The sequence below is a fragment of the Prionailurus bengalensis genome, chromosome B3, assembly GCF_016509475.1.
Source record: "Prionailurus bengalensis isolate Pbe53 chromosome B3, Fcat_Pben_1.1_paternal_pri, whole genome shotgun sequence".
NCBI lineage: Eukaryota > Metazoa > Chordata > Mammalia > Carnivora > Felidae > Prionailurus > Prionailurus bengalensis.
The window spans coordinates 52,469,428-52,588,396 of NC_057355.1; the positions used below are offsets into that span (position 1 = coordinate 52,469,428).

The 118,969-nt window shown below is 39.6% G+C and overlaps 3 protein-coding genes across 5 annotated transcripts; 2 read left to right on the forward strand and 1 right to left on the reverse strand.

The window, feature by feature from the left end:
- Positions 1-308: 308 nt before the first annotated feature.
- MAPK6 (mitogen-activated protein kinase 6) lies at positions 309-36,950 on the reverse strand. Of its 2 annotated transcripts, none has more exons than XM_043555414.1 (6): positions 36,841-36,950; positions 16,415-17,604; positions 15,083-15,227; positions 8,770-8,934; positions 4,467-4,668; positions 309-2,562 (listed from the first exon to the last, which is right to left on the reverse strand). In XM_043555414.1, the coding sequence occupies exons 2-6, from the start codon at positions 16,967-16,969 to the stop codon at positions 1,461-1,463; spliced, it is 2,169 nt and encodes a 722-aa protein (XP_043411349.1). In that variant the 5' UTR covers positions 16,970-17,604; positions 36,841-36,950; the 3' UTR covers positions 309-1,460. The 2 variants fall into 2 exon arrangements, with proteins under 2 accessions (XP_043411349.1, XP_043411350.1); XM_043555415.1 differs by lacking the exon at positions 36,841-36,950 and adding an exon at positions 36,179-36,508.
- LOC122468017 (collagen alpha-1(I) chain-like) lies at positions 33,308-45,507 on the forward strand. The gene is made up of 3 exons (XM_043554513.1): positions 33,308-33,350; positions 36,361-37,174; positions 43,806-45,507. The coding sequence occupies exons 1-3, from the start codon at positions 33,308-33,310 to the stop codon at positions 43,966-43,968; spliced, it is 1,020 nt and encodes a 339-aa protein (XP_043410448.1). The 3' UTR covers positions 43,969-45,507.
- A 1,436-nt stretch (positions 45,508-46,943) lies between these two features.
- LEO1 (LEO1 homolog, Paf1/RNA polymerase II complex component) lies at positions 46,944-113,233 on the forward strand. Of its 2 annotated transcripts, XM_043555416.1 has the most exons (14): positions 46,944-47,073; positions 47,802-47,911; positions 58,789-58,906; positions 82,713-83,465; positions 85,744-85,848; positions 88,675-88,769; positions 89,765-89,910; positions 90,689-90,773; positions 97,688-97,782; positions 98,315-98,449; positions 99,573-99,708; positions 102,409-102,595; positions 104,241-104,338; positions 112,993-113,233. In XM_043555416.1, exons 3-14 carry the CDS (start codon positions 58,837-58,839, stop codon positions 113,095-113,097), a joined length of 2,010 nt encoding a protein of 669 aa, XP_043411351.1. In that variant the 5' UTR covers positions 46,944-47,073; positions 47,802-47,911; positions 58,789-58,836; the 3' UTR covers positions 113,098-113,233. The 2 variants fall into 2 exon arrangements, with proteins under 2 accessions (XP_043411351.1, XP_043411352.1); XM_043555417.1 differs by lacking the exons at positions 46,944-47,073; positions 47,802-47,911; positions 58,789-58,906 and adding an exon at positions 73,531-73,985.
- The last annotated feature ends 5,736 nt before the right edge of the window (positions 113,234-118,969 follow it).

A 118,969-nucleotide genomic window follows, 5' to 3' on the forward strand; every position in this document is an offset into this window, starting at 1 on the left:
CTTATTCCATTTTAATGTGTGAAGGTAAATCAACAAGGTTTCTGTGTAGAGACAAAGAAGCTTTTTCTTTGAAGCCGTTTAGCCTAACATAGTCTAAAGTACAGCCACAATTTTGCTGAAAGGTGAGACTAAAGAATTTGCTAGTAATTTTTACTTTTCCTGCACTACCCTAAAGAGTTCAACAGGAGCCATAGTTGCTGGCCATGTTTATTTGTCCTTTTCTTTGAACAGGATAACTAAAGATACCGACAGTATTCAATAAAATAAAATAGATGAAACAAATTCTGAGAGACTCCAATACCACATGCTATATTTAACCTAATTTTATTCATGCTTGCCTTGGGATGGGGAACAGATCATTCAGTAAAAACATACAGTAAAAACAAAATATGTCTTATCATGTACAACTTTTAAACTACAATAATGATGTACCTTAATTACTTCCATGCACACAAGTCTAACATTACAATTTGTTTTGTTTTGTTTAAAAATAAACACAGTTAAGACTTCTAGGAGCATTTTATAATAAAGTAATTCCTAATGTTTCTTTGTAGATAGATCAAGCACCTCCAAAATACAAATTCCTATACACAGTGAGCGCTTTACTTAAAATGAATACGAAAGTAAATTAAGTACGTGGACAGCCTTAGGATGAGCCGACATTATATATTCAGCTAAGTAGGCAACAAACCATAGTGCCAAATGGAAAAAGTGTATTTGCAAATAAATTTCAAAAACTAAGTCAACTTTTTATAATTAAATACAGAAAATATACTGATTTTCTAAAATAAATAAGATGTGATGTAGTAACACTTCACTATAAAGAATGCATACCAGAACATTTATAAACGGTGCGTGAATCTTATTAATAGTTTACTACAATAAACGCTGGCTAAATAGAAGTGCATGTGTGAAGCACTATGGATGGTATATGTTTCGCCACATACTTTTGTTACCTTGAGGTAGATAACACATGTGTACCAAATTCGGCATTCATTTTCAGTTGCTGCTGGTATCATGTGTTTTAAGAAATGTGTACAGTATGAAAAACTTGAAAATACTCATGAATGAAAAATGTTTTAGGAAAAAAAATAGATATTTTCATGCAATTATGTACAGTCTCACTGTGTAAATTTCAAGGCAAGATTTTTGTTTCCTGTAAAACAGATCATTGTTCTATGAGAGAATGTTTTTTACTTGTTTTAGTGCATTTCTTTTGTCTCCTCCTGCATTGCATTATTTTGCTCTATTCTTTATTTTTGTGTGCAAACGACATGCCAGTTAAAATGAAAACCATCTCACATGTAGAAAAAAAGTCTGGATTTTAAAAACCAAGAACTAATAAAATCCTTTCTAAATGACACCATATGATTCAAGTAAAAAAATGACTTAAACACTAGTAATAAAAAAGACAAAACACATTTCATGAAGAATACAAAGAGAAATGTCTGCTGAGTGTTTTAGTTCAGATGTTTCAGAATGCTGCTGTATGTCTTATGAGGAATCTGAGGGGAAGATTTCATAGCAGAAGGTGTTAAAGTGGCCTGGATTGACTTCAGTGGGGACCCAACTGGACTGTGAAACTGCGGGATGCCTATGGATTCGAGCTGCTTGTTAAAGAGGAACTCCCCACTGTTGTTCAGAAATCCTTCCTCATTTCCTCTCTCCCCAAGCTTCCCATCCTCTACTGGCTCAGTTTCTAGCATTTCGGTATCTTCTTTCCTGCTAAAGAACTTGTCCAGGTAACTGGTATAAGTGTTTTCCTTCTCAATTTGTTCATCCTTCCTTACCTCACAACAAAATTGATTTATAAGAAAACAGTCCTCCCCACCACCCACAAACTGGCTATCCCAAGAAGACTGGTACAAGGCTTCTAACTGAGCCAAATTTGCCATGCCTTTTTCCTGTTTTTCTCGGCTTACTGACTTTGATATCAAACTTTTCAATTCTAGTTGGGACACTGAGCTATTCAAGTCATTCAATTTATCAACAACATCAGTAGGTTCATGTTGTGAACTAAGTTGAATAGTTCCTGCAATAAAGGAATCAAAGTCAAATCCCTGATTCTTTTCCCTTTCTTTTTCAGCCAGTTGCTGTGATGCTTCCTCTAGAGCTATCTGGGCTTTAACCAATCCATTCCTTTCACATTTTGACTTGCCTTTCTTATCAGACTTTTCTTTGCTTTGTTCTTTCCAATTGGAAAGATCTATGATAAGCTTGGGTTCATAATAATGGTTAACTTCACTCTCTCTCCAAACTAAGTTATCTAAATAAGATGATGACCTTGTTTTGTAGTTACAAGTATGGCTACACTCCAGATCACAATATTTGTTTTCATGATGATCTGGGTACTGCCAACAAGGCTCGGTAGAGTAATTCGTATCGAAAGCAGGATCCTCCAAATACTTCTCACGATCTCCATCCAAATATTTTCGAGGATCGACTTGTACTTCTTCTTCATCAGTGACATCAGACAGAGCTCTTGGGTCAAGCTGAACTTCATCAATATCAAAGTTGTTATGTATAGGCCAATCATGCTCTGAAAATTGGCAATCGTGGTACCTGAAAAAAATGAATACATTACTGTTAGTGCAGGGATATGATTTCATTTTCAAATTCACTGAGTGCCTTTTAGGTGAAAGCACTCTGCTAGGTCTATGCAGGGATAACAGGAGCGTAACTCCTAACTTTAATGGAGAGGTAAGATCTATTACTACATAAAGTAATAAAAGGCAATTTTGGTAATTACCAATGAAGCCTATGATTACAACAAAATTCTAAGCCCTCCATTTTTAAATTTAAGATGAAATACCATTTTACACTTATTCCATCTTTTCTTTATTTTTCATCCACCTCAAACACAGCTGCAGATAAACATCTGAGTGACTGGCATGTCTACGGTTCAAGTCCAACAGTTTCATACACAGAAAAAACACTTTGTGGCCACAAAATGAATGTCTCTAATCTTAATCAGGTCTCTTACAGATTTTCACTGTACTGGTACCAAGTCAGACTAGAAAAAAAGGAAGGCTTCCTAGAACTCATAATGAATAGAAAAAAACCTCTCCCTGTATAAGCACTACCAAATATGGTATCCTCTTACTGACACAGCACAGCGAGGTGACCATTCATGCCCAAGTAGCAGCAGACTGGGAGACACACACAAATGGTTGGGGGATGGGGAAGAGAGACTAGGAAAGATATTAGAAGACATCTGGTTATGTACCTACTATACACAGGTAGTAGAAATGTTCATGTGGACAAAATGGTCATTGGCAGAGGTGTGTAAACATACAAATACCTGAACATTTTAGGAGGAAGATGCAATGACTTCACAAACTAATTTAATGATTTTTCTTTTAAACAAAGAAATATATGAAATTTTAAAGTTTTACGACTGTCATTAGTGACTTAACACCTAGTGGCTAAATATCAAAATTATCTGAAGATTTTAAACATCGATCTATTATTATATGCTACAACATTACTTTGAAGCAAAATTATACCTAAATTTCTCCAGAAATTTAGAAATCCTAAAAGAAAGCAGAGGGAAAAAAATCTTTAACTCAAATGTATGATATTATCCATTTTGATATTTTATACTATTCAAAATAGAAAAGTCCCTTATACTGGACCTATGTTAACTGAAGTTTTTTTTTTTTTTATTTTTTTAGTGTTTATTATTTATTTTTGAGAGAGACAGAGAAAGACAGAGTACGAGCAGGGGGAGGGGCAAAGAGAGGGAGACACAGAATCCGAAGCAGGTTCTAGGCTCTGAGCTGTCAGCACAGAGCCCAACATGGGGCTCAAACTCACAAACTGTGAGATCATGACCCAAGCCGAAGTTGGATGCTTAACCAACTGAGCCACGCAGATTTCCCCCGAAAGTTAATTTTATGTCATTAGGAAAACAGATTTGAATAGCATATACCATGAATCAAAATAATTGCTATCCTAAGATACAAGAGATTATATGGAAAGATTTGAGACATTATGCAGATACCTTTCCAGATTAAGGTTGAGTCTTGTCATCCAACATCTTAAATAGTAACTATTAATATTTAAATTACATAAAGGCTATTCAAAGATATTAAGTTTAGCAGAAACCCCAAGGGACCATCACTAATTATTTTTTTAAATTTACTTATTGTGAGAGAGCGAGCAAGCAAGGGAGGGGCAGACAGAGAGAATCCCAAGCCAACTCTGTACTGTCAGCACAGAGCCCCACACGGGGCTCAAACTTTCAAACTGTGAGATCATGACCTGAGCCAAAATCAAGAGTCTGACACTGAACTGACTGAGCTACACATCCAGGCGCCCCCCATCAGTAAATTTTTAAGAGATCTGCATTGTCTTACCATAATTTAAAAATAAAACTCACATAAGTGGGCTGTGATCATATAGTAATTAGTACACTGTTGTGAAAATATAATAAATTGTATTTTTCTATCTTAGCATCAATTTACCTTTCCCAGTTATAAATGTGACTATGAGTTTCATCCATAAGCAAAATATCATCAACTTCATCTTCAATATGAAAAGGATGACTGGAAATTGGCTCATCCATTGGAAAAGAATATATGCTCATGTAAGGATGAGAAAGCGCTTCCTCTGCAGTCAACCGATCCATTGGGCTAAATGTCAGAATTTGTTCCAGGAAATCCAGTGCTGCAAAAGAAAGAGATAAAACACCTTAACTATACTGGAGGTCTGCCAACCAATGTAGGGGAAAAAAAGGGATTATACGATTAAAAGGTAAATTAATTTATCAGTGAAATAAAACTGATTTACAGATTAAAAGGATACCTATTCAATAATCTTAATAAATATTTGAAATGTACCCCAATCTCCTATTATGCTCAGTTACCAAAAAAATATATATATATATTAAGTTGAATCATCTGAAACTTCTATTTTTGTCAGTCAAAAATGGGCAAATGACAGCAATTTCATATGGTTCAACCTAATACTATAGGTCGTAATCTCAGCTCTGCAACTCACAAGCTTAACTGAATTACTCCCTAGCTGTCAAGAGCTAGACAGATTACTTAAACTTGAACTTCAGTTTCTTCATGTATCAAATGGGTATATTGACAGATATCTTATAAGGTATAAAAATTAAATGTAAAGCATAGTGTCTAGTGCTTAATAAAAAACACTTTCCCCTTTCCTTCCCTTATCTCACTGACTAGCTGCTGTACTAATTTGTTGATCTCTGTCTCACATCAATCACTGGGCCTTCCTAAGCTGCTAACTCAGCCTGAACCACACTGTCACCAGCCTGAAGGTTGCCCTTACACAACCACACACTTGTGTGCCTTATGATTTATACCAATCTTCAACTTTGAGTGATTTCCCCCATCTACTTTCTCTGCTCCCTAGCCGTACAGGCCTGATGAAAGCTACATGCAAAATCACACCCACGGCTCACTACAAATTCATACTGTGGAATTGCAATTTGGCCTTTGCTATTATTGCTCAGCAATGTTCCACACCATCTCTTTACACTATCATTCTCAACAGATAAACCCGCTTCACATTTACCTCAATCCCTGGTTCACTATGGCCTGTCACACACCCTTGTATCTTTACCTCTGTCTCTAAGGAAAAGATAATTCTTCCATTTTCAATTCCCGATTTCTCATTAATGTAAACAATAGCTGATTTTTTACAGCCTTTTATATTTTACAAAGTGTTTTCATATACATTATCTCATTCAATACTCAATCACTCCAATAAACACTACAGAAACTAAGACTCACTGCTATTCAGGCCCTGCAGTGGCCCAGGGCTGAGGCCTCTTCCTCTCCTCCCCCTTATCCCCCTCTTATCATATTACCCTAATCTAGGAAGTCATTTCACAATACATCAAGCTGTTCTTGGTTGTCTTGCAAAAGAGTCCATCTTAATTAGCCCAGGGACCATGTGTCACAAGGCAAGAGAGACTCTAAGACACAGTTATGAAGGGCTGACCCAGCACAATCAGAGAGAAGGGAGATATATATCCCAATACACAAGAGGAATATACTCAAATCCCTAGCATTTGGGAACAGCAGGTGGAAAGAGGAAGAGATAACAAAGAAACTAGCTAGGCTGAGCTCCCAAGTGCATGCAATATACACATACATAGACTATTTCCATAATTACAGAAAGTTCTATTGGACAGCACTGCTCTAAAGGAAATAAATCTATTTGCTACGATGGTGTTCAAGTGTGCTAAGACATAAAAAAAAATTTTGATGTGAGAAAGCAAAAGGGAGGATGAGAGATAAGTATAGGGGGAAATAAAAAAAGATTATTTCATTGAAAGATGAAGACCACTAGGGTTCTGGGGTGCCTGGGTGGCTCAGTCGGTTAAGCGTCCGACTTCGGCTCAGGTCATGATCTTGCGGTCCGTGAGTTAGAGCCCCGCGTCGGGCTCTGTGCTGATAGCTCAGAGCCTGGAGCCTGTTTCGGATTCTGTGTCTCCCTCTCTCTCTGACCCTTCCCCATTCATGCTCTGTCTCTCTCTGTCTCAAAAATAAATAAACATTAAAAAAAAAAGACCACTAGGTTCTTAATTGTCTTCATTATTACATGTTAATTCATATGTACTTAATCTTGTTTGGCTTTTTCCTCTGAAGATCATGAACAGAGTGGGAGAAAAGAACATGTATTTCTTATGAAGTCCCCATTGCCTCAGAATGTGCTCTGTTCCAAAAATAAAACTCCAATGTTAAACTTGATTAAGAAGAAACTGGTGTAGAGCACATCTACACAACATATCTTTAGTCTCAGGAAATTTAAAAACTCTGCACTGCACTTGTATATAAGCATAGTTCCACTACTTGTGAATACCAAGGATCTTTGGCTGATGGTTAATTAACCCATTATGAAAGACATACATTCAATGCATTATGAATAAATCCCAGCCATCAGGCAAATATTCAAGTTGATTCACAACCAACTAAGACATGGTCCTGACCCTAATGAGGGTAGGGGAAATAGAAGATTCAAGTTTGGCTAGCCTGCAAATGCTTCAACAGCAATGTCCTACATTATTTCTAGCTTGCCTCTTTGGATAAGACACAGCAATAGCGACAATGGCTCAAAGCCAATCAAGGTTATTCCTGAGCAATGTCTCTCAACCTGGCTGAGTGGAGCCACACCTGTAGAGGGCTTTAAAAACAGACACCTGCTCTACTCCCCACCTTACCTCTGGATTCTGACAGAACAGTCTGCATTTTTAAGAAGCTCCCACTTGGGACACCTGGGTGGCTCAGTCGAGCATCGGACTCTTGATTTCAGCTCAGGTCATGCTCCCTGGGTCGTAGCATCAAGCTGAGTACAGAGTCTGCTTCAGATTCTCTCCCTCTCTCCTGCTGCCCCTGTCCCCATCTTGTGTTCTCATTCTCGTTCACTCTCTCTCTCAAAAAAAAATTCTCCCACAGAGGATTCTGAGGCACAGTCCAATGCTACGTGACTACTGTTCAGTTACGAAAAAGGGTGTCATGACATGGCTACAAGGTCAGGAGCAAGACAGTGCACTGGAATCTGAATGTGAAGATAAGACTTGAAGACTGGTTAGGAATGTAGAACTATTGAAAAGGAAGCCTACAAAACCTGCTGAAATTAAATACAGCTGCTTCCTCATTACTTAGGCATTTACTATATAGGTTCTAAGCACAAGTGAAGAAAACAAAATGTCATTATGATATCCCCATCCAGTGCCTATTTCTCAAAACACTTGCTACTTTAAAACACTTTGATACACACTAACCCAAACCACATATAGTGATCAGAGTGGGTAACATGAATAATGGATATGTAATTAAGAGAAACAACTATATATCCCTAACTTGATTCATGAGAGAACTATACAATACTGACATCGATGTATCTTAATGATAATTCTTAAAAATATAAGACACAATCAACTTTTAAGAAAGATTTTCCTTATGTCCAATGCTCATCCTTAAAAAAATGTTATCCTGGGGCACCTGGCTGGCTCAGTCAATACAGCATGCAACTCTTGATCTGGGGGTGGAGTTCGAGCCCCACATTGGGTGCAGAGATTATTTAAAAATAAAATTAAAAAAAAATTATCTTACTACAGGTAACCACTACAAGAGTTAAAGACTTTTGCATATTATTTATATCAACAAATCCTGAAGACATGTCACTCTTTTTTGAAACATAAAATTATTCTGTTAATGGTCAACAAAGTTTTGATTCTAAGTTCCTACCCCTTTCAAGCTTGCACAAATTCTCATATTTAGCACCTAATATTCCGAACACGAACCTACAAACTCTAATGTAATGTGTTTGCTCATATGGAGTTTTGCTCTTTCCTCTACTTCCTTGCCCAGAAGCCTTTGCTTTCTCCCAACTCAATTCACTTTCATATGTAAATAACATTCATATTCATACCCAACTTATCATATAACCCTCACAGAACATTTTAGCTTAATGAGGGACAGTGTTTCTAGATGCTCACCTATGCCAGAGAATCAGAGGTGCAAGCTAAAAAAGTAGATGGAGTTAGAACCAGGAGAGGGGTTCAGTTTATTCAATCTGAAAAATTATTCAGAGGAACAAAGAAAGATATCCCTAAGAGTCAGGGAAAGGGAAAGTAAGGGTTGAAATTTTAGATATATCTTAATGTCTAAAGACTTTTTGGGAATATAGAGATCCTGCTTGCATGCATGCATGTGCACACGTGTGCACGCACATGCACACACATACACACACACACCCCATTACATGATGGTTACTCTTGAGTAACAATACCTTCTCGACTAATTCCTGGAAGCAGCTGAGTTAAAGGTTTGTGTGGCTCAGTCATGTCATTTCTAATGTAAACTGGAATTACGCTGAGAAGCTCCTGACGATCTTCCTCATGTACTACAGGAATAGATTCTAAAATCAGCTGCATCTGTTCAAGTTCATGTGCACCTGAAATTAGATAAACATCAAATACAATATAAACATATTCCTCAATGCTTACTTATTTGCAAAAGACATTCTAAAGTTATAGGAAACTAACTTAAATACTGTAATGACCACTGGGAGGAAAACGGTTTTAACTGAATCCTTAATCAGCATGTTTCTTTACTTTGAATATCATCAATCTACTCAAAAAGCAGATCTATTCCGATTTCAGCTCACTGACATATTTACTTTTGGCTGCTTTGTTGCCATAAGAAACTGACCCTTTATGTTTAGCCTTAAATTAAGGCATCATAAAGTAGTGAAGAAAGCAATGAACTGGGATTCAAGACACATGGATTCTAGTCGTGGCTATATCGCTAATTAACTGGCTATACCTCTGGACATACTTAAGATGATAAAGGCTTCATTTCATCACAAGTAAAATGGATGGCTGGACCAGATCTGCACAACAAGAAGTTTTATAGTTATAGGTTACGCTCAGGTAGCCATTTCAGAACCAGTATTAAAGAAATAAAAGCGGGAAGAGGTGCCTGGGTGGTTCAGTAGGTTGGGTGCCCAACTTTGGCTCAGGTCAGGTCATGATCTCACAGTTTGTGAGTTCGACCCTGTGTCCAGATCTGTGCTGATGGCTCAGAGCCTGGAGCCCGGAGCCTGCAGCCTGTTTCGGATTTTTTGCCTCCCTCTCTCTCTGCCCTTCCCCCACTCACACTCTGTCTCTCTCTCAAAAATAAATAAGCATTAAAAAACTAAATAAATAAAAGGGGGAACTTTAAGCTAAATGGTGACTAAAGAAAACCATTCAGTTTGCCTTTCCACGAATTTCTAGGATCCATTCAATCTCCCAAATTTTTCTTGGGGTTCCTACTATGAGCAAGGTACTTTAAAATACAGCTATGAGGGCACCTGGGTGGTTCAGTCGGTTAAGTGGCTGACTTGGGCTCAGGTCATGATATCACCGGTTTGTGAATTTGAGCCCCATGTTAGGCTCTTTGCTGCCAGCTCAGAGCCTGGAGCCTGCTTTGGATGCTGTGTCTCCCTTGCTTTCTTCCCCTCCCCAACTCACAATCTCTCTCAAAAATAAACATTAAAAAAAAAAAAAGTTAAAAGAAATACACCTATGAAACAAAAAAGACCAAACCTCTGTCTTCACGGAGCTTACAATCTAGTGGAGAAAAACAGATAATAACTCTGTCAACATTTATGTCAAATGCCATGAAGAAAAATAGAGTAAGCAGGGAGGATAAATAGCAGTGTTAGGGGCAGGATTATTAACTTATGCAGGATGACCAAGGAAGGCCTCCTTCCTTGGAAATGCTGAAAATTAAAGAAGTTGGAGAACACACCATGCATTCATATGGAGGAAAGGAGTTACAGAAAGATAGGGAAAGGCCCAAAGGCCCATAGGAGACAGAGGGCTTGTCCAAGAAACAACAATTAGTTAAGTGTAGCTGAAACAGAATGGCTGCAGGGAATAGAAGATAAAGTCAGAATGGTACCAGAACACAAAGGGTATGCTTTATCCTGAATTTGATAGGGAGACATTACAGAATTTCAAGTAGAAAAATGGCATGTTCTGATTTATGTTTTCAGAGAAATACTATGGCTACTATGTGGTAATTAGGCTACAGACAGCAAGTATTAAAGCAGGAAAGACAGTTAAAAATCCTGCAATAGACCAGGAGAGACACAGTGGTTGACTGAACCACAGGGAGGTGGGAAGCTAATAGAGATAATAACAAGCAGTTAGATTCTGAATATATTTCAAAGGAAGAGTCCATAGACTCTGTACTGACCAAAGTGAAAGATGAAGCCAAGATGTTTGCCTTGGCAACTAAAAAGTGGATTTGGTTTACACAGATGAGGAAGACAGCAGAAAAAGAAAGGAGGGAGAAATACCAGTTCAGTTTTGGATAGGTTAAATTTGAGATGGTATTAGACATTTCAGTGGGTGTCTTTTATTGCTCTGTTCATTTGAGGCCTCTATCTAATAAACATCTCCCTCATGCTGCTTTTGTTGAATGGCTCACAAATTTACCAATAAAGGAGAAGAGAATTAAAACTGGATCTTTCAAATCATTTTACATATAATTCTCATTAACTGTTTAAAGTTTACATGGGTGTAAGATCAAAATATTGTTATTTAAAGGTGTTGTTTAATCCAATTATTTTTATTGCTATACTTGAACAATTCTGAATATGTTGAATGAATAATCAATACAGCATTAAGTTCTGACCCCATTTCAAATGACTTAGAGCATGATATAACAATTATAAACAAGCTAGTTTTCCTGATAAAATATTCATTATTGTGGCAGCATTAAAATATGTCCACAAATTTGGGTGCCTGGCTGGCTCAATCATTAGACCATGCAACTTTTGATCTCAGGATCCTGAGTTCAAGCCCCTCATTATGTGTAGAATCCACTTTATTTTATACTGTTTTCACATTTATTTTTGAGAGAGAAAGATACTGAATGTGAGTGGAGGAGGAGCAGAGAGACGGGTAGATGCAGAATCTGAAGCAGGATCCAGGCTCTGAGCTGTCAGCACAGAGCCCAATGCAGGGCTCGAACTCATTAACTATGAGATCATGACCCGAGCCAAAGTCAAACACTTAACCGACTGAGCCATGCAGGTGCCCAGTAGAACCCACTTAAAAAAAAAATGTCCACAAATTTTTTGGTACTCTTCCCTTCAAAAGGTGGAATCCAACTTCCCTCCCTTTGAGTGTGAGGTATACTTAGATGACTTATTTCTAATGCATAAAATAAAGCTGAAATGACAGTGTGTCACTTTTGAGTCTAGGTCACAAAAAGACATGCTGCATTTAGGGTCAATTGGTTTTTGACAAGAGAGCCAAAATAATTCAACCAGAAAGAATAATGTTTTCAGCAAATGGTGCTGGAATAACTAGGTATCTACATCCAAAATAATAAAGTTAAATCCTACCTCACACCATATACAAAAATTAGCCCAGAATGGATCACAGACCTAAATTCAAAAACTAAAACTATAAAATTCTTAGGGCTCAGGCAATAATTTCATATATATGACACCAAAAGCAAAAGTGACAAAAGAAAAAAATAGATAAAATAGACCTCATCAGAACTAAAATCTTTTGTTTCCAAAGACACCATCTAGAAAGTAAAAAGAGAACATGTGGAATGGGAGAAAATATATTCAAATCATTTTTCTGATTAAATGATTTGTATCCAGAATATATAAAGAACTCTTATACTTCAAATATAAAATACAAACAACCCAATTTAAAAATACGCAATGGAGGGACACCTGGGTGGCTCAGTTGGTTAAGTGTCCATCTTCAGCTCAGGTCATGATCTCATGGTTCATGGGTTTGAGCCCCACATTGGGCTCTGTGCCGACAGCTCAGAGCTTGGAACCTACTTTGGATTCTGTGTCTCCCTCTCTCTCTGCCCCTTCCCCTGCTCATGCTCATGCTCTCTCTCTCTCCAAACATAAACATTAAATAATTAAAAAACAAAAATATGCAATGGATCTAGATAGTTCTCCAAAAATGACACATTGTCAATAAACACACACTCAACATTATTAGTCATTAGGTAAATGCAAATCAAAACCACAATAAGATACTACTTCATATTCAAAAAGAATATAAGACAGACTACATTTTAATTAATGTTGGTGAGAATGTGGAAAAATAGAACCCTCATACACTGCTGGTGGGAATGTAAAGTGTTACAACCACTTTGGAAAATGGTCTAGCATTTCTTCAAAAAGTTAAACATAGAGTTATCATATGACACAGTAATTCTACTCTTAAGTATATACAAATCCAACAGAATGGAAAACATAAAACTACACAAAAACTGTTCACCGATGCACATGGTAGCACCATTAACAATAACCAAGAAGGACAAATAACCCAAATTTCCATAAAGTGCTGAATGTATAAACAAAGTGTGGCACATACACAGAGTGGAATTATTTAGCCACAAGAAGAGGACATACTAATACATGTTATAACATGGATGAACCTCCAAAATATTACATTAAGTGAAAGAAGTCAGTCACAAGGCCACTTGTTATATAACTTATTTACATGAAATACCAAGAACAGGCAAATCTACAGAGAAATAAAGTAGCTTAGTGTTTGCCAGGAGCTAGAAGAAGGGGGAAATAGAAAGTAACTGCTAATGGTTACAGGCTATCTTTTAGGGGGGACAAAAATGTTCCAAAATTAGATGGTAATACAATCCTGTGAATATGCTACAAAATACTGAACTGTATATCTTAAATGAGTGAAGTGTATGGCATGTGAATTACATACTGATAGGACTTTTTTTTTTTTTTTTTTTTTTTTTTTTAAAGATACAGAAGCTTTCTCCTTGCTCTCTTTTGGATCATTCATTCTGGGGGAAGCCAGCTTCATGAAGCCAACATAATGAAGACATTCAAGCAATCCTATAGAGAAGACCATATGATGACAAACTGAGGCCTCCTAATAAGTCATGCGAGTAAGCTATCTCCAAGTGGATCTTCCTGCCCCAGTCAAGCCTTCAGATGACTGCAGACCTAACCAACACCTTGACTAAACAAATCTGAGTTAGAACCACCCAGTGAAGTCACCTCCCAATTCCTGACACATACAAAGTATGAGATAATAAATGTTTGTTGTTTAAGCAACTACATTTTGAGACAGTTGGTCATACAGCAACAAATAATACAGTAATTATTTTACATGTTGGAAGGTACTTGAATACCAGGAATATAACCTCCAATTACAGTATTGTTTCTAGGAAAAGATTCAATCCACTCAAGCATTTAGTTTACAGGAATAACTGGTATTTTCTCAGTTTTCTAAATTGAAATTCAATCACTATCAGACATATCAGAAGAAATTTCAGATAAATTCAGGGGGAAAACTACAAATGATTGGTCAATGTTACGTAAGCTGAGTAGTGCAAATGTCAGCATTAAAAAAGAAAAGTAAGGGCATTCAGTCATACCATCCTTTCTTCAACAGTGTTCTCCTATGCACCCTTATCTTTCTTTTAGTAATCCTTCTTTTGTAAGCAGACCCTACCCTTTCTTCTGCTCTTAGCATAATCTGGGAGTGGTGGGAGGGCCACTCTAAGTAAGATTGGTTAGAGAGAAAAACAATAATGTCCAAAGAGAGAAAAGACCTAAATCACCATCATGTCACTTCTCTAACTAAAAAATCTTCAGTACCTTACTACTTCCTGGTTTTCCAAATGGAATTCTTCTGCCTACTTTCAAAGTATTCTGGCCCCATCTTAACTAGACATAGATATCTTCATTATTTGACACCTTGCTTCCATCCAACTTTTTGCACCAATTCTTGCATGTACACGATTTCTGTCATCAAACTTTTCTCACTGATTCAGGTTCATACCCTCATTTACATTACCAATTTTTTCTTTCTCTTCCTCTCACCAAAATTCTTCACTATTTCTATGTAGTGAAAAATCTCATAGCATCAAACTCAGCAAAAAATTCCTTGTTTCTGAAAGGTCAAAGGAGTCAAGCAACAGGACACAGCAGTTCATGCAACAGGGATGATAGTGGACAAAGAATTACTGGGTTTTCAACAATAGCTAAAAATTTTGACTATGAGTGACAAATACTGACAGCATTATACAACTCAGGTATCACTTACCACAGATTACCAACAAGTATTATAAATCTAAAAATACAACATTATGTTTGGGGTGCCTGGGTAGCTCAGTTGGTTAAGCATCTGACTCTTGATTTTGGCTCAGGTTTCTCATGGTTCATGGGATGGAGTCCCACATGGGTCTCTGCACTGACAGGGTGGAGCCTGCTTGGGATTCTCTCCCAGCCCCACCTCCCATCCCTCCCTTGCTCACACTATCTCTTTCAAAAAAACAGACATTTTACAAAAAAACACACAACATTATGTTTAAGATAAATACAAAAGAACACTAAAATTCTGACTATATTTGCTGTGTGAACAATTCAGTGAATATATGAATAAGTTTTTTAAATTTTTTAAATATTAAAAACACCATTTTCTCTCTTAATATTCCAGACTACAATTGTTTTAAATCTTATGTAATTCTTGCTTCATAGATACATGCAAAATTATTTCTCTTTTGGATAATTTTCCATATATTTTAAAATCTCTAACCTGCAAAGAGGGTTTTACCAGTCAGCATTTCAGCAAAGATGCAGCCTGCAGCCCACATATCAATGGCTTTAGTATAATTATTAGGAGAAAGTAAAAGACGTGGAGACCTGTACCATTTAGTAACCAATCCTTCAGAAAGATGACCCTGAAAAAGAAACAAAAACATAGTTCAGTTTTTTTCTTTAGCTGAAGAACAGTACAAAACTTGAATCCCTGATCTTAAAAACGAAACAAAACAAAAAACAATAAAAACGAATTGTGAGATCCTAACAAAATACAGTTGTTTTCTGTATTTTTAAGGCGCTTATACTTTTCTGGCTAAATAGGAGCTTAAACTCCCCCTGAGATATATAATCTATAAGATGATGTTCACATGAAGTCTGCTGACCAAAATATACTGTAAGAATTTAGTGCTGATTCTAGGTCACACTTTCAAAACATGTTTCAAAAGAGGAGCTATTTTTCACTTCAGGTCTTAATTAAGGAGCAGGCATGTTTCAAATCAATGAGGGAAAGGTAGAGAAGAACACCAAAGGTGCTACTTCTAAACTAATGCCAAGCTCCTTACTGACAACCCAGGGGACTGGCTCTACTACATATCCCACTCTTAACCAATTTTGCTACTTTACATTTATAAAGTATTTAACAAAAACAGTTATACATATATTGTGTTACTTCATCCTCAAAACAACCTTGAAAAATTATGAAGGTAGATGTTAACTAGGGGTTCTTTATAACCAAAGCAGCTCCACTTTAATATTTTAAAGATCAGGATCCCACAGATAATTTCATTTGAAAACTAAAAGACCAAAGTTCAACTCAGAAAATACTAACTTCTTCTATGAAGGCAAAAGGTTACCTAAAGTACAGTTACTATGAATCTCTTTAGCTATTCTTACTTCCCATTTTATCTTCATGCAAATTTAGATAGCAAACTAAATTAAGTGTGCCTAAATAAGGCATAACAGAATACTAGAGACTCAAAGGAACACAAGACATAAAAGTTCAAATAGCATCCCCTCTTAACTTCAGATAGAACCACAATTCTGCCCTACACACTTAAGAATATATCCCACTTTTAAATAAGGGAGAGTTTCAGTTATAATAAATAACCATACACTTTTAAGAATTTTTATGTAATTAGGATCCCACTCCACCTTCCTTTCAAACACAGATTCTGACTGAAAGATCTGTATCAGAAAAAAAAAGGTACCAAGTAAAGTTTAACACAGTTAAGGAAAAACATCTGTCATAATATAAAAGAAAATACAAGACCTATTCCTGATGATACACATCAGTTTAAAGATCTGTCTCAGCTGGCTTTGCACCTACCTTATGGGAATAATGGGGATCCATGATCCGTGCAAGACCAAAGTCACCTATCTTCAGCACCAAGTCTTCAGTATTAATGAAAAGATTAGCTGGTTTGAGATCTCTGTGCAGTACGTTTGCAGAGTGAATATATTTGAGCCCACGTAGCAGCTGATACATGAAAAGTCTGGCATGCTCTTCCAGTAAAGGGCCCTGCTCCAGCACATTAGCCAAGTCTGTCTCCATGTACTCCTGAACAATGTAAACACTGTTCAGTTCGGTAAGAGAGCCCACATCGTCTGTTAACTGGCTTCCACTAGGACCAAGAATTTCAAACACTTTCACAATGTTATCATGGTCAAGTCTTCTAATAATTTTGATTTCACGTAGAGCATGTTTGACACTTTGGGGATCAGTAAGGACAATCTTCTTGATGGCTACTCTTTTGTCACAGTCATTGTCTACAGCAGAAAAAACCAAGCCATTGCCTCCACAACCCAATGGTTTTAAGTCCATATACCTAGAGCCCAGATCAAAACCATGAATGTTCATGAGACTTTCAAATTTCTCTGCCATTTTGAAACCTCTACTATTGCCTTTTCCTTTCGAATTGTTGAACTTGTGTAAACAAGGAAGAAAACTGACATCAAAAGGAAAGATCTTTCAAAAAAGGAAAAGAAAAATAATTTTGCTTCCACAGCAAGATGATTTCTTGATGTTCATTGCATATGCCAACCAGGCCCGTTGAGTTCCCCTTAGATTTAAAGCTCAAAAAGCTCTACTCATATTGAGAATTAAAAAGATTGCAGTACTCATAGTTCAAGAAAGGGGCAGCAACTCTGCAGACATTTACAGAAAACACTCAAGAAACTCAAACGGAATGAAATGACATACTATGCACTCAGATTTACTGTGCTAAACGATTTAACATTTAACAAAAATGTGAATAAATATGCACACAACAGGCTTCTATGAACATTCTCCTCACAGTGCAGATACATTCAGTGTTGGACTGGTCCTGAGCAGCATCATTCTAAGGTGCTGGTAAGCACTATTTCCGTTTTGCCTCTTTTCTTCCTTTGTTGCTGTGTATTTCAACAGGAAGCCCTGGTGGCTGTTGGTTAACAGAAGATGTCTTTTGTTAGTGATCAGGTGGCTCCAGCTCACCACAATCACAATCAAAGCTACCGTCCATCTTACTCTGATACAACCTAGAGGATGAGAAAAAAGAAGGAAAGAGTCACCATTGCAGGAAATGCTCTTCTTACACCTTTGTTAAATGACACGAACTGAGCATTTAGCTATAAACAACTACTGGTACATTGAACTTATTTATTTATAGTCACCAAATGGAAAGATGACCCTCAATCAAAAATAGCTATCCATGTTGTAAGCAATTCACATGTACTAACTCCGACTCTAGATCCCACCATACTAGATACTTTATAGTATTTACAGTCATTAGGTTGTATCATTTCTTAAATGCCAATGAATGAAGGAAGGTTCATAATTGTTTTACAGAGCTCTTTAGAACTTTTTGAGGACAACATTAGTAACATTTCCCTAAAACAAACAAAAAAACATAATGAGCCTGCAATGTGTTAGTCTTTGTTAAAAAACATGTTTACTTATTAACTATGCCAATGGATATCGAATAAAAAAAATCTAATAGTACAAATAAGAAATCTGCAGAGCATGCTCTTCAGTTTACAAAAGAGTGAACCTGAACAGTGAATAAACCAATAAAGATGTTTAACTCTACCGGTAATTAGAAAAATCAAATTATTCGAGAAGAAAACATTTCAGATTAGAAAAACATTTTTAAGAGTTGCTAATATCAAATCTGAGGAGGAATGTGGAAAAACAAGGACTTTCATACAATATTTGTGAGTTTAAATTAGTAAAAGAATGAGAAAGAGCACTCTGGAATAAATAAATATGTATATGAATAAGTAGCATACCTATGATTTGGTAATTTTTCTTCAAAAAACATTCCCTAGAGAAATACTTGCAAATGAAAAAATGCCCACTTTTTTTTGTAGTAGCAAAATATTAAAAACAGCCTAAACTTTCAACAATTGGAGAATAAATGAACTATATTCATATAGGGAACCACTATATAATAGTAAAAATGAATAGATGGTTGAAATCGCCATACACTCAATTTAAAAAAGCAAACTCAAGATAGAAACGGACATGCTGAAACCAGTTATTTCAGGTTCATAAACAGGCACAATGTTACTTTATATATCTATGTCTATATAGATATAAATACAGATATATGGCAAATATATTAAAAACATGATTGGTAAGTAACAAATTCATGATAATCATTACTTTGAGCAATGAGAGAAGGGATTACCATCAGGGTGGGGTTACACAGTATGCTACAACTACATCTTTAATTCTTTTTTAAAAATATGTATGGAGGCAGGACAAATTATTAAGAATTTAATAGAACTGGGAGGTATGTATGTGAAGAGCTCATATAGTGGGGGAAAGACTGGCTGACAAATAAGCAAAACACGGATGTCAGATGGCAATAACTGATGTAAAGAAAATAAAAGAGAAAGGGCACAGGGAGAGTGGTAGGGAATGTCTCTAGTGAGGTGATATTGACAGCAAAGCCCCAAAGCAGGTGGGCCTCAGGGGTGCTGTGTGGGAGTAACTGTTGTGGACAGAAGGGCTAGCACATCAAAGCCCCTGAGGGTGAGTATGTGTCTCCTGTCTGAGACACAACTAGGTGGCCAATGTAGTAGCTCATTTAACGCATGTAATACAGGCTAACTCTTATATGGAAAGGCTTGTTGTTGCTGCTTTTTGATCTAATAGCTGGCAAAGGTGTACGTACAGTGTTATTTTCTGAATGGGTCTGAAGAAATTGGAAGTGGGACAAGTGCAATATTCATTTATTCAAAGGGCTAATCATTTAAAGGCAATGACAGACATGAAATAAAGCAGTCCATTCTGAACTTGAATTATGTGACAACTTTCAATCACCTTCAGCTGTGGCTTAAGAGAACTGCTAGCACTCTCAAACACATGAGCTGTTTCACAGTAGTGAAGCTTTTGTACAATAGGGAATCTGCCTTTATTTCCTGCCTTCTTCATATTGCCACATACCTCACATGTGGAAATACAAGATTCTGAAAAATATAAGGTACAGCTACTTGCCACAATCTGAGCAAACCACTTTCAAGAAATCCACAAACATTATAACTGTGTGAAAGAGAAACTGATGATACTGATAACTCAGAGTCTAGATAAAGAATCCTTATGGCAACAATTTCACAAAAATTGATATTTACTATCACTGAGTTCTTTTAGTAAATATGAGCACTTCGTGTATCTGATTAATGTTGTCAACAACATTAATAGCCTAACAGCTTTGTTTTACTCTAACAGGGATAGTTTCTTCTCTTTGCAAGCTTTTGTCTGCTTCTCAGAAATCAAGGAAAAAAACAAACAAGCAGACTCTGAAAGATTCTGTACCTTACCAGTTTGTGCAAAACATTTTAAAGTTAAAGTCTGCAAACAAACTTTTGAATTAAAGAATGTTTCAATTTTTAAAAGGCTTTAATTAATACTATCTCCCCTTCCCCTCAATTTTTTTCTAGTTGTATACATCTTGGTACTTCCAATTCTCTACCAAATATCCTTTAAAAAACAGTACTTTTTAAATTTATTTTTTAGAAAAAGGGAGAAAGAGAGCACATGCGAGTGACAAAGACAGAATCTTAAGCAGGCTGCTCAGCCCACAGCCTGACACAGGACTCAATCCTATGACCCTGGGATCATGACCTGAGCCAAAATCAAGGGTTGGACCTTCAACTGACTGAGCCACCCAGGCGCCCCTAAAAAAACAGTATTTTTTTAAGGCGCCAATATTTCTGAAATTTTACATTTCCAGTCTCCACCCGAAATAGAATGTTTGTTTCATACTTCTTGCCCTTGTGTAGACAATTCCTTAAAGCTCAGTCAACTTTTAAGTTTTCTATAAATGTACATTTTAAACTCAGTTCTACAGACTTGACATACAGAAAAATCTCTAAGCACTCTCTTAAGCTTCTAGTTCACTAGTAGAGCAATCATAGTCAAGCGCAAATAAGTTAGCTTTGCTAAAAGTGACACCGCTATTATTGGACAGAATAGCACTATAACAGGAACTGCAGCCAGATGACTGGAGAGTCATGAGAACGCCAAGATCTCCACTCAAGGCCTCCACCCACATCTGCTCCCTTTAAATTGTAGTGAGACCCAGAAGCATCACAGACCAAAAACTACAAGGATGACAATGCCTTTTCAGGTATCTGTGACTGGTCAGCACTTACAGGAGTAGACAGTGGGTAAAAAATCATATTGGGGAAGGCAAGGACTTGTAACCAACCTGAGAATCACAGAGTCCTCATTATAGATTCAGATGATGACTATACTGAAAGACTTGAACAGACTTTACAGAAATATGACACCATTCTAGTGAAAGAAAGGAATGTTAATCACCAAAACTATAATTCTACAGTGAGGATTACACTAATAAAAAAAATGGTGGGGGGGGGGGGGAGTAAAGCTATTCTTGCCCAGTGATCTACATCACTGCTCTGTACTAGTCTTTAAAATCCTTCAATATCCATTGGACCAAAAGCTACTGGAGCAGGTTTTCATCCAGGAGCTTGGAAAGCCAGCCCACCTTAATCAGTAAGTTGGAGATAACGCTATACTTCTTCAAGATAAAGTGGATCCACTAAATGTTTCCAATTCATTCATGCTCCTTTCAGCAAGTATTTACTAATTATATGCTATGTACCTGTAAATATACTAGGTACTGGGGGTAAAATAGTAAGTAAAAACAGACTTGTGCCTTGACCTCATGGGATTTACAGTATGATTGGAAACAAACAATAAACTAATAAAAGGAAAAAAGAGGAAGGCAAAAGGGGACAAGTGGTACCAAGGAATGGTACAGGATGCTGAGAACCTGCACACTGGGGGATCTGACCTAATTAAGGATATCTGGATATATGCCTCTGGAAGCCACAAAAAGGCAGAGGCCTCCCATGCTCACTCTTAGTGACCATGAATACAGTTTCCTCCTTATCACCCTGATACAAATCCTGATGTCTCCAACTACCTCCATCTTATAGGTCAATCATGGAGTTCTTTGGCCTGAATAAAAGCATGCAGTTACAACTTAACTGGAGCAGCAGATTACTGCTCAGAGCACCCTCCATCCATATCAACAATCTCTAGAAATGTCCTATTTATTCCATTTCCTCTACCATCTTTCATGTTTAACTTCATAAAAGTAAAGTTCAAGGCCTAGACTCAGGAAAAGATACATATTCCTTCTTCATTTCCACATACTTCAAGGGAGGAAAAGGAAAACTAAGATGGGACAGTAAGTAACTTAAAATAAACCTTCCCAGCATCCTTCTAATTTCTCTACCTCCAAATGTTACCCACTCCTACCAAACCCAGTGCTGATACTGTGTTGCCTGGAGAGAGATCCTTAATTAATTTAAATTTTAATTAACATTAGCCAATGTTTTGTTTTGAACAACTAGGTAAATAAAATGAATTACAAGGAATGATTTATAAGAATAAAGATGGCTTAAAGCATAAGAGACTCTTAAAAACTGAGAACAAACTGAGGGTTGATGGGGGGTGGGAGGGAGGGGAGGGTGGGTGATGGGTATTGAGGAGGGCACCTTTTGGGATGAACACTGGGTGTTGTATGGAAACCAATTTGACAATAAATTTTATATATTGAAAAAAAAAAAGAATAAAGATGGCTTTATGCTTTACCTTTGGTCTTCAGTGATCCACCATATAACAGAAGTAAGTCTTCTATGTAGCCTAGTTTGGGTACCAGCTTCCTACATTTATGACAGTTCCCTGAAACTGCATTGGCCACACAGATCTCCTCAAGCACTCCTTTCTTCCCTTAATCATCCTGCTTTCTGTAACTTAGCCTACCGCCAAGCCAAGAGAAATACAGGCAATGTGAGTCAAGCCTAAGAATATTCAGTAAACTTGTAAAATGACAAAGAAAGAAATAAAACAGTTAAATAAATAACTTCACTCTGCCCCATCTTCCCATTCTATAGAAACTGGATTTTCCTTCCCTTCCTATATAAGAACTTGGCCCCCTATCAGAAAAGGAGTCTGGATGTGCAAAGCAAGTTTGAGGTGAGAGACTTAAACATATAAAGGTTACTTATCTGGTTTTCTCTTCCATCTTCCACTCTACTGCTTATCAGGTTAAACGTTGACATGGGTCATCTAGCCTGATCACATGCACTGACAACTCTCCACCTCCCCCTCCTCAATGCCTCTTGCCTACTTTGCTCCTCTCTAGGGTCAAGCGAGTAACTTGAGTTACCTGGAATCCAGCCAACCTCACATCTCCTCAGCCAAAACCTAGCTGCTTTTGGAGAGAAGGGAAAGGTTGAGCTCTATTTACATTCACCTAGGACTATCTCTTAACCCTGGCACAGAGAGGTGTTGTCATAGCAAATTCATCCTCCCCTAAGATCATGTCTCAAGCTCTCATCAAAGCTACTAAGTTTCTAGGGCAGAAAAGGCCAAAGGTTACAGCTTAACTGCTTGTTCATATTCATTGACAATGCCCTTGCTCCTGATGTAGGGGAGCCCTAAGAGTTACCAGGGATCCCTCTCAAGATATGGAACTCAAGGAGGCTCATTGTGCAAACTAATGTCAATGAATGATCTTAGCCCTCTGGGGTGGGACGAAGGACCTTAAAACTAAAACACCAAAGCCTAACAGGCCTTGCCTACTATCAATATCTGCTATAGAAGCAAACTTACAAAGTCAAAGATAGAGGATTACTTGGCTTCAAAGTATCCAATTTTTTAACAACTCTTCTACTCCCAGCTTCTGTTCTTAAATTGTCTGATCCTTTGCCTGAATATACTTTAAGAATTTGCATTTGCCTTTAACTATTTAAAAACCCATTATAAAATAAATGCCATTATGTTTATTTAGATGCTTATCTCTACTTGCTATTTATTCTAGGGTATCCATATTAGAATATAAAAACACAGACCAGATAACTTGGTCAAAGAATCTCTCAAGACCCTTCCAACTCTAAGTCTATGATCTGTGAAAGTACATACAACAGGTCTTTTACTTATCTGGTCTTTGTTCCCAAGCACTTCTTATGGTGGTATGTCCAGAATGGGGGAAGTGTGATTGAAACTGCTATATACTAAACATTAAACAAATACAATCCTTTCTACAAATTTATGGCTGGAAGTTTAAAAATAATTATAATAACCCTTCATCCCCTCTCCTATCTCTCTCTTGCCTGAGACCTCATTTCTAAGACTCCTCTCTTAACTAATGTTAAGGCAACACCAGAGCAAATATATAAGCAGGAGACAAGTGGGCAGCCTCCTCCTTCAAGTGCCTTTGGCCATATGAGGATTCCAACCAGATGAAAATTAATATAAATATCTGTAGTCAACATAGGTTAGATTACTGTACACTAACAGAAAATCCCCAATATCTCATTGACTTACAACAGAAGTTTTAAGTCATGCTCATGCAACAAGTCCAACGTAGCTGTCATCCAAGTTCCTGAAGGAACTACCAGCTCTGCCACTGCCACTCGATGGTGCCAGAAGGAAACAGAATGTGGGAATACCTCACTGGTCTAAAACTTCCATCCAAAAATGACACATTTCACTTCTGCTCACATTTTACTGATCAAGGCAGGTCACATGGTCAAACCTGCTTCAAGGGAGTGGGGAAATGCAATCCCAACATAGTCCCAGGAGCAGATAACCAAGATGTTTTGAACAGCTTTGACTGAAATAGCTTTAATTCTACCATCCATTACATTTTTATTCAACAAAACCTTACTGCATGCTTACCATATGCCAGACATTGTTTTAGGCATTAAGATATAGCAGGGATCAAAAATAGTTTAAAAAAACAAATACCCTGACCTCATGAAGCACATATTCCTAGATCATTGTAGTAGACTCCTCCCTAGCCCACTAACATTTCTTCCCCCCTCTCTTTTCTAATAGTATTCTCCTTCCCTTGTCTTAGGCCATCCTTGCCCAATCTAATCTCATCTCTACTCTTCAGATCCCTCTACACTTCCAGGGCACCGTTCCCCTCCCCTTTGTTGCATGTAGCTCTTTTTTAAAATAAAAGGTTTAAGATTCAGTTGCTTTATTAATACTTTCTGAGCATAGTACCTGGTACTTGTAGGCATTTTAAAAACTGTACTGAGTGAATTAATGTAAATATCAAATTGTATTTGACAGTAAGAAGTTTTGGAGAAGATAAGCTCTATCCTCAATTTTTTCAGAATCAGATCATACTCTGACCTACCACAGGGGAACATCAGTGATGACTCCTAGATCTGGTACTTTCCTTTCCAGGCATTCCCCCCAGGAGCCTCACCCTATGGTAAACACACAGGTTTATCAACATGTGAAACAAGCTCACTCAGACTGAAAACAAAAACAAAAACCTTCAGCTTTGTTATAGTGCCTTTTTTGTTGTCGAGGTAGTAAGAAGGGGTTGTACCACTGAAATAGTGTCTTATATTAGTAGACAAGCAGGATTCTATAGGAAGCCATTAGCCCATGTGATAGCAAGCAGGTATCATGAAGGTATGGGAGACCTTGACATTATTCTGATTATTCTTCAGTTCATCCTAGCAGGCTCTATGGCATTTAACATCAAAGCTTTCCAGACTGCACATCAAACATAACTGCTGTCATTTTTCAGCTAACCCTGGTGAGGGTATGAAGAAGGCCATGCAAAACACTTTTGGACTCTCATCAAATGGACAGAACCACATACTTCATTGGAGAATAATACCCAATTAAAAAAAAAAATGAATCAGAATGGCATGTAACTTTCCTGGAATATCCTTCCTGGTTTGTTTCTCATTTTCTCCAAGGCTGAACAAGCTTACAAGATTAAAAAGCACAGGGTAAGTTTCCTGTCAGATTCACACTAACGTTTGGCACTACTGAAAAATTCCTGTCTGGGTTCACTAAGCCCATATTAAAAGGGGGTAAAAAATGAATTAAAGAGATCTGACATCTAGTTCAGGATTCAAGGCTAAATTAGCTGTGTATCAAAGTAGTCCACATTTCTAGGCCTCAGTTCCTCATCAGGAAAATGATGTAGCTAAACTACATGACTACTACAGCCTCTTCCAGCTCTAAAATTTTATAATTTTTTTAAGCTTATTTATGTTTTTTGAGAGACAGTGTGAGTGGGGGAGGGGCAGAGAAAGGGAGAGAGAAAATCCCAATCAGGCTCTGTGCTGCCAGTGCAAAGCCCAATGCAGGGCTCGAACCCATGAAACCGTGATATCATTCCTTGAGCCAAAATCAAGAGCTGGATAATTAACCAACTGAGCCACCCACGTACAACAAAAGTTTTATAATTTTAAAGAAAGGTTCAGGATTTCCACTTCTGATTAGAATGCAGAAAATTACAAGACTCTACTACTCTCACCCAATAAACCACAATAAGCTGGATAAGCTACAATATTGCAGTTTTAAAAAAAACTCAACAGGAAATCTGAAGATGCAAAGAAATCTAAATTCTAAAAAAATTTTTTTAATATTTTTGACACAGAGAGAGAGAGAGAAAGACAGAGAAAGAGAGAGAGAGAGACAGCGCACACACGCGCACAAGCAGGGGGAGGGGCAAAGAGAGACACAGAATCCAAAGCAAGCTCCAGACTCTGAGATGTTAGCACACAGCCTAACACAGGACTGGAACCCACGAATTGTGAGATCATGACCTGAGCTGAAGTAGGTCGCTTAACTGACTGAGCCATCCAGGTGCCCCAAAGAAATCTAAATAAATTCTAGAAAACATTAAGCCCTTCATAAAAGAAGGACCATGGCATAACTATTCTCATTCCTGGCAAAGTAAATAATTTACCACTAACAAAACTGAGAAGAAACCAACCAAATTTATAACCAACTTTAATAGCTACATGTGGTTTCAGCAAACAGATTAGAATTCAGAGGAGGCCCAGCTTCAAGTCCCACCCGCCAACTCTTCCCCACAGGTCCTCACTGAGAACAAAAATCTGAGGGTAAGGCAGGAAAGCTGAGAGAGAATCTCATAAAGCATATGGGCCTCCAACACATCCAAGGCAGCTGCCCTCTGAGGGCGGTGGTGAGGGACAAGTCAGGAAGCAACGCATTCTGAATATAAGGCAGATGTTCTTCCTAAAGCAAATAAACAGGGCAAAAACACAAAGTACAGAAAACCTGAAGTGATACCAGAAAGTAAAGAAATGTCCAAGCAGTCCCACGAGCTAACAGCTAGGCTGAACAGATTCAGAAAGCTGACAGGGTAGAAATATATGAAGAGATAGTCAACAAAGACTTTCCAAAACTGACAAAAGACACCTACTCACAGACTCAACAACTCAATGCAAGACAAGCAGGATAAATATAAAGAAATTCATACCTAGGCAGATCATAGCCAAATTGTTGAAAATGGAGGAGGAAAAAAAAAAAAAGAGCTCCTCTTAAAAGCAACCAGGTAAAAAAGAGTTAAATATATTAAGAGAAGAATGAATAGGATGGCTGATTTATCACTAGAAATGATGAAAGCCAGAAGACAACCTAACGTCATCTTTCAAGTGCCAAAAAAAAAAAAAAAAAAAAAAGGAAATATTGACCCAGAATTCTGTATCTAGGGAAATACATTACAAAAGTGAAGATGAAATACAGACATTTTCAAAGAGACAAAAGTGACAAGAATTGGTCTCCCTCAGACTTTTGCTAAAGAAATGCTAAAAGTTCTTGGGCTCAAGGAAAATGACAACAAATGGAAGCTGCAGAAAGGAACAAAATCTCCAGAAAGGGTAAATAACTGGAGAATATAAAAAAAATCTTAAAACAAAAAACATCTACATGTTTAAATGTCTTTAAGAGATTATAGATTATTTAAAGCAAAAATAATAATGTATCATGGGGTTTACAGCACATGTAGAAATAAATTTTAAGACAACAAGAGCACAAAGTGCTGGAAAGGGGTGAACTGAATCATGCAATTCTAAGGTTTACAGAATTGGTGAAATAATTTATAATATTTTAAAAAGACTGTGATGACTAGTAAAAGGCTCACAGGTTATCCTTAAACACTTTCTTCCTTTTTGGTCATTATGTTTACTTAATAACATGTCCATCAATGGAGAGTAAAAGGAAGGGAAAAAAGGAAAACTAAATAAATCAACAACTGCAAGTAATGACTTAGTTTGTCAAGAGGTTCTTTTATACTTTTACATCATAATATAAACCAATACATTAAACATTACAGATTCATTGGTAATTCCAAAAGAAATGGAAATTAACCATGTTAATCAAGATATACATATTTTCATTGAAATAACAAACTTGATTAAGAATGTATTATGTGGCAACTATTGTACTGGACATATACTCTTATACTAAATCCTAACAAGGCTGTAAAATGGATTTTATGATCTTTATTTCAGACAGTTTAAATAATGCATTCAACATCACACATCAATGAAAGAGCCATGATTTGAATCTCAGGTTGCAAACTAAAGCCCATGACCTTCTCTCAAATAATAATGCATTTTTTTTTTTTTTATTGACCAGTAAACACTCCCCCACCTCTTACAGAGTACAATATATTTCCTACAGACAGGACACTCTTCTGTATAACCAAAAAGTAATCAAGATCAGGAAATTAACACTGGTATAATACTACTATCGAATACTCAGATCCCATTTAAGTTTCTGCAATTATACCAATAATGTACTTGAGAGCTAAAGGACCCAGGCCAGAATCACATGTTACATTGACAACACAATCTTTAATGTAGTTTTCCCTTTTAGAAGCTTAAAGGAATCAAACATTTTCTATAGTCCACAAAAATTTAATTTACTGAGTACCTGGCATGTGTCAGGCACTATTTGATGGTACAGTGCATATTAAGACAGTTAAGGTTCTTCTACTTCCAAAGAGTTTACAATCTAGTTTACAATCTAGTGAGGACAAATTAACAAAGAAATAACGTAACTCCAGATTTATCTAAGTGCTATGATTGAGTGTCTGGGAAATGGCCATCTAAGAAGCTGAAATCTAAATGAGACGGTACCAGCATTGCTATGAGATGGGAGCAGAGCATTCCAAGCAGAGAAAACAGCAAATACAACCTAAAGAAGGAAAGAACGTGGTATTTTGGAGGAAAGGATGGCAGTGTAGCCACAGCATCCTGAGCAAAGAGAGGGGGGAGTGATGGGGAGTTAAAACTAGACAAGTAGAAAAATAACACATGAGGCTCTGAATTTTACAGTAAGCACAAAGGAAAGCTATGAAGGATTTAAGCAGACAACTGGCACAGTTTCATTTACATTTTAAAAAGATGAATTCTGGCCACTGGTAGGAGAATGGACTGAAGATAATAGAGTGAAAGTAGAACCAGTTAAAAGCTATTTTCAGTAGGCCAAGTGAGATGATGGTGGCTAAAACTAGGATGGTAGCAATCAAGATGTAAAATAGGAGAGAGGTTCAAAACAATATTCTGGAGACTAAGAGAAAAGAACCTGGTGATGAATTAGATATGGGGGATAAGGGAAAGAGGACTTAAGGACAACACCTAGGTGCCAATTACTGAGATGGGGAAGACTGGAAGAAGAATAATATGGGAAAAAGTTCTATTTTGGATATGTTAAGCCTATTTACATAGTGTCTGTTTAGGTAACTGAGTGGTAGTATCAGGTACACACTGGATAATGTCTGGAGCTCAGGTGAGAAGTCTAAATGTAAATCTGAGAATTATCCACGGTAGACAGTACTTAAGTTGAATGAGTCCACCAGCTGGGGAAAGAATTTAGAAAGGGTTGGGGGAGGCCCAGAACTAAACTCTGGGATATGCCAATATGTGGAGGCAGGTAGAGGACAGAAGCCTGTAAAAAATTTTAACAAGGTGTGAGGTAGCAGAAAAACAAGAATATATGTCTCATAAGCTAAGAAAAGCAGGTGAATATGCAGAAAACAGTAGTCAACTATATTGAATTCTATTACAAGATCCAGGAAGATGAATTTGGTAAATCAAAAGTCACTGGTATCTTGATTAGAGCAACTTCATGGGGTTGAGATGGTGACACAGGCCAGTCTAGAGCAGGCTGAGGAGCAAAGAGGAGAGAGCACACAAAGACAACCCTTGAAATTTTGCTTCAAAGACAATCAGAGAAATGAGAAATTAGACAGTAGCTAGAGGAGAATGTGCAATCAATCAGGAGAGGGTATGTAACATTTCTATAGACATACTGTTCAATACGGTAGCCAATCAGCCACATATGGCTACTGAACAAATGAAATATGGTTAGAACGCTGAGAAACTGATTGTTTTTCCTCACTAAATTTTTATTTAAATAGCCACATGTGGCCAGTGGCTACCACATTAGATAGTTCAGAGCACATTTATGTACTAATAAAGACGACCCAGTAGAAAGGGAAAAATTCATGATACAACCAAGAGATGAGTCCTTAAGAAGTCAAGAGAAGGAAAGCAGAGCTCAAGTGGAAGAATCTACAAGGGATATGACACGAATGAAGCAAAGCATGAAGTTACAGCAACCAGTAGAAACCAGTAAAATCTAAAATTACACTATGCCTTAAGCCTGGTTGAAATCTTAAGCGTAAGACTAAATTACAGAAGGCCATAAAAGGTAACCAGGAGGTCTTAGGAAGGCAATTTGTATTTACTAAGTATGTATTAAGCGCGAGGCATCTTCTAAGTGACAAATTATTTTTGCTACTCAGAACTAGTACCTTGCAAATCTTATTTTACAAACAAAAGTACTGATACTCTGAGAGAGAAAGCAACTTCACTGAAATCATATACATAGTAAATGTGAAGATCTGGACACTGGCCAGTCTGATTTACTTTAGGGTTAGTTCTTCCCTGTGCCTAATGTGCGAAGTTAAGAATCAATCAATGTTTCTGCACCTGGAAATAATATAAAAAATGGCAGGGGTGCCTAGGTGGCTCAGTCGGTTAAGCATTCTGACTCTTTATTTTGGCTCAGGGTATGATCTCGTGGCTTCTGAGTTCAAGCCCCATATTGGGCACTCTGCTGTCAGTGCATGAACCCCTTTCAGACCCTCTGTCACCCTCTCTCTCTGCCTCTCCCCCACTTTCTGGCATTCGTGCTCTCTCTCTCTCAAAAATAAATAAAACATTTTTTTAAAATGGCAGATCAATCTGGCAGCTATCAACAAGTGCCAACAAGGCTGGAGGTACTAGACCAGAGGCAAAAACTATCCCCTCGATACTATCTACAAGATAATTAGGGGCGCCTGGGTGGCGCAGTCGGTTAAGCGTCCAACTTCAGCCAGGTCACCATCTCGTGGTCCGTGAGTTCGAGCCCCGCGTCAGGCTCTGGGCTGATGGCTGGGAGCCTGGAGCCTGTTTCCGATTCTGTGTCTCCCTCTCTCTCTGCCCCTCCCCCGTTCATGCTCTGTCTCTCTCTGTCCCAAAAATAAAAAATAAAAACGTTGAAAAAAAAATTAAAAAAAAAAAAAAGATAATTAAGGCACATTTATTTAACAACTATTTTTAATTTTTTAATGTTTATTTTATTATTTTTGAGCAAGAGAGACAGGGTGTGACCGGAAGAGGGGCAGAGAGACAGGCACAGAATCCAAAGTAGGCTCCAGGCTCTGAGCTGTCAGCACAGAGCCCGATGCTGGGCTCAAACTCAGAACCGTAAGATCCTGACCTGAGCCGAAGTCAGACACTTAACTGACTGAGCCACCCAGACGCCCCTTTAATTTTTTTAATCTGAGTGAAAATATCTTTATTAAGACAAACAGGAAAACATACATTCTTGCAACTTACATTATCTACTAAATACAACAGTATGAATCAGAAAACTGGCAGTACTTTATATTAACTACTAAAATCATATCTGGGTATAATGGAAAAGCAAGCAGTTAGAAACCATCTTTCCAATTTGTAAATGAAGAAGGAAATTATTTTTTAATATTTATTTATTTTGAGAGAGTGAGCGAGTGGTGTGGTGGGGGAGGCAGACAGGGAGAGAATCCCAAGCAGGCTCTATGCTGCCAGCGCACAGCCCTACGCGGGCGGGGCTCAATCTCAGAAACAGTGAGATCATGACCTGAACTGAAATCAAGAGTTGTCTGCTTAACCAAGTGAGCCATCCAGGTGCCCCAAGAAGGAAATTATTAAACTGAGCCTAATCAGTTATTAAATTACACCTTAGATTATTTTAAATTTGGTACAGGCAAAAATCATCTAGATCTGCACTGTCCAATATGGTAGCCACTAGCTACACGCAGCTATTTAAATATAATTAAAACAGGGGCGCCTGGGTGGCTCAGTCGGTTGAGTGTCCGACTTCGGCTCAGGTCATGATCTCATAGTTCGTGAGTTCAAGCCCCGTGCTGACAGCTCAGAGCCTGGAGCCTGCTTCAGATTCTGTGTCTCCCTCTCTCTCCGCCCCTCCCCTGTCTGTGCTTTCTCTCTCTCTCTCTCAAAAATAAACATTAAAAATAAATAAATAAAATTAAGTTAAACATTCAGTTCCTCAGGTGCACTAGGCATCATAAAGTGCTCAACAGTTACATGTGGCTAGTGGCTACCTCACTGGACAACAAAGAATACAACACTTCCATCATCACAGAAAGTTCTATTGAACAGTGATCAATTAGAGCTTCAATTTCCCTTTTGACTTTTTTCAGGAGACCCAATAAAAGGAGCAACTCAGAAAACCTGAATTTTCCAATCAGTCACTAACCAGTTAAGCAACTAAATATACATCATTTAGCAGAGCTTCTAGAAATGAGTGTGCATTTGAATCACCTAAGAGTCCTGTGAAAATGTAGATTCTAATTCAGTAGGTCTTGGGATGGGGTGGAGAACACTGCACTAACAAATTTCTGGGTGATGTTAATACTGCTGGTTCAAAAATAACACTTTGAGTACTAAGATGTTAGTTCTCTCTGGGCCTCGGGTTCCTCAGCTATCATGTACCTGGGGTAAGATAATGGCCATGACTCCTCTGTAAACGCTAATATTTTATAGTTGATACAGAATTAAATGCAGAGATTTCATTCTCAGCAGAGGAAGTTTCTTCCCTGAAGTATTCTAACAAACAACTTTTGTGCTACCATTTTTTCCCATGAAATGACATACTAACTTTAAATTTTTTTTTTTTTTAACGTTTATTTATTTTTGGGACAGAGAGAGACAGAGCATGAACGGGGGAGGGGCAGAGAGAGAGGGAGACACAGAATCGGAAACAGGCTCCAGGCTCTGAGCCATCAGCCCAGAGCCTGACTCGGGGCTCGAACTCACGGACCGCGAGATCGTGACCTGGCTGAAGTCGGACGCTTAACCGACTGCGCCACCCAGGCGCCCCATAATGACATACTAACTTTAAATGAAAATGGAAAAATCTGATTTGCTATATAAATGTTCAATCCCTGTACACTTTTAAATCCTTACATAAATTTAAAGGGCTGACATGTACGAAAGACAAACCTTTTAAGAACCATCAGCGGGGCACACTCTATTTTCTAAATACACAGCTTATGGAAGAAAAAACTTGATGCTGGACTCAGCCCATACACTGTTACCTTAAAAGCATCAGCTCCACATGAAAAGCCAACTCCCTGGGAAAAGCCATTAACTACAATAACATTATGTTGTTTTGTTTTTGTAAAGTTTCAGTCAGGTCTCTGAGCAATAATACTGACCAAAATCCCCATACCACTAGCAAGCTACAGAGTAATGTTAACAGCCCACAAAACAGGCTGAAGGAGCTGACACAGGGCAGCCAACAATGCCACAAAGAACTTATTTTGAGACATCTATTTTAACAGGAGTCCTAGAGTAACACATGGTTCAAATGGGCAATGCGAACAAGGAACTGGACCGTAGAGGTGTGGCTCACCATTTCATAAGGATCTCATGGAAAGGAGACAGGCTAAGGTATCCAGTTTGTTCATAAATTCTGAATTATGAATGACAGGTAATTACCTATACTCTTAAAAAGATAATACAGGGGGAGGGGGGGCAGAGTGCAGTCAGTTAAGCATCTTACTCTTGATCTCAGCTCAGGTCATGATCTCATGTGAGTTTGAGCCCCACATCGGGCTCTGTGCTGACAGCACAGAGCCTGCTTAGGATTCGGTCTCTCCTGCTCTCTCTGCCCTGCCCCTGCTTGTGCACCCACTTGTTCTCTCAAAATAAATAAATATACTTAAAAAAAATTTTTTTTTAACCTGGAAATTACATGTTCAACCTCTAGGTGATAGGATGTTTTGAAAGAAAATATACGATACTTTTACATTTGTATTTTTATACTTCCTTTAGTGGGAAATACAAAGTTTAAATTAAACTTCATTAAACTTCTGTATAAATCATGGAAGGATCTTCCAAAATCTTTCCAAAGATTTAATTCACATTAACAATACACCTTACTACCTGCAAAACTCTTCAAATAAATCACTTTGAGAAGAAAACCTAGGGGATGGGGAGTTTTTCTTCTCACTTTTAAAACAAACTGCTATTCTCCTCAATCTTTTTTTCCCCCCCTCAGTCTTATTTTAAGCCAACCTGCTAAATGGTGGCTTTAAAAACTCTGTCAAAATATCTCGTTACCAAATTTCAGTTTGAGTCCTAAATCTGGAACCTTACATTCTGCTGGTCTTTAAAAAAAAGACTGATGAGGGGTGCCTGGCTGGCTCAGTCAGTGGAGCATGGGACTCCTGACCTCAGGGTTGTGAATTCGAGCCCCATGTTGGGTGTAGAGACTACTTAAAAATTAAAAATAATTAAAAATAAACTTGGGGGAAAAAAGCACTGATGAAAAAGTGCCTATAACAACACCTACTTCAAGTTGTCTTTATTAAAACAGAAAATTCATGTAGATCAGGAGAAAGCACTATGTATAATTATATCAGAGTGAAATGCTCATGTTCAGAGCTATATCCGACTAATATTTCTGCACCTTTACATTTATTTAAACTAATTTCTAGATATTAAAGATAACTTTTAAATTACCAAAGAGAACATAAGGTTAATTTCTACCCATACCACAAAAGTTCTGTTTTTAAATAATCCTTAACAAATCTCTCAATAAGGGAAGAACTGCTGGTATCAAACGTTTAATCATAGCAACTGACCAGCAATTAATTTTACCTCTCAACAAATGTTACAAAATTCCACCTGTAGGTTATATGACCTTCTTTTAAAATGCAATTTTAAGAAGCCATTACTCTTAGAGAAACTGTGGCTCCTCTTGAGAGAATTATGATGTGGACAGAAACATTTTAGCCCTATCATTTAAAAAAATACAGTGTATAAAAAAAAAAGGGCCACGTAGCAGTCCGTGGGCAGTATGAGTCATCATCCAACTCAAAACTTGCCACACTTCTAAGCTTCCTCCTACCAGACCCCATCCCCTTCAGTAATGTACCCTGAGTCAGCAAACCTTACTATTTTGTCAGTTATGAATTCTCACGATGCTTAAATGAACTTATGCAAAACACTGCAACACATTTAGTACTAACACTTGTCATGAGAACATGTGCTGTTTCTATCGCAAAATTAACTCATCTTCAAATCAATCTTCTTCAGATTCTTTCTTAATCACAAAAAGTAGCCAAACACTACATTTAATCCTCTTTTGCAAGTAAATGAACTCCAAAATATGGTCATATATAAAGGTTTTTATAAACAATTCCCTATTTCCCAGAGTTTTTTTTTTTTTTTTTTTTTTTTTGCTTAACAGTAACATCTAAATAATAAAACATGTCCTGCTCAAATCTGGCATATTTCCTAGATGACTACAATTACTGAATTTAGAACACCAATAAGCAATTTTACAAGTTTCACCAGGCAATTCTTACTAAGTGATGTAACATATATATGTGAAAGGACTTTACACTCCTTGGCACACTGCAAGCAAGCCCTTCATAAACGTGTTTGAACAACGACTTGTTAGAGAGGTTAGAAATTCTTCCACCCAGTTCAAAATTACTTTTCACACATTAAAACCTGACATTTCTAAGAAGAAACTCTAGAAGCCGTTCCTTTTCAGGGCCAGGCCCTGTTTGGACCCTACATTCTTCCTGTCAGATTACTCTTTCCATCTCAGTTTCCCAACGCTTAAGAGAGAATATATCCAATCAGAACTTTAAAACAGAACAAGGCTAGAAGAAACAAGCAATCAGAAAATTACTCTGAAGCTGTCTGAGCTCCATTTTGTCCCCCGTTAATTTTTTTTTCCCTTGACAAATCATCTTGCATCGTTAAAAAAGTTAATACTGACTTTTAAGAGCATTTTTAGCACTGAAGAAAACAACATGAATTGCAAACGCAATAAAGCTTCTAATTCCACCACTTCATTGGATCTTTGCCAATGAGCAAGCAAAAGATAAATAAAACAGGAAAGGAATCAAAAAGATCCTGCTTCACAGAGCTCCCACCTAACACCTGAACCAGTTGAGTCTCGCTAAGCCAAGGAACAAAGGAGGCTAGAAGACCTTTACTTTTCAACGCACCTCACTAAATCAGATAAAAACGCACATTGGTGAAGAGGCCCTTTTTAGTGAACTGACAAAACAAGTTTCCATTTGGGTACTTTCACAGACCAATGCTCTAAGTCCCGAACGCAGCTAAGGAAAGGCTGCAGTAGGGCGGGGGGGGGGGGGGGGGTAGTGGAGAAAAGAAATTAGGAATTCCGACTCGGACAAGTTTTCTGTACCTCATTTACAGCTACAACTCAAAACTTAGGCAGAAGACTTCGGGGCTCTGAGACCAGCCGGGTGAGTGGTGCGCGCTACGCAATTCGCCGAGTCCACTGGAGACTTTGCCCAGCCGGAGTCAGCTGAGGCCGAGTCACCGGAGTGGGATGGGGGAGGAGACGCGGGAGCATTTCGAAGGCAGCGTGCCAGGAAGGCGAGACTCCGCGCCACCTCACGCTCCCCGGGCCGCCCATCCCGGCCGCCGCCCCTCGCCCGCCGCTCGCCGCCCGGGGAGGGCTTCGAACCCGCGGAGCCCGGCGCGGGTGGCGGTGCCGCAGCGGAGCAGCGGGGCCCCGGGGCCGGCGGGCGCGGCCGGGCCCGGCAGCCGGCGAGGGGCGTGCCGGGTGGGAGGGGCGCGCCGGCCGCTCTGCCAGCCCCACGCGGGGACCCCGGCCCGCCGCCCGCCGGCTCGCGCGGGGACGCGCCGGCCAGGCCCGAGCGGGCGGGCCGGCGGGCGGGAGGGCCGGAGACGGAACAAAAGCGCCTTTGTTGAGCGGCGGCCGCCGGAGGGTCACACACAATGGAGGAAGGAGCCGGCTCCGCCGCCGCCGGCGGGCCCGCCGCGGCGCCCTCCAGAGCCGCCCCGCCGGCGCGCCCCGCACACGTACACACACACACTCACGGGACTTCTCCGGCTCATCGAGGGAGTGCGGGGCCCGCGGACAGCCCCCAATGTCGGCTCAGGTCTCCGGCTGTGCTGGCGGCAGCGGCGTCTCCGAGGCTCTCGCTTTGCCGCAGTCGCCGCCATGTAACCCCGACCCGCGAGAGAGGGCGAGGGAGAGGGGGCGGGGTATCCATGAGCCACGCCCCCTCGCGTCACAGGCTCACTCCACGGGTTCCCCCGCCCCCGCTCGGCCCCGAGCGCCTGCACGCGCCGGAATTTCCAACGCTGGTGACTGGGTTCCGCGCGCTGCGGGGGCGGCGGGAGAGGCACGCGGTGTCATCAGGCACCTCAGGTGGGCTGGGCTGGGCCGGGGGCTGGGTGGGAGGTGGGCAGACGGGCCCTCTGTGCTCTGCCCTTGCCACATCACTATAGCACAAAGTGACCAAACTCCTTGCTAGTGTTTATTTGCTCACCTACTACGGGCAAGCCACTGGGCCATCCGAGAGGAGTGAGCCTAAGCCCGTGTGCTTAGGGATGGGCCGGGAAACAAGAAAGCCTGGGCCTGAAGACAGGTTGGCTAGAAGGTAGCAGCCTGAGTACGAGGCCAACGCTGTTAGCGGCTAAAAGCTAAGAAGGTCATTAATTCTGCCTGAGGGTATGGAGGAGGGCTTCTAAGTGAGGTCGCCATGGGTGATCTTTCATCTGGACCAGAAGGAGCAGATATAACCAGAGGAGGCTCAGCTGGATTTGAAGGAGATATAACCAGAGGAGACTAGGGGGAGGGTGTTGTTGCGTTGGGAACAGCGAGAGAGCTAAAACAGGAAGGAGAGCACCTGGCTTGTTGCTGAGCTGGGACTAGGCCTGAATCAGAATTTGGGAAGGGGTGTACTGTGAGATGTAGTGGGAAATGTAGATTGGTGCCTTCTTGGGACTACTTGGATGAAAGCAAACTTAATTTTATTTACCACGACTTATTTGGTCCAAGGAGCGAGCCTTTCCAGCATTTATGGGAAATTTATGTAGTTATTTATCAATTTAGAGACACGGGTCAGCACATTTTTTCAATGACTTAATAATTCCTGGTGAGAACCAAACGTTTGGTAGCCCCTTAACCATTATTATGCCCATCTTCAAGCTTGAGGCAAATAACCACTTTAAATATCACATAGTAGCTTGAAGCTAAGTGGTTGGGATAGAGCTGGTGTGTTCTATATGTTTTATACTTAAAACAGTATCATCTGAGTACCAGGTGTGAAGAGGTTGAGTAGATAAAACCAAGAGAAAGGGGGAGCCTGTTTCCAACCGCAAGATTTTGTGGATGCAGTCTCTCTGCAACAAGAGCTCCTTAGGTGTGACCATTACACATCCCTCCTGCCCCCGCAATAGGATACCCTCGGATCCCCGGGATACCCTCGGATCCCCGAGACACCCTTCCTTCCTTGTCCATCAATGTTTGATCACCAGCAGGAGATAGGAGGAAAACAAATAAATACTGCTTTTCCCTTGAGAGCTTGTAATGTAGTGTCAACTCCTGACTTCCAGCAAAGACAACCAAAAGAACCTGTTGATCAAAGCCAAGTTTATTGCTTACAACAGTAAGTGATACCACTATGTTGACAGTCTTAGCATCTCAAAAAGGGACGTCATGTGTAGAATAGTTCTAAGATTCAGGGCATCTGGTTTAAGACAAGTCTTTCAATGAAAGCATGATTGAGACTGGACTGAATTTATAATATCATTCAGGACGATTACAGGGAGGGGAGAGTTTTGAAGGGAGCCTAGAAGAGTAAACAATTGTTTGACAAATCCAAGAGTAATCTGTTGAGGAGCAGGCTGTTTATCCTGACGAATGCTAGGTCAGTCAATAGTCTGTTGTTCAGATAAATGGACTTTGAGGAAGTTCCTGAAACTGCAGTTAAGTTATTTGCAACTTCATCTTCTTGGGCAAGAATTTCTTGGAATTGAAGTCAAGTTTCTGTGAATGGTGGAGTTGTAAAGGCATGTTAATGTCATCGGTCTTCGTTCTCAATCCTATTGTGTGGCTGTAAATAGTTTCAGTTCTCAGTAGTTTTTCAAACTGAAGGCTATGATCCAGTAGTGAGTAGTGAAGTGATTTTGGTGGATTATGACTTGCATTTTTTCTTGTGGAAATAGAATAAAAAACTAGAGAGCATTGCCCATAATAAATACTGTTTTGTGAAACTTATGTTTCTATTATCTACTATATTTCAACAAATCTGAAATGTCATTAATCATAACATGCCATTATTTTATGTACTATTTAGAAAGTGAAAACAACACAAGTGAAAACTCTTATCAAAATATGATACTCTATTGCTGCATCCTGGTTTTAGAAATATTAACACAGAAGACCTATTTTCTTTTAGTTGTTATTTTTGAGAGACAGAGACAGAGCACGAGCCGGGGAGGGGCAGAGAGAGAGGGAGACACAGAATCGGAAGCAGGCTCCAGGCTCTGAGCTGTCAGCACAGAGCCGACTCGGGGCTAGAACCCATGAACCGTGACATCATGACCTGAGCCGAAGTCAGACACTCAACTGACTGAGCCACCCAGGCTCCCCTAGAAGACTTATTTCTTAAATTTGATGAAATAAAGTATATATAAATGAGCCAATTGGGTAACAGTGTAAAATGTATTTCTACTTATCTCTCATTATTGCTATGAACTATGCTGTTGTCAAAAGAGTCTGAAAGCCACTGCTGTAGTGGTGTCATGCAGGAGAGGATCGAGTAAGTACACCATAAAGCAGCATGAGATGATTACTTCCAGAACAGAAATGCAAATTACCTGCTCTTATTGGAAAGAACAGTTAATGAGGACATCAGGAAAGCTTCAACTGGAAGAGGGAATATCTGAGCCTGGGCTTGATTCCATCAGGAAGGATCAGGGAAAAAATTTCTGAATGAGAGAGCAAAATGTACAAAGGCATGAATGTGCCAGGCACACTTTGGAAGTAGAAGAAATCTGACAGGCCTAGGGGAATGAAGACAAGTTAGCACCAGACTGAGAAGGCCTTGATTGGATGCCAAAACTTTTGGATTTATGTTAAAGGCAGTAGGAGAGGCATTTAGATGATACAACTAGTACTTTAGAAAGGTAATTCTGCCATAAATGGGAAAGGTGGGTTAGATGAACAAGAAATTAGAGACAGGGAGAAGGTAGGAGAATCTATTGCTTTTTCTGCCCTGCATCCTTAATCTGGTAACAATACTCTGATGCCCTCTAAGAGCCACTCTTTACTGGGTAAGTCAGAATTCTGTCACAGTGACGGAAAACCCAATCCAAACTCTGGTCTAAACATGAGAGAAAAAGAAAGAGAGAGAATGTGTCTCTAGTGGGCACAGAAAGGGAATGACGATACAAGCGATAGTCTTGGGGCAGAATCAGCGGGAGTTGGTGAATGCTTAGATGAGTGAAGGGTAAGTTTCTAGTCACCCAGTTGCCCTCACTTCACCTGTTTGGATTTAAATTCCCTCATTAGACTACTTGTTTTATCTTTTTCCAACTCAATTACTATCTTCCTATTAAGATAAACTTCCAGTATCATGATTTGCAAGATGGAAGGCAAAACAGATTTTAAAAATACAGACCACTAAGCTTGATGCCAAACCCTGGAAATTTCCTAATATAAATCACAGAACACAGTGTGTTAGGGAAAATGTAACTATTAGTAGGAGTCATGGAGTCTTTTCAAGTAAATCATTACAAAGAAATACCACTTCTTTCTTGATAGGATTATTACATTATTGAACAAATGTGTTGGTCATTTCAAAAAGTCAAGATACCTTTAGGTTGGGATGAGAGGATATGGGTTTATATTATTGCAGAGAAACGTTGATTGGAAGAATGCTGATTAATGGAGTGACACAAATCTTGAAGCCTTGTGTTCTCAAAAACAGCAATACACATTTTTCTTCCCCTTTTGCCCAGTCCTGAGTAATGTTTTTGTCAATGTTTTGAATTAAGATACTTAGCAAATTTAAGAACTCAGATCAGAATATGATAGACGACAGAATAATTATTCAAAATCATGGTTTTTACAGAAAGAGATGACATTTAACTGTAGTAAATATAAAGTATAGCCTCTTTGTTCAGAAAAGTCATTTGGGAGGACTTGGGAGATTCAGCTTGACTTGATAATATAGGGGTAAGTTATGGATACTCATGCGGTATGAGCAATCATAAAAAAATAATAATGACATAATGTAAATTGTGTTAAAGTGATACAGCCAGCATTCAAATCACAGGGGTATCAGACCTATGCTGTTGAGCTCAGAATTTCTGAACTTTTTGTGTACAAATATAGATATCACATAAAAAGAACTACCATACATAACAAATTAGGATTCTTTCAGAAGAGACATCCAAGAAAAGTGTGGAAATCTTATACTCTGAAAAACAGATGAGGGAATTGGGTCTATTTAACCTGCAGAAAAGAGATCTGCTAAAGGGTTTTTATGCAGAGGAAAGAGTAGATGTGTTTCGTGTTGCTTTGGAGTTCAGATCTAAACCATCAGGAGGGCTATTTCCAAGAGGAAAATTTTGGCTCAGTATAAGAAAGGACAGTTTTGGATATTGGAACTGAACCATAGTGGACAGGACTTCCTGGTGAAGTGCGGTGCTACATTGCCGGAAGCATTCAATCAGAAAACAATGGCCACCTGTCAGGGTGCTATAAAAGGAAATGAGGAAGGAGGGGCCTGCAGAGAGGTGTAACATCCAAGGTCTTCTCTAACTTGAAGCTTCTATGTATCTATGTTTATACTCTTAATTTAAAATGATTGCTCTCTTAGACATGGTTTCTAAAAGAACACATTGTAATTTGATTTGTAAATAACTTTCCACTGAAGAAATGCATTGCCAAGTACAGTTGATTCTTTGTTCATGGTAGCTTTGTTCTATAAAGTCACCAAGAACACTGAATTAGTGACTGCTGAGCCATTGCTTCTAGGGGAAATAACAGGATTAGGATCCTGCAAAACTCTGGTCTCAACATTTTTGCCAATCAGTCATTGTATAATTTTATTTTCTGTGTGTTTCTATTTAAAGACACCTAATTTAATATATATTGTTGATTCTTTAACATTAAACTCATGGCCAAAAGCACTATAACTCATGCTAAATGAAGATTATCTAACATATAATCTCTGAAAGGCATATTACACCTTTCTTATACTTAGGGACACTAGCCAGCACATCAGTATTATTCTTAAGGACCATTTTAAACAGCTAAATCACCACCACCAACAACAACAAGAAAGCAAAAAAATATGGCACTAAATAGACCACAGAAAAGACACTTGCTTATAGTATGAGAGTTGATACAAGAAGGTAGACTACTGCCTTGTTCAACCCCTATGGAAACGTAGACGTAGGGCAACAAAATTTTCACCACTCTTTGCATAACCACAAATGACTGAAAATGCTGAGTATTGATTTTGCTTTTTTTGTGTTCTTAGTGGATTGGCATCTGGTTTATAGTGTACAGTCTTTGGGACAAATAAATTGAAGCAAGTAGTCAAGTTTGCAAACAGAATCTGCGAGTAACGAGAATTGACTATAGTTAAAAATTATGAAGAAACTGTCTTCAGTCAAAATCCATTAAAACTGTATGTAAAGTTCATTAAGAGGCAGATCAGTTGAATGCTTTTATGAGGTGGGAAACACCTATAAATGAAAATCAAAGATCCTACATTTAACTTGATGGGACAACAAAGAGCTTACCCCTTGGGAGAACGGTAATAGCATCATTTGTCAAATTCCTACCAAGTAGCCTGTTTCGGGTAAACACTTTATAAACATTATATCATTCTCTTAGGCTATGATAAATGGGATTTTGTAGAAAAGCTGCAGTAAGCAAGCTACTTAAATTTTTTTAGATAAAGCCAGGCTTTCTGTGCAATAAAATTACTTTCTGAAACAAAAATTTGTACACTTCTTCAATAATGGTTATGTAACTAAACATTTAAGTGTACTGGGAAATACCTATTGGAGTAATTTTGAGAATAATCCGGGCTTCTGCCACATAACCACTGTAAATAGAAAGAATAGACATGATTTCCTTCTGCCCATTCACAGGGACTGATAAATATTTTCAACAAAGCAGCTTTCACTGTACAAGGTCATTCCCTTCCCTTTTGCATTCCAAAATAGACAAGCTATCTGTCACTTGGGAAATAAGGTAATTACTATCTGTAACTCTAAGTAAACTTGTGTGGAAGATTTGTTTACATTCAGCATTCTGAGTACTCAAGTTATCAACTAGTATGTAGTATGATTTAGTAGGTCTGCCTTCCACAATCCCATCTCCCACCTTCTGTTTGACAAATATTTTGCCTACCGGCAGTTGCCACTACTCAGACACCCTCCCCTGAAAATGTTATCATCCCTATAGATCCAGACCCACCTCTGGGGTCTTGACTGCAGCCATCACCATCTCTAACAATACCCTAGGTATGGTGTCCTGAAACAAAAATAGAGAGGCCCTCAGGAGGCCTAAGATCCATCTGCCCACTCTGGGTGGCTCTATCTTTGTGAATGCCCGTGTTAGGCTGCCAGAGGCCTCTCCCCACCTCCCCCAACCTCACCCCCACGCCTCCCATACTCAGGGTGTTATACAGGACCCCACATTCAGAAAGACCATGCTTGTTTTAATACTCTACTGTTGCCATCTTGAAATTCCTAATAATTTTATCCTCCTTTTCTTAGTTTTTTATTTTTTGAGAGAGGGAGAGAGAGTACACACGTGTGTGTGTGAGCTGGAGAGGGGCAGGGAGAGAGAGTGAGAGAGAGAATCCCAGGCAGGCTCCTTGCTGGCAGTATAGAGCAGGTCTCAGGGTTTGATCTCACAAATCAAATTGTGAGATTGTGACCTGAGCCAAAATCAAGAGTCAGATGCCTAACTGACTGGGCCACCCAGGCGCCCCAGCTAATAATTTTATCTTTGAACTTCTGTTTTATAGTGCAATTGATGGGACAATGGAGCATGCATGTGAGCAAGAGAAGCAATATGCACGTCCACTGTTCCTTGCTGCCCCATTCACAGAGAGCATTCTCCATGCCCCACAAGCACAGAATACTCATGGACCCACACTGTGCTGGAGTTCAGTGAAACAAAGCCAGTGAGTACAGGGGGTGTTATGCCCACAGCTGAGTAAGTAGAGGGGGCTGATAGCTCCAAAAGGCCATCCTTTCCATTGAAACCAGAACTTGCTTTGAAACCAGAAAGAAGGCAATGGCATTCTAAGAAACACAAAAGACCAAGGAACCCTATTGTATCCTCTCTTGTGTTTCTTCCCTGTATTAGCCAACCACTTATGCTGAAAACCTTTCCTTTTACTTTCAGTCCTTTCTTCCTCCTCATGAAGGCAAAGGTAGACAGTCCTGGCAGAATGTGTATAAAGAAGTGAAATAATAATGGTTAAGTTAGTTTTCTGCGGTGTTCCACTGCTTTGGCAAGAACAAAATATATATGCATGTACGAGCTACGAAACAAATTGTGTCATTTTGGTGACTTCACATAGGAGTTAAATGCTCTTGTATTTCAAACTGGCATTGTTTATGGCAATATAAAAATTAATTATGAAATCCATGCTAATAACAAAATATTTCCTTACTTAGCACGATATTAAACAGTTATAATAAACTGTCGATCTAAATTTAAAACACCAGGACAAGTCGAGAGAGACCAGAAGGAAGGAAAAACCCTTTATGTTTTAGTACCTTTAGCTGCATTTGTTTTTTTCTTTTTGAACAAGGGGCCCCAGAAATTATGTATCTGGCTTTGATACAAAAGAATGCCGGCAGCCCTACCCTGAAAAAGGTGGGTTGGGGAAAGACTCCCTACCTAATGCCACTCCCCTCACTGGTGGGCTTAGGGCAGGAGAGGTGAGAGACTATCTGTGCCAGGTGGATAAGACATTCCAGTCTGCCACAGAGCCCAGCCACCCACACTAGGAGCTGCACTTCCTGTAGTAAATACACTGGCTTCATTACTCATGGAGGTAGGAAGTGGGGGAGGAAGGAAGACCTCGTTCAGCTGCTGGGGCCCATTTTCCCCATGGAAACAATGCCATGGTGTCCATTCTTCTCACAGACTGGCATATGTGCTAAGTGGGCTCCTATGAGTGGGCCTGAGAACCTAACCCAGGTTTGTCACATTGTTTCTCTGAGGAAAGCTCATTTTCAGTTTCAAACAACCAAGTTAGAAATCAACTTTGGGGAACACATCTTGGTCATACAGGAGCTGTCTGTACCTTCCTCGCTCAGAAATGCTAACCACAGACAAGGATGGTGTCTGTCAAAACCTAGGTAAGCATTAAAGAGGAGGTTTATATTAAAAGTAAGAACTTCACTTTATCCTCTTGGTGGGATGAGGAGTCCAGTCCTTCAGATGTGTAGCTTGAAGAAGTTGATTGTAGGTTCACCAGGGATGATTGGTCTCTGGCAACCAACACACGCCTACCAAACCCAAGAGACTGTGTACTGCAAACCTAATGCCAATCTACTAAGAACTCGAGAAAAACTGTGCTCAGTTGGACTAAAGATCTGTCTAGTCTGATATTTTCTAATGATGGTTGTGAACCTCTGTTCTATTCATTGTGAACTCTAGCGTTGAGCAGAGGCCCTGAATTTAATGTTCTCTCAATAAATGTTGAAAATGAAGTGGGGTGCCTGGCTGGCTCAGTCGGTAGAGCATGTGACTCTTAATGTCAGGGTCATAAGTTCAAGTCCCACATTGGCCATGGAGCCTACTTTAAAAAAAATTGGGGTACCTGGGTGGCTCAGTCGGTTAAGCTTCCGACTCTTGATTTCAGCTCAGGTCATGATCTCATGGTTCATGGGTTGGAGCCCTGTGTTGAACTCTGCACTCACAGTATGGAGCCCGCTTGGGATTCTCTGTCACTCCCTCTCTCTCTGCCCCTCCCCTGCCTCCCTCTCCCTCTCTCTCAAAATAAATAAATAAATGTCAAAAAAAAAATTATAAACAACACAGATGTTTAAAAAAAAGAAAATGAAGTATTTTTTAATATTGTAATTGCTCTCTATGACATAAAATTCAGAAAGGTAAGGATTTCCTCCAAATATCCACTTATTTAATAAATTTTTTAAAGCAACTTTCTTCTCAGGGAATCTTTATTTTAGTTCCCCTTTATTACAACCTTATGTATCTACTAGGCTCTTTTTTTAAGGGTTTGGGGCAGAATTAGGTGCATGATTCCAGGTATTCATTATTATTATGTCAAATGTAGGATAAAACAATGTTTCCAGTTTTATTTTCCACATTCTTAGCAACAAGAGCTAGCATCATTCTATATGACTTTAGGAAACAGTCAACAATAACTCATGGTTCTCTTTCTTTCTTTCTTTTTTTCAGTAGGCTCCATGCCCAACATGGGCTTGAACTCCTGACCCTGAGATCAAGAGTCTCAGGCTTTACCAACTGGGCCAGCCAGGTGGCCCTGGCCTTTCTTGAAAATAAAGCATAGCTCCTTTCTTGTGGCTCCTTTCTTGAAATAAAGCATAGCTCCAAGCTCATCTTCTTTTAAGTATGCTTCAGATTAACAATCCTAAATACATTATTCAAAATTAGTACAGGATGAAACTCATTTGTCACACTTATGTCCACTCACATAGTTTTGTGCAATTTATCTTTTCTTCAGTTTAGATCCATCTGCTTGGTATTTACTACCCCAGAGAGCTTCAGGACATCTCAGCCCAGTGACTTTTTTTTATATGAGTCTGCTTCCAAGCAGTCCCTAAAAGTCTTAAATAAGACAAGTCTTCCAGCAGTAATTCATGGGGGTTCCACTTTGAAATCAGAAGAATCCATCTGGTATCCTGCACTGACAGTAGATAGCAGACCTAGGGACTGGTCCCAATTCTGCCACTTATTAGTTGTTAGACTACAGGCAAATCATTTAATCTTATTATTTTTTAAAGTAGGCTTTACACCCTACATAGGGTTTGAACTCATGACCCTGAGATCAAGGCCTGAGCTGAGATTAAGAGTCGGACACTTAGCTGACTGAACCACCCAGGTGCCCCTAATCTTATTTTTTCAGTGGTATAAATAACACCTGCCTCACCTCCCTCCCAGGATTGTTCCAAGGATTACCTGAGACTGTGTCTGTGAAAGCACTCTGAAAATGCTAAACAACTGCATAAATAAGGGGTGTCATTAACATCGTCATTCAGTAGCTCACCTGGTTAAAACATGGTTTCCTGAAGGTAAGCCAGCTCTCTCTCCTTTCATTCAATCCATCCCACAGAGGTTCTTCTAGTGCCTATTTTATCCAAGATAGAACTTTTCCCCCACTTTCTTGGTAACTTGGGTAGGATTTCTTTTCCAATGTTTATCGTGTAAATTGGTAGACATTTTTTAAAAAGTGCAATGTCCACTCCGTGCTTATTTCTGTCTCAAAGAGATGTGGTCAAATAGTGAAGCAGGAGACACGCTTGAGCACACTGCTGCAAAGGTGGAAGGCCAGAGCACAATCCCTACCCGCATCTCCCCCAGAAAGCAGTCTTTTGCTACCCTCAGGCTAGGAGAGACAGAAAGGAAAGCCTAGAGGGGGTGCAGCAAAGCGGTCAGTGAAGAGAACATGAGGAGTAACTGTATACAACCTCTCAGATCCCAACGATCAGTATTATAATAAATAGATTTACTTACATGAAAGCAGCTTAAAGCAAATCTCCTTTAATTTAGCCTGTGGTCCATTCAGCAAAGAAACATTTCTTCCATTTTTAGAAGCTTCTGATGGAGATTTATAGATACTGTTTCCAGAGGAAAAATAAAAGGCAAGTGATTCTCGGGGAAGAGAGGAAAAACACAAAATTTTTAAATGATTTAGCTGTACAGCAGGTTATGAAGGAAGGAAAAGGAAGAGATTAAAATGGTTCTTTCCCTCCTCCCTCTGTGACTCAGAGATTCATCCTAAAAATAATTTTCATTCCAGTTTGGGGAAGCTGAGCAAAGACTCACGTCTCCACATTCCAAGTTCCATGATGGCCTCAGAGAGGGAGGGAACCAAAGGAAGAGGAAAATGGGAAACAGTAACTATTAAAGGTAATCTGGAAAAGACTTTATCTACTCAGAAGAGGTGAGGTGAAATTAAAGGCCAGGCTAGCTGTAATGAAGCAAGCATTTTCTGTTCTTGCCCTAGTCTGAGGTATGTCGTGTCAGCAAGGATGAAGCCTCAACTTGCCTTTCAGCCTTATTTCCTACCAGCTCTTCTGGTGATCAGTGTTTTACTCATTCAAATGAATTTTTGTCTTCTAACATCATTCCCCTTTCTTGTTTTTTTTTAATTTTTATTTTTTAACTTTATTATTATTTTTTTTTAGGTATAATTGGTCATTCCTCTTTCTTTGTATCAGCAGCAGAAGGTTCTTGTTTAGGTGTTTCTTTAGTCACATTTAATTGATATTAGTATGTTCATGTTAAAAAGAGATTTTTATTTTTAAGGTATTTCACACTTACAGAAAAGTTGTTCACGTAGCACACTGAACTCTTTTTTTTTTTTAACCTGAACAATTGGAGAGTAACCTGAAATGATACCTGTGGCAGATAGCAAGATGCATTGACCAGATGCCCTTCAAGGAAGGACTTGTTGCCCAGCCTTGGAGACTGTAGTCGGCACACAGCCGTCAACTTGCATTTCCTTCAGGGTTTGCCTCATCTGCAGAGAGCCATCTTGCCCAAGGAGATGCCCCTTTCCCAGGTGGCCCAAATCCAATGACTGATAATGGCAAGGATAGAAAGGCCTGGCTATTTTGGCCCTGTGCAAGACAACTTCAATGGCCATTTCCGCTCGAGAGCTCCCAGTGGGGTTAGTTGAGGCGATCAGCCTGCAGCTCAGATCAACTTCTACCTCTCCCCACTCCTGTTTGCTTCCCCTCCTATCCACAGATGTTGATCCCAAGAGCTCTCCCTAATAATTATCCTGAAGACTAAAGTCTGCCTCAGAGTGTGTTCCTAAAACACCCAAACTACTACTCAGCCAGGAGAGGTCTGAGAAAGCAGACAATAAAATGGAGTTTTGGATCTGCATCACTCACCACTCACCTGGTAGGAAGACCTCATCACTGGTGATAGATGGAGGTCAGACAGTGACTGGCACAAGGTGGCAGCCCAGTTATTACGATTTTCACCAGCGATGAATTGGGGTAGTATGCCAGTGAAAGAGAATGTATTAGCTTTTGTACTGTGTGGAGGAGATAGTAACTACAAGGGGATTGAATGGTTATTGTGTAGCTCTACTGAAGCTCTAGGTAAAGAAATGAAAAAGCTGAGAAAGTGACTAGCAGACAGCTGAAAGCCAAGTGTGAGAACCAGAAGGTCTCTTTCATAGCAAGTAAAGAGGCTTTCATAACCTGCAGTGGAGAGAACCAGAGCGAGCTAAACCGTTATGTAACCAAGAGCCAAAGGTTAAACTACCAAGTAAACTAGGTCTCCTATGCTAGAGATGCTGCTGTGGTTGAGAAGGAGTGAGACCCTGGCACATGGAATGGGGACATCTGAGCTGATGCTCCCCAAAATCTTGAATTCCCAGATTTCTCTTGATCCTCAGAGCCTGAAGAAGTGAGCTACCCTTCCCTATTAAAAGCTGCACATTCCCTTTGCTTGAGAAAATAATGCCAAGGCCTCTCTCTGCAAGACAACATGTGACTCCTCAGTATCTGCCCCCACCTCCCCTCCTGTCCACTAAATCTATAACTAGGGTGATATGGCAGCATAACCCAGCTGGGGACATGCTAGGCCTGAGAAGCAAGCAAAGAAACTAGACCCCAAAGGAGCAAAAAGATCTAACCAGCATGGGCTGCAGGAGGTGGCGGGAATCCACATGGGACTAGATTCTGAGGATACTTGATCAAAGGGGATAGAGCATGAGATTAGATAACAATTTGTGTGTGCTCTCCCAAAGTCAAAGATTCACACTCTGATGTAAATCTTACTTGCTAGTAAAATGGCTTCTGTGAAGCATGGTAAAAGTGATGGCCCATGCTGAGTGAGATCAAAATACCATAAATGTCTTGGCAGGTGGGAGAGGAAAGAATTAAAATGCTAAGAGAAATTTAAAAATAATAAAACATCTAGGAGTGAATTTAACAAGACTTGTACACTGAAGTAAAAAGGGGGGGGGGTAAATTTAATAAGACCTATACACTGGAGAGTACAAAACCTTGTTGAAAGAAATTAAAGAAGACCTAAATAAATGGAAAGATATTCCATGTTCTTTTATTGGAAGACTTACTGTTGTTTCAATGCTAATAACCTCCAAATTGATTTATAGATTCAATGCAATCCCTATCAAAATTCTGCCTGGATTTTTTTTTCTTTCTTTCTTTTTTTTTTTTAAAGTAACAGATCTTAAAATTCATATAGAAATGCTAGGGACCCTGAATAGCTAAAACAGTCTTTGAAAAGATCAAAGTAGAGTACTCAACTCCTAATTTTAAAACTTACTACAAAACTATTGTAACCAAAACAGCATGGTACTGGCATAATGATAAACATAGCATAAGAGAATAGAACTCAGAGTCCACAAACAAGCCTACATGTTTATGTGCCATGGATATTCAGCAAGAGTTCCAAAACAATTATTGAGGAAAGAATAGTTTTTTAAACAAATGGTTCTAGAGCAACTAGACATCCCTATGCAAAAGAATGAGGTGGGACCGTTATCTCACACAGTGCACAAAAATTGACTCAAAATGAACTATAGATCTAAATGTATAAAGCTCTTAGAAAAAAATTAAGTAAATTTTTGTGACCTTGGATTAGGCAACAGTTTCTTAGACATGACATCAAAAACATAGCCAACCAAAGGTAATTTGGTAATTTGGGCTTCATCAAAATTGAAAGCTTTTGTGGTTCAAAGAATACCAGCAGGAAAGTGAAAGGACAGCCCACAGAATAGGAGAAATTATTTGCAAATAATATATCTGATGAGACTCTAATATCTAGATATCTGTATCTATATGTATCTATCTCTTTATTCAATAATAAGAGAAATAACCCAATTTAAAAATGAGCAAAGACTTTTAAGGGGGGCCTGGGTGGGCTCAGTCAGTTAAGCATCCGACTTCAGCTCAGGTCATGATCTCATGATTTGTGGGTTGGAACCCCATGTTGGGCTCTTTGCTGACAGCTGAGAGCCTGGAGCCTGCTTCAGATTCTGTGTCTCCCTCTCTCTCTCTGCCCCTCCCCTGCTCACATTCTGAGATACCATTTAGCACCAATAGAAAGACTGTAATAAAAAAAAAAAGGGAAAATAACAAATGTTGGTGAGGATGTAGGGAAATCGAAGCCCTCATATGTTGCTGGTAGAAATGTAAAATGAGGGGCACCTGGGTGGCGCAGTCGGTTAAGCGTCCGACTTCAGCCAGGTCACCATCTCGCGGTCCGTGAGTTCGAGCCCTGCGTCGGGCTCTGGGCTGATGGCTCAGAGCCTGGAGCCTGTTTCCGATTCTGTGTCTCCCTCTCTCTCTGCCCCTCCCCCGTTCATGCTCTGTCTCTCTCTGTCCCAAAAATAAATAAACGTTGAAAAAAAAAATTAAAAAAAAAAAGAAATGTAAAATGATGCAGCAAATTGAGAAAACAGTGTGATAGCTGCTGAAATAGTTAAACATAAGGTTACCGTTTGACCCAGGAATTCCATACCTAGGTATATACCGGACAGAACTGAAACATATGTCTGCACAAAATTTGTATCCAAATATCTATAGAAGCATTATTTACAATAGCCAAAAAGTGAAAACAACTCAATCTCCATCAACTGATGAACAGATAAATAAAATATGCTATATCTGTACTATGGAATACTAGTCAGTTATAAGAAGAAGTGGGACTCTGATACATGTTACAACATGGATAAACTTTGAAAACATTATGCTAAGTGGAAGAAGGCAGACATAAAAGGCCACATATTGTATGATTCCATTCATATGGCATGTTCAGAAGAGGCAAATCCACAGTGATAAAGTAAATTAGTGGTTGCCAGGAGCTGTTGGTAGGAGAGAATAAGGAGTGATTGCTGACTGGCACAGGGTTACATTTTGGTGTGAAGAAAATATTCTAAAATTGATTGTTGTAATGGCTGTACAGCCTTGTGAACATACTAAAAACCACTTCAAAATGGGGAATTTTATGTATAGTTTGTGTTACCTCAATTTTTTAAAAAGGGTTCAGGGAAGTAGGAGTGCTGGTGTGGCCACATTATGTAAGATCAGAATACCCACCAGATGACTGTTCCACAGGAGGACCTGGAGAATACAGTGTCTACCAAAGCAAAGAAAAATGTGTTCGTAAACAGCACTAGAATCACTGTGAAGTCTAGTGGTGGCTTGCTTTTGAAGGCTGGACTTATGGTAGGGGAAGCTGTTACAAAACTGATCTCCTCATTAGCAAGGGAGATCATATAACCCAGAAATGATTGAGCCAGGTGGCATCACGCGACTGTCAGAAATCATGTGGATGCAATTAGGATAATGAGTGGCAAGATCAAAGTGGCAACCATGAGCACCTGACCTACAGAGAGTTATGGAGATAGTTAATAAAACATGGTGTCACTTGCTAGAAAATAGATGGGCAGCCAATAAGGGTACTACTCCTTCTGTATAAGCAAAAGAAAACAGAGGGTGAAGGGAATGGAATATTTGGGAGCAAAGTTCTTATATACTGTTGAAATTAAATTCATATAAAGATGTTAATTGTAATACCCCAAGGAACCACCAAGAAAACAACTCAAAATATACATATGTACTAAATAGGAAATGATGAGAGAATTAAAATGGTACATTGGAAAACATCTTTTTAGCACAATAGAAGGCAATAATATAAGAATGAAGGAATAAAAAAGACATGGCATATAGAAAAGAAAGCTAAGTGACAGATGGGCAGATATAAATCCCTCATGTATAGAAGGACTCAGCCAGTTGATTTTGCCTCTGTTACTGACCACACTATTGCTGGCACAATGGATACGTGAATGAAGTGGCCATGGTGGCAGAGACTGAGGCTATTCTTGGCCGGATAGCACGGGTTCCCACTTCTCAGGGCTCATCTAGCTATTGCCACTGCTAAATGTCCAACTTGACAACAAGAGATCAATGCTGACTTCCTGATAGAGCACCAATCTTCAAGGAGACCAACTAAGCAATTGGTGGCAAGTTGACTACTTTGGGACCTTTCCACCTTGAAAGGGCCAGTAGTTCATCCTGCTAGGATGAAGACATATTCTGGGTAAGGGTTTAAATGTCTTATCTTCAGGCTTCGCCCTGGGCTTACACAATGTTTGATGCACCAGCAGAGGACCTCCCATAACATTGTATCAGATCTAGGAACCCAACTTACAGCACAAAAGGTGTGAGAGTGAACTCATGACAATGTTATCTACTGGTTGTTATCACTTATTTTAGCACTCCAAAGCTTCCAGCCTTGTAGAGCATCGGAAAGCCTTGCTGAAGGCACAGCTGAAGTATTAGCTTGGTTGAAATGCTATGAGTGCCATCTTCCAGGATACATTAAACCTATTGAATAAAAGATCTTTATGTGGTACTGTAACCCCAGCAGGAAAAATACATGGGTCTATGAGACAAAATATGGAATTAGGAGTGGTCTTGCTTATCATCACTCCCAATGGCCCCGTGGGGAATTTATGCTTCCTGTTCCTGCTAGTCTGTATTCTGCAGGTTCAGAGGACCTGGTTCCTAAAAGGAGAATATTTCTACCAAATGGTACAGCAAGAGTCACTTTGATTTACTAGCTAAAACTGCTGCCTGGGCACTTTGGGTTCCTACTATTCAGGAATAATTGGGCTGTAAGTAGAGGAACAATCTTGGCAGGGGTATTAACCCTGACCATCAGAAGGAGTTAGGTAAGGTTGCTGTTATACAGTAAGGGTAGGAAAAATTATTTTAGCATTGAGACCATGTATCTGAATGCTTCCTGTTAGTCCCTTGCACAGTTACAATGGTAAATGAATAATGCAGCAAGGACATGGCAGTTAGGAACTCAGACCTCTCTGGGATGAGAATCTAGATCATGCCCCCAGGTAAGCCACTAAGACTAAGAGAAGTGCTAGCTGAGAGTGAGAGGGATTTAGAAAGGATGGTCAAGGAGGGAGGCTGTAAGTTTCAATGAGAGCCCTGAGACCAGCTACAGCAGGGCTATAGCTTGTCCTACAAACCTTCCTCTTCTAAGTCTCCCCAGGAGGAGAGGCTCATCAGAAACCTGGAGAAGCTACTCTTCAACAAAAATGAGGTGGATCCAAGAGCAGCACAGGGAATGAACATGGAGATGAGCCCCTGAGATTTCTCTTTGCAAGACTTATTGTCCTGGCTCCCTGGAGGACTGTCAGCAGGCAACCTGTAGTTCCCAGCTCCTGCTGCTGCAGACAGTTGCTTTATCAAAGCTCAGGCCCTTTGGGGCTAGGCCATAGCCAATTCTTGATCCAGGTCTGGATTTCAGCCCTGGTTTGGGACAGCCCTTTCAGCCTGGTTTGGGACAGTAATGAAGGGCCATTTCAGCTCCAGAGCTCCTCATGGGGTTAATTAAGGCTGCTGGGCCTTCCTTATATGCAGCTTGCTTTTTCCTTCTGTCTAAGCCTGTTTCTAAGCCTGACACCCTTCCACAGGTATCAATACCAAAGGCACTCCCTAATAAACATCCTGGACACTAAAGTCTGACTCAGAGTCTTCTTCCTGCAAAGCCTAAACTGTGAAAATGCCTTGTCATCTCAAATGTGTTTCTTACTAATGAATGAGAACTTTCATCTAGATCGCCCCAGTAGAAATCAGGAATTTAACATTGATATATGAACATCCGTTCAAATGTCGTCAGTGGTCCCAATAATATCCTTCTTAGAGGAAAAGGATCTTGTCCAGAAATTATGCATTGTATTTAGTTGTCTCTTTAATCTTCTTCAATCTTGAATAGCTTCCTCGTCTTTACTTTCATGACCTTGACACTCTGTAAGATTACAGGCCTTTTTTTTTTTTTTTTTAAAGAATATCCCTCAATTTGGGTTTGTCAACTGTTTTTCAAGATTACATTCAGGTTAAGCATCATTGGCAGAACTAGTAGAGGAGTGATGCCATGTTCTCATCATTGCATCCTGTAGGTTGGCACATGACTCTAATTTGTCCCATCACTGATGATATGGACTTGATTAAGGTGATGTCTGCCAGGCTTATCCACTGTAAAGCCACCCTTTTCCGCATTATAATTTACTATTTTGCAGGGAAGTATTTTAAGGCTATAAAAGCATCCCATTCTTCATTAAATTTCCTATATATTCTTTTATATATATCCATATTGGTTATGGAATCCTTATTTTATTCAATGACTTATAATCCATTATGGTTATTATTTTGACACTGAGACTGTTACATATTTGGCCAGCGGGAGCCCTTTCTGGTTTGCTTCTTTATCCTTTTGACATACCTCCATTATTCTTTTTGCACTTCCTTGCTTGCTGCACAAGCTAGTCCAAGCTTATTTTGTACTTTCTCTGCCCCAGTCCTAGAATCAACCATTTCTTCATGGAGCTCTGTTTCCCTTTGGTGAAACTAAGGGCATTTAGAAACTAAGATCTCAACATTAGGTGTGCTCATTGCTATTGAGGTATCACTGTTTTCAAGCCCTTTCAATGGACAGAACTAAGGTCTATCTGAAATACATGAATGGATGTACATAAATACACATGTATATAAACATATACACATTTCTATAAACACATTTGCATCTGTATGTATATACCTATACATATTCAAAATCATGAGTTCACAATGATACCTCCAGTTCCAATTTAACACCAACTAATTCATTCTAGTGTTTCACATTTCATATATTTCACATTTCATATATTTAACTACTGTCATATATTTAACCAGTAAGAAACCTCATTCTCATTATCCTGAATATGATTACTTATTTAATTAATCCCTCTGCACATAAGCAACCTCCTGTGATTGCTCCTTTCCCTAGTGTGGACATGCTCTTCACCCTGCACCAGGCTACTGCTCCACCCAGATACCCACCACATCTTGCTTGGGCTCCAATGCCCCAAGACGACCATCAGGATGAGGTCATCTTCCTCACCCTGATCTGACTCTAACACCTGTGCCAGGTGGCCTTCCTTCATGAATGCCCTTTCACCCAGCTGGATCTCTGCACCAACACTAGGCCTCCTCTCTTCCACTCCCCTTCCCTTGTACTATCTTACTGCCATTGAACTCCAACATCTGGCACCAGGCTGCCCCTCTGCAGGGACTCCATTCCTACTCTGCTCATGACATACTCTGATGTCCCCCCTCCTTATGGGAATACCCTCCTCATCCCAGCTAGGTCACTCCCTTCACAGATGCCCTTCTCACCCCTCCTGGGTTCTGACACTTATACCAGGCTGCCCTCTTACCCAGATGCCCTCCTTACACCTCTTGACTACCATGACTCCACAGCCCTACCAAAGACATCCACCCTGCTTGGCCCATGTAATGACTTTTGAATTGTTTTATGGAGGAAGAAGAAGAAAGAGAGTGGGAAAATGGAGGAAGAAGCGACAAAACATTAGTTCATCTTTTTTTTTTTTAAGTTAATTTATTTATTTTGAGAGAGAGAGAGAATGAATCCCAAGCAGGCTCCATGCTCAGCAGAGCCTGACTCAGGGCTCCATCTCAGGACTGTGAGATCATGACCTGAGGGGAAATAGAGTCAGAGGCTTGACCAACTGAGCCACTCTGGGGCCCCTCAGTCATCTTTTGGTTAACTTTTAATAAAATAATTTTTCTGAGATTCACTTCCATTTTAGTTTTTGGCTAGATCTATTTCTGCCATCATGTCTGTTAAATTTATATTTGTCAGGAAAGCCAAAGCTGCCTGCTCAGTGCATTCCTTATCTATGATACCTACCATCTACCAGAAATATTATGGTTCACACAGGCCAATACATAACTGAAAGTCCTCCTCTCTCACCATTCTTTTCAGTGGGGTTTTCAGGATAATATACTGTTATGGGCATTTATATTTGGGGGTAAGGGCATCTTGCTTCAATACTTTCAACTTGTCCCTGATTTCCTTTTTTCCTCTTCCTAGCAGTACTCCATTAAGCTTGCTAGGTTGATTTAAATGGAACCTCAGTTGCTTTAACTTTGTGCTATACTTTTTCTCATAGGAAGGCATTTCAAATGTCCTAAAGCTACATATACCCCAGATCCCAGTAAGAATGGATTATTTACCTCTCTTCAAATGTGTTCCAAGCTGTCCTACCTGTGTTTTTATTCATGCTGGGGCTCCCACCTGGTCCATCGTCTCATTGCTTCTCCAAAGTCAAAACCCTACATCCTGCAAGGTACACTTCACACACTACCTCCCACCAAAGCCTTTGGCACTATCCTCAGTCCGGGACCTCCACAGAGCTCTGTATGCATCTGTGATGTGTATCCTTTTCTGACATGTTCTTTTTTGAAAAATATTTATTTTTGGGAAGAAAGCAAGCTGGGGGAAGGGCACAGAGAGAGGGACAGAGGATCCGAAGCCGGCTCTGTGCTGACAGGCTGACAGCAGTGATCCTGATGCAGGGCTTGAGCTCATGAACTGTGAGATCATGACCCAAGTTTAAGTTGGACACTTAACCAACTGAGCCACCCAGGCTCCCCTTTTCTGACATATTCTAATTATCATTCTTAGGAGACCAGAAGCTAGCTCCTTAGATACAGGTACCATTAATTTTTTGTATCTTTACCCCATGGAGGCCTTGCATGCAGTAGAAGCTCTACATATGTTTAATTGAAACCTAATAAGGGTTTGTATATTTTATATTATTTTTTCTTTGCATAGTGCAGTCTTCAAAACAATTAAACTTCCTAGTAGCCCTTTCTGGCATGAGACCTAAATTTTCCACCTTACAGAAGAGAAAGATGTTTACTTTTATCATCCAAAGGACAAGAAAATGAAGCTGTTCATCTTTTTTTCCAACATGATTCAATAGGTTGCATTAGTATATCAAGAGATAAAATCTACTCTCAAAGCAAATTCATATTTGCCTACGTACACCTGTATTTTTATCCTGCCCAAATAGCACTCTAAGTTTTGAAGTTATTAAATACTGACATTGTCTCTAGAACATATGCATTTACTTTGCATAGTGAATAAAATTATATTTTCACCTGCAGAGAGATGGCCCCAATTCCTCACTCCCCATAGGAATTATGTAACTACAGTAGAAGACCGACCTGCTTCTTTTGTGTTGGTCTTAGCCTGGATTCTCATAATCTGTTCCAAAGTAGGGCATTATCAAAAATCTACTTTGTCCCATTTTTTTTCTCCATTTAACTGTTTATTGCAAGGGCAATCCTTAGATTGTAAACACTTTGATTCAGAGGTGTCTTCTAACTCTTTTGCATTCTTGTGTGTGGGTTAATGGCACACTATATATCTGCAATGAATCATTTCACCGAATTACTCTTAGGGTGCTTTCTTCCCTAGGCTATCACTACAGATCTCACTATGTTAAATAGTCAAAATATGAACTTTCGGTGTTTTTCTCCTCATGCTTGATCCTCCTGGTTTTAGATCTCGTGTTCATCCCTACTGGTCTGATAGATATGGCACCAAGATTTTAGAGTTGGCGGCTTGAAAATTTTTAAGCTCCTCTTTCTACATCATGCCACGAAATGGCAAAAACTTGGTGAAGAAAGAAGTGTTGGGGTCCATGAGGAGATCTCCTGTATACTAATAGAACTCTTGCTGACAGATACCTGTGGTAGGCTGAATCATGGTGCCCCAGAAAGACATCTATGCCCTAATCCCTGGATTGTGTCAATGTTACCTTATATGGCAAACAAGGACTTTGTAGGTGTGATTAAAGATTGTGAGATGAAAAGATTATTCTAGATAATCAGGGTGGACCCTACATACAATTTCATGTATCCTTTGAATAGGAAGACAGAGGGAGATTTGACATACAGAAAAGAGAAGGTAATGTGACCATGGAGGCAGAGATTGGAGTGATGGGATCACAAGCCAAGGAGTGTTGCCAGCCACTGGAAACTCAAAGAGGTAAGAAACCCATTGTCTTTATAGTCTCCAGAGGGAGCACAGTCCTCCTGTCACCTTTATTTAACCCAGTGAAATTGATGAACCTCTGGCCTCCAGAAATAGGAAAGAATAAATTTCTGTTGTTTTAAGACACCAAGTTTGTGCCCACCAGAAACTAATACTTAAAGACTTGGAGGGTGGGGAGCATAAAGAATAAACACAAACTCCATCCTTAAGTATCTATGAATTAAATAGGAGCAGTTTGTAAAATATTATGACCCAATGTGTGGTAAAATGCAAAGATAAATGCCAAAGTCAGGAAGTACTGGACAAATTCAGAAAAGTGAGTAATCTTCAGTGAGGAGCTGGAGTAGATTAGGTGGGTTTTACTGCATAGGTAGATTGTGAAAGTAGGCCCTTGTACAAAAGGAGAAGTCTTTAGATTTAATCCCCTGGACACTGGGAATTCAGTAACAAATTCTCTCCTCATTTTCTTTCTTTTTGCATTAGGAAAGTAATCTAGGCTTCTCTTAAAACATTTCATAGACATAAAAATTTGAATGTAAGATTCCCTTGTAATTCCAGGACTCCCAGAGAAAAGCTTTGCTAACAAGTTGGTATATATTCTCCCAGATTTTTTTCTGCACATATAGTAATAGGTTTATATAATTATTGCCAAAATGGGATCATGCTATAAATATTCTTTTGCAACCTGCCATTAAAAGTTTTTGAACAAAATAAAAAGGAAAATCATATTTTAAGATGATTAACCTTTTGGCAACACTCATGTAGATCTCCCTAATCTGTCCTAATTACAGTATGTACTGTACTGAGGGGAGAAATGGAAACAAAGAAAGAGTAGCTGAAGGTTGTTAAAATAATCCGGGTAAATCAGGGTAGGGTCTTTGGCAACAACTGATAAAGTAAGGGATTGGAAATTTTTCTAGTAAGGGTCAGGAAATATATGTATGTATTTCAAGATCTTGGGCCACATAAATAAAAACTAATTTCTCCTTTTTACCTTTGAGAGAGGGAAAAAAAATAAAAGATTCTACTTATCCACATTTGAAGATAGCCATGCTCTCTGATTGTAGTAATAGCAATCCTAAAGGGAAGAAATTGCTTTCTAAGCAGTGATGGCAGGGCTAAGTATTTTATATACATTGATGTCTTTTCTGATTATGAAAGCATTACATAATTATGACAACATGGAAAAAATTGAAAAGTAAAACAAAAAATAAAATTACCCAGAATTCCATCATTCCACTATAACCACTGTGTGGTTTTTGGCTTATTTCCTTTCAGAAATTTTCCTGTGTAAAGGAATATAGATGTGTATGTGTATGTATATATATACATATGAATATATATGAATATGTATATAAATATAGACACATATATACACACACACATATATATGAAATTGAGATAATACTAGATACTGCTTTGTGACATGCAGTTTTTACCTGACAATGTGTCATAAGCATTTTCCCATGTATTTCAATATTCTTTTAAAAACCTTTGTTTCCCAAATTGGCATTTTGGTGGTGGTGGTTGCAACAGTGATACAATTTCATTATGAAAACTGGAAACAAACACAGCCATATGTGAGGTGGAATATGAACACCTTCTCATAATGTCACGTCCCAGAAGTATAGAGATCTGGTGGAACATACTCATGCTGGCTCATTGAGCTAATTGTGTGCTTCTTTCCCAAATCCATGTTCCATAACTATAGCTTGAAGTCAGTCATGGCAGGAATATTTACGCCATGGAAGTTGGCAAACATCAGTCAAGGCTTCTTGTCCTGGAGTGCTGGATGTTAAACTTTTACCATTACATCACTGTATATATCTTCCTAGACATTTAGTGTATATTTAAATATTTGTTTACATAAACATAGATGATTACCATAAGGTTCGTTAACTCATACATCATCTCAAATAGTTACAATTTGTGTGTGTGTGTATGTGTGTGTGTGTGTGGTGAGAATACTTAACATTTATTCTCTTAGCAACTTTTAAATATACAATTCAATATATTTTTCAAAGATTTTATTTTAAGTAATCTCTGCACCCAACTTGGGGATTGAACTCACAATCCCAAGATTAAGAGTCGCATGCTCTACCAACTGAACTAGTCAGATGCCCCTACAATTCAATATTTTTAACTATAGTTACCGTGCTGTACATTACATCCCTAGGACTTACTCTTATAACTGGACGTTTGTACCTTTTGACCCCCTTCACCCATTCTGTCTCTTTTACTACCCCCGCCCCCAGACCCTGGCAGCCATAAGCTCGTTTTTTTTTTTTTTTTTTAAGATTCCACATATAAGGAAGATCATACAGTATTTGTCTTTCTCTGTCTGACTTATTTCAACTTTGTATAATATTCTTAAATTTCATCCATGTTGGGCATGGCAAAATTCCCTTCTTTTTATGGCTGAATAATATTCCACTGTGTATTTACCACACTTTCTATATCCATTCATCTGCTGAGGGACACAGGGTTTTTCACATGTCTTGGCTATTATAAATGCTGCTGCAGTGTATATGGGGGGGGGGGACAAATATCCCTTTGAGATGGTGATTTCATTTCCTTTGGATATATACCCACAAATGGAAATGCTGGATCCTATACTAGTTCTATTTTTAATTTGGGGGGAACCCCCACACTGTAAAAAACATCCCATTTTTTTAAAAAAATTTTTTTAATGTTTATTTATTTTTGAGACAGAGAGAGAGCATGAAGGGGGAAGGGTCAGAGAGAGACGGAGACACAGAATCTGAAACAGGCTCCAGGCTCTGAGCTGTCAGCACAGAGCCCGATGCAGGGCTCGAACTCACAGACTGTGAGATCATGACCTGAGCCAAAGTCGTTCGCCCAACTGACTGAGCCACCCAGGCGCCCCACAACATCCCATTTTCTAACCAGCTTTGGCAATCTAATAATATATAATGTTCCTCTCTTCAATACATATTCATCTACCTAATCCGTGCTACTTAGTATTTCACTGTATGACTGCATTATAATTTATTTGAACAATCCTCCACTGATGGGTGTTTTGAGTGGTTACAATTTCTGACTATTATAAACAAACTTTCAGTGAACATTTTGTCCTTATATATTTGCATATCTGTCAAATTATTTTCCCACAATAAATACCTAGACATGGAAATGTTGAATCAAAGAGTATACCCATTTACAATTTAAATAGACGATACCAAATTGCCCTTTCAAGAGGCTGTCTTACTTTTCTACTACCTTCACCAGTATATGACAATGCACTGATACATATAATTTAAGTGATTGCATAGGATTTCAGTGTATGGATGTCTGATAACTTGTGTGATCCATTCCCTACTATGATGTTCCCAATATTTCTTATTTCTATGAACAATGCTATAATAAATACCCTTGTACATCTTCATGTGAATCTCTTATTTTCTCAAGATAAAGTCTTTGATATGGAATTACAGAGTCAAAGGTAAGAAATTTTTATGACATTTTGTCATTTTGTCATTTTGACATTATCAGATTCAGGTCAGTATTTGAAATTTAAAGTGGTGTTTAAGAATTTACTTGATGCTAAATAGAAATGAATATTTTTTTTAAGTTTATTTAATTATTTTGAGATAGAGAAGGAGCAGGGGAGGGGCAGAAAGAAAGGGGGACAGAGGATCCAAAGCAGGCTCTGTGCGGACAGCAGAGAACCCGACACAGGGCTCGGGCCCATGAACCATGAGATCAGGACTTGAGCCGAAGTCTGCCACTTAACTGACTGAGCCACCAAGGTGCCCCAGAAAAGAATAGTTCTTTTTTTTTTTTTCAATATATGAAGTTTATTGTCAAATTGGTTTCCATACAACACCCAGTGCTCATCCCAAAAGGTGCCCTCCTCAATACCCATCACCCACCCTCCCCTCCCTCCCACCCCCCATCAACCCTCAGTTTGTTCTCAGTTTTTAAGAGTCTCTTATGCTTTGGCTCTCTCCCACTCTAACCTCTTTTTTTTTTTTTTCCTTCCCCTCCCCCATGGGTTTCTGTTAAGTTTCTCAGGATCCACATAAGAGTGAAACCATATGGTATCTGTCTTTCTCTGTATGGCTTATTTCACTTAGCATCACACTCTCCAGTTCCATCCATGTTACTACAAAGGGCCATATTTCATTCTTTCTCATTGCCACATAGTACTCCATTGTGTATATAAACCACAATTTCTTTATCCATTCATCAGTTGATGGACATTTAGGCTCTTTCCATAATTTGGCTATTGTTGAGAGTGCTGCTATAAACATTGGGGTACAAGTGCCCCCATGCATCAGCACTCCTGTATCCCTTGGGTAAATTCCTAGTAGTGCTATTGCTGGGTCATAGGGTAGGTCTATTTTTAATTTTTTGAGGAACCTCCACATTGTTTTCCAGAGTGGCTGCACCAATTTGCATTCCCACCAACAGTGCAAGAGGGTTCGCGTTTCTCCACATCCTCTCCAGCATCTCTAGTCTCCTGATTTGTTCATTTTGGCCACTCTGACTGGCGTGAGGTGATATCTGAGTGTGGTTTTGATTAGTATTTCCCTGATGAGGAGCGACGTTGAGCATCTAGAAAAGAATACTTCTAATGACTACTATTGTTTTTGGAAACAATATCTCGTGGCTCTTGAATAACCTTTACATTATTTTCCCTTTAGTTTCTTCTTTGGTATTTTAGACCCAGGATTCTATCCTATTTCTCCTTCCAAATTTTGTTTCTGTGTAAAATGTCAGATAGAAAGTATATACATGTGTGTTTATGTACTGGAAATGAAAGGTATCCATATATCAGTATGAGTCACTATTAACCTAAAATGTCACACCCATTTACAGGATTAACCCTGCCTGTCATTTCCTCAATGAGTAAGGAAATAAACTTCAGTCAAGGAGATAAAATCTTTCCTGGACTCTAAGAAAATTTCATCTTATGGAGCCTAAGAAAAAAATTAAAATTTGCTACTTAATTCAAATGTATGACTTTAACAATAGATACATAATAATCAGATACAAAAAAAACACATTTTCTTGGTGTTTACCAGTCAGTCTTAAGAGAAAACAAGAGAAACCAAATGGTTTCTTCTAAGTTTTGTTAAAGGAAGTGTTTTTATTATTATCTAAAGTTAGTGTTTTTCAAATCTCTTCTCTCCTTCACACCACCCTCACTCCCCAAGTCAATTTTTTTGCTAAGGAAAAACTGATGGGGGTGGGGGTGTGCACGCATGCTGCTGGTTTTGCTGATGAATGAGGTCTCTCCAGGGTATACCATCACCATCTTGTGGCCTTCTGCCATATTACCACTAAGGGTTTTAATACGGGAATGCTTTTTTTTTGCAATTGCAAGCGTGAAACACAGTGTAGCAATCTCTTTGTAGCAATCCCTCTGTGGATAAGATAAAATACGTTGAGCGCCAGAGCGAGGAGTTGCCACCCTTACAGGGAGATGATATCGCTGCACTTATGCTGATGATTCTGAAACAACCAACTGAATAAGGAAATCTAGTGAAGAGATTTTATTAGAGTAGCTTTACTGTAAAGTGACATTTTTCAGTTTTGCTTTGGGTTTCAGCCGAATTTGTTTTACTGCTTCCTTTGTAAAAATATTTGTAAAAATATCGGTTGGCAGGGCAGTTTGTAAATCTAACTTTTTTGTCTGTCTCTTTGGTTCTAACGTTGGGAGGGCGTTCCCACTTTTGTCTCAATATTCCCCCACCTAAGTACTATTTTATTATGTTCTTTTATAAAAATGTGTTGTTGTTTTCTCTCCTTTCCCTTTGTCTCTTTCATCTGTTTTTCCTTCTTTTTTCTCCTGCCTCATACTTCCCATTTTGTTCCTTTGGTATCCTTGCTACGTATCACTTTACTTAGCTTCCTCCATTAACACCCACAAGCACAGCGCCCCGCCTCCCCTTTCTGCGGCCTCCCCTTTCTTTGTTCCTTCTAATTCCTTCCCTGGGTGGTTGATGTTCCGGCTCTTTTAGTGTCTACTACACCGATGTCCTGTGCTGGCTGGGTAGGTCTTTTAAGGACATAGCTCCCTGGTAAGCCTCAGGCTTCAGAGAGAAACCTAAATCCTACCTATTCAAGGAAGCCACTCTCTAAACCTAACCCTAGATTCAAGAGTATAAGTTTCAAAAGGACAACCTTTGCTTCAGTGCTAAGAAATGGTTCTTCACCTGACTCATTACTTCTTTTATTTTTTTTTCCTCAAGTGCAACTTTTCATAGGAAGTGTGCTGAGACATTTTCCAAGCCCACGTGTGCTGTCCAAACTCTCATTTGCATAGGGAACAATTATCAACTAGTGTTTTGCAGTTGACACTTGGATCTAAAGTAAGTTCGTTTAAAGACAGTGAGAGGAAAAACAATAAAGATGGTGAAAGGAAAGAGATTTGAGAAAAGGGTTTCCTATCATTTTGGAAAGCAGCTTAAATTTTATTATGAGATGTAGATTTCTGTCTTTTTCTTGACAGCCTGAAAACTCTCCCATGAGGTAATTAGGTTTACATTAAAAAACTTTTAGGGGCGCCTGGGTGGCTTGGTCGGCTAAGCGGCTGACTTCGGCTCAGGTCATGATCTCGTGGCCCGAGAGTTCGAGCCCCGCGTCGGGCTCTGTGCTGACCGCTCAGAGCCTGCAGCCTGTTTCAGATTCTGTGTCTCCCTCTCTCTCTGATCCTCCCCCGTTCACGCTCTGTCTCTCTCTGTCTCAAAAATAAATAAATGTTAAAAAATTTAAAAAAAAAAAAAGAAAAAGAAACTTTCATAAATAAATTTATTTATTTATTTTATTTTGAGAGACAGAGAGAGAGAGAGAGAAAAACATGTGAGTGGGGGAGGGGCAGAGACAGAGGGAGAGAGAATCCCAAACAAGTTTCACACTGTCAGCACTGAACTGGATTTGGGGCTCTATCTCACTAACTGTGGTAGGGCATCTAAGGGCTTGATGCAGTAAACTGTGAGATCATGATGTGAACCAAAGTTGCTCCTCAAATAACTTCTATCACTCCAGCTGAGTAAACAGAGCTTCTATTAAAAAGTTACTTGAGGGGCACCTGGGTGGCTCAGTCGTTTAAGCATCTGCCTTCAGCCCAGGTCATGATCTTGGGGTTCGTGGGTTCTAGTCCCTTTCCAACTCTCTTCTGTCAGCGCAGAGCCCCTTGGGATCCTCTGCCTCACTTTCTCTCTGCCCCTCCCCTGCTCGTGCATGCACCTACTCTATGTCTCAAAAATAAACATTAAAAAAAAAATTACTTCAGGCCCACTGTGGATTATGACAATAACAGCTGTCATTTATTAGTCCAAGAACCCAATTGAGCCCTGGGTCGGCTCTGTGCTGACGGCTCAGAGCCTGGAGCCTGCTTCGGAATCTGTGTCTCCCTCTCTCTCTTCCCCTCCCCTGCTCACACTGTCTCTCTCTCTCTCTCTCAAAAATAAATAAGCATAAAAAAAATTTATTAGTCTAAGAACCCAAGATTTACTTATTCTTCAGAATCTGAAGACTTCTATAGTCATAGGATTCTGGATGCCAACGTAGTAAAAAAAACATAGTTGAATAAAGAATATACTCCCTAAAGAAAAATTTTCCCCAATTATTCTAAAACTAATGCATGTTTATTGTAGGAGACTTGGAAAACATAGAAAAGAATAAAATACACTAGTCCCCTTATCTGCCTCCCAGTGAATGCTATATATATATATATATATATATATGCTATATATGTATAAATATGCTATATATAAATATATATACACTATGTTTTTTTCCTGTACATATATCTATGATAAAGTTTAACATAGAAATTAGCCACAGTAAGAGATGAACAAAATAACTAATAGCTAGCATTATTAGTAACTGTAGAATTCAAATATGAAGTTTTGTTTCATGCTTTTTTATTATTTATGACAGTTTTTTCCTGCAAGATGACTATTTGTAATCTTTAGCTTGTTTACTCGTTTTGCTGTTTTGGTTTCTGATCTGTCATGTTAATTAATATAGAATTTTGTGTGTGCGTATAGATTCTAAAACAAGTCTCACTCTTCTGACAACAATAAAAAATGTTAATACAAAAGAAATAACTAATAGAACCATTATAGCAATGTAGTGTAATAAAAGTTATGTGCGTATGGCCTCTCTCTCGAGTATCTTACTGTGCTGTACTCATTCTTCCTGTTGCAATGCTGTGAGATGATAAAATGCCTTCATGGTGAGATGAAGTGAGGTAAAGGATGTAGGCACTGTGACTTAGTGTTGGGCTACTCGTTACCTTTGGAGGACGCGTTAGGAGGGAGATCATTTACTTTTGGATGCGGTGACTTGACTGTGGGTACCTGAAACCTTGGGAAGTGAAACCAAGGAGAGGAGGGGACTGCTGTAAAATAAAAACCTGAGCATCCTGAGTTAACGAAGCAGTGTTGACGTTTTGCTATCTATCTTCTTACTATTAAATTTAATTGAATTTTGAGCACAGTCACTGGGTATAAAACTCAAATGTGTCAGGAAGTACACAGTGAGTGAGGTTTTTCTTCTCTTCCCTCCTCCAGTCCCCTAGCTCCTTTCCTTGGTTTCCAGCTTTTGTTGCAGTCTTCCAGAGACAGTGTATCCATTTAAATGGTACACACACACATTTCAAATGTGATGGTAGCTTTATATACACCGTATTCAGAATGTTTTTCCCCCGGAACTCATGTGTCTTGGATCTTTCCATATCAAATGGTAAACTATTCCTAAAATTATGACTGTGTGTGACATTTTAAAAGTCAGATAGTACTACTACACTTAAAATACTCAGTGTTTACATAATTATGACCAAGCAAGTCTTATTAGCTGTATAACCTAGGGAAAAACCACTTAGGTTCTCTGTGTTTCCTTCAGGTTCCTTATGTATAATATAGGAATATATTAGGAAAGAGTAAGTTAGTTCTGGCCCAGAAGCCCTTAGCCACAATTCTGAAATCCAAAAGCTCTAAAATAAAAAGTACATAGCATTTGGTAGCAAATGCTGCCGGGAACTGACCTAAAGCTATTTAAAGTTTTATCATTCTTAGTTTGGATTTTTGTACATTTTGCCATAGAAATTTAATTTTGATTTGGGATATATCGTCTTCAGACCTAATTAGATGTGTTGAGGAATAAATATATATGTGCTGTATTCCCTTTCTAAAATCTGGGGAAATATCCGAATCTTGAAACATATGTGGCTCCAAGAGTTTTGGGTAAAGGACAATGGATCCATATAAAAAGCACTCACAACAGCTCCTAGCAGGTGTAGGTATTATGTGTTATCTCTTATTATTACCAGCTGAGCCACATGGCATTCTGTAGCCTTTGGAGGGCTACATTTCCTATTTCCTTGGTTTTCTGTTTGCTTAGTTTTTTTTTTTAAGTGTTTATTTATTTTTGAGAGAGAGAGAGAGAGAGAGAGAGAGTGCAAGAAGGGGAGGGCCAGAGAGAGAAGGAGACACAGAATCTGAAGCAGGCTCCAGGCTCTGAGCCGTCAGCACAGAGCCCGACACAGGGCTCAAACCCACGAACTGTGAGATCACGACCTGAGCTGAAGTCAGATGCTTAGCTGACTGAGACACCCTGGCTCTCCTCTGTTTGCTTAGTTTTAATGTGTCAGGTACAAATTTTTTTATACTCTAATTACAGGAAAATACCCATTCAAAATATTCAAACACATCAGATATGAATATACAAAACTAAGTGTATATATTTATGAATTTATTAGTATATTCTTTTATTGTGTCTCATCTTCCACCAAAATGCAAGTTTCTGAGAACAGATGCTTGGTCTATTTTGTGTTCTGTTGTATCTCCCATGCCCACAATAGTTTCTGGCTTGGAGAAGGCACTTAAATCCCTATTGGATGAGTGACTGCAGCAGGTATTCCATTAGCTGTGCGTCCTTCTCAGACTGCTCTCTCTGGGAGCCTTCTGTGCTCTTGCTCCATTCTGGACCAGCAGCCTTCTAGGATCATAGGGATTCCTTTTGCGTCTTCCAATCTTGGGGTTCCTTTTCCTCTAAAGCTTTTCTCTTCCTTGGTTTAGTTCTTCATTTTGGTGGGTCACAATTCATAGACTGTCAAGTACTTTAGTAACTCTTCCAATTGCTATTGCTATATAACAAACTACCTCAAAACTTGTGGCATTCTGCCACAACACCCACTCATTGTTTTCTGGATTCTGTGAGATAAGAATTTCAGAAAGTCTCAGCTGGGCATTTGTGACCTGGGGTCTCTGACTGAGCTTGTCTTCAGATGGAGCTGGAACCACAGGAGGTTTACAGCAGCTGAAGGCTGGTTAGATATTTCTCTCTCTCTCTTTTCAGATATCTCTTTTCATGTAGTTGAGGACCTCTCCGTTTGGTCTGTGTGTCTAGTTTGGGCATCTTCATGGTATGGCAGCCTTAGGTCTCCTTATATAGATGCTGGCTTACACAGAATATTATTATTCTTTCCTTGTATTTAGTGATAGGTTGGTTGGATACAGAATTATAGAATGAACCATTTTCCTTAAGGATTTTGTTTTCTAACTTTCAGAATTGTTGTTGATAAATCCATTGTTAATTCCAGATCTTTTAAAGTTTTAATTTAATTTATTATTTTTTTTTTAATTTGAGAGAGAGAGGGAGAGAATGTGAGTGGGGGAGAGGAGGCGGGCTGAGGGGGGAGAGAGAGAATCTTAAGCAGGCTCCGCGTTCACTTCAGAGCCCAATGAATGGCTCAATCCCACAACCCTGGGATCAGGACTGAGCCAAAATCAAGAGTCAGACTCTCAAATGACTGAGCCACTTAGGTGCCCCCATTCCAGATCCTTTCTATGTCAGCTGATTTTTCTCTCTCTAGAAGCTTTTAAAATGGTCTCTTTATCCATAGTGTTCTGAAACTTCGTGTGAATCCGGGAATAGATTTAAGTAAAATAACATAAGTTTTGCTTGGTTGAATTTTACGTTCTGCTCAATTTTATGTTTCGAAAAATGGGTTCCTTCCCATTACTTCAATAGTCTAGCTTGAATCAACCTGTCTTAGTCTGCTTGGACAGCTTTGATAAAATACCATAGACTAGGCAGCTCATACATAACTATATACACATATATAACTATATATACATAATTTGTTTCTTACTGTTCTGGAGGTTGGGGGGCCTAAGATCAAAGTGCCAGGATGACAGCATTCTGGTAAGGGTCCTCTTCCTTCCTCCTGGTTCACAGCCAGGACTTTCTTGCTGTGTCCTCCCATGTTGGAAAGGGCTAGGGAGTTCTGTAATGTCTCTTTTATAAGAATTTGAATTCTATTCGTGTGGGCTCCACCCTCATGACCTAATCACTTCCCAAACTTCCCGCCTTCTAGTATCATTACTTTGGCATTGGGATTTCAGTATGAATTTTGAGGGGACACAGACATTCAGAACATAGTACTAAGAAACCTTTCCTGACAGGCTGCCATTCATGTTGGTCATTTTCTGGCTTTCCATTCTTCAGGACCTGTATATAGTTTATAATTTACTTCTGAAACTTAAATTCTTCAGATGTTTTACACTATTTTCCCTCAAACTTGTGTATACACACACACACAGAAACACACACACACACACACACACACACACGTTGCATATACCATGTTTGCTATTATTTTTATATCCCTATACCACCCATTGCAGAGATCCAATTCAGCAAAGAATCTAATAAAGGCAGACTATGAGTGACTGCTCCATAGCTTCCAAGAAATGAGCTGCCCCGTTGTTGACTCATGGCTAGGAACAGAAACTGCAGGACTTCTCTCTTCCTCTCTAGTTCAGACCAAACGGTTCTTTTTATTTTATTTATTTATTTCTAATGTTTATTTATTCTTCAGAGAGAGACAGAGCATGAGTGAGAGAGGGGCAGAGAGACAAAGGGAGACACAGAATCTGAAGCAGGCTCCAGGCTCTGAGCGCTCAGCACAGAGCCTGACACCGGGCTTGAACTCACAAACCATGAGATCATGGTCTGAGCCCAAGTCGGCCGCTTAATGGACTGAGCCACTCAGGTGCCCCATCAGCCTGTTCCTTTTAAAGGTTAGCTCCTGGGCACCTGGGTGGCTCAGTTGGTTAAGCTTCCAGACTCTAAGATCAAGCCCCTCTCTGGCTGCGTGCTGGGCATGAAGACTGCTTAAGATTCTCTCTCCCCATAACGCGTCTGGGTGGCTCAGTCAGTTAAGCCTCTGACTCAGGTCATGATTTCATAGTTCATGGGATTGAGCCCATGATGGGATTTTCTGTCTCCCTCTCTCTGCCTCTCCCCTGCTTGCGCTCTCTCTCTCTCTCTCTCTCTCTCTCTCTCTCTCTCTCTCTCTCTCTCAAACTAACTAAATGAACATTACAAAAAGAGGGGGCACCTGGGTGGCTGTTGGTTAACTGACTTCGACTCAGGTTCGTGAGTTTGAGCCCCACATTGGGCTCTCGGCTGTCGGTGCAAAGCCGACTTGGGATCCTCTGTCTCCCTCTCTCTCTGCCTCTAGCTCTTGCTCTCTCAAAAATAATAAAACATTAAAAAAAAAAAAAAGATTCTTTCTTCCTCTCCCTCTGCCCCTCCCTCACTGCTGCTTGTGCTCCTGGGCTTCTCTCCCCCTCTTTCTCTTATACTGTTTCAACTTGATGTGAACATAGAGTTTATAAATCTTAAAGGTATTCTTGTTATTTTGTAAAAATACTTGTAATAATACAGTAATTGTGCTGTGTTATATAATCAGTCTAGTTGAACCTCTCTGGAGATATTGTGGGTGTATCAAAGGTCACAATTCTGAGGATCTATCTTCACCTTATGAAGGCAGAAAATGGGGAAAAAGAGACAACCTCTCAAAAATTTGGTAACAAGGTAAAGCTGCTCTGTAGTTGTTTTATTTAATCACACATTTGATAGATAAAATTCCCCATCCCTGTGAGCAAATCGCGAGCTAATCTTAACACCCAAAATTAAATGAATCAAACACAGGGACACCTGGATGGTTCAGTTGGTTAAGCATCTGACTCTTGATTTCGGCTCAGGTAATGATCTCATGGTTCATGGGTTTGAGCCCCATGTCAGGCTCACACTGACACTGCAGAGCCTGCTTAGGATTCTCTCTCTCCCTGTCTCTGCCCCTCCCCCACACATGTGAGCATGCTCTCTCTCTCAAAATAACTAAATAAAGTAAAAAAAAAAAAAAGTTTTGAAAACACAAACCCAATAGGACGAACTTCTCTGAAGTGAAAAGATCATCTTAAATATTCTAAACATCAATGAAAGTGACCTGGGTGTAACCTTAGGCAAGCAGTACATCAATGATTGTGATTGATTTGGCTGAAATCTAGTTGAATGTATTGTATTTTGTATGAGGAAAGGCAATGAATAGAACAATGATCAGTATAAAGTAGAACAAAAACAAAAAAAGTAAAAAGCCAGAAGTTATTTGTTTTGCATGTTTATTCAAATGAAATTAACACAAAATCTATTTATTAGTCACGAATATAGGCACTGTAATTCAAGACTGAATAAGTGCACTTTTCAAAGATAGTACTCTGAATGAAAATGAATCACAAATCGAATACTTATTTTTCCAGTATACCCAAAAGTTTTAAAGTGATTCCGTCTACCTAGTCTTACACTTTCCATTTTAAACACAACAGCTCTAGAATTGATACCATATCCACTTGAACCCTGTCAGGCACTCTTATCTGCAACAAAAACATATCTCATAATCTCCAAATTAAAAATCCATATTGCTTGTCCAAGATCAAAACCCTTATGAGACAAAACCCTTATCTAAACTAAATCAGGTAATAATTTAGCACAAATGTACATTTTTTTAAAAAACCAAAATATAAGCTTTCTAAAAAAAGACCTAGTCTGTAACATATTCAAGTCATTCTTTCTTTAAGCTTCAGTGAAGCAAGAGGGTTTACCTAGCAGTAATCCATTATGAAAATTCTTACTGTCTGATTTTATAATGTACAATTATAGCCACATTTCCTACCAAAATAAAACTTTTTGTCAGCAAAATGAACACAGTGGAACCCTCTGAATAGTGTTTTTCCAGTTGCATGCTGTAATCCACTAGTAAATCATGAAAGCAATTTAGTGGGTTCACTGCTTGCTGGCATTAAAACCAAAACAAAACAAAAGCTGAAATAGAATAAAGGAGAGTAGGAAATCTCAGGCAGCATCTTAGTGGTAAAGAAGTATTGTTTTGTGAAATATTTCATTTTATACAGTAAGTGTATAGTGGGTTAGGATGTAAAATTTGTTTGAGATACACTGCTCTGAAACTGTAGTTGTCAAAAAGCGGTCTGAAGAAAACCCTTTCAAGGGGTCTGAGAGGTCCTGTCTGTACGAGGCTAGATTTTCTTCACATGCCTTCAACCAAAACATTTCTCAGTAGACTGAATGTAGAAGCAGGTATGAGAATTAAGCTGTCTTCTAAGCCAGGCATTAACGATCTTTTCAAAACTGTAAAACAATTCCACTCTTCCAATTTTTTGGTTTTGAAAAGATTACAGTCATTTAAAATTTTTAAATACTATTTATGTTAACCTGTTATTTACACATTTTGAATTTTATTTGAATTGCTTTAATTGCTAATACGTTAAATAGCAACAGATATAACCTACACGAAATGCTCTATGGAGTTCTCAACAATTTGGGAACCGCTCGCCAATCTGAAACAAAGGACTTCAGGCCTGACTCGTGGCAGGTTTAACTCGGTCTAGGCCCTTCCGCCCAGCTACCCAAGAACCGCCCACGCCGCGGACACCCAGACGGGAGACGCCCCACCCTCTGTGAGAGTGCTCGCAAATAGGAACGGATATCGACTAAAGGGCGGGACTTATGCTCACAGTGGACATGGGAGAGTCAATGAGCAGGCAAATACCAGGTCACAGAAGGAAAGGAGGCTTTCAGCGAATCTTTGCGACACTGTCGCGTTTCGTTGGTTCCTTGCCGTAAAGACAGCCGCGGAGGCGCCCCCAGCCGAGGCAGTGGCGGACGTGCGGGTCGATGGCGGATATGGAGGATCTCTTCGGGAGCGACGCTGATAGCGATGCTGAGCGTAAAGGTGGGATCGGTTGGGCTTCAGGGGAGCGGTGCGTGTAGGGGCTTCTGCTGCAGGAGCCCGAAGGCGGTACGGTTCCGGGTCTGCGAACCCCGAGGTGCTACGGACCAGTGGTGGCGCTTCCTCCACGCCTGCCTCAGCGCCCCCTGCACTCTTGGCGGTACCAGCCTCCCTGGGCGGGAATCGGAGAGACGAACACGGAGTGTGAGGCTCGGGGTTCTTGGTGTCCGTGGAGCATGCGGTGCTTGGGAGCCGGTGGGGTGAAGGCGCGGGGCAGAGGTGGCGGCGCAGGAGACCCTGCGCGGCCCGGGTAAGAACCTGGGGGTCCTGCTCTGTCCTGTTTTGCTCAAGTGAGCGCAGAGTAAGGTCTGTTTGTGAATGAATGGATAGTAGGTGCTCGGGAATATGGGTATGAGATGGACGAATTTGCAGAGGGGCTCAGAAAGCCCTCTTGATTGAAATCAGAGTGGCGTGATGCGGAGTTTGAGATGTCTGGGTGAGGAGGATTGGCAGGATACAGGGGTAGGGCTTTACATAGGCGTTATGCACCGGAGACGATGTGTCTTGTGAGAACCTGTGCAGAAACTGGAATTTCTTGAGTCTATGGTATTAGATGGAGAGCATATGGGATCTGTGTTCGGAGAGGAGAAAGGACTTGTTGATTAAATGAATGATTAGTGGTGCATGGAAGTACTTCTGGCACAAGGACTGTGGATGTTTGAGTTTGAAATATGAATGAGTTATTTGAAGTGACAAGGGCCCCAAGACCAAGTTCAGAATTCTTGAAAGCCCCCAGGCTCAAAGTAACGTTATCTACTTTTTTTCCTTAGCAAAATGCATTATTGTTGTGGTTCTTTTTTTCTCTAACTCCAGTTTATTTATATTTTTGAGTGTAGTGAAGTGAGCACCAGGTGGAAATCTAGTGTGAGGGCTCCACTGAGATGGGTATTCAGGAGGTTCCAGTTAGGATGACTCTGGAAATATAGAGTCCTGTATACTAACTCTTGTTCCATTACCTTTGCTGGTGTTTTCTTTTCCCCCTTATTTTTACTTGTTTGTATCCCATTTACCTTTCAAGGCACAGTTCTATGTGAACTTTCCCATGACTCACTGTCATGAAGTTGTTCATTCATTCAATAAGTATTAATTGATCTCCTATTATGTTCTAGCTACTTTGGTGGGTGTCAGGGACAGAATGATGAAAAGGTTGTCTCCCCGCCCCGTAGGCTTATGTGGATGCTTAATACATATTTGTAAGTAGTTGGATAGAAAGAAACAATAGTTTAGTAAGATGTACCCTGCATTGCTTTCCTGTTGCTAACCCAGTGTATGGAGAAGTGATGTGTGGAGATGGTTGCTTTTCTGGGCTTCATGTTTTACTTTTGTATGAGTCTGTTGCTGCTTTCTTCCACGTTACGGTTAGATAATAGGACACTGTAGGATTGACTTACAAATCTGTCCTTGAAGATTGCTTTGGTCTTGAAGGTAGTATGGATGTGACAGGGCAATTCCTGTTAAGCCTAGTATATTTCATTAGTAAGACAGTTGTGGAAAATAACTACACCTGACAAATATCTTGCCGTAACAATGGGTAAAATCTCTACCTAGGCTCAACATTTCTTTTATGTATAATTGTGTCAGGTGTCTTATTTCTTTTAACAGTGTTTTGTAGCTTTAATTGTAAAAATCTTGCACCTCCTGAGTTCAATTTACTCCTAAGTATTTTAGTCTTTTGAATACTATCTCAGGTGAAGTTGTTATCTTAATTTCATTTTTGAATTGTTCATTGCTAGTGTATAGAAATATAACTGATTTTTGTATGTGTATCTTCTATCTTGCAACCTTGCTGACTCTACTAGCTGTAATTAGTTTTTTGTGTGTGCATTCTTTAGGATTTTCTACATAAGAGATCTTGTCATGTGCAAATATAGTTTCACCTCTTTTGCAATTTGGATGTTTTTATTTCTTTTTCTTGCCTAATTGCCGCAGCTACAACTTTCTGTACAATGTTGTATCCAAGTGGTAAGAATGGATACGCTAGTCGGAAGAAAGCATCCGTGCCATCACAATTACATATATTAGCTGTGGGTTTTTGTAGATGCCCTTTTTCAGGTTGAGAAAATTCCCTTTTATCCCTAGTTTGTTGAGTAGTTTTATCACGAAAGGGTGTTGGATTTTGTCAAATGTCTTTTCTCCATCAATTAAAATGCTCACTTTTGGGGGCACCTGGGTGGCTCAGTTGGTTAAGCATCTGACTTTGGCTTAGGTCATGATCGCATGGTGTGTTGGTTCTAGCCCCACATAGGGCTCTGTGCTCACAGCTCAGGGCCTGGAGCCTGCTTTGGATTCTCCGTCTCCTCTCTCTCTCTCTGCCTCTCCCTCGCCTGTGCTCTCTCTCAAAAATAAACAAACATTTTTTAAAAATGCTCACCTTTCTTGGGGTGCCTGGGTGGCTTAGTTGGTTGAGCATCTGACTCTTGATTTCTGCTCAGGTCATGATCCCAGGGTTGTGGGATTAAGCCCCATGTTGGGCTCTGTGCTGAGCCTGCTTAAGATATTCTCTCTCCCGCTCTCTCCCGCTCTCTCCCGCTCTCTCCCGCTCTCTCCCGCTCTCTCCCGCTCTCTCCCGCTCTCTCCCGCTCTCTCCCGCTCTCTCCCGCTCTCTCCCGCTCTCTCCCGCTGTCTCCCCTTCTCTCCTTCTGCCGGTCTCTCCCCTGCTTGGGCTTGCTCCTTCTTTCTCTCTAAAATTAAAAAAAAAAAAAAAATGCTTACTTTGCTTTATTTGGTTAATATGGTCACAATAATCTTGAACCACCATTTATTCCTAGGATAGCTCCCACTTTGTCATATCCTTTTAATATGCTGTTGGGTTCAGTTTGCTAGTATTTTGTTTAGTATTTTTGCATTTGTATTCATAAGGCTTATTGGTCTGTAGTTTTCTTTATTCATGACATCTTTGGTTTTGGTATCAGGATAATGCTGGCCTCATAGAATGGATTAGGAACTGTTCCCTTTGCTTCAAAGAGTTTGAGAAGAATAAGCATTAATTCTTTAAACATTTGATAGGATTCATGAGTGAAGCCATCTTCTGGTCCTGGGTGTTTGTTGGTTTTGTTTTGTTTTGTTTTAATTTTTCTAATATTTATTTTTGAGACAGAGATAGAGTGTGAGTGGGGAAGGGGTAGAGAGAGAGGGAGACACAGAATCCGCAGCAGGCTCCAGGTTCTGAGCTGTCAGCACAGAGCCCAATGTGGGGCTCAAACTCACAAACTGTGAAATCATGACCTGAGCCAAAGTCGGACGCTCAACTGAATGAGCCACCCAGGCGCCCCTGTTGGATTTATTTTTTATTTTTTCCCCAGTAAGCTCTATGCTCATCATGGGGCTTGAACTCACGACTTTGAGATCAAGATTCAGACACTCTACCTACTGAGCCAGCCAGGCTCCCCTGAGATTTCTCTTTTTTTTTTTTAATTTTTTAAAAAATGTTTATTTCTGAGAGAGAGAGGCAGAGTATGAGCAGGGGAGGGACAGAGAGAGAGAGGGAAACACAGAATCTGAAGCAGGCTCCAAGCTCTGAGCTGTCAGCACAGAACCCAGTGTGGGGCTCAAACTCATGAACTGCCAGATCATGACCTGAGCCCAAATTGGATGTTTGAGCCACCCAGATGTCCCGAGATTTCTCTTTTTTTAATGTAGGTGTTTACAGCTACAGATTTCCCTTTCAGCACTGCTTTCTCTACATCCCTTACCTTTTGGCATCCTGTATTTTCATTTTCATTCATCGGAAAATATTTGTAATTTCCTTTGTGATTTCTTCTTTGAGCCCGTGATTGTTTGAGTGCATTGTTTAATATCCACTTGTGAATTTTCGAGATTTGCCTCTGTTACTGAATTCATTTTCATTCCATTGTTGTCAGTAAAGATACTTCACATGTTTTCAACCTTCTTAAATGTACTGAAATTTGTTTTGGATCGTAACATATGCTCTAACCTGGAGAATGTTCAGTGTGCACTTGGGAAGAATGATGGTAGTGGAGTGTTCTATTGATGTCTATATGTGTGGTTGGTTTATAGTATTATTTAAGTTCTCTGTTTCCTCATTGATCTTCTGCCTAGTTCTGGCTGTTATTGTAAGTGGACTATTGAAGTTTCCAACTGTTGTTTTTGGACTATTTCTCCCTTCAGTTCTGTCAGTTTTTGTTTTTAGGTGCATATATGTTTACAACTATTATATCTTCATGTCAGATGGGCCCTTTTATTTCATAATGTCCTTTTTTATCTTGTAACAATTTTGTCTTAAGATTTATTTTGTTTAATATTAGTATAACCACCATAGCTTTCTTTTCGTTACTATTTACATGGAGTATCTTTTTCCATCCTTTCACTTTCAACCTATTTGAGTATGCAGTTGCCGATGCATAGGGGCACTTGTACCCCAATGTTTATAGCGGCACTTTCAACAATAGCCGAATTATGGAAAGAGCCTAAATGTCCATCAACTGATGAATTGATAAAGAAGATGTGGTTTATACAATGGAATACTACTTGTCAATGAGAAAGAATGAAATACGGCCTTTTGTAGCAACGTGGATGGAACTGGAGAGTGTTATGCTAAGTGAAATAAGTCATACAGGGAAAGACAGATACCATATGTTTTCACTCTTATGTGGATCCTGAGAAACTTAACAGAAGACCATGGGGGAGGGGGGGGGGAAGTTACAGAGAGGGAAGGAGGCAAACCATAAGAGACTCTTAAAAACTGAGAATAAACTGAGGGTTGATGGGGGGGTGGGAGGGAAGGGAAAGTGGGTGATAGGCATTGAGGAGGGCACCTGTTGGGATGAGCACTGGGTGTTGTATAGAAACCAATTTGATAATAAATTTCATATTAAAAAAATAATAAAGTGAGACTCTTACAGATAATTTGCAAAAAAGTAAAAAATTAAACAAATAGAAATTCATTTTGCCAACTCCTGCCTTTTCATTGGAGAAGTTAATCATTTCTGTTTAAAATAATTATTGATAAGGAAGCACTTTTGCCATTTTGCTATTTGTTTTCTATATGTCATATTTTTTTTGTTCCTCAATTCGTATATTGTTCTCCCCCCCCTTTTAAAAAGTTTTTACTTATTTATTTTGAGAGGGGAGGGAGGGGCAGAGAGAGGGAGACAGAGGATCCAAAGCAGGCTCCACGCCATCAGTGTAGAGCCTGATGTGGGGCTCAGTCCCAGAAACTGTGAGACCATGACCTGAGCCAAAATCAAGATTGGAGGCTTACCTGACTGAGCCGCCCAGGTGCCCAGTCTCTTTTTTTAAGACTGATTTTCTTTTAGGGTACTATTGATTTCCTTCTTGTTTATTTTTCTGTATAGTTTTTAGTTTTTTTCTTAGCGGTTATTCTGGTGATTACAGTTAACATCTTGAATTATAATAATCTAGTTTGGATTAATATCAACTTAATTTTAGCAGTACAGGAACATTTTTTTCTACATAGTTCATCCTTTCTTGCCTTTGTTGTTATTGTCACAAATTACATCTTTATACATTGACTTCCCAGTGATGTGGTTTTATAATTACTGTTTTATGTTACTGTGTTTGAAATCTAATCAAGAAAGGAGTTCCTAGAAATACATTGATGTTAACTTTTATAATTACCTATTTAGTTTCCTTATTCTTTATTTCCTCACGTGGATTCAAACTGCTATCATTTCATTTAAGCTGGACAGGCTTCGTTTAGGAGGCAGGCCTAGTAGCAATAAACTCTGTTTTTGTTTGTCTGGGAATGTCTCAGTTTTGCCAGTTTGTTTTTTATTGATGTGAAATTCATATAAAATTAACCATTTTTAAAATTTTTTTTTAAGTTTATTTATTTTGAGAGACAGAGGGAGAGTGCAGGTGGGGGAGGGGCAGAGAGACAGAGGGGTACAGAGGATCCAAAGAGTTCAGTGTGGGGCTCAAACTCATGAACTGTTAGATCATGACCCGAACCTAAGTCAGAAGCTTAACTGACTGAACCACCCAGGTGCCCCTAAAATTAATGGTTTTAAAGTGAGCAATTGGGTATTTAGCACCTTTACAATGTTTCCATCTTTTGGCTGTTTGAGTAGTGCTGCTATGAACTGTATTTAAGTTTATTTATTTTTGAGAAAGAGCGAGCAAGTGCACAAGTTGGGGAGGGATAGGGAGAGGGGGCAGAAGATCCAAAGCAGGCTCTAGGCTCAGCTGTAGGTGCAGGGCCGGATGATGCCGGCACTCAAACTCACAAACCATGTGATCATGACCTGACCTGAAGTCAGGCACTTACTGACTGAGCCACCCAGGTGCCCCTGCTATGAACATTTGTGTACAAGTATTTGAATGCCTGTTTTCAATTCTTTTGAGTATATACATAGGGGTGGAATTGCTGAGTCATAAGGTAATTCTTTGTTTAACTTTTGAGGAATTACACCATTTTCCAGAGAGACCAGACCATTTTACATTACTACCAGCAATATTCGAGGGTTTCATTTTTTTTCACATCCTCAGTAACACTTATTGTACATTTTTCTTTTTTTTTAATGTAGCCATCTCTGTTGGTGTCAAGTGGTATCTCATGTGAATTCAATTTGCATTTCCTAATGGCTAATGATGTGGAATAGACTTCTCATGTGCTCATTGGCCATTGGTATGTATAACTTTGGACAAATGTCATTTCAAGTCCTTTGTCCACTTTTTAATTGTGTAGTCTTTTTGTTGAGTAGTAAACATTGTTTATGTATCTGGATATCTGGGTACTAGACACTTAGCAGATACATGGTTTGCAAATATTTTGTCCTATTCTTTTTGTTTTTTCAGTTTCTTGATAATGTCTTTTGTATAGAAGTTTTTCTTTTTGAAGAAGTCTGATTTGTGTATTTTTTTCTTCTGTCACTTCTATCATGCTTTCATTCTGAAGTCTAGTTTTGCTGGGAATATAATTCTTGGTTGACAGTCTTTGTTCCAGTATTTTGGATATGTTAACCCACTGCCTTCTCGTTTCCATGGTTTCTGACAAATCATTGTTATCGAGAATTCCTTGTGTGGAACAAATTGCTTCTCTTGCTACTTTCAGCATTCTTTTTTTTTTTTTTGCCTTTGTCTTTAACTGTTTGATAATGCCGTGTGTAGGTGTGGATCTCTAATTTTATCCTATTTGGCATTCACTAAGTTTCTTGAATGTCTTTGATCACATTTGGGATGTGTTTGACCATTATGTCTTCAAATAATCTTTCCCCTTTCTTCTTCTGGGACTCCCATTATGTATATGTTGGTACACTTGATGGTATCCCACAAATCTTTTAGATTTTATTTTTCTTAATTTTTTTCTCTTCTGTTCCTCACTTAATCTTCATTGACTTCTTCTAAAGTTTACTGATTCTGCCTTCTTCCTGCTTACATCTGTTCTTTAGCTCCCTAATGAATTTTCACTTCATTTATTGTATTTTTCAACTCCAGAATTTCTTTTTGGCTCTTTTTAAATAATATGTTTTAAAAAAAAATCTGTCTTTTTATTGATACTCTCTATTTGGTAAAACATCATTTTCATTGTCTGGGCTTCTTCTGGGATAGTATTTCTAGCCTTTTTTCATACATATGGGCCATACTTCCTTGGTTCTTTGTATTTCTTTATAGTTTTTTGTTGATAACTTGTCATTTTGAGTATTATAATGTGGTAACTCAAGAAATTAAATTCTCTCCCTTCCTCAGGATTTGTTGTTGCTGTTTGTTGCAGTAGTTATTGTTTAGTGATTCTTTTGAACTAGTTTAGTAAAGCCCACAATCTTTGTTGTGTGTGGCCACTAAAATCTCTGCCCTTTAACATAGTGGTCAGCTTGTGATTAGACAGAGATATCCTTAAATGCCTAGAACCAAAAACAAAATAAGACAAAAAAAAAAACCTCCCAGTCTTTGCAGTTGGGTCTCTGTGTTGGGCAGGCTTTCAACTCTCAACCCGGCAGTTTACAACCTGTTTTTGCCTTCATCTTTTGCTTTAAGCACAGAACCTGAAGGTCAACTGGAAGTGAGAGCTTAGTACCCTCTAAATTCTTTACTGGGCATGTGCACAGCCCTGGGCAAGTATGTGGCCTTCCAGATCTCTAGGAATATGTGAGAGCTTGTAAAAGCCCTTACTCCCTGAATGATGTAATTCTCCAGCCTTTCCTCTTAATTACTTGCCCCAAAGCTTCTTAGTTAATTACTTGCCACAACTACTATCCATTATCCCAGGCAGTGGCAACTAATACATTTGCCTGTAAATGTTTTTGGCAAACATTCCCAGGTAGCTGCCTTTGAGAGACTTCTAAGTGAGATAAAGTCAGCCCTTTGAGCCAGTCCAGTGATCCACCAGGCAGATCAAAACTAACAACCATGATTCTTTGTGAATGAGGTCCCTTCTGCTCCTTCTAGTAGTGGTCCACGTACCAGAAATTTGGGCTATCTTTAAGGCATTATTGAGCTGGGGAGTTGGGGTTGGAGTGGAGCAACAGGATAAATTAAAACATCACAAAGTTTTATTGGAGTTCACCTGTTTTTTCTTGTTAAGCATTCCCCTGGTTGCTGCAGCTTTTGGTTAGTTTCCTGAGTAGAGAGAAAATTGATTCCAATGGTTTTTGACATGTTTTCTCATTCCTTTTATGAGGGGATTGACTTTTGGTGCTCTTTACCTTGCCTTTTTCACTGACATCATTCTGTGTTTATATGATCTCATAGATTCGGATTCTGGATCAGACTCGGATTCTGATCAAGAGAATGTTGCTTCTGGCAGTAATGCCTCTGGAAGTGAAAGTGAGCAAGATGAAAGAGGTGATTCAGGAAAGCCAAGTAATAAGGAACTGTTTGGAGATGACAGTGAGGATGAGGGAGCTTCACATCACAGTGGGAGTGATAATCACTCTGAAAGATCAGACAATAGGTCAGAAGCTTCTGAGCGTTCTGACCATGAAGACAATGACCCCTCAGATGTAGATCAGCACAGTGGATCAGAAGCTCATAATGATGATGAAGATGAAGGTCATAGATCAGATGGAGGGAGCCATCATTCAGAAGCAGAAGGTTCTGAAAAAGCACATTCAGATGATGAAAAATGGGACAGAGAAGATAAAAGCGACCAGTCAGATGATGAAAAGATACAAAATTCCGATGATGAAGAGAGGGCACAAGGATCTGATGAAGATAAGCTGCAGAATTCTGATGATGATGAGAAAATGCAAAACACAGATGATGAGGACAGGCCTCAGCTTTCAGATGATGAGAGACAACTGTCAGAAGAGGAGAAGGCTAATTCTGATGATGAACGGCCAGCAGCTTCTGATAATGATGATGAGAAACAGAATTCTGATGATGAAGAACGGCCACAGATGTCTGATGAGGAGAAAATGCAAAATTCTGATGATGAAAGGCCACAGGCCTCAGATGAAGAACACAGGCATTCAGATGATGAAGAGGAACAGGACCAGAAATCAGGTAATGCATTTATGAGAACCAAAATGGTTTAGTAGAAGTGTCCATATACAGCAGTGGTGCAGTATCCATGCCCACCTTTAGTACCTGTTTTTCTCTTCTGTTCCTCCATTTCAGCCCTTTCTAAGTATACGTTTTGCTTTAAATTTTCCCCCCTAATAATCCATTTATTTTTATCTACCATCATTTGTTAATTGATGATAGATCAAGAAAAAAAAGAGGACAGTCTTCAGGAAAGATATATGGTGCTTAAGTAGCTAGGTAATGAATGGAGTTGGTTCCATTTCTGTGGGTAACTGAGAAGCATGCCTCAGGTGAGAATAGATTTGCCTGGGGAAAAAAAGCAATGCCATTGAAAATCTCCATAGGGTAGTTGTACTGACTTGTAAATCTCATACTCCAGCTCAAGGTTTTTGAGATCCAAAATTTGATCATCCAGAGGTAATTAGGCTCCAAAGAGTTCATTCAAACTAGTCACTTATACTGATAGTATAAGAAACTAATTTGTAAACATTGAATTGCAAAATTATTGATTTTGAGAGGATCAGTTATTTCTCTCTTGTCATTGTATACTTGCCGTTGGGGAAAATCGACATTGGATACCAAATGGTAAGATCAGGAGGTTGCCTGGGGAGTATAACATCCAGAAGATGAAAACGTGGCTGGATGATCTCAGTGAGCTATGGTAGCTTGACACATGCATCCTCTAGAGAGATGTGCTTGGGTCAGAATACTTATTTCTTAAAGCTGCAGGAAACACATAGCCTAACTTTGGCTACTGACTCCCTTTTATAATAGTTATGTACACTGTTCTTCTCAAGTTAACACATTCTTCATATAGAATATTGAAATTTGGAGATCTTGTTTCTTTGCATTGTAAAAGTCACCTTGGTTAGGTTAGAATTCTTAAGTAATACCTAGATTGTTTCATTTCCATAGGTGATTGATTATACTCACATATTGATCCTGTCATCTTAGCTTAGATATGGGGGAGAGGGCCTTTAATCCTCTAATACATACTCACAGGATAGCATTCAAGACCACATTTTGGCATTATTTAGGAGGAGGCCAAAGAATTTCGAGAGATGGATAAAGGTCTGTCTAGACTACAGGACTGCGATAAGTATTCAATAACTAGTTTTGGGTAGAGTTATTTGTACTCGTAGCAGAATCATTAAAGTTCATGCATTACTTCCCCAATAATAGCAGACTAACCTAAGGCTAGGGTTATGGTGGGGAATCTTATAGCTGGTTATTCTGCTTAACTCTTACCTAGATCGACGTGGTTTTCTTCAAGTTGACAATTAGGGAAATAGTTGTACCATCCAGAGATAGTGACATACAGTTGACTCTTGAACAACATGGGTTTGAACTCTGTGAGTCTCCTTATATGCAAGTTTTTCATTAAATATAGTACATTATTATGAATGTATTTTATGATTTTCTTAATATTTTCTTTTTTCTAGCTTTGTTGTAAGAATACAGAGTGTGTAACATACCAAATATGTGTTAACTCTTTATGTTGTCAGGAATGCTTCCAGTCAACAATAGGGTATCAGTAGTTGTTTGGGGGGAGTCAGACATTATTTGTGGATTTTTGACTGTGTTGTGGGGGGGGGGGGGCAGTGTCCCTAACCTCCATGTTGTTCAACTGTATTTGTCTCTTCCATTGATTGCAATGTATTTGCCTCTGTTTTTCTTTTTTGTAATGAGTCCTATATAAATTTGGTCATGTTTCAGTACCACTTTTTTCATTCTATCAGGTTTTTCTGCTTATAGAAAATAATGTTCCTTGAATTAATTTTATTTTTAAATTAACTACAGTTTGTATGTGTATGTACAGTTCTAGTAGTGTTAACACATAAATATCTTTGTGTAACCTCCCACAGTCAGGACGCAGAACAGTTCTGTTAACCTAAAAAACTCCCTCATTCTGTCCCTTTTGTAGTCACATCCTTTCTCCACCACTGTCCCCTGACAATTACTGATCTGTTTTCTCACTGCACTTTTGTCTTTGGGAGAATGTCATTAGTAAAATGGAATCAGATGTAGTATGTAGCCTTTTTTCTTTAATTTAGACTTCTTTCACCTAGCAGGATGCATTTGAGATTTATCTAAATTGTTAACATGTATCAGTAGTTCATTCTTATTTATTACTGAGTAGTTTTCCATTGTATGGGTACACCACAGTTTGTTTATCCCCAGTGTTGCTTTTAAAGCACAGAATTCAAAGTTAAGATATGACTATGATTATGAAGAACTTCTAATTCTACCCTTACAGAATCTGCAAGGGGCAGTGACAGTGAAGATGAAGTTTTACGGATGAAACGCAAGAATGCAATTGCCTCTGATTCAGAAGCAGATAGTGACACTGAGGTACCAAAAGGTATTCCAGTTACTTCTTTTACATATATATATTTCTGTCTCTCTCTCTTCATTTAACTGTAGTGCACTGTCGACTCTGGACATTTACCCCAGACTGCAAGATCCATGGAAAAGAGTGTGGATACACTTAGTGTACACAGGGAAGTTGTACAGATATGAGAAATCATTTATGCTTAATCAGTTGGAGAAGAACCTGTTGCTGCTGCTTTTTTTCTTCTTTTTTTTTTTAACCTAAGCTCTATGCCCAGCGTGGGGCTTGAACACATGACCCTGAGATCAAGCATCGCATGCTCTACTGATAGAGCCAACCCCACCCCTCTGCTTCTTCATTTATAGTTAGATAAATCTGTTGTTAGGAGGCTGAGGCTCTGATTGAGGTGGCAACGTCCATTTCTTTAGTTTGAATACTGATAGTTTCAGGACAACTTGTTCTTAATTCCTTAGCAGGTTAATAACACAAGAAGGACTTGATTCTTTAAAGCTATGGGTTAGATGAAGAAGTCATAAAAACCCAGGATTAAGTAAGGTAGGTTTGTTAAAAGGATGAAAGATCTGCCTGTTCATCTCTATGGGTGACTGTTTCAAATGGCAGATTGCTGTACAACACAGATGTTAGTGTAAAAGTTTCCACAAACATAAATTTGATAGTTTCATTACACACAACCATTGTGCTGAATGGTAATTAGGCATTAATGTTAAATACCTTATGTAAATTATTGTAAGTAACACTATAAGTAAAGCAAATAGAGGGTCAACTAGAGAGAAAAGGAGAGAGCTGGCAGAACAAGAAGTTGTGGGATTTACTTAAAGATCTTTGGATCTGTAGCTAGTGGTTATGTGCCTGGACTTTGGAATCAGATGATCCAAGTTAGAATCTCTGTGGCTCCACTTTCCAGCTGTATGAAGTTTGGTCAAATCAGTTATTTACTACCCTTCAGTTTTCTGATCTGTAAAAGGGAGATGATGCTAGCTGTCTTAGAGGGTTGGTATCAGAATTCGATACATTCATTCTTTTATTTAGCTCGGTTGTTTATTGAGAACCTGTGTACTAGTACTGTTCTGTGTGCTGGGAATGTAGCAATGATCAACATTCTGGTAGGGTCAGGGTAGGTTAGGGAGACTGATAATCACACGAAGTAAATTAAACATACACTATGTCAGATGGTGTTAAGAACTAGGAAGAAAATGAATCAGAAGGGACATGAGTTGGGTGGTATTTCATTTTGATTTTATCATACAGATGAACTTGGCAGAACCTGGACCTTCCTTGCCTCCCCCCCCCCCCCTTTTTTTTTTTTAATTTTAATTGTTATGGCTTTATTTTTTTAGAGCTATTGGTGTTTTAGAGCAGTTTAAGATTCACTCTGGAATTGGGGGAAGATACAGAGATTTCCCACATACCTCCTGCCCTCACACATGCATAATCTACCTCATTATCAGCATCCCCCACCAGAGCGGTACATGTATTACAGTTGGTGAACCTACACTGATACGTCATTATCCAAAGCCCATAGTTTATATTATGGTTCACTCTGGTTCACTCTTGGTGTTGTACATTTTGTGTGTTTGGACAAATGTGAGTGACCTGTATCCATCATTATGGTATCATATCGAGGAGTTAGTTTCACTGTCCTAAAACCCCTCATGTTCTACCTATTCATCTCTCCTTGCACCTAACGTCTGGCAATTGCTGATCTTTTTATTGATTCCATAGTTTTGCCTTTTCCAGAATGTTATATAATTGGAGTTATATAGAACATAGCCTTTTCTGATTGGCTTCTTTTACTTAGTAATGTGCATTTCCTCCATGTCTTTTATGGCTTGACCGCTTACTTTTTTTTTTTTTTTAGGACTGAGTAATATTCCTTTGGATGTATCAGTTTATCCATTCACCTACTGGAGGACATCTTGGTTACTTCCAAGTTTTGGCAAATATGAATAAAGCTGCTGTAAACATTTGTTTGCAGGTTTTAGTGTGGACATAAGTTTGCAACTCCTTTGGGTAAATACCAAGGAGCATGATTGTTAGAGCATATGGTGAGAGTTTGTTTAGCTTTCTAAGAAACTGCCAGGCTGTCTTCTAAAGTAGCTGTCACATTTGCATTCCTGTGAACGATGATTAAGAGTTCCTGTTGCTCCACATTTTTGCCAGCATTTAGTGTTGTCAGTGTTCTGGATTGGGGCCATTCTAGTGTGTTGCCTCTCCTTTTTTTCAGGGATTTTTTTCTCTCCTTTGTCTCAGTAGCTCTCTCATGGTTTTATTGTAGACTATATCATTGCCAATGATTGTAACTGCTCTATAATCTCAGTTTCAAGCAGTCTACTTTCTGACTACCCTCCTATCTTTCTTTCACCCCCTCCTCTACCTTTTGTTTATTGGCTTATTACAGATTATTGTTGTTGTTTTACCAAACTTACCTGAAGTTCTGCCTCTGATGAGAGGGGCCTGGATAGACAGGGACCTGCATTTTTAAAACTTGAGGGACTGTGTAGAGAATAGGCCTGTATTGAGGGCTTGATCCCCAAAGGTGAGTATCTAGACTGTAGGAGGACATTTGGGCTCCTGGAGAATAAAGGAAAACAGAAGAACAGGTTGCAGAAAATGAAGGGAAAATAAATGTTTCCTCTACAGCCTTGCCTTTCCCTGAATTTGCCCCCTTCCCCCTCCATAGGTACTCTGGTCACATCTTTGAGAGCCAGGTTCAGAGTTGTGTTTGTGTAGTTTCCTGGTGCCTGGTCCAGAAACCTTGGGACTATGTGGAAGGGATAACTTTGAAGAACTTTTGTAATGTATATTAATACTGTGAATTTTTCCTCTATATTACAGATAACAGTGGAACCATGGATCTATTTGGAGGTGCAGATGATATATCTTCAGGAAGTGATGGTGAAGATAAACCACCTACTCCAGGACAGCCTATTGTAAGTAAAATTGCCAGGGTGAACTGTGCCCTTATTGAAGGTTAAGTAAATGTTTCAGAGATTAAGGTTCTCTTTTATGCCGAGAAGAGGAAGTTGCTAACTCTTTTGCAATATAAAAGTACAATGAACAGATGACTTTCTTAGTTATGCAGGGAACACATGTTTATAAAGGGGAGTAGGAGTAACCACCCTGGTACATTCATCCGTGGGAATGCCATTCAGCAATGAAAAGGTTGAAGTATTGATACACACAAGAACTTGGATGAAAGTCCAGGGTATGCAGTGTGAGAAAAAGCCAATCCCAAAAAGTTACGCACTCTATGATTCCACTTACATAGTATTCTTGAAATGACAAACTTACAGAAATGGAGGAGAGCTTAGTGGTTGCCTGAGATTTAGAAGGGATGAGGGTAAGGACAAAAGTGGATGTAGCTATAAAAAGGTGATATGAATCTTTGTAATGATGGAAATGTTCTGTATTGATTATATCAAGGTCAATCTCCTGGTTGCCATATAGTTTTTACAAAGTGTTACCACGGGGGAAACTGGATATAAACAAAAAGTAAGTAAGTGCCTCGCATGAGGTTGGTGCCATGCTGTAAGAGAGGAGACTGCAGCGATCTGTGACTGGAAAAACTGATTTAAATGTCTTTCTTGTTCATGCCAAGAAGTGTGTACTGTTGATAATCTTCTCTCATTTTAATTGAAAGAGCGACTCCTGTTGGTGAATACGTGGAAGACAGATTTATCACAAAAGTTTTTTTTTTTTTTTTTTTAAAGACATCTTTTCTTACATTGATGCTTCCGAACTGATCTTGTTTCCCTTGCAGTTTTTGGTGGGGGCTGGATGGGTAGGGATGGGGACTGAGGGCTGTTTTAGCTCCAGAGTCCCAATACCCTTCTTGTCTACCTAAGTCATTAAAGTGTGGAAGTTGAGCTAGACTAGACCATTTCTAACGTTCTATCAAGCTCTAAAATTCTGTTTCTTTTACTAGGATGAAAATGGATTGCCTCAGGATCAACAGGAGGAGGAGCCAATTCCTGAGACCAGAATAGAAGTAGAAATACCCAAAGTAAACACTGATTTAGGAAATGACTTGTATTTTGTTAAACTGCCCAACTTTCTCAGTGTAGAGCCCAGGTAAGGGGATCAGTTAAAAGCGTTTCTTAAAAAAAAAAAAGAAAGAAAGAAAGAAAAAAGGCGTTTCTAGATGTTGGATAGAAATATGTGGAATGTTGATATTTTTCTGATTTTACATTAGTTGGCTAATCACAAAATGGAATATCGATCATGTGTCTCTGAAAAAATAAGCGTATCTTGTGATAGAAAAAGTATGGACTGATGTTAAAGGAGACTTTTAATGTTTGTAATTGTTTTTAGCAGTTGATACGTTCTTATGAGTTAATAGAAATTGCAAGCCTTGGGGTGTTTTTCAACTAGTGCAGCCCTGAAAAAGCTGAAATTGGGAGTGGTGGAATGTGCTAGAGATACTAAACGTGTCCACTTTAGCTGCCATTGTGGATGTAGAAAAACTAATGGTTTGGGACAGTTAAACAGTGTTGATGGATATTATTCACTAAGTAACATATAAGCTTGGTTCATTTTTTTTTCCCTAGTAAAATGATGTAGAAAGCTAGAGCAGGTATGCCCTGTTCTTTGGAAGACATATAAAAGTAAAGAATATTTTGAATATTTAGCCTTGCTTTTCAAGCAGTATGTATTAGCACCAAATTTCAAGAAGGGGCATAATTTGAATACTTCCTTGAAATTGAACATGAAGATATTTATTTGACCATTATGATTTTTAATTATATTATGATTTTTAGTATAATGGAGTATGTTAATAGAGATGTTATTAGATAGCTGTAATGTTCCTTATAAAATATAATTAATAACTTATTTTAAAAACAATTTGTAGACCTTTTGATCCTCAGTATTACGAAGATGAATTTGAAGATGAGGAAATGCTAGACGAAGAAGGTCGAACCAGGTTAAAATTAAAGGTACTTTTCCATGTTTTACTCATTTAGTTTTTCCTTTTCTAAAGTAAAACCTGGGATATTCACTTGAGACTTGAGCTTTTCAGAATAATTTATGTTTTTCTTTTCATAAATAAATTGTCTTTTCAGAATATTTTTAGGAAGGAAATATATAGCTTTTTCTCTGTAAAGGTGGCACTTTTCCATCATTGTTTTCACTCTTGTATGTTTTTGATGCTTAAATTAATTAGCTTCTTCCTTCAAAGTAAGTAGCATTGTGGTTTGGTGGTTAGAATGACTACCTCCATATGTACTGTGGGTTAAGTTCTAGCAACGTCCTGCAGGAGGATGTCCTTCAGGCTCTTTGATCTATGGATAAATAAATCATATACAAAAAGAATTTATTGCTAATACCTTCTGGTTACTCTTGTTGACTATTAGGAGAGATTTTTATTATGCTACATTCCTATTAATGTTTCTCTTTGATATACTTTGTCTCTCCACGGAGGGCCTCTAATCTTTAATCAAGGAGGGTGTAGTTTAAGCAGATCCTTTAAAATTTTTTTTTTTTCAACGTTTATTTATTTTTGGGACAGAGAGAGACAGAGCATGAACGGGGGAGGGGCAGAGAGAGAGGGAGACACAGAATCCGAAACAGGCTCCAGGCTCTGAGCCATCAGCCCAGAGCCTGATGCGGGGCTCGAACTCCCGGACTGCGAGATCGTGACCTGGCTGAAGTCGGACGCTTAACCGACTCCGCCACCCAGGCGCCCCTAAGCAGATCCTTTAAAGTTGAGTTGTACCAAAGAATTAGAAGCAGTTGAACTTACAGTACTGTCACTGGAGCTATCCTTTTTTAATTCATAAATCCAAAAGATTGCCTATGTAAATACCTCATTTTTCAGTGGATATTGCATATGCTGTTTGAATGGTAAGTGGCAGTCCGGCATTCTTAGAATTCAGGGGCTGAATTTTTTACAATAATTCCATCTCTTCAAGTGTGATAAATCTACAAGCATCTAAAGAACCTTATACAAGTTATTTCTATCCAAAATGCATGGACTTCCAGAGCTTTTCACTGAGATTTCACCAGTCCTTTTTTTTTTTTTTTTTTTTTTTAATTCCTTCCTCTTAATGGAAATATAAATCAAATGAGAAAATGGAAATAGACACCAATAACTTGCTCCGGGTCGTACAATTAATAGGTATAGTTTTTAGACTGTTATTTATTTACTTACTTTGCTGTCCTTTTTCTTGCCTCTTCCCTTCCCCCATTAGCTCATCTGTTAATATTTTTCCTTTGAGATTGTGTATCTATTGATATAAGGTTAGGACTATGAATTTTTCATGCTTGTTTTAGTGCCTCTAACATTATTTTACCACTTCTCGTTATTTCTCATCATTTATATAAATTAATGTGGTAGTTTGTGATTAACTCCTTATTGATTTTTTGCATTTCCCCTTCTATTAGGGTACAGCAAATATCAATATATCTATTTTCAGGCCATAGAGTGTCAGACTCCAGTATAGGCATCAAAGATTATAAATGAGTATTTTACTCTAAAACTTTGAGGCTTAGAGTACAAAAGGTTGGTGTGTAACTATTTTTTTAATGGTGTGTGATGGAAAATAACCCTGGATGCTTTCTTTTTTGCTACATTATTTTTTCAAATATTTATTCAAATTTCAGTTAACATATAGTGCAATATTGGTTTTAGGAGTAGAATTCAGTGATTCATCATTTACAAATAACACCCAGTGCTTGTCACAAGTGCCCTCCATCACCCATCTAGCTCATCCGTCACCCCCCTCCCACCATCAACCCTCAGTTTGTTCGCTGTCTTATTTATTTAAATTATCTTTAAATCCAATTTAGCATATAGTATAATAATTTCAGGAATAGAATATAGTGATTGATCATTACATATAATACCCAGGACTCATATCAACAAGTGCCAAGTGCCCTCATTAATGCCCATCACCCATTTAGCCTGTCCCCCCACCCAGTACTCCTCCAGCAACCCTTAGTCCTATTTAAGAGTCTCTTATAGTTCACCTCCCTCCCTCTTTTTATCTTATTTTTCCTTCCCTTCCCCTGTGTTCATCTGTTTTGTTTCTTAAATTCCACATATGAGTGAAATCATATCATATTTGGGGCACCTGGGTGGCTTAGTCAGTTAAGTGGCAGACTCCAGTTCAGGTCATGATCTTGCGGTTTGTGGGTTCAAACCCCACATTGGGCTCTGTGCTGACAGCTCAGAGTCTGGAGCCTGCTTCAGATTCTGTGTCTCCCTCTGTCTCTGCCCCTCCCTCTCTCGTGCTCTGTCTCTCTCCCTCTCTCTCTCAAAAAAAAATAAAAATTAAAAAAAAAGGGTAAGACTCATATCTAAATGTTAAAAGAAATCATATGGTATTTATCTCTCTCTTATTCCACTTAGCATAATACACTCTAGTTTCATCCATGTTGCAAATGGGAAGATTTCATTCTTTTTGATTGCCAAGTAATATTCCAGTGTGTGTGTGTGTGTGTGTGTGTGTGTGTGTGTGTGTGTGTGTGCGCGCGCGCGCGTGTGTGTGCGCGTGTGTGTACACCACATCTCCTGTATCCATTCATCAGTCTTTGGCCATTTGGGCTCTTTCCATAATTTGGTTGTTCATTGTGCTGCTGTAAACATTGGGGTGTATGTGCCCCTTCAAATCAGCATTTTTTTTTATCCTTTGGATAAATCCTTAGTAGTGCAATTGCTGGGTCGTAAAGTAGTTCTATTTTAAACTTTTTGAGGATCCTCATACTGTTTTCCAGAGTGGCTGCACCAGTTTGCATTCCCACCAACAGTGCAAAAGTGTTCCCCTTTCTCTGCATCCTTGCCAACCTTTGTTGTTTCCTGAGTTGTTAATTTTTCCCATTTTGACAGGTATGAGGTGGTACCTCATTGAGGTTTTGATTTGTATTTCCCTGATGATGAGTGATGTTGAGCATTTTTTCATGTGTTGGTTGGCCGTCTGGCTGTCATCTTTGGAGAAGTGTCTGTTCATGTCTTTTGCCCATTTCTTCCCTGGATTAATTTGTTTTTTGGGTGTTGAGTTTGACAAGTTCTTTATAGATTTTGAATACTAAACCTTTATCTGATATGTGATTTGCAAATATCTTCTCCCATTCTGTCGGTTACCTTTTAGTTTTGGTGATTATTTTGTTCTCTTTTTAAAAGTCTCTTACCTATTTTGACTGCTGTTGAAATAAAGAGGTCATGAAACCCAGAAAAAAAAAAAAAGAGGGGCGCCTGGGTGGCGCAGTCGGTTAAGCGTCCGACTTCAGCCAGGTCACGATCTCGCGGTCCGTGAGTTCGAGCCCCGCGTCGGCCTCTGGGCTGATGGCTCAGAGACTGGAGCCTGTTTCCGATTCTGTGTCTCCTTCTCTCTCTGCCCCTCCCCCGTTCATGCTCTGTCTCTTTCTGTCCCAAAAATAAATAAACGTTGAAAAAAAAAATTAAAAAAAAAAAAAAAGAATCTTTTGTGGTTTTTTCCCTCTCTCTCTTTCCTCTTTTTTGTTTATTAAATTTCACATGTCAGAGAAATATGGTATTTGTCCTTGTCTGACTGACTTCACTTAGCATAATATGCTCTAACTTCATCCACATCATTGCAAGTGGCAGTATTTCATTCTTTTTGATGGCTGAGTATATTCCATTGTAGATATATATATATATACACACACACACCACATCTTTATTCATCAGTTGATGGACATTTGGACTCTTTCCATAGTTTGGCTATTGTTGATAATGCTGCTATAAAGATCAGATAATGCTGCTAAAAAGATCAGGATGCATGTATCCCTTTGACTCTGTAATTTTGTATCTTTTGGGTAAATACCTAATAGTGCAAATTGCTGGGTCATAGCGTACTTCTATTGTTAACTTTAAAAAAAAATTTTTTTCTGTTTATTTTTGAGAGATAGAGCGTTGTGAGTGGGGGATGGGCAGAGAGAGGGAGACAGAGGATCCAAAGTGGGCTCCATGCTGACAGCAGAAAGCCCAGGAAGGGGCTTGAACTCAGGAACTGTGAGATCATGACCTGAGCCAAAGTCAGATGCTTAACCAACTGAGCCACCCAGATGCCCCTATTTTTAATTTTTTGAGGAGCCTCCATACTGTTCTCCAGAGTGGCAATACCAGTTTGAATTCCTACCAACGGTGCAAAAGGGTTCCCTGTTCCACATCCTCGCCAACACCTGTTGTTTCTCGTGTTGTTCATTTTAGCCATTCTTACAGGTGTGAGGTGGTATCTCATTGTGGTTTTGATTTGTATTTCCCTCATGATGAGTGATGTTGAACATCTTTTCGTGTGTCTGTTAGCCATCTGGATGTCGTTTTTGGAAAAATGTCTATTCATGTCTTCTGACCATTTCTTCACTGGGTTATTTGTTTCTTGGGTGTTTGATAAGTTCTTTATAGATTTTGGATACTAACCCTTTATTTGATACATCATTTGCAAATATCTTCTCCCATTCCATGGGTGCTTTTTTAGTTTTGTTGACTGCCTCCTTTGCTGTGCAGAAGCTTTTTATCTTGATGAAGTTCCAATAGTTCATTTTTGCTTTTGTTTCCCTTGCCTCCAGTGACTGTCTATTAATAAGTTGCTACAGCTGAGATCAAAGAGGTTGTTGCCTTTGTTCTCCTCTAGGATTTCTATGGTTTCCTGTCTCACATTTAGGTGTTTCATTCATTTTGAATTTATTTTTGTGCATGGTATAAGAAAGTTGGACCCTTTGTTTCTTGAGTGATGTTCTGGAGACTAGCCTGAACATTTTTAAAGAGTTGGTTGGTGGTGTAATTCTTCAAAGAACAGGAATTGGGGTGGGGTGTCTGACTGGCTTACTCAGAAGAGTGTGCGACTCTTGATTTTGGGGTTGTGGCTTTGAGCCCCGTGTTGGGTATAGAGATTACTAAAAAAAAAAATAACCTTAAAATAAAGAGTAAGGAACCAGGTATGGTTTATATATTTCTATGAGGTCATCCATCTTTAAAGGTATTTTACTGTGTTTTTCATCCTGATTGGGTAGGACCTAGCAGTGTATTCTATCATAGCTTCATTCTAATTTGAATCACCTTCTATAATAGAAAACATTTTTCACAATGGCTTCTCAGTTAATAATGGCCCATATATGTGTGTATGTTTTTTTGTTTGAGAGGGAGGGTAGGAATAGGGATAGATTGTTTTGTTTTTATGTCTAATTATTAAGGAAAATTTTAAACACATTACAAATATAATGAGAACTGTATAATGAACTCTGATGTAACCATCACTCAGTAGTTGGACAATTTTGTTTCATCTGTATTCCTTACCCCACCTTACCCAGACTTTTAAACAATCTCAGATATGTCATTGTATTTCATTCATGAATATTGAGTTCTTTCATCAGCCCGCTTCGTAGTTGTTTCAAGTTTATTTATTTATTTTTTAATGTTTATTTATTTTTGAAGGAGAGAGAGAGCATGAGTCGGGGAGGGGCAGAGAGAGAGGGAAACACAATTCGAAGCAGGATCCGGGCTCTGGGCTATCCCATAGAGCCCGATGCAGGGCTCGAACTCACAAGCTGCAAGATCATAACCTGAGCCGAAGTCAGACGCCCAACTGATTGAGCCACCCAGGCGCCCCAGGTTTATTTTTTTTAGTAATCTCTACACCAACCTGGGGCTCGAACTCATGGCCCCAAGATCAAGGGTCGCTTGCTCTTCCAATTGAGCCGGCCAGGCACCCCCATAGTTGTTTATATAGAGAAGAATAAAAAGGAAAGTGGAAAAACTGGAAGGGAACCATTAGGACCGTGTTGCAAAGACAGTCACAGCTAACAGTGGACATCCAGAAAGTCTAAGTGGGAATGGGAGCAGCTGCTTTTCAGGTTGATGGTGAGGGAATAGGCATAGGGAAGCGTGGGCTTAGATCAGTTTTCAAAATACTTCTTTTTGTTGCCATCTTGATTCATATTCTCTTTATCTTTGTGAGTATGTGTTTTTAAATTTTTTCACTCTCATTTCAGTGGCTTTCCAGGATGCAGCAGTGGTAAACTACATGCATTTAATGTGCTATGATTTCCTGGTAGTCCCATTGAGTTTAATTTCAATAGCAGTGGTTTTCATTTTAGGAAGCTCTTGAATATTTTCCACATCTGCCTGCCATTTCCCCTACATGCAATTAAGATAACGTTAGGGGAGCCTGGGTGGCACAGTCGGTTAAGCGTCCGACTTCAGCCAGGTCACGATCTCGCGGTCCGTGAGTTCGAGCCCCACGTCGGGCTCTGGGCTGATGGCTCAGAGCCTGGAGCCTGTTTCCGATTCTGTGTCTCCCTCTCTCTCTGCCCCTCGCCCGTTCATGCTCTGTCTCTCTCTGTCCCAAAAATAAATAAACGTTGAAAAAAAAAAAGATAACGTTAGACTCTAAACCTGCTCAAAAACTAGGGTTTTAATCTTTGCAGGGTGCTGCTTTTTCCTTACCCATATTTAGGGAGCTTCTCTATTTCCCTAGGTTTTTGGTCCCATATTTATTTGTTTTTTTAGCTGTGTGAAAGAACCTGCTTTATAGAGGGGCTTCAGGTCTAAATTGCTACCTTCTGTGGCCTCAAGTCTTTATCTCTTGTCCCGATAGCTCTTATTGTATCTTAACATATCCAGGGTTATGACAGACTTAGCATTAGCTCAAATGCTCTGGCATTGAGTCCCCTTTGTGATTCCAGCTCTAGGAGTTGAGAAATTCACTTAAGCTAATTGTTTTTCCTGTTGATAACATATCCAGCATCTCTAGGTGATTAAAACAAAAGGGTTTCAATGTTGTCTGTTTTTCTGTCACTATGTGTGTATGCTTATTCTACAATTCTATGTCTCTTGAGGAGAAAGGAAGCAGAAAGTACAGTACTCTAAGGCACTTGTGTTTTAAAACAGGTAGAAAATACTATAAGATGGAGGACACGCCGGGATGAGGAAGGAAATGAAATTAAAGAAAGCAATGCTCGGATAGTCAAGTGGTCAGATGGAAGGTGAGTCCGAAACACCTAGAATGCGACTAGGAGGGATCGAACTTTAGAATAAAACTTTATTTTTTGGATACCTCGTATTAAAGAATTTCCATTGCTAAGCCTTGGCATTGCACAGAAATCCTGAGAGAAATAAATAGGTAGTTGAAGGTCGAGGGGGCTGGTGAAACACATTAAAAGTAGGCCAAAGATGTGATCATCCTTGCTGGCTATAGTATGGTTGTTTGGAAATGTTAGGCCAGCTCCCCTCCCCATTGCATGCTGCTCAGAATAAGATGATGTGTCAGAAAAGCTACCTTTCACTGGGAAAGTAGTAGAGGCTGAGTAAAAGTCATAGTATGTTTTCCTTCGGAACGTACTTCGTTGGTAAACATGAAAACAACATGTTTTGCTTCTTTGTAGGTTGTTTTTCACATCATCCTGGCTTCTTTACTCTTTCCTTCTGAAAGTAGCAGTTGTATCACATTTTAAGTAAAATAAAATCGTAGAATGAAAGCTTTATGACTTAAATATATGAAGTGTTTCTTCTTTTCAGCATGTCTCTGCATTTAGGCAACGAAGTGTTTGATGTTTACAAAGCTCCACTGCAGGGAGATCACAACCATCTTTTTATAAGACAAGGTACTGGTCTACAGGGACAAGCTGTTTTTAAAACCAAACTCACATTCAGGTAACTATTATCAACTACAATATTTATTACGGTAAAAGCAGTGAATATAGATATTGTCCAAATTACTTGACTCCTGATTGAATATAACCTTCTGTATAGTTCACCAAAGACCAAGGTCTGGGTCTCAACTCTGAAGATTCAAACGCTATTTTGTCAGGTACACTAAAAGTTGCTCTTTCACAGGGAACCAAGTCATGCTAATCGAACTTACAGGAGACTGTTATGTAAATCAGAATGTTAATTTATTCCAGTGGTTACTATAGCTTCCAGGGGGTCTAGAATACTTGCTGGTCAGTGTCTTTCCCCCCCCCCCCCCCCCCAATAAAATTGATCTGGAAGACTAACTGATAACTGGAGGTTGGTAGTGTACATGTGGTCAGAGGAAAGGCAACGAGTTGGGCGTCAAGGCTGGGGTCCTCCTGTTCTTTAGGCTGCTGTGTCCAGACCACTCTGGGGGTGTGTCCCCCATGCAGCCCAGAGTACTCAGGTCAGCTGGTGAGAACATTCCCCTTCTTTAGACTGTGTAGGCACTACGGTGAAATGTTCGCATTTTTCTTTTCTTGATTCTAAGCAGATCATCCTCCTTGGGTAATGTTTATCTTTAGAGAGGACACAATAATCTTGATTGCGACTTAGCTTTTTGAAAACTGCAATGGTCAAAAGTCTAGGCTTCAGAATCAGACCTGTATTTCAGTTCCATTTCCACATATGCAACCTTGTGCAATTTTCTCAACTTCTCTGCCTCAATTTCCTAATACATAAAATCATTATTTTCATAGAGTAGCTGTGACAGTGAAATCATATAACTTGTAAAACGCAAAGCACTGTGCTCGGCAAATCTCCTTGAGTTTATGTATTTACGGATTCTGGAGGGTGATAATGCCTTGTCAAGCCTTTTTTACTCCAGCTTTTGTTTCTTACTTTCTTTTGAGATAAGAATGTTTCAGTGAGCCACAGAATGGAGAAATTTTGGAATCCTCTCACCTGGCGTGTGCAGTTTAGTGTCCCTGCCTATTTTTCCCTAGAAGATAAGAATGGTTTCTGGTCTGTTGTTTTTGTGATGTTGATGTGACTGGCTCACAGATGTATTTGGTAAACAGGCATTTTTGTTCATTTCTTGCAGACCTCACTCTACAGACAGCGCCACACATAGGAAGATGACCCTGTCACTTGCAGATAGATGTTCAAAGACACAGAAGATTAGAATCTTACCAATGGCTGGTCGTGATCCTGAGTGCCAACGCACTGAAATGATTAAGGTACTTTTTTGCTAAGCTCTATCCTGGGATTTTGGGTACAGGCATACCTCAGAGAGACTGCGGGTTTGGTTCCAGACCTCTGCAATAAAGCAAATCAAATCGTTTTTTTTGTTTCCCAGTGCATGTAAAAATTATGTTTACATCATATTGTAGTCTATTTAAAAACAATTTTTTAATGTTTATTTATTTTTGAGAGAGAGACAGAGAGAGACAGAGAGAGACAGAGCATGAACAGGGGAGGGGCAGAGATAGAGGGAGACACAGAATCCAAAGCAGGCTCCAGGCTCTGAGCTGACAGCACAGAGCCTGATGTGGGGCTTGAACTCACGAACTGTGAGATCACGACCTGAGCTGAAGTCAGATGCTTAACTGAGTCACCCAGTCGCCCCCACCCCCCCGCCTTTTTAAAATCTTTTTTTTTTTTTAATTTTTTTTTTCAACCTTTTTATTTATTTTTGGGACAGAGAGAGACAGAGCATGAGCAGGGCAGGGGCAGAGAGGGAGGGAGACACAGAATCGGAAACAGGCTCCAGGCTCCGAGCCATCCGCCCAGAGCCTGACGCGGGGCTCAAACTCACAGACCGCGAGATCGTGACCTGGCTGAAGTCGGACGCTTAACCGACTGCGCCACCCAGGCGCCCCTAAAATCTTTTTATATCATACTGTAGTCTATTAAATGTGCAATAGCATTATACCTACAAAAATATGTAGATACCTTAACTTAAACATATTTTTTGCTAAAATATGCAAACCATCATCTAAACTTTTAGCAAGTCACAACCACTCATCAGAGATCACCATAACAAATATAATAATGAAAAAGTTTGAAATGTTGCAAGAATTACCAAAATGTGACACAGAAACACAAGGTGAGCAAATAAATGCCGTAAGAAAAATTATGCCTATAGACTTGCTCAGCGCAGGGTTGCTGTAAACCTTCCAAGTGCAATAAAATGAGGTATAGCTATATATTAAGAATAGTATTTCCCAAAACTTTGTTTCTCATCTCTTCTTTGAGTACCTTTTTTTTCTTTCCAGCTGACATGAACAGGAAGCTGGATCAATTTCCTAAGCATTTGGCAAACAAGAGTGATGTGGTGATGGTCATAAAACAGACACAAGGGTTTGGGTTTTCTCTGACCGGGTCCTCAGGGTTTAGTAACAAACTGATTACTGAAAGGATCTGAACTTTTGCATATAATTTCAAAGATGATTTAGTGAATCTGAATCGATGTCAAAAGTCAGTGGAAATGCCAGAGATGTAGTCTAAAATAGAATAATAATAGACCAGAAGTTTAAGTGGGAATATGCCTCAAGGAGAAACAAGCAAAGTAGCTGGTGGTTTTTAAGGTCCGTTTATAATGTTCTACCTACTAGATTTTCAAATCCAGTTAGCTACAAAGTCAATTCTGGGGCATTGTTTGTAAATGATGGGAATATAATGCTTGTATCAACCCCTGTGGCCTTTTGTGCAGCGCTTGCTTTAAGAAGCCGAATGCAGCAGTATAGTTTCATGCTTTCTCTTCTCTATCTTCTCTGATATCTGCTAGATCTCTCCCATTGCCCTTCCTGCTTTGTGTGGTTTTGTTCCTTGGTGCACCAGGGCACAGTGAGGCTAAGATACTCTGGTTGCCTCAGGGCCTTTCTTACCGATCTCATTATCAGACTCCTGTCAGACTCTGCTGATGATCTGGCCCTGGGCCCCTTATATTTTGTTCAAGGAGGCAGGTTAACTAAACCAGGTTCATAGCAGTGCCTAACCTAATGGGGTGTAGGTACACTGGCTTTGGGGCCTGACTTCTTGCTCCACTACCCCACCTTTTCTGCTCAAGCCAACGCAGCTGGAGGAACCTTCAGACTCTAGTCTCAGCATGATTGGAAGAGCCCTCTGGATTACCTTACAAGATCCCCCCTAACTGTCTTCCACTTCCCCAGTTTCCATGAAAATGCACAAGGAATGAACTGGTTGGTTCTTAATCCCTGTTACACTGAATACAATAGTACAACCTTAATGAAAAATTTGCTGCATAGAATGTTTACCAACGTATAGTTGTATGCAGTAATATAGAGCAATTAAATTAGAAATTCAAAGAAATGCCATAATCTCTCATATTGTGTCTCTGTCTTGTGAACACCAGTGTGTGGATCACCAGGCAGAGAAGGGTGTGAAGGGTGTGAAAGTTCTACTTTGGGGCTCAGGGACCCTCCCCTGCCAGCACCTCCCCATCCTGTCATCAGGAGCGACGGGGAGCTCTCTGGGGTGAGGGGCCCTGACAGGAATATCTGAGCACCACTGTAGTTTGATGGAGCCTGAGCAAGTTGGGTTGTCTGTCTCAGGGATTAACAGAAACGGCCGCCCTCAGGCGTCCACTGGGCAAGGATGAGGTTCTTCAGGCTGGTTGCTGCTCTCCAGACTCTGACTGACGGGCAGCACAAGGGGACGCTGCAGCTCCCAGGGCCGTGCCTGTGCCAGTTCTGATCGGCCGCTGGTGCGAGAGAGCCCTCAGCCTCTTCACCCTGTGTTACCTTCAAGCCTTAGAACTAAAGAGTGATCGCTGTGTGGTAACAGGTGTAGAATGGAGACAACTAGGTGTTATCCTGGGCTGGGCATTCACATATTCTTTAGAGTAAAAGTAGTTTCAGGTGGGCAGTAAACGAGTTCATTTTTCAAAGTTCACTCTTTTATTTGCTTCTTTACAGAAAGAAGAAGAACGTTTGAGGGCTTCTATTCGTAGGGAGTCTCAGCAGCGCCGAATGAGAGAGAAGCAGCACCAGCGGGGACTGAGTGCTAGTTACCTAGAACCTGATCGATATGACGAGGAGGAGGAAGGCGAGGAGTCCATCAGCTTGGCTGCCATTAAAAACCGATATAAAGGGGGCATTCGAGGTGAGTGTGCAGAAGTTAAATTTCATAATTTCAGGGTTCTGGAACTTATCTTTGCATTTGGCCTACTCTGAATTCCCAGTCACTGGACATTTCATCTTTAAGGAATCCGTGGAATGAGTGATACATTTCAAGAGTTACTAAACCAGACATTGCAGAATTCTTCCAGGTGAACCTGAAGGGGTGGAAACTGCTGCCTTATTCTTACTGAAGGAACAGAAACTTTGAGAGGTCGAGTAACTTGCCCAAAGATGCATAGTTAGTAAGTGGACAGTTCTTGAACCGGGCTCATCTGACTTCTGGGGCATCTGTCTCAGTCCCAGTACTGCATCCAGAGATTTCCCCACAGCCCACGGCAAGGCAAGCTGCTGGAAAGCAGACTGAACCCGAGGTAGAAGACTTGGCCTGGGTTCCCGACCTGAGCCGGCTCTAGTCTCACTTCTGCCACTCTTCTGTTGGATTGATGACTTCTCAAAAGTTACAATACCTACCTTCTATTAACCTCATTAGGAAAAAGCCAACCTATTAATAATAGTATTTACAATAGGAGGTTTTGAGAATTGAATGATGTAATACATACACAGTACTTTGCCCAGCACCTGGCACATTCAAGTACTAAAGAAATGAAACCTAAAACCATTGTTGTTATTCTTACTAGTCGTCAGCTTTAGGCAAATGACTTCGTATCTCTGAATATCGTGTTCCCTTTCTGTAAAATGAGACTCTAATCCCCCCTAGGTTAGCCCGAGAGAGCTTTGGGAACCACTGTACAATGTAAGATACACTGTGGGTGACCATACATCCTAGTTTTGTCCTTATTGAGTGACAGATTTTAAGAGCACTGAAATTTCCCCTCTGTCATCCTATAAAATACCTTTTTCCTTTCCTTGCAGTGACTGCATTTGTTCTGGTGAGCTATTTCATCCTTCTTTCCTACCTATTAATTATTTTGGGACTACAGTACAGAGGCGATTTTTTTGTTAGTGCTAATTTCCCACAAAAAAGATTAGTTACAGAAATAAACCACATGAATACTAAATAAAAACAAAAAAAATTGAGGATGCTTTCCGTTCACCAGAGATTGAAAACCTACCTGACAAGTTCATTAGCATTCAGTTCAGTTCCAGGGTAGGCTCTGGGTTCTCAGACAAGGGGGTTGGTCTAAAGTCAGCTGCTCTTGATTCCATCCTGAGGTTCACCTGGGCTGGGGCATTAGTGCAGACTTTTTACTCCTCTCCATCTCCCTTTGAAATGGCCATCTGGCAACAAATGGTCTTCTCAGGACCAGGACTCCATCCCTTGATTTGATTTTCAAAGCTTATTTTGGAATTTAGTTATCTCCCAGGAAAGAATGACTCAAGCGTCCATAGGTTATTCTGGAAGAATAATAGTGTTTGTGTCTTTAGTGACCTTGCACACAGCTTTTTTAATACTTAATAGTGGTCAGATGAACCATTCTTGTATTATGAGAGGATAAGTGCTTCATTTCAACATATTAAATCTTATATTTATTTTTAAATCCAAAAAATTTTAATGATTTGTTTCTTACAAAAATATACAGAAGGAATGAAAGATAATCATCAGAAGAACTCAGAAATGAACAAATCACTGTCTGAAAATCACTCACAAATCATTCCTTTGCTTTCAGAGGAACGAGCCAGAATCTATTCATCAGACAGTGATGAGGGATCAGAAGAAGACAAGGCTCAAAGATTACTCAAAGCAAAAAAACTGACCAGTGATGAGGTAAAACCAAATTTGTTCAATTGAAGGGGTTACTCTGTATGCTTGAGTCCACTACTGGAATGAAGAAGAACTCACAGCCCAGAAACACAGACAGATGTGGCTGTACACTTCACTGAGAAATAAATGTAGTGACAGGACCAGGAGTGACCCAGAGGGTCTGAGCCCTGTGATCAGGTGCGTGTTGGAAGGTGGCTCAGAGAGTAAGACCCCTCGCTGATGTTGAAGAAAGTGTTAGCTTGTGGGGCACATCAGCCAGGCGGGCATTCTAGGTGGATGAAAAGGCCTGTGAGAAAGTGTGCGGGGCCCTGAGATGGCAAGGCTTGACTAGAAACTAGATATCATTCAGTGTGGGTAGATCAGAAGGTTTATTTATCTCTTCTTTCTTTTGTCTATTTTCAATACATTTTTTAAAATTTTAATTTTTTAATTTACATCCAAGTTAGTTAGCATATAGTGCAACAATGATTTCAGGAGTAGATTCCTTAATTCCTCTTACCCATTTAGCCCATCCCCCCTCCCACAACCCCTCCAGTAACCCTCTGTTTGTTCTCCATATTTAAGAGTCTCATGTTTTGTCCCTTCCCTGTTTTTATATTATTTTTCCTTCCCTTCCCTTATATTCATCTGTTTTGTATCTTAAAGTCCTCATATGAGTGAAGTCATATGATACTTGTTTTTCTCTAATTTTACTTAGCATACTACCTTCTAGTTCCATCCATGTAGCTGCAGATAGCAAGATTTCATTCTTCATGATTGCCGAGTAATACTCCATTGTATATATATACCACATCTTCTTTATCCATTCATCCATCGATGGGCATTTGGGCTCTTTCCATACTTTGGCTATTGTTGATAGTGCTGCTATAAACATGGGGGTGCATGTGTCCCTTCGAAACAGCACATCTGTATCCCTTGGATAAATACCTAGTAGTGCAGTTGTTGGGTCATAAAGTAGTTCTATTTTTAATTTTTTGAGGAACCTCTATACTGTTTTCCAGAGTGGCTGCACCAGCTTGCATTCCCACCAGCAGTGCAAAAGAGATGCTCTTTCTCCGCATCCTCGCCAACATCTGTTGTTGCTTGAGTTGTTAATGTTAGCCATTCAGACAGGTGTGAGGTGGTATCTCATTGTGGTTTTGGTTTGTATTTCCCTGATGATGAGTGATGTTGAGCATTTTTTCATGTGTTGGTTGGCCATCTGGCTATCATCTTTGGAGAAGTGTTTATTCATGTCTTTTGCCCATTTCTTCACTGGATTATTTGTGCTTTGGGTGTTGAGTTTGACAAGTTCTTTATCAATTTTGGATATTAACCCTTTATCTGATATGTCATTTGCGAATATCTTCTCCCATTCTGTCGGTTACCTTTTTGTTTTGCTGAGTGTTTCCTTTGCTGTGCAGAAGCTTTTTATTTTGATGAGGTCTCAATAGTTCACTTTTGCTTTTGTTTCTCGCGTCTGAAGACTTGTTGAGTAAGAAGTTGCTGTGGCCAAGGTCAAAGAGGTTTTTGCCTGCTTTCTTCTCAAGGATTTTGATGGCTTCCTGTCCTACATTTAGGTCTTTCACCCATTTTGAATTTACTTTTGTGTATGGTGTAAGAAAGTAGTTTAGGTAGGGGCCCCTGGGTGGCTCAGTCAGTTGAGCATCCAATTTCGGCTCAGGTCATGATCTCGTGGCCTATGAGTTGAAGCCCCACATCGGGCTCTGTGCTGACAGCTCGGAACCTGGAGCCTGCTTCAGATTCTGTGTCTCCATCTCTCTCCCTCCCCTGCTCATGCTCTGTCTCTTTCTATCTGTCAAAAATAAATAAATATTTTTAAAAATTAAAAAAAAAAAAAGAAAGTGGTTTAGGTTTATTTTTCTGCATGTCGCTGTCCAGTTTTCTCAGCACCACACGCTGAAGAGACTGTCTTTATTCCATTGGGTATTCTCTTTTGCTTTGTCAAAGATTAGTTGGCTATACATTTTTTTTAATTAATGGAAACAGTTCTTATGGCAGGAAAACCTCTTTTTCTTTAGATGAAGTACTATTTGAATAGTATTGAATAGTTCAATAAATTAAATTTCTATTGAAATAATAATTATTCCAAAGTAATTTTAAAATATCTTAATTCATATTTTTAACAGTAACCTTTTCAAATTGTAAGAGTACAGGTGCTGAAAATTTTAAGTCTTTTTTTGAGATATAAGTGACATGTAACATTAGTTTTAGGTATTGTACAATACAGTGATTCAATCAGTACACGTATGTATTGCAAAATGTTCACTACAGTAAGTTTAGTTAACATTTATTACCACACATAGTTAACAAATTTTTGTTCTTGTGATGAGAACTTTTAAGGTCTGTGCTTTTAGCAACTCTCAAATATATAATACTGCATTGTTAAGTAGATTCACCATGCTGTACATTCCATCCCCAGGACTTCTTTTAGCTGAGCCTTTTTAGATCTTTATCATTGGTGTTTTTGAATTGTACTGAGGTATCTATTTGGTTTTTCCTTTTTCTTTTTCCTTTTTTTTTTTTTTTTAAAGTGTATTTATTTTGAGAGAGAGAGAGAAGGGCAGAGGCAGAGAGAGAGAATCCCAAGCAGGCTCTGTTGACAGCATGGACCCAACTGCTGGTTCAACTTCACTAACTGTGAGATCATGACCTGAGCCAAAATCGAAAGTCGGATGCTGAATTGACTGGACCACCCAGTGGCCCCTCCTTTTATTTTTCTGATTGGGATTTGTTCTGAATGTGAATTCATCATCAGTACTGAAAATTTCTCTGTCATCAATTCTTCTGTACTTTTCTTGCTGTCCTTTCTTTCTGAAGCCCTGATTAAATGCATTGTTTAAATTAAATTAAATGCATGTTACTCCTGTGTCCTCCACAACCCTCAAACCATCTTTCATGTTTCCCGTGTCTTCGTCTCTGCACTCTGGGGCATCTCTTCAGAGCTGCCTTCTAGTTCACTACATCTCAAGTTGTTAATCTCTGTCACTCAGGTTTTAATTTAGTTGTTTTAGTTTTCATCTGTAGAAGTTTAGTGTCTTTCTCAAATTGACTGTTGTAAAAACTCCTTCCCCAACTTGTATTTCCAATTTCTCCTTTTTATGTCTTAAAATGTTTTAAAGCTGTATATAGTCTTTTATGTCTGATAATTCCAGTGTCTGAAATCTTTTGTGTGTAATTTTATTGCCTATTTTCTGGCTCTATTTCTTGATGACTGACTTGTCTCATGTATTCTGTGATTAAATGATTGATTACTTAGCTCAGCTTGATGGGAATTTTGAGGCCTAGATTGATGGGTTCCTACAAAGATGATTTAGATTTGCCTCTTCCAGGTGCATTGGGTATCAGCTACCTGGGACCACTTTAACCTATACTCTTGGAACTAGGTCTTTTTAGATTACCTGAAAGTATGAATTCTGACTTCATGTTATGAATTTTCTTAGAATCAGTTAATTAATTTTTCCGTTTATTTTTTAACAATGACAGATATTATGTGATGGGATCATTCTGTGAAAGCAGCTTTCTCATACTACTTGGGTCTAGGTTATTTTTTTTCCTCCAAAATCCTGTTCATTCTTCAAAGAATTCAATTACATATAACCTTGTGAAAATTGAGAATGCCAGGTTTTTCTTTTATTTTTTTATGTTATTACTTTTTTAATGTTTGTTTATTCTTGAGAGACAGCACAAGGTGGGGGAGGGGCAGAGAGAGAGGGAGACACAGAATCCGAAGCAGGCTCCAGACTCCTAGCTGTCAGCACATAGCCTGAAGCAGGGCTCGAACTCATGAGCCGTGAGATCATGACCTGAGCCGAAGTTGGATGCTTAACTGACTGAGCTACCCAGGCACCTCTAGATAGAGGATCTTAATGATGCTTTTCCAGTGTGTTGCATTGTTGGCAAACGGGAATCCTCATCTAAGCAGATGCTGTTTTATTTCCTGGCAAGCAGAAACTGTGAATGAAAATTGAGAATTGCCATGGAACTTCTGTTTATTTCTAGTATTCTCAGAAATGAGATTATTAAATGTGATCCATGAAATAGCCTTCTTTTAGGCTGGGAAAACCTGTAACTGCCTGACTTAAAAATGCCTCTTGTGAATGCCTCCTGGCTGTCTGTTACAGGAACTGCCCTCTACCTCCCTTGTCCACATACTCTCTGTTAGGTGTCTTCCTATATCCCTCCCTTCCCCTTTTGTGACAGCAAATTATTTCCTCTGCCTGGACCTCCCATCCCCTGGCCACTTTATCCTCACTACCCCAGCTCAAGTTCTGGCTGTGGATTACAGTCAGGGAGAGGAGTAAGGCTCACACATGCTCTAGGTCCCTCTCCCTGTTTGTGCACCAAACCCCATCCCGATGCCATGAGCCTGGGTGTGTCTTTGAAATGCAGGGGGATCTGCAGATTCTAAGTTCCCAGGGAACTGCCATTATCAGCAGAGGATATGGGGGAGAGGGCATGAGTCTGGATTGGAATGAACTGGACTGTAGAATCTTGGCCACTTCCACGGCCTTGAACAAGTCATCTCACGTTTCTGCATCTGTTCCCTCATCTCTGCAACGGGATTTATGTTTGCTGCTTGCACGGTTGTTGTAAGACCATAACCTACGAAAGTGGATAGCACAGTGACATGTAGTATTTGAATAGGAAACATTAGTTTCCTTCCCCAACAGGGTCAGAGTTACAAAAAAAGAGAAAAATAGCTTTTCCCCCTCCCTTATTTTTGGAAGTGGTTACAACTTGAGAAAACCTAAATAACTTGAAAGGTAGAAAAATGGGTAAGAGGAGAACCTGTGGAAAAGGGACAAACCCAAGTGGAAAGAAACACAAAGACAGTGGAAGAGAACGGATCACAGCCTGTTGTTAGCCTTCTGTTCAGATGGAGCAGGTGACCTGCTGAGAAGGATTAGAGTATGGTACCCAGTGGTCTGGTTCCTCTCCCTGCTTCTCTCATGGAACCTTCATTCTCCACATTGGCATCCCTGCCTTACCTGTTAGAGGCCCTTGCCCTCTGTCTATGGGACCCTAGGTCACTTGTAACAGCATAGCCCCAGCTGCCTCTCTTTTGTAGGATTTCCTGTGATTGGGATTAGGAGTATATTTTCCCAGAAGCCTTTGACATTCTTGGTGTTGGTCTCATACTTTCAGACACTTTTTTTTAAAATTTTTATTTAATTTATTTTTTAATTTACATCCTAGTTAGCATATAGTGCAACAATGATTTCAGGAGTAGATTCCTTAATGCCTCTTACCCATTTAGCCCATCCCCCCTCCCAATAACCCTCTGTTTGTTCTCCATATTTAAGAGTCTCTTATGTTTTTGTCCCCCTCCCTGTTTTTATATTATTTTTGCTTCCCTTCCTTTATGTTTATCTGTTTTGTATCTTAAAGTCCTCATATGAGTGAAGTCATATGATACTTGTCTTTCTCTGACTAATTTCACTTAGCATAATACCCTCTAGTTGCATCCACATAGTTGCAAATGGCAAGATTTCATTCTTTTTGATTGCCGGGTAATACTCCATTGTGTATGTATGTATGTATATATATATGTGTGTATATGTGTGTATATATATATATATATATATATATATATATATATACACACACATATATGTGGTGGTGTGTGTGTGTGTGTATATGTGTATATATATGTGTATATATATACATATATATGTGTATATATATACACATATATGTGTATATATATGTATATATATACACACACATATATGTATATATGTATATATATACATATACATATATATGTATATATATGTATATGTATGTGTATATATATACATATATACATATGTGTGTGTATGTATATACATATATATACATATGTATATATATGTATATATGTATATACATATACATATACATATGTATACATATACATATGTATATATGTATATATGTGTGTGTGTATATATATATATACACACACACACACACACACCACATCTTCTTTATCCATTCATCGATCTATGGACATTTGGGCTCTTTCCATACTTTGGCTATTGTTGATAGTGTTGCTATAAACATTGGGGTGCATGTTTCTCTTCGAAACAGCACACCTGTGTCCCTTCGATGAATACCTAGTAGTGCAGTTGCTGGGTCATAGAGTAGTTCTATTTTTAATTTTTTGAGGAACCTCCATACTGTTTTCCAGAGTGGCTGCACCAGCTTGCATTCCCACCAACAATGCAAAAGAGATCCTCTTTCTCTGCATCCTCGCCAACATCTCTTGTTGCCTGAGTTGTTAATGTTAGCCATTCAGACAGGTGTGAGGTGGTATCTCGTTGTGGTTTTGATTTATATATCCTGGATGATGAGTGATATTGAGCATTTTTTTGTGTGTGTGTCAGTTGGCCATCTGGATGTCTTCCTTGGAGAAGTATCCATTCATGTCTTTTGCCCATTTCTTCACTGGATTATTTGTTTTTTGGGTGTTGAGTTTGATAAGTTCTTTATCGATTTTGGATATTAACCCTTTATCTGATATGTCATTTGTGAATATCTTCTCCCATTCTGTCGGTTGCCTTTTTGTTTTGCTGAGTGTTTCCTTTGCTGTGCAGAAGCTTTTTATTTTGATGAGGTCTCAATAGTTCATTTTTGCTTTTGTTTCTCTTGGGTCTGAAGACGTGTTGAGTAAGAAGTTGCTGTGGCCAAGGTCAAAGAGGTTTTTGCCTGCTTTCTTCTCAAGGATTTTGATGGCTTCCTATCTTACATGTAGGACTTTCATCCATTTTGAGTTTATTTTTGTGTATGGTGTAAGAAAGTCGTCCAAGTTCATTTTTCTGCATGTCGCTGTCCAGTTTTCCCAGCACCACTTGCCGAAGAGACTGTCTTTATTCTGTTGAATAGTCTTTCCTACTTTGTCAAAGATGAGTTGGCCCTATGTTTGTGGGTCCATTTCTGGGTTCTCTATTCTGTTCCATTGATCTGAGTGTCTGTTCTTGTGCCAGTACCATACTGCCTTGATGATTACAGCTTAGTAATACAGTTGAAGTCTGTAAGACACTCTTATTTATGTATATTCTTAGGTATGTTTTTGGTTAAACTCTGAGAGCTGGTTTATTAGTGTGAAAAAAATTAGCCTTAAAAACACTTAGTAATTATAATTAGTCTTGAAGATAAATTGTTGGAAGACAGCTCCTTCAAAACCATGGGCAGCCTGTTGTTGTGTCTGTATGGACTTGCACTTATAGCTGTGGCAGCAAACCTCGTTTCAGTGTGACAAGAGTAGTTTTGTCATTTGCGTGTATACATGGCGCAGGGGTTTTCTGTAGCTTGGGTCAGTGTGGCAGAGTCCCACGTGTTTACCATTCACTGGCCTTTCGCAACCTCAGCCTCAGAACATTCACTCTGTTTCATCTTTGAGGAAGCTAGTTAAGCAATTCTGGAGTGTCATATTCTGGATAATTTAGCTATTGATATATTTGAATTCTATCTGTAAAAATTGTTTTTAGATAACCTCCTGAATTGTTTCTATTAGAACATCATACATGATTTTTAATTTTTTTTTTTAATTTACTTTTTTTAAGTTTATTTATTTATTTATTTATTTTTTAATTTTTTTTTCAACGTTTATTTATTTTTGGGACAGAGAGAGACAGAGCATGAATGGGGGAGGGGCAGAGAGAGAGGGAGACACAGAATCGGAAACAGGCTCCAGGCTCTGAGCCATCAGCCCAGAGCCTGACGCGGGGCTCGAACTCCCGGACCGCGAGATCGTGACCTGGCTGAAGTCGGACGCTTAACCGACTGCGCCACCCAGGCGCCCCAAGTTTATTTATTTTGAGAGAGAGAGCACATGCAAGCAGGGTAGGGGCAGAAAGAGGGAGAGAGAGAGAGTGTGCACTCGAGGGAGGGACAGAGAGAGAGGGAGAGAGAGAATCCCAAGCAGGCTCTTCACTGTCAGCACAGAGCCCAACACAAGGCTCGATCCCACAAACCGTGAGATCCTGACCTGAGCCGAAATCCAGAGTCGAACACTTAACCTACTGAGCCACCCAGGTGTCCCAGCATTGTACATGATTTTAAGTAATGCAAACTTGTGTTATAAGCTTTTAATTCAAATATTTTTTAAAAAACCTTTGTGATGTGAGTTTTTAGTATATCCAAAACAAATCATTAGTTTACAAAATTGATGGTCATTAAAATACTGAATTTTAGGTAATGAAGAGGTGAATTGCCGAGGAAGCAGAGAAAAGTTTAATCACCAGATCATTGTAAAAATATACAACAGGACAAGTGGCTATACAGGCAGACTTCTTTGGGAGAGCCTTGATCCTTTCCAGGGCAAACCTAGTTTCCAGTTTTCTGCATGCCCTTCTCCATGTACAAGGCCTTCCTTCCAAGAGATTGGTGATAATTGCTTAGTTCTTCCTTACAGCCCTGAAGTTGGGTTATTTTATAGTTAGTATGTAATTAACGCCGGTTAGTTGTCATTTTTGAATGCTTCTAGTACTTAGTAGATTTGAAAACTGGCCATGACCTTCACCACTGGCTTTATGCATCTGGCAAATGTTCTTATTCTAAAAATTGTTTTGTGTTTTCAGAGGATCATTCAGTTCAGAGCTACTTTGGATAAACCTTCTTGTAAATATTCTCTATTGACTACTAGATTTTTAAAAATTTTCTTTGTGTAGGAAGGGGAACCTTCTGGAAAGAGAAAAGCAGAAGATGATGATAAAGCAAATAAAAAGCATAAGAAGTACGTGATCAGTGATGAAGAGGAAGAAGATGATGATTGAAGAAAAATGTGAAAACATTTTATGTATTTTTTGTACAGTTTATTAAATATGATGTAAACATGAGTTATTTTGATTGAAATGAATTGATTTGCTTTTGTGTAATTTTAATTGTAATAAAAAAAAATTTTTAAAGCCAGTCTCTGCTCAGGAAATCTACTTTTCTGAAAGTGAGTTGATTTTTGTATAAGCTTCACATGAGGCCTGAGGTTTCAGTGAACTCCTGCTGCTCTTTCCCTCCCCACCCCCTCATGAAGAAGCGTCCTGGTCAGGGCCGGGTGAGGCAAGTGAGGCATGCTTCTGGGGTGCAGAGTTTTTAAAGGCACGGAAAGAGCCTCTGTGATTGTTCGAGTTTGTGGGCTTCTCGAACACAGTACCACAAACTGGGTAGCTTAAAACTGCAAAAATGTGTTCTTTTACAGTTCTGGAGCCTAGAAATCCTAAGTCAAGATATTGACAGGGCCAGCCTCCATCTAAAGGCTCTAGGGAAGAATCTTCCTTCCTTTGTCCCAGTTTCTGGGGGCTCCTGGCAGTCCCTGGCATTTGGCAGTGTAACTCCAGTCTTTCCTTGGTCTTCACATGGCACATTTCCCCTTGTGTTTGCTCTGTGTCTCTGTATGTGTCCAGGTCTTCCTCTCCTTATAAGGATACCAGTCACTGGGTTTAGGACCAACCCCAAGTCAGTGGACTTCATCTTAACTAACTATATCTGCAAAGACCCTATTGCCACATAAACTCACATTGGGAAGTTCTGGGTAGATATGAACTTTGTGGGGATTGGGGGGGGATCCCTGTTCAGCCCACTATAGTAATCAAGGTAAATAATATCGTGATACAACATTTAAAAAAATTGGAACTAATGCAAAAATCCATGATCAACAAGATGTCATTTTTGTAAACAGCATCTGATGACTGGAATTAGGGTAAGGCAAGTGAAACGAGTTGCACAAGTACAGAGCTGGATGGATCCTTGCTTTACTTAAAATTTTAATATTTTCATGGGTTTTTCACACGGAGTTTTAAAAACATTGTGCTGCAGTTTAACTTGATGACTGAGATTCTGGCACCCTTATTTCACCCACGGTGAATGTGTCACTTGTTGCATCCCTGTCCTGGCCCTCGTTTGTCACAGCATGATGCTTGGGATCCAAAGACAAGCACCCAAGAGAGGGAACCAGGGACAAGCTGTATTAACTTTTTTAGGTTTTGTGGCTAGCATGGAAAGTCACATTGAAGTCCAACACATTCTGTTCATTACAAGTGAGTCACTAGTCGGAGGGAAATTTGAGTCGATGGAATGGCAAGGAATTTGCAGGTATGTTTTTTTTTTTTTTCAATGTTTATTTATTTTGGGACAGAGAGAAACAGAGCACGAACGGGGGAGGGGCAGAGAGAGAGGGAGACACAGAATCGGAAACAGGCTCCAGGCTCTGAGCCATCAGCCCAGAGCCTGATGCGGGGCTCGAACTCACGGACCGCGAGATCGTGACCTGGCTGAAGTCGGACGCTTAACCGACTGCGCCACCCAGGCGCCCCTGCAGGTATGTTTTAAATTTAGCACGCACATGTCTTTTCTGTGGTGTTCTTCTACATACACTGATCTTTCACTTATGAATGGATTCCACCCTACTTCTCGTGCTGTTGGTACAATCTGGGCGTGGGGGCTGTGGGAGGCTTATCCTGAAATTGGACCATAGAAAAGTGACATTGAAAGAGAAGGTCCTAAATCACCATTGTGCCACTTTCCTAACACCAAAACCTTCAGTCTCATGCTGTTTCTTGTCTTATCAAGTTGAAACTCGTATGCCTGTTTTTTTTTTTTTTTTAAGTTACTTATTTGAGAGAACAAGTGAGCAGGGGAGGGGCAGAAAGAGGGGAAGAGAATCCCAGGCAGGATCCAAGCTGTCAGCACAGAGCCCAACATGGGGCTTAATCGCATGAACCGCAAGATCACAACCTGAGCCAAAACCAAGTGTCAGACGCTAAATGGACTGAGCCACTCAGGCGCCCCTACTTTTTTTTTTTAAACTAGTAGGCATGTGTGTCCGTTATTCTCTTATCTTGCAAGCTTAGTGATGCTGGTGCCAAGTTTCTGTAATCACATTTCATCTTTGCCAGTTGCCCCCTGTTAGGGGGCGCTGGAGGGAGACTGGAAGACTGGATAACAAATAAGAGATTGCTCCTTCCTGTTTGTTTATGGAATTTTCTAGAGGCTTCCTGTCAAGTTGCAGCTTTCCTAAGAGACCCACAAACACTTCAGTCTCAGCAGAGGCAGTTCCTTCCCACAGCAGCTCTGTCCAATTTGCAGCTTTACCAACACTTGGAGAGTCAGCTTTATTGTACCTGCCCCTCCCAGAGGCATTAGTGCCAGCTGGACACTTTTCTTCCTCAGGTTTGAGTTTCAGCTCCATACTGTAAGTTTTTAAGTTTAATAATTTCACCTCTTTGTTCCCTCATTTCCAAAAGTGCTAACCTAAGTACAATTAAAAAAATTTTTTTTAATGTTTATTTTTGAGGAAGACAGCAAGCAGGGGAGAGGCAGAGAGAGATGAGGGCACAATCTGAAGCAGTCTCCAGCTCTGAGCTGTTAGCACAGAGCCCGATGCGGGGCCCGAACTCATGAACTGTGAGATCATGACCTGAGCTGAAGTTAGACGCTCAACCGACTGAACCACCCAGGCGCCTCAGTACAATTTTTAAAAAATTCTGTATAGATAACTGGTGTGTTTTCTCTTGCCCCACTTGGACCTGACCGGGTAGTCCAGGAAACAAATCCTCAAAGAGGCGATTGGTAGGTTAGTTTGGGTTTAAATGCAGGTCTGAGCTTCTCACCGACAGGCAATGGGATTGCTGGTAATCCATGGTGTGGTGGCATGATGAATCAGATTATCTCCTATGTTTGAGGGCTTTAATGGCTGCTACACTTTGTTAGGCAGTAGTGATGATTATTTGGACTGTGGTGTGGCATGGATGCTTCTGAGTGCTCTGGAGGACTTACAGAAGAAAATTACAAGCTTATGTCTTTAAATATTCAGCTCAGGTCATGGTCAGAGAACCAGTGAGTTCATTACATCCCTAAAAGAATCTTCTACCTCATAATCAGAAGGCCGAGGTAGCAGGAGGTTAGACAACATTTAATTGTGCAATTGCAGAATTAAAACATTAATTGAATCCACAGCTTCTTGATATCTCTCATGTGAAAGGACATTGGATAGAGAGAGAAACTAGGAGTGGGGTGTCTGTTTGGATGAAGCTGAAAAGCTCGATTTCCTAGTCACTCTGAGACTCCCTTGCTTGTGAGAAGTTTGCTTCCCTAGGTCTGAAGAAACTGGTCTTTCCTTGCTTGAAAATGTTGTAATAATGTCACCTGGGGCAGTTTGTATTCTCCTCAAGGCTCACCCTTTGCATGCTGTCTGACCCACTTGTTACCAGCAGACCCAGCGCTACGACCTCCTCAGACTCTGACGAAGAAAGCACCAACTCCCAAATGAGGAAGAACTAGCTTCCCAAAAGAACGGCAAGATTTTGCTGATACAGGGAGAAGCCTAGGGAATATGTGTGGATATATTCTAAGAATATAATTCTAAGTATATTCTAAGAATGTGAGATGAAGGACAGACTATAACACTAGCATGGGCCAAACTGGTTTGGGTACACTTAGGTACTCTGGATTTGATGTGTTAGCGCATATAGCATATAGTGAGACACGGCTCTGTAGCTGGTTGGTTAACTAAAACAAACTCACTGGTGACCTACTTGTAATAAAGCTTCCCTGGCATTATGTGGAGGGAATCCAAAGGCTTAGGGAGATGAGTGTTGGATTAGACATACCTTGTGTTACCTGCATACCATGCCTCACCTTCTCCAACTCCATCCCCTGGGAAGGCCAGATTAAAATAATAAACATTTAATATTTCACCATTTCTGAGGGTCACGATTGGTTTAGCAGGGTCGTTGTGGCTCAGGGTCTGTGATGAGGTTGCAATCAAGACATTGGCTGAGAACACACTATCTAACGGCTTTCCTGGAACTGAAGGATCTGTGTCCAACATGGTTCATTCTTGTGCTGTTGGCAGGAGGCCTCAGTTTGTTGCCACATGAGCCTCTCTGTAGCAGCTTGAGTGTCTTCATGGCAGCTGGCTTCCCCTAGAGTGGGTGACCTAGAGCAGGAGAGAAAGAGCAAGGCAGAAAAGCCACAATGTCGTGCCCTAGCCTTGGAAGTGAGGTTGTATTCTATCGATCGGATAGACCAGCCATGATACGTGTTGGAGGAGACTATGCAAGGGCAGGAATACCAGAGGCAGGAACCACCAGAAAGTATCTTGAAAGCTGGCTGTCACAGCAGCTTTGCCTTCCACCAACCAACTTGGCCACCCTCCCTATCCAGAGACACTTGACGGGCTCCTGAGGGCTAGGCTCAGGGAGCCAGTCTGAGGTTGGTTGAGTGGAGAGGAGATTTGGTTTATGAATCTTGGGAAAACGTCAAAGTGATGGGGTAAGAGCTGTGTGAAAAACTTCAGTCAGAGAAATTAATGCTGTACATTTTCTCCCAACACTGAAGGTTATAGTAGGACCATGGATCTGTTTGGAGACATAGGTGACATTTCTTCAGACAGCGATGGGGACAATGAAAATTCCATTCCAGGGCAGCCTCATGTAAGTACACTCAGTAACCCCAACAGGTCCCAGTGTTGAAAGTTAAACAAGCTTCAAAGCCTGACGGGTCTGACTCCTATGGGGAGAGGACATTGATAATTGAGTAGCAGTCTGAAACATCTGATACATGGGTGACTTTCTCAGCTGTGTTGGGAATTTGTGGATATTAGAAGGCACCGAAGGAACTGCTCAGAAGAGGTTGATGCTAAACTTTAGGGGCTAAACTCTGAAAACTCATAATTTGAAAACCTTGGCTTAAGTTTTTCTGAACCCAAACCTGTGCCAAAAAGCATGTGCTATTTGACTTCTCTGATTTTCTCTTTCTTTCTTTCTTTCTTTCTTTCTTTCTTTCTTTCTTTCTTTCTTTCTTTCTTTCTTTCTTTCTTTTGAGAGAAGGAGAGAGAGAGAATCCCATGAGGGTCAGAGAGAGGAAGAGAGAAACAGGGTACAAACTCACCTGTAGTGGGACTTGAACTCACAAACCGTGAGATCATGACTTGAGCCAAAGTCAGATGCTTATAAGCCACCCAGGTGCCCTCTTCTCTGATTTTAATAGTTACATAGTACTGAGGGGTTGTACAATTTCACACTTCTTTTGTTTAATGTCTTATGCAAACTAGATATGCCAACAAAATAAGTATTTTTTTTCTGGTAATGCAGGCTTACAGGTCTTGTTTCCAATGGTGGTATTGTTGGCGGAGAGGATGAAATTTTAGGGAGAGACCTGGAGGGGTTACTGACTACTTTATTCCTAAAGTGGTGCCTGAATTTACTTCCTGTCACACCTGCATCTGCCTAGTATGGGAGAGCCGGAGCATTTCTTTCTATTTTTTTTATAAAATTCTTTTAACATTTATTTTTGAGAGAGACAGAGAGAGAGAGAGCACGCATGCACACACGCACACGCGCAAGAGGGGGAGGGGCAGAGAGAGAGGGAGACAGAATCCAAGCAGGCTTCAGGCTCTGAGCTGTCAGCACAGAACCCAACACGGGGCTTGAACTCACACACCATGAGATCATGACCTGAGCTGAAATTGGATGCTTAACCAACTGAGCCATCCAGGTGCCCTCAGCTGGAGCATTTCTGATTTCACTTCAAGCTCTCACATTCTGATTCTCCTCTTAGGAAGAACGTGGAGTGCCTCAGGACCAACAGGAGGAAGAGCCGATTTCTGAAGGCAGAATAGAAATAGAAATCCCCAATGTCAACTCTGATTTG

Bases quoted from the DNA above. Each gene is read 5' to 3' on its own strand.
- MAPK6 (XM_043555414.1), bottom strand. From the start codon at position 16,969: ATGGCAGAGAAATTTGAAAGTCTCATGAACATTCATGGTTTTGATCTG. The intron at 8,935-15,082 runs GTTAGAGATTTT...ATCTAATTTCAG, and splicing joins TGGTAAAACCCTCTTTGCAG to GTGCACATGAACTTGAACAG. The intron at 4,669-8,769 runs GTATTGTTACTC...TTTCTTTTGCAG, and splicing joins TCCAGGAATTAGTCGAGAAG to CACTGGATTTCCTGGAACAA.
- LOC122468017 (XM_043554513.1), top strand. From the start codon at position 33,308: ATGGTTCAAATGGGCAATGCGAACAAGGAACTGGACCGTAGAG. The intron at 33,351-36,360 runs GTGTGGCTCACC...TTTCGAAGGCAG, and splicing joins CAAGGAACTGGACCGTAGAG to CGTGCCAGGAAGGCGAGACT. The intron at 37,175-43,805 runs GTGGGCTGGGCT...TCTGTTTTATAG, and splicing joins GGTGTCATCAGGCACCTCAG to TGCAATTGATGGGACAATGG.
- LEO1 (XM_043555416.1), top strand. From the start codon at position 58,837: ATGGAGGCAGAGATTGGAGTGATGGGATCACAAGCCAAGGAGTGTTGC. The intron at 83,466-85,743 runs GTAATGCATTTA...CTACCCTTACAG, and splicing joins GGAACAGGACCAGAAATCAG to AATCTGCAAGGGGCAGTGAC. The intron at 85,849-88,674 runs GTATTCCAGTTA...TCTATATTACAG, and splicing joins TGACACTGAGGTACCAAAAG to ATAACAGTGGAACCATGGAT.